This window comes from Chenopodium quinoa, unplaced genomic scaffold, assembly GCF_001683475.1.
Source record: "Chenopodium quinoa cultivar QQ74 unplaced genomic scaffold, ASM168347v1, whole genome shotgun sequence".
Taxonomy (NCBI): Eukaryota; Viridiplantae; Streptophyta; class Magnoliopsida; order Caryophyllales; family Amaranthaceae; genus Chenopodium; species Chenopodium quinoa.
The window spans coordinates 1,738,804-1,863,762 of NW_018744874.1; the positions used below are offsets into that span (position 1 = coordinate 1,738,804).

The following is a 124,959-nucleotide window of genomic DNA, read 5'->3' on the forward strand; positions in this document are numbered from 1 at the left end:
TAATTGTATCAATTTTTATTCATGCAAAATAACTATTTCAAATGCTATTCAAATGCATTTTAATACGTATATATGGGTCTATGTAAAGCTGCTAACTACATGATATATTCAAATGCTTCCTTAGATATTATAGCAATGAAGTGAAATGAAATGATTATGATTATATTTCGAAGTATAGCTGGATTTTCAGATTTATCTTGACTTTGTTTACACCTTACACCAGGCACCATCATAATTTTGCAAGACTAGCTCTCCTAAGGGTATTGTCTTTACAGTTGGGAGGAACCCACATCAAAATTCAAAAGGGACCCAAGCATCTCCAATTATCACAAGCAATGGGGTAAGATCCCTTTCCTATCATTTGGCAACATCTTACTATGATAAAATGTTTAATGCAAGCATAATTTTGCACAAGAAGGCTGTAGATATTGCATTTTATTGGGATTCATATAATTTTTTTGACAAAAAACATCTCTCTTTTGTGATGGTTTTCTTGAATTGTGAAATGATGTTCACACCCCAAAAATCAATATTCACATCCGTTGAGTGAGACTGATTGAAGCAAAGGCACGTTCTATAACCTCTGTTCATCTAAAATTCACTTATTAGATATTTAGATCTTATGCTAAGTGTAAATTGAATTTGAGTAGTCTTTATTAACCCTTATTAGAATTTATATAAACTTGTTTTTCATGAACTTATAAATCTTTATCCAAAATTACTTTTCTTGAAAATAGTGGAAATAAGATACACAAAATAGGGCTTAGGTGTGTTCTTTTTATACCCGCCCTATAAAGTAAATATTTTGATGTTTATATATGACCATTCAAATTTTGAGGTTGATAAGGCTTTGCCTTTTTTTTTTTTTGGTTTGGTGCATCAAGTTTAGCTGCTGAAATTTGCAATCACACCAAAATAATTCACAATAAAGCATTGTGACTCGGTTGGAAATTTGCTTGATCCTTAAAAAGTCATGACATGCCTAAAATAACAATTTAGATCAAACTTATGTGCATATTAAATAGGGTCGTAGCTGAGAAATTATAACCATTAAAGTAAGCTTGTTATGTTGTTTGCTCCCTTACTCTCCAGACTCCAGGTCACTTGGGTAGTTAGGTATATGATCTCATAAGAGACCTGACATGACCTTGTGAGACCCCCTGATTTTATTTCCAAAGTGGGCAATGTATCTCAAACTCAATCATGATTTATAGCTTTTGATGTAAGATTATAACTAGTTAGTTTATAGTCTTTATACTCCTTCCATCTTTTAAAGATTACCCCATTTTCCTTTTAGGTCGTTCTTAAAAGAGTGCCTAAATTCCATTTTAATTAACTAGAGGATGGAAGGAGTATGTTCTGGTGTTTTTATTACCCACGTGAATTCTTTGGCTTGGACAATCCCGAAACCCTTTGTCATTTTAGGTATGGAGTATTGGACAACTTTAATGGTCTTTCCTATTTCGAAATTTGACTTTACTATATAGGCTACTCAAGCCCTTAGTTATTATAGGCTATGGAAAGTTTTGGAGTTTCCCTATATAGCCTTTCCCAACTCTAAATCGTGATCGTCAACCTTAAAGTTGAATGAATTTTTACAGCCACAAAATGGTTTTGGTTTGGAAAGGATTGATGTATGTATGCTCGAGTATTTTGTTCTTACAATGTTTTGACAGCCACAAAATGATTTTGGTTTGGAAAGGGTTGATGTATGTGTGCTTGAGTATTTCGTTCTTACAATGTTTTGACAGCCACAAAATGGTTTTGGTTTGGAAAGGGTTGTTGCTGTGTCGATTATAAAGCCTTCTTTTTTAGTGACTAATATAACCTTTTATTGTGTGTGAGGAGTTATGATCTTATAAAAATTCCAAGTTAAGATAATGAGACTAAGCCACATTTGTGTTCTTTTTTTTTTTTTTTTTTGATGGTTGATAATAATCAAAACAAACATATAGGTCCCTCCATAGCTTGAATGGCTAGATCTTGATAGTGTATTATATTTTGAAGTTTTAATGGTTTGGTGTTATCTTCTTTTTAGGATTTTGAGTTTCATACTCTTTTCATTTTACAATAATTGTAATATGAAACAATTATTTAGAAAGAAATGCAAATTTATGAATGAAGTTGGTATAAGAGGGCTGTTGATATGATTGATCTTTGTACCCTAAAGACGTACAGGCAAATTATTTTACGATTAGATTTCTTGTCTTGCTGTCAGTTGTTGCCTAGAGTATCCTTACAGTCTTACGCACATCATTTTACCCTCTTTTTCTCTTCATAAATTTGCTTTGAGTAAGTAAAATTAATTACTCCTTTCTTCCTACTAAAATTGTCCAATTTAATTAATACAAAGTACTAAAAATTAGTCAAATAGGGCAATTTTCGTGGGGCAAATTGGGTATCCAATTGCTGATGTACTTAATGTCTCTTGCTTTCATGTTTATTTTTAGTACTGGTTTAAAGAGGGTAGCTCCATACATTTGTGCTTCTGATTAGAAGACATAATACATAAACAATATATTAACTCTTGAAATGTTGAATAAACAATAAATTTTGCAATGTACCTGTCTAATAATATGACAATTTAAATGGGATATTAATTAGAGAAGTGATTAAAATAATTGTAAAGAAAAAACGCAGTTTGAGTGTGTTGGTTATGGAATGGCCTTCATGCCCAAATAAAATGGGGACAAAACCATATGGTGTTCAGTAATTTGGGTTAGAGATACCCCGGACACCCTCTTAAGCCATGGTCTCCTTTCTCACAATCACAAACCTTTATAAAGGTGTTATAATAGTGGTAGATAATGTACTATTACTATGCTTGAAACTTCTCTGCATGCCTGGTTCAAATAGGTGTTTCATTAATTCTTGCTTATGCAGAATTGTGCATAGTGTTTCATGTCTCATCGGGATCTAGATAGTTATTAGTTATATAGTCGTCACACCTTTTTATAGAGGCATATTCAAGTAATCCTGTTATTTCAAATTAGGATGTATTTGGTTTGATATAAACTGTTTTCATGTAAAATTATTTTTCCATTTTTTCTTTGTTTGGTCCGTAAATGACTAAATGATGGAAAATTACACTTTTATTGAAGAAAAATATTACTCTTTACTAAGGGCTTGTTCAATTCAGCTTAAGTTCAGTTCAATTCAGTTCAGCTCCAATCGGTTCAGTTTAATTCAGTTTATCTCCTAATTTCCTTCTTGTATAAAATATTCATTTCAATTCAATTCAGTTCAATAAATGTGAATAGACCCTAAAGAAAGGAAGCCAAATTTTTTTACTTCCTTTTTACCACCTTTTTTGATCCTCTCATGCGGTCTCATAATTCCATGCCTAGTTTCATTTTTGTAGAATTTTTCTAGTTAAAAAAGAAATAAAACTAATTTGTACTTTTCTCTAAAAAAATATGTTTTTTATGTTTCATAAAAACTTTATTTTCTCGAAAAATATGTTTTCCATTTTTCATTAAAAATTATTTATGTCAACCCAAACAGTCTTTGCTTACTTTTCTTTTTCATTCATTTGTCACAACTACTAAATTTTATTTTAAACAATATTCGTATCATTTAACTTTATAAGCTGAAATTTTAAGGAATTTCATATGAAATCAAATAATGTCTACTTTACTTCTGTATATATCTATATACATTATAAAAATGTTGTAAGCCATAGTTTAAAGTTGACAAAGATGTATTCCTTTGGTTTCTTAGAGCTGCACAAATTTGCAACATTCACATCCACTGATATTACCCAAATTATTAGTTCCAAGCTTTAGGTTTTAGTTTTCAGACTATATATGTATAATGATCCATATCATGCTAAAAATCCTGGAATCATAAATCTTTAAAAAATGTTTCAAACCGTTAAAGACAGTCACAAATCTAGAATTTTCAAATTGGGGAAATGAATTACATACATTTGCTAAATTGACAAATCTTCTATGAAAAAAATTACTTAAATATATGATCAACTTAGCACTAGCTTGGTTTTTTTTTTCTTTCTTTTGGGATGATTCTAAAATATGTCCGTAGTAAAAGCTTCATACTATACAATTTGCGGCAGTTAAATCATGACATCTTAACTGGATGACTTGACATTAGGAGGGGTGGGAGATGTTCATCTGGTCGTTTCGTTTTCCAGTTCGATCCCCCTGTCACTCTGGTGTTAATGTTTTATTTTGGCATCTTCACGTGATCTTTGACCATACTTGCACTATAATCCAATTGACTCCTTATTTAAATATTGTGTTTTATATCCCATCATAAACTCCATAGTATGCATATGCATATGCATGCATCTATCCTTTATAGTTCTTCGCCATTTATTATGTTTCCTTTAAAAATGTATTTCCTTAAAGGGAAAGCCTATATCTTTAATAGAATACTTTTTCCTAATCCATCAACCTTTAATGGAAACAATGTAGATAGCCGAATTGGTAGAGTGGAACCCTTATCCTTTGCCTCAAAAAAAAAAAAAAAAAAAAAAAAAAAAAAAAACACAATATTAAATCAATATAATACAATTGGTGTTACTACCTCCGATCCAAATTATTCGCAACTTTGGAATATTTTATATCTCACAAATAATACTCCAAAGTTGCGAGTAATTTGGATCGAAGGTAGTATATAAGTGCAAATTTATAAATGATTAAAACTACTACCTCCGTTACAGGCCATATGCAACGAATTGACATAAAGCAGAGAGGGAAAATGTCTAATCGTTGCAAATAACCTGTAACGGAGATAGTAATTCTTTGGGATTGTTTGGCATTGTTTTGTGTTTTCAATTTTCTATTTTTTTTTTAAAAAAAAAACAAAAATAGAAAACAAGAAAAAAGTTTTTTACACTTTTTTTATTGTCAGTTTTCAAAATTATCATGATTTATATATATTTGGCTAATTTTTTATTCATTACGTGACATATATCCTATTGATTTAAAAAAACAAAAAATTAAAAACCATAGCAATGTCAAACGAATGAAAATTTAAGTTGAAAATTTAAGTAAGTACAACCCCATAACATCCTTTTTTTTTTTGTATAAAGAGCACTTGAATACAAAATTCAAAAAACATTTCACAATAAACAATGACCATTCTCCCGTAAAAAAAAAATGATTATATTTCAAATAAAAATACATTATACTGATAATCATCTTTTCACTTTTTTGGTGTAAATATGTTCTTTTTACTTTAGGTACTCCACATATGTTCATTATATTTTAATAATATGTTTTTTTTATTAAATCTATATGTTCTTTACATTTGTATAATATGTTTTTTTCGCAAACATCTTTACAATGCACGATACAAACCACACTGCCAAACGAACCCTAAAGCAACCAATTTTAAATTAATTTGACATATTTTCAATGCTAAATCTACTTAGGGTCTGTTCTCATACGTTTATTTTCAGTTCAGCTCCTAATTTCCTTCTCTTATAAAATATTCATTTCAATTCAGCTCAGTTCAATCTATGTAAATAGGCACTTAGTATAAATTATGTGTAACTATAAATCAAAGGATACCCCTTCAATAGTTCAATATGTTGTTATTTTGTATTTGAATTATTATGTGCTCTTGCTAAAGTAGTGAAGTGACATGGATTTCATTTTCTCTTTTTTGTCTTTAATATAAAGGAACATGCATGCTCGACTCTATCAGTTAGTCTTGCAAATAGTGTAAAAGATAAACCTTAGGCAATTCAAAATACCAAGTATAAATCCTTATCCTTGGTACTTTGAATAATTGTGAAAAATAATAATAGGGAGATATTTTCTATTCCTGTATTAAGTTGCTTGGCTTTATAAGTGCATTTGCTCATTATGTGTTGTTTTTTTTATTAGTTATTCACGTGCATCCCCTTATTGCTGATTGATATACCTTTGGGTGGGTGTAAGTTAATCCATCATAATTTGGTCTCTGTTATGCCATAAAATACATCCCCTTAAAAGGTAAGTAATCAATCTCATCTTAATTGGCCTCGTCTAAGTAGACTTCAAGCACAAGTTGGGGTTTGCCTCCTTGCTTCAAAGTGTGGAATTTGGGTTAAATTATAAAATGCTTTTTTGGACAAGTACATGGAAATAGGAGGGCGTTCAAATTACGGTTTTTAGGTCTTAAATCTCAGTCCTAAAGGACCTCCACATGACCATTAGGTGGTGATAATCGAGTCTTGAGAAGTCGAGGGGGTCTCAAAGTGAAAGACTCCCAAGTGGAAACATAATCATATTTTTAAGTAATACAACTACAAGAACCATAAGTATTTACAGCTAAAATAAAAAAATTGTGGATGCATATAGGGCCTGTTTAGATTGACTGAACTGAGCTAAATTAATTCTCGTTGACTTTTTCTATGATAGTTAAATAAATTGTTTTAATTACGAGTATCATTGTTACAAGTAGGTTATAACTTAAACCGTGGTTAGTGAATGTCAAAAAAAGGAGAGGAACTGAGGAAGGCCAATAGAGGATGAAGATGGGAATTAGTGGTTTAACCATAATTAGTTAGCATTAGATTTAATTATATTTTAAATTAAAAACTTAAATGTCAAAGTATAAGGTTACCAATGATTAAAGTCAATAATAATAGTTTATCAGTGTGACCTTTAAATAGTAAAACTTATTTGATCAATTGTAAGCAATGCTACAAGACTAAAAACCATTGGGTTATAGGAGAATTCTATAGATCAAATCTAGCTATCACTTAAAAAAATTACATATTCCATATATAGTTCAAATTTGTGACAAGATTACCAAAATTTGTGACTAATTATATCAAATTAAGAGGTAGTTTTGTGACTATATATGACTACCAAATTTGTGGCCTACACTAGGGACTGATTTGGTGAACAAGACTATGATTGCTATAAAAGGCCAAATGATCGACCGGAGGATCTTAATTAGTTTATCAGAAGTTGCTATCAATCGCTTTTTATTTTTACTGGAGTACTTGATAATGTTCACTGTTGGAAAAGATATCATATCGTTTCTCCACCATTAATGGGACCATTAAAGTAGGACACCATATGGTAAACAAAAGGCCATACAAGGTCCACTGTCCTCCAACATGTGCATCATACGGAGTATTATATTGGTTAATGTTAATTTTATTACGTTTGCATGATCTATTATGTATTAATTTAATAGTACAAAGTATTTTTTTTTTTTTTTAATAATTTTAAATATTATGTAGTACTCTGTACCTTTATTTGACAAATTAAAATGAAGATGTGGTCTTCTATAAAAAAAAATTTACAAGGCCTAATCTTACTCTAAAAAAGTACCCTTATACTAAGTAAAAATAAATTAGGTTTAACAATAATATTTAAATAGATATTAGAAGTTAATTGTCCATGTTCACCTTATTTTCATTTATTTTATAAAATATAAGTTCAAATAATATTTAAAATGTTCGGGAACAATAAAATAATAAAGTTATGATATTGGTTAATAAGTAAAGTTTTGTTACCAAAATATTTACATATTATACAATATACAATTAATCTTTATATAAGATATTTATATGGTTATATATGAAGTGGTCATTTTTATCAATTAATAAAATTATCTTAGCATGTCCTTGCTCCATAAATATTCAATGACATTTCTATCTACAGCATGAGAAACTTGGGAAAGAAAATCCTGATGTATACATGTATTTATTGGAGGAAGATGATGTTAACATAGAATAGAAAACAAGAGGAGGATAATTTTAAGAAGCCAACGACAGCTCCATGTTTTGCAGATAACCAGGGGCCAGGAAAGGAGGAAACCCAGAGAGCATGGTCAATGATGTAAATTAACCACTTGAGATGCAAAAAATTTAAAATCTTGCCCTCTCTTTTTTTCGAGTAATTACTACATTTGAACCTGTACACTTATTTACACACTAGCATCTTTTATCTTTTATTGTTTACAAGGAATATATAAAATATTGTCATAGAAGATCTCATTGTAATTGTCTTAGGATATACAACAGAGATAATTGTTTTTAAAAGATAATTCAAAATATTAAATGTATAAGTTGTATTGGCAATGTGTGAATTAAAAGTAGAGGAAGAAATACTCAGGAAACGCTTCTATAGTCATGTAAAAGATACATAAAGAAAATAGTGTAAACTATGGAGTACAAAACAAGACAAAATAAAAATGAATATAGAGGCACCTTAAGGTTCAAATTTCATGCAATACAATGTGGTTTTAAAACTTTAGAAGGTTCCATTAAATCATAGTATTAATTTCGAAAACTAGTTTAAGCACACTAAATAAAGCATTAAAAACTGTAATCACAATTGGTGTGTCAAAATCATTTTCGATGTGCTAGATTTTTTTATTTATTTTTTTTCTCAAGCTTTCATATAGAGTAAAACAATCTCTTATAATAATTTGGAGTCTATAATTTGAATTGATTTACACTGTCCCAAACGGTGAAAAGAAATAAATACGTAGTATTAAAATCCCAAACGGTTAAAGATATCAAATGTTCAACCCAAAACAGATTCTTACCTTATCAATAAAGTGTTTAATAAGTGATTAGTAATATCTAAACAAGGATACAAATAGCAATTAATTACTCCAAGTCTCCAACTAAACATAATTTATTTATAAAGTTATGGCCAAACTCTATCGGTTAAATCACTGTGCATAAAAGGAGTGCATGCATATACCAATTCTACTTGAAAAACATTCCCCTAGGTTAGCTCTATCATACTGAAAGTTATCATTTTGAATTTTTTTATCATGTATAAGGCAGAAGCATATAGTATAAGGAATTACCAATTTACCGCGCAGCTGCAACAGCAATAGAGCATCCATTGCTCCATAATTCTGATGGCATCATACGGTCATACCTAAAAACTAGAGCACCATTACTTATGAGGCACCAAAAAAAATGTGTTTTAGGGTGATATTTCATGTACTCTAAACAATCATTATTTACTTGCACTTAAGAAATGTGTATAGCCTTTTTCATACTCCATATATAGTACTCCATATTAAATTGAGTATGGTACACAATTCACCATGACTTTTTGTATACACCTTAATTGTACAACTCTATAGCTTTCAGCTTCCAATGAACTTGCATTTCCCGTGACATTTGGTGTCAACCTAACAAACATATGGAGTATGTATACACATCCTTATATGTTAAATAATTCCTGAATACTAATGTTTTTCAACAGACAAAGATAACTTGAAGCAATCAAATGATTAAGTAACCAAACAGAGAAAGTTAAAGCACAAGCTTAATTCATGTACTTTTTATCACATTCAGAATGATTAGTTATACAACCTAAACTAAACAACCAGGGAATTTAAATAATGAAACAAAAACAGAGGATATTATTATAAATCATATCCTCTACACTTAAGTTTCATTGAGGATAGCTCTGTTTATTATTTATCTAAAGAACTTCAAAAGATCTGCTGGCAGTTTATTACAATATGATCGTGGCACAATCTTCAAGGTAAACAAAGAACCTAGGCATTTTCCAAGCATATATATCCAAGAAGAAAGAAAAGTCAAAACAATATTCTACAAATGTTAGCTTATTACAAAAATATCTAAAAATTATCAACATTATTTTACAATATTTGAATTCAAGGTATATTCTTAGAAAGTTATATAAATTTATTTATAGTAATATCTTCTAGGACCACGAGAGGAAAAAAATGGGAGGCCATAAGGGAAGGGAAGAAATTCACAGAAGTAAATGTAACCAAGTTAACAAAGTTGCTTGACCATTCCTAATTAATGTTTTGCTCATACTCGCGCACTCACTCACTGACTCATCCATCTCTGACACGACCAACAACAAGTGAAATGGGCAAAGGATGACTTCCATTGTGGTCCTACGTCAAATCTTGCATATTGGAACATACACATACTGAAATTATAACTAGACTAGAATCGAATTGAATTAGATCTTTCCACATCAATTTGTGTAGGTTTTATTGCACAAAAGTAACTCGATAAGGATTAAGGAATGATAGTTATGATACAATGCCTATTAATTTATAACATTAATATAACGTTTAGTGTTGGTTTTATTACACGAAGTCTATAAGGAACAATACAATGACTATCAATTTGAAACATCAACAAAAGATCATATGTTATTCTATGTAACTAAACCTACGCAAAAAAGTCACTACATAATATCAAAACAATATTGATCGGATTACTTATTTATGGAGTGTTAAGGTGATTAAAGTAACATAATGATCTAATATGAAGTCAATAGCCTCAATCAAGGTTTGTTTGTTTTAAGCTTCATTTAACTTATTTTATCTTATTTCAAGCAACGTAAATTCAAGTTATAATTAATTTTGACAAACTCACATATAACCTTTGCCATTCTACAACTAAGTTAGTTAGTTCAGTTAATATTAGTTCAATATATTAATTAATGTTAGGAATAAAAACTAGTTCAACAAAGTTTAGACAATAGAGCCTTGATGAGAGGACTCTACAAATATTATATAGCTTAAACCAAAAAGGAGGGGGCACATAGTGTCCTAATTACTTCATTTGCATATGATTAGCAATAATTGTCAGCCGCAAAAAAAAAAAAAAAAAAAAAAAAAAAAAAAAAAAAAGGTCTCATTAATTAATGCACAGGTGAGAGAAGGTAGGAGGGGCTAATATTTGATTTGGTGCATGTCTTTCACTGCCTCCCTCAATCTCCTACCTCTACTCCATTATCTCTCTCTATTATTAAGCTTCCATTTAGATCATACAAGAGAGATAAGATTATATGATATGACTATGATTTAATAAAAATAATAATAATAATAATAAAATATTACTTTAAATGATTTAAAACTACTACAAGTAGTTAAACATCAATGGCTTGCCCTGAACTACTACTACTAGTATCTTCCCAAAGATTATTAGCTCTGAAGCCAATGAGATTACATCGAAAATTGAGCTCCAATCACAGGGTGACATGTAAGAGTGCAAAGATTGTCAAGAGCATACTGCCAATCGTTCTAATTATAAATTATAAACTTCCAAATTCATCAATCATATGGCATAACAGTATATGTACAAGTATATTATATTGTATATTGTTCATATACTTCGTATATCATATAAAAATACACTAAAGTGTTTTCTGAATTAATAAATTCCCTGCTAACATATCAACTACTGGTGCAGAAGATCTATTTACTTCCACCATAGCTTTGAACAAGACCATACAGCCCAAAATTGACGACTCGACCATTTCCCATTTACTCTCACAAAATCTTCTACTTTTTCAGCAACTATAGCATGTACTCATATGAAATATACTTCGTATAATGTCATTTAAGTAATCTCTAGTCTCAATCTATAGTATTATTAAATCTCAAAAGGATACAAGTCTATAAAATCTTATGTAAAACCTAAATAATTAACTTACCATCTAAGCTCTATTATTAGTTTATTACTATGTCTCATTAATTAACAATAACTACCTTACTATTTAGCTATAATTAAGTTATACTTCGTATGTATTAATACTTCGTCACTATTTTCCTTACATGTATTACATGTAATTTTTTATCGTTTTATTTTTTAACCAACTTGAATTCTTGATTTTGTTGTTATATTGTTATAGTATCAAACTAATATATTTTCAACCCATTTAAAATTAAATATTACTTACTAACGGTTGTAATGTTAAATTATAATCACTTAGGACATCGTCCGAGCAAAAAGCTAATTCTTTATCTATTTTGGAACAGTAACAATTACACCTTTTATTCAAAATCAGCATTAAAAGCAAACTATTATAGTTATTAGTGTAATTGAAATGTTTTCTTTGTCATGATTTTGCTGGCTTTAATATATACTACTTACATTGAAAAGACGCTATATCATAGTGATTACGATTGTTGGGGATAAAAATGAAATACTGGTATACGAGTTCAGCTAAATTTAGCAGTATTGTGATTTTCAATTCTTTATGTATAGAATAAGTCTAGTTGATTGATTATAAGTTTATAACCATCAGTAACTAAAATAATGTAAACTTTTGAACAGTAATATGCCCAAAATTAATCAGATTCTAACTATCATCCTGTATAAGATTCACATCTTTACCAATTAGTCTAACCATTCATCACTACACCTGAATCATTATGTCAAAAGTTCTAGCAAACTCAAACTTGGTTAAAAGACAGTCAATTGGCAGCTTTGGCACATAAAAAATGGAACAAATAACTAATTCAAATCATGATGCCATGAATAATGATCCTAGGTAAAACTGGACAATTATGGACTGCCATAGATCACAAGCCACTACTCATTCAAATATGGACGGCCTGATTATGTGTGACAATTCGGGGTGAAGGCGAAAAGTATTAAGCTCGTAATCGAAAAGGCTACGAGCCATGAAGGGGCAAGAGAGAAAAAAGGTAATCTTTTTTAGTTGATTAAGCCCACAGAGATGACAATGATAGAAAGGAAAATATGAGAAAGAGGTCCCCTAATAGCTTTTTTTATTTTCTTTCTTAAGGATCATTATGTGGCTATTTACAACTTGGAGAAAGAGAGGGGGGAGAGAAGAGAGAGACTTACTAACAATAAAAGGAAGGAGGGAGATTGACACTAGAATTTGCAGGGCCCAGGAGCTTGATAATGGAAGTACCCTTCATCCTCACTGGACTTGCTCCCCACCATATATCCATTTTATCTTCATCATGCCTCTACAAAAGCACAAATACCGTATTTGAGCTTAAGTTAAGACATCATTTGAACAAAGCGGGCCTAATTAAACACCTTATATTATATACTAGTACTTGATTTTTTATTTTTATTTTTTTAAAAAGTTTGAGGATTTAAAAGAAATACACCTTACCTAAATACTAATTAAAAAATGAAACGAGCACACGAGAAATCAGCCAGGACGAGTGAGAAAAAGAGAGTACTAATAAATGTTGAAATCATGGCATATTGCAATTAATCATAATATAATTCTATTACAATTACAACTCTTAATCCCAATAAAGAAAATCACTCTAGTATGCTTACTGCACCCCAAATCCCCAATCTAAACCGAGTTTGTGCAGGTCAAAGACAAAGTAGAGATCAAGTCTATAAATGGGCAACTTGTTTAAAGCTAATGAACCAAGGAGGAGAAAGCACTCAAGGCCACCAATCAATAGATGTTTGGGTGCTAATTGCCATCAATCAATTTATAATAAAGGAAGACACAACCTTAATTTTATGCTAATTAGAGTAGATTTTTTTTTTTCTTTGAGGTTTCAGCTTGAAGTGAACTTGTCACCTCAGCAAAATAGAATGGGAAAACTTATGTTACTCTATCAATCACTATCTAGTAAGCCCACAATTGGAGACATAATTAGATTGACAAAATCTGCTATATAGGTACATGAAACAGACATCTTATCCTTCAATAAAAACGGAAAAGCGAAAATTCCTCTTCATTAATTCCAAAGTGTTAAGTACTAATCAATCCTCAATCCTAGAAGAAGAGTCAGAATCAGATTAATAATTTTGCTTTAAGCTGTTCTGATAGGAGATCTAATATTAGTATATAAATTAGTCCAAGTTTATATCCCTTTTTCACCTCATATCATTAGTGAGGACGCAAGTGGTAAATATCAAAAATCAAATTTAATTAGACATAAGAAACCATATGATCCAATCCACTAACCAACCAAATAAGTCTTAATTTTCAAACAAAAACCAATTGACTGACAGGATGAAAGCTATTTGAAAAACACACATTCTTTATCCTAATTAATGATTGACAACTTGGCATTATGATTGGATAATGATTATGGTCTCCTAATTCCTATTATGAGGGCAATTAGATTTCTACACTCGAAAACTAGATGGACATTATGCTCCAAGTTACATGGAAGCTAATAAAGTTAGACAAAGATTGCTTAGACGAGCAAAGTAAACATTAATCTCAATTAAATGAGATGCAATATGAGATGCCTCATTGTAATCCTCATCCCAAAATACCTCCACTCCTCCGGAATCTACAGGCAAAGGTAGCTCAAAAAATACCAGACCTCTCACAGCCTTGTTTCACCTCATCATCTTACACATCATAAAGCTGACATGTCATAGATGGGGGCTCCTAAAACCTGCCACGTGTACCAAATCATGTGGGCATAAACGTATTCAAGGCCCACACTACCCTGCAGCCATCACGGTGGGGTCACTATCTACCCAAAAAACCAAGTCCTTAAATGACCAAAATCTGAGATAAACTCATTAAATAACATATGCAATTAAGTCGCAAATCATTATAATAAGCTAAGAACTAATCATATGAATATCTGAAGTTCTGATTTCTGAACCCCGTCCAAATAAAAACTGTCTCAAACCCCGTTTTGCCGTTGGCAGGACAAGCCCGCGTGGCAGTCATATGTCAGGAAGGTCCCACGGCCCACAGCCTCTAGTTATGGTTACATTCGATGGCTCTCTGCCCCAGTTGCCCCTTTCTATCTCTCTCATCGATCCATTTCATTTCTCTACTTGCCCCCTCAGGACCCCCAAAAACACCATAAATATATTAACAAATTTTTAGGTGTTCCTGGATATATCTAAGGACTTGTTCTCAATTCAGTGAGCTCAATTCCTAATTTCTTTTCTCATAAACAATTCATCTCAGCTCAGCAAATCACAACAGGCCGTAAAGTAAACCCAAATGACCAAATTAATACTTCCTCTATTATTATTTAGTCGACATTTTTCTCTTTTCACGTTTATCAACGCACTATTTTAATGATTAATATCTGTAATTTCCGACATTATAAAATTATAAAAAGTGGATATAAATAAAATATACATTGAGATGATTCAAATAAGATCTCACTTGACTATGTTTTATCCAGTTATAAATTACAAAAGGTTTTCAAAATATAGTTTGTAAATAGTGTAAAAGTCAAATAGTGTCAACTAAAAATACGGAGATAGTAGTATTATAGACTTTGATGTACCCCTCCCTAACTTTATGTGTATCTGAAAATATAAAATGAATATACTCAAATATAAATGATGGAAAAAGAAAATATAAAATGAATATGAAATTATATTTTTCTCTCTCTTAATTATTCCGGTTAGTTACGTCAGATACCAGCCTCCTAATAGTCAGATATCTCAACCCAAACTCCTTTTTTACACTTTTTATAAATACCCTCACTTCTTCCCCAATTCTTCTCTCACTATATTTTTCCAGCCACAGCTTAAACTGCATCAAATAAAGGGGAGATAGAAAGAGTCGTAGAGTAGTAGTACCTTGCTCATGAAGAACTTGTGTTAGGTACCAAAGCATTACAAAAGCCTGCCTAATCCTTGCAGCACACACCAACTTCCCTTTCCCCACACCTTCATAAAAGCAAAAGAGCAACAAACTGTTATAGTAGTACATATTAAGACTTCGTAACAGCACAAAAGCAATCATCTTTCCCTTACTATTTTTGGATTTGTTAAGGCAATGAATAGAGCTTTACCGGAGATGCTACACTGCCTGAACACACCAGCGAACATCATCGGAGGAAAAGGCATGGAGATGAGTGTTTTGGAAAGACAGAGAATGGTTCTTAAGTGGCAACAAGAGCAGCTCTTCCAAGTCCAACCAACACAACAACTAAGTTGTTTCAATGACCTCAGTATGCTCTCTTTTTTTCCTGCTGAAGCACAAGACTTTCAGGGCGCAGATATGACTTACTGTCCAAGCTCCGTTACAACTGGCCCAACTCTGAATGAGCTTCTGAACCGACCCATTAAGGCTGATCCAGGTGCCGATAATGGGTGGATGGATTTCGGGATGCAAACAAGTGGGATGACAGTTGGGAGTATGGGGATTGAGACTGCTGGAGAAGTTCATAATAATCCTGGCTATGAGACAAATTATGGCATTCCAAGAACAGCCAGTTGCCCGCCATCAGTAGCAGAGGCAGCAGCAACCAGCCTAAAGGCAGCCCGTGATGCCAAAGGAAGAGAGTCCCTCTTATCAGAGCAGAAACTGAGTGGAGCAGTTGGAAGAGAGAGCTTCAAGAAGAGGAAAGCAGAAAGAAATCCAAGTACACCAAAGGTATTTACTGATCCCTCTGTGGTTATTGAATTTGATTCCACATCTATTGCCAAAATTATTGCTAGCAGAAACATTATCAGCAAAACCTGAATACAAAATTTTGATAGATTAGAATAGAAAATTAACAAATTGTAGGCCACTGACTGATCTATGAAAAAACTACTATAAATGGTATGTGGCAGGTAATGGATGCAGAAGAAGACAACAAATCAAAAAAGAGCAAGGGGTGTGCTGAAGAGGAAGAATCAAAAATCACAGAACAACATAGCAATAAACATAGCAGCAGCAGCAGCAGCCAGGGTGACCAAAAGGAAAGCAATGGAAACAGCAATGACAAGAAAAGCAAAGAAACTTCAGGGTGTACATCTAAGGATTCAAAGGCATCCGAGGTACAAAAGCCTGATTACATTCATGTCAGAGCAAGGCGTGGCCAAGCCACCGATAGCCACAGCTTAGCTGAAAGAGTAAGCGAAACACAAATGCCAACATTACAAAAAAAAAAAAAATTCACAGATATAAACTTCACCAGTAACTCATATTCTGCACTTATGGTTTATGATGTAGGTAAGGAGAGAAAAAATAAGTGAGAGAATGAAATATCTTCAGGATTTAGTTCCAGGGTGTAACAAGATCACAGGAAAAGCTGGAATGCTCGACGAAATAATTAACTATGTCCAATCTCTTCAAAGACAAGTAGAGGTAATCAGAATTTCTAATAAATTTTTTAAAAAAAGCTCCTATATCTTCCAAATTTATCTGACTTTTTCCCTCTTGTTTCTTTGGATCAGTTCCTCTCCATGAAATTGGCAGCAGTAAATCCCAGGCTTGATATTAACATTGATGAATTAATTTCCAAAGAGGTAAAGACATACAGACTAACTAGTCATACGGATAAACCAAAACAAAATGAGAAAAAAGCTGACTATCTGCAACTCTTATCAACAGGTTTTTGCATCATGCTCTGCCAGTCTACCAACGATGGGGGTATCACCGGATTTAACAAATCCTAGCTACCTACAATACAATCCTGTTGAACAAATGGATCCAATTTGCGGATCCACGGTCGTGGGGAACCCAATTGATTTGGGGTTGAGGAGAAGCATTAGTGCTCCTGTGCCAGTTCCGGAGACTTTTCTAGACACATCCTGCTTTAATGTAACGTCCTCTTAAGTCTGGTGTAACCAATTTTTTCTCTATAATACTTTTCTTTCACTAACTTCTATTATATTTGATATTAACAGCAAATCCCAAACTCTTTACAATGGGATGCCGAATTACAAAATATCTACAACATGGAATTTCAACAGGGAAGATCAACATCATTCCCGTTACAGACATTCACAGGTAGATAACACTGAAACATCTTATCCAATTCCCTAATAATTAATAATGATTATACATTCTCATGTGGTGTAGTCTACCTACTTTTAACTATATAAATACACACAATCCAAACTTTCTTATACGTTTTTGGCTTGAAAAAGACAGGTAAAAAAAAAACTCATGAAGGCATACTTTGCCTATGGTGTTATCTATGCATGAAAATAACACATTCATTATCTTGCAGAAAATTATACCAACAGAAATAGGAATCTGGTATTATGCCTTAACATTTGTTAATTTTTCTTTGCGTAGAATCAACAAAAGCAACAAAACGTAACTAAATATAAAAATGGGCAATAAATTATTTCCCAAGTCATGGTAAAACAAAGATTTCATGTATCACTTTGCAGTTCTCCTAATGTTATATTATAATTGTGCAGGCACCATTGAATCAAGCAGTTTAAAAATGGAGATGTAACTCAGTTGGCCCATCTTAGAAGTTAACCCTTCATGGAGATTGAACCAGATTGCTTAACTAGGATTCTTTTCTGATCCTCTTTAGTATATAGGTATATATTTGAATGTAACTATGTATAAAGCCAAAGGCAATGAGATGAAATGCATAATTTTAGCACCTGTTGGCATCTTACTTATGCTGAATTGCAACATTTAGAAGCCAGTGCAATAGTAGGTTCTTCATTAGAGCCAGAAAATAGGCAGAGGGGACCAGATAGCAAATTTATGAGAGAAACTTATTGATGGGAAAAGAGAGAGCAGAAAGGGAATATGAAAGTTGTTTTCAATCATCCACATCTAATCCGTTTAGCGTTCTTTTATAAACTTGTGAAATCTTCAACCAAGGGGACCAAGCAAATTGAAACAAGAAGAATTGTGAATTTATGATAAAAGGGAATTTTAAAGTAATGGTAGGATGAAAGACGCGGCTGATAAAGATGCACAATACATTATAGCATCTTTCGCTTACAGTTGATGAAAATAATGTAACAGCTACTGAAGGAAAGCTGTTTATAAAAACGTCATGGATCAATTTAACATTACATTTAACATCAACAAGTTCCAACAAAACCTTAGAGCCTTTTATGTTACTAAAAATATGAAATTAGAGTCAGATAATTGGACTCAATTTTATACAACTTATATTCATCAACAATTCAAGGAGGTAAAACAACCCAATAAAACAAATATTTGTATGCTTTTTACGTAGAGGTCTTACAAAATATAATATGACCTGGAACAGAAGCTGATAAAGAGCAAGAACAGCTGATTGATCCATAAACTTGTGAAAACCAGACATTTCTAGAGATTATTTAGCTGAAAAACAGACAGTAAACTGATTAATACTGTGCATAATCTGTCACTTCTCTAAACTGTTACTTACTTGCATGTAGAACTGTTTTGGTTTTCAGTGACCTGCTGCTCTCCCTTGTTCCCTCCTACTTTTACTTTTTTGCAAATTTCCGTAGGTCCTCCCCACCAATCTGTACAAAACTACTTTACTTTAACCAACTTTGAGCATTCAAAATAATGAAAATATACATAAACTGAGAAAATTGATGATCTGAAACTGTAGACAGCCCTGGGAGTCTGGGACCAGAAGCATAAGAGATTGTTTTTAACCGCATAAATTACTACTGCAAACAATAATAGAGTAGTTGGTATGGGCAAATTACATGTTGAATTTATGTAACACAATGATACTTGGATCGTACCAAGGTCCTGAATAACCGATAATTTAACACAAATAATGGCTTATACACTGAAAGTAATTATAAACTGGATATGTATCATAGAGAGCGTGCAACTGTGTATGCTTTAGAGTTATATCCTTCAACATGCTGTTGTTAACGCTCTTGCACAGTTTTCCACAGGAAATTAGATTTCTGGTTTCACATTTGTCAATTTGATATCCCCAATCTGTTGAAATTGCAGAATTTGTGCTACTAAAGTACTAAGTGTGACTGAAAAACTGCTACAATGTTTGCTTTAAAACAAACTTAATCTGTAATGATATTATTGAGCTGTAATTTGTGTAGCTGATAAACTACTACTTTTATCAACCACAGTCTGTAATGAGCTTATAAATCTCGAAATTGCAAAAAGTATTTGTATGTAACTAGTAGACTGATACTTTTCCCTTTAAAAAAAAAAACAAATAAAAAAACAAACATGACACCTTGATACATCTAATATAAAGCCACTCTTAAAGCAATTAAAAAGAGGATGTTTCAAAAAAAAAAAAAAAAAAGTAGTAAACAACATACCCAAACAACAAAATTTTGTAGACTTGCCAAAATTGGACCAATACATAATGTACCCAAACTCTATGACTTGAATTGACCAATAACAATAATTAATTTGAATAAGATTGATTTACCATTCTTAAGTATAATATTAGTGTAGTCTTCGTATGTTATAAACAAGCTTTCTTTATTATAGAAATTCTGAAGTCCAAATACTTCAAAAACAGTGATTACTAGAAAATATGACAAATCAAGAACCTATCGCTGAAACTCAAGACAGATGTTAGCTTTCTTAATAAGCAACAAACAGGATCCAGCCATCCAGGGAGGCAGAAAAATGGTAAAATGAGAGCCATGCTGTTCTTCAAAGGCAGTTATCTGAATATTTTTAGGAATTAGACCAATGGCCTTAAAAGACCTACATACATTCTATACATGGAAAATTTTTATTCCTCTTTGGATAGATATTAGAGATTGAGCTATAAAGCCAGAGTACCAGACCTCTAGATATCATTCAAGCAACAAAGGTCTTGACCGATTTTTCTCGATTTATAAATGTAGAAAGCCATGGAACAGATCAACTCAGGTATAGACATAGAGTAAATGGCTAAAGCAACAGCAAAAGGCCCACATACAAGAACTCATCCTAGAGGAAAATATCTTCTTCCAGAGATAATAGCTTAACAGCCTCAGCTTCCCTCCCTTACAAGGCATATGTAACAGTACATAAGTGGTCCTCTAAACTTGTCAAGCTAATCAAACTCTATTCTCCAGGTTTCAGCGAAAAATTCGGAATGACATATCCATTTATTACAGTCTCCGACCACCATTTATCCTATCAACAGGGAATACAAAAGGATGACCTTGTTCTGTCTAATTCATGGGCCTAGAAACAGATTTTCTTCCCTATGTAATTGTACCAGCAGAAAGAAAGAGTAACAACTGAAATACAACACAAGATCCAAAAACTTTTTAATTCTTTCAGAGTATCTTAATAAAATGGAAACATTGATAGGTTCCTCCTGGAGACATTCTAAAATTTGCACCTCCCAACCCTTACAGGTTACAACAAATCAAAGTAGCACGAGTAATCAAAGTAGCACGAGTGCATGACAACCATTTGAGGTATCACTACAAGCATACACACAACTAACCTCGGTATTAAAACGACACAACACTACAACCCTATGTGATACCACCATATTAGTCCAAAGTACCACCGCAAGTCTACAACAACCCTAGAAATATGGCATTGGATTATCTCATACCTCCCGGTGACAAACTTATAGTTTCTAAGAATACATGCACGCGCAATTTAGCCATATTCATAAACTATATTGATCAACCAAACACAAAAGACACGTAGCTACGTAAGAATGTTGGTTTAATCTCAAAACCTAATGTTTCAAAGTTCAATTCTACTGACGATGACACAAAATTCTCAGTACAATACGCGAACACATTCACAGGTACAACACCTCAACTAAAGCCAGAGGAATCTTATGATCTCAAAAGTAATTTTGGAATCATTTTAGAAGGAAAACACCAAAGCAGAACCAAATATAGCTATCTTCTCAAAGTAAAATCCATTAATTAATCTTCATTTCACAAATTCGCAACCATTGTACCAATGCACAAAATTCACAACGCAACGAAAAAAACGCATGCAATTACGAAATTCACAGTTATTAGTGAGTTACAATAAGATATATTAACATAATTATTGTATTTTCATGTCAAAATTGAAGAATTCGAGCTCCATTGAAGATCAATCTCTTTGAATAAAACAATCAAATTATGAATTTTCTGTATGAATTTCATCAAACACCTAATCTGCATTCTTCCTTACTCTGAATTTAAAGTAAATTTCTCAAATGTATATGATCCAGAGCAAATTTTGAAGCGATTATAAACAACTCACTATATTAGCGCAAGATCAAACGAAAAGAAAATTCGAAAGCGAAAATTGAAGCTAGGGTTAGAAGAAATCGCACCTATGATTGTCGAATTTGTGATCAATTACAGCTTGAAGACCTTCAATTCTGATGATGATCGAATGTGATAGCGAATTTTGTGATGGGGCGCGAAGGAGGAGAGAGAAAAGATAAACGGCGGGAAATTTGGAGATGAAATGTAAAGTTTCAAAAGTTGACATAGTTAAACCTTATAACCTGAACTTGAGGTAATAAATTTGGTAAATGGAGGATGAGCTTAGTAGAAAGTTAGAGACATTATGGTTTATGAATTATGAGTCCTGAGTCCTGACCTAGTCCATGGAATGTTAGACCTAGTCCATGGAATGTTAGGCATGTAGAAATGCATAATAAGGGGTATTCATGTAATTATACACATGTACAAATGAATGCATACTTTGGTATCATTTGATGATCAAATGGTACCACTTAATATACAGTGATACTCCCTCCGTCCCTAAATTACATTCCTCCTTTTCTATTTTTGATAAAAAAAAAATTTAGTAAATCAACTCTCTTTTTCTGTTTTATATTTAATGTTTTCTCACTCATCCTTACCTAATCTCACTCATAATCCTTGTGTCAAATTACAAAGAATATGATTGGTTAAAAATTTTCAATTAGGAACATGTGATTGGTCCTTTTTTTTTTTGCAAAGGATTGATGACATGTCATGAGTAATAACTAATATATCTTTGTACTTACCATTGCATTATCTAATTATTGTTATTTGTCTTATTCTTTCATCCTTAATTCACGTGTAAATTTTCAAAGAGGAATGTAATTTAGGGACGGAGGGAGTACTATATATGCACACAATGGTATTATTTATGCATTCAGTTGTACTAAATTTATGCATAAATAGTACCACTGAGGATTCAATTGTACTGTATAAACTTTTAGTGGAACAATCAGCATCTGGTCCCCCATCACGTGATACAATCCGACCAAAAAATAGGTGAGGTCTACCTATGGACCTCTCTCTTCCTATCTCTCTCCTCTTTTCTCTCTCTACCACGTGTTTTTTAAAATATTTTAATCAATGTTATGTATTTACAAATGCATAACATTCCTCCATTTCCACTTCCTCGATACACATACAATTATTGTATGTTGTCCCTACATACAACACCACTTGAAATTTAACACATCGTAAAAAAAAAGGGGGAGAAAATTAGGAGTAAATTATAAACTGAATTCTAATAGAACATGGGCCCATTATTGTAGCCAATAAATACATGATAAAGTAAGGTTGTATGTAGAGACCACATACAACAATTGTACGTGTAGCCTTTACCCTAGTTCCATAATAATTGGGCTTATTTCAAGTTTAGTACTCGTGTTTGATATAAGTGTCATACTTTCGTTTTACAATATATATTATTGTGATTTAATATTCTATTTGCTAGAACTTAATATATATATATATATATATATATATATATTGAAATTAGAGATTTAGATTCAACAAAAGTTGACCCGATGCAAAACCTAATTCACGTTTGTTTGATTACATCATGAGTTAAATATTCTATGGTAATTTCTCATAAATTGATTGAACTTATTTAGTTGTAATTTGTTTAAATGCAATTCATGAAAAACATGAGCTATCAAAGATATTTGGTAAATAATTAAATAAATACTCATGTTATTTGAGAAATACTAGTACAATTTTTCAAGGAAGTTTTATTTTACCCCCATTAACAAATTTCAGGCTAACTAAACAACAAGCAACCAAAACAATACCTAAATTTTCTTTGCTCGTTTCAATTATAAGTGCAACCAAACAAATAGAGTATTCTCTCTTCATGTGCCATAAGTATAAATGTATAATCATTTATCCCAAGCCTTTCTCCTTATTCATGCAAAATGTATTTTCATTCAACCCTTAATGTGATTCGATATGTTTTGTGCTTTTTTTTTTCCAAAACCTGCTTGTTTTGTGACCTTTCACAACCCAAACGAACGCCTACTACGTGAAATAAATGAGATCAAGAGAGTGAAGACATCACCCGTCTCCTTGGCATTGTCCTTGAATATTTTCCGCAAGCTCTGTTCATGCAACTAAATCAAGACTGTGGCATGAAAAACAATGACGAAAACATTTTAATGAAGTACTCATAAGTTTGCAACAAAAGAGATACAATTATACAAATGCTTAGACCAACAAATTTAACTATTGTACAATCATACAAATGCTTAGACCAACAAATTTAACTATTGTACAATTATACAAATGCTTAGACCAACAAATTTAACTACCGTATTATACAATTATACAAATGCTTAGACAGCAAATTCAACAATAGAATCTACACACTACACACATTATAGTAAATACAGACAAGCGATTAGCACAATTGAATGACTTGTGACCTTCACAACTAAACCACTGATAGCTCACCAGCTTCTGCATAATGCAAACCAAATAACTACATCATAAGCCGATTTTATTTAACTAGGTAAAATGGTGACTAACTTGAGAAGGAACGTACCTTTCCCAGGAACAATTATAATTGGTGCAGTCTTACAGTGATGTATGCAATATTCACCAACACTTCCTTGCAGCACACTAGTTAACCCGAAATTAGGAAACCAATTTAAAGACTTACACGTTGTGAAAATTAAGGAGCTTTTAAAATACAACTGAGACGAGAACTAACCTTTGAACCAGCCCTCTGCCTCTAGAACCCATTATCACAGCAGCAGGCCTTAACCTCTCTGCTTCCTTGCAGATGACCTTTCCTGCATCGCCTTCCACTATCCTAGCAACAGATTTCACCTGACCATAAGAAAGTATTTGTAATCTAGCATTAGTTCTCAAAAAGATCCTCCAATTTGGACACAACAAACCACTCGGCAAATAGCATATAGACACCCTATTGGCTTCTTAGCAACCCATGACACACGAGCTTGATTCTATGAAACACACGATCACTCAGTGGTACCCCTCAGTTTTAACAATAAGATTACAATGAATCTATACATTAATTAGTTAGATCTTCCCTCATGCATCTATACATTTGAATCTCACACAATCTTAAGATGCTATGAGCGTTGAACTCACTATGAATCGTGATACTCATAATCATATATGTTCGTGTTGACATCCCTTGGTTCAAACAATAAATTGGTAATTATTCAGTTAATCCCTAATTCTTTACTTATATACAACTACATTGAATTTTGCAAGTTCAACGGAAATTTATTGTTACCTACTATATCGTTTCCAACTAGGATGGAGTATAACTGTATAACACTACTACAGACTGACTAATTCAAAGTGATGATAATATTTGCAATGTTCTGCATCAATTTTCTAAGAACAGATTCCACATTATTGAAATAATGTACTTACAAATTTTGCATTAAAACAAGATGTATATCATCCATTTCGGACTACTGATCCATTTCCAGAATAAAAAGAATTAATCCAAAGGCCAAATATTTTCTAACACAGAACGAAAATTATAATGTACTACAAGCATATCAAAACAATAAAATCAAGTAAATATTTATAATGTCACCCAAGCCAAAATAAATCAAAAAAAAAAAAACACGAAACTCACCATTTCCACTTGGAAAGCCTCGACAGCTAATTTGTCCATCAGAATCTGACTTGCTTGGTAAACATCCTCATTTTTCACATCTAAACCAAAAATTAAATTAAAAATAAAAAATAAAAAATCCACAATTCTTATTTTTTACGGAGTACGATTTAATTTTCACGCCAAAAATGGGCCAAGGCCCAATCAAAGGCGTGCTTACTATTGGGCCCATGATCCACTGCAATTACAACATCACGGCCTCTCCTTCTCTCTCCAGTTTCTCTCTCTAGTTCAGGTTTTGGTAATTGCGACGGTAATTGCACTTCTCTCCAGTTGTATTCTTCTTGATCTTCTTCAATTGTCATCATTTTTCTCTCTCCTTTTGAAATTCTAGAATCAGTCGATTATTACAAAATAAGGAAAATGGTTGGTTTTGATTGGGGATTTAATTAAGATGGAAAAATAAGGTGGTGTGATTAAAGTTTATAGAGGAGCCGCCATTGTTGAATATTTGATTGTTTTCACGAGATAGAAATGATCAAATGGAATACGAGGCCGAGGACTATGCAAATTGCTGATGTGTTGGTTTAATCTCCACGTGTTTTTAATAGGATTCATGCATTGGCCCACGGTTATCGCTAAAACGCTAACTACTTTTTAAGTTTTAACCAGTCAGTTAAAATTTTTAGATGTGGGTAGATTGAACACGGGCCGCCGGGCTGGGTGCCTGGGTAGAACAAGCTCACAGTCACGTATTGTATCAGCTAAACTCGTATTTGAGACCTCGTTTGGTTGGTATAGGAAATTAGTTATTATGGAAAATTCTAATACATGAGAAATTATTTCCTTTACGAAATCCCTAAGAATTAAATAAATATGTTGGTTGTACGTTGTATAGGGTTGGACAATGCCTTAAAAGAATTTGGGTTAATTTTATTATAAGGTTTTAGTTTAGTTCACCTTAACTGTACCTTATTTCAGAAAAAATAAGTTCATATCAAATCATTGTTTTAGATGCACTTTTTTATCGCTAAATATTTTTAATTTCGTAATAAAAAAAATGTTATGAAAATCACATATTAATAAAATACACATTATTACGAATCTAACAAGATCTCACTTAATACATTTTTTCTATATAGATAATCGTATATTTCGAGTCAAAGTTTGGTCAAATCTGACATTCAAATCAGACCATATCAATTCAGATCAACAAAAATAAGGTGAACCAAACAAGCCCTAAATGTTGTATAGTTTTGGACAATGTCTTAAAAACTCCAATAATAATTTTTATACTTTATGTGCTCGTATTGGACTCGACAACTCATCTCATATTTTGAAAATAATGTCTACACAAGTTGACAAGTACACGAACTTAATAATATCCCAGACTCCCAAGCGTTCGTAAATTTATATGGAGTAGTCCCTCCATCTCTAAATTACATTCCTAATTCTCTTGATATGTTAATGAATGCCAATTCATACCATACTAATGGACATTAGCCAAAGTAGGGTTGTATCACTTGTATGTCTTGGCATTTTATGCCAAGTCAAAGATCATTTTTTTGTTTGACCATCAAATAAAAGAGGTATTTCTCTTTGCCACTGTGTTGAGTTTCTAATCAAGCCAATCTATATCTATAAATAAACTAAAGTAACAACCGCTAACGTCATCTTTCCCCAAACCTGTACACGTGTCGACTTATTATGAAAAATTTTCCCACCCAATTAATGACTTATTTTAGAAAAAAAATAATAAAAAAAAAAGAAAAATGGAAAAGAATAATCCCACCTTTGCTCAGTCTTCCAAAAATAATCCCACCTTCTATTATTCCAGAAATAATCCCACCTTTAACATCAATCTTCTTTTAACAAGCCTTGACCGGTTTTATTAGGTTGGCAACTGGTTAGAGAAGGTAACTTGACAGGTGTTGCTATCTAATTGGTTATTTTGATGATTAAAAAAAAAACTTCCATCCTTCCTTTCCTTTTACCCTCATCGGAGATAGCCTCAGCACATGGCAGCCGGCCTGACCAGCCCCACCCTCCCAGCCGAAGCCGACCCATTCCCTTCCCTGCCACCTGACCAACCCGACACCTTCCCCTTCCTTTTCCAATCCCTTTCCTCTTTTTCACTTAAACAATCTCACCCCTTTTCCTTCCCTTTTCTCCATTGAATGTACTCCAAGTTCACCATCAGAGCAGCGTGTGAGCTTTCTCTCCCCCCATTAAAGCAACTTCTAAGGTAACATGGATTGTTTATATTAATAATTAAAGGGTTTATCGTCAATTCAATTGGTGATTTGGGTTAATTTAAACATTGTTAATTGTTGTGTCGGGGCGACGCGATGGTGGTGACGGTAGTGGACTAGCATTGAATTAGTTGAGGGAGGAGATTGCGGGGTGAGATTTTTGGGTGACAACAATGGATTTTGTCGCTATGAAATGCGGGGTGCAAATGTCTCTCTTTCCTCCATTAATTTCCCACTACTTTAACCCTTCTAAGTAGCCATGAACAATTCACAAAGCCTTTCTTCTTCCTCTTATAACTCTTCCATTTTCGTCCCTGACCAGGTTTCTTTGTTTTTTATTTCCTCTTTGTTTCTACTATATATGATTTCCTTTTTATTTTTCTTGATGAATGCATTTTTATGTTTCTTGTTTGCTTTCTTGCGACTAAAATCCAATTTTCAATCTTCTTAAATTAACTGTGGAAATTTGGAGAATGTGTTTTTTTTTTCTTTTGGTTGTTGGACAACGATAGATTTTGTTGCTGGAGGTGAGTTCCAGGTGGGGTAGTGGGCTGGTGAGGATCGATGGTTAGCATTAGTTGAAGGAGGGATGGTGGTTTTGGTGGTGGTGAGGAGGTGGCTATTGGGGAGAGGTAAGGGGGGGGGGGTAGTAATGGGTGCAGGGTGGTCGGAAAGGAGGTGGGCTTATTTTGGTTGGCCATTAGTGTTGGGCGGCAGACTGGCAGTGGCAATGGCAGTGGTGATGGTGGAGAGGACTCGAGGAGACATGTTTCTAAAAAAAAAAAAAAAAAAAAGAAAGAAAATTATTTAACCGGTAGAACAAGTAACAAGTCAAAGGGCTTGTTAAAAGAAGATTGATGATGGGATTATTTCTGGAATAATTGAAAGTAGGATTATTTTTAGAAGACCAAGCAAAGGTGGGATTATTGTTTTCCATTTTTCCTAAAAAAAATTATCATTTAAAGTTATAGCAATAAACTATTATTTCCAAAAGTAATGGGATTTGATTTAGTATAGTTGTTTTTGTATTTATCCCAAATTACTATACATTTTACATAAATCAATAATTTAAATTACAGGTAATAAAATAAATTGACTAATATTTTCCTAAAAAGTAGGGATATTAACCGATAATTGTTTTTCTACTTCGAATTCATATTAATGATTGGTTTGCTTTTAAACAATGATTAATCATATTGTTGGGGTTGCTTCTTAATACAAGAATTTTGATTTTTTTTTTCTTTCTTTTGAAATCAGAATATTTTCTTAATATAAAAATTTTGTTTGTGCGTGTATTTTTTTTTTAAAAAAAAATCATCCCCCTTAATATTTTGACATATTATTGAACATGTTGTTAAATTGAACTTTGTAGTATTTCTCTATATTTGATAATCTAGGTGTTGTTTCATTTAATTCTTAGGGCCTGTTCATATTTACTGAACTGAACTGATTGGAACTGAACTGAACTAAGCTGAAATGAATATTTTATGAGAGAGGGAAATTAAGAGCTGAACTGATTGGAACTGAACTGAACTGAAAATAAGTAAATATGAACAGACCCTACTACAAGTCAATTATATTGAAAGTGTTGATTGTATTATTGGTAATATATCACTTAGCAACATAAGCTTATGATTTTATCTATGGCAAAAATGTGAAAATGTTAAAGTAAAATTAACATTAATTATCCGATTGATGTGTGATTTTAAATAATATATTAATTAGTTATCTAACGTCGCCTCACTCGAGAAGATTATTTGTAGAGTGTATGTGAGTTCAACACCGCGGAGGGGCTAATCTAGTGGTACAGTATTTTAAAATACCACATACTTTATATTTATGGCTCACAGTAAAATTCCATATTTGTCCTTGTCCAAAAATAAATTCATACTACATTATTCATTTTTGCAGCTCCATATCAATATTAGACATGATTGATTTCTACATTCTCCTCGCCATTTTAATCAAGCCTAAAATAGAAAATTGAAAACGCCATCAATTTCAAATATTAGAATTTTTGTACAATTATGATAGCACCAACTGACTCATTTTCTTATAAAAATAATTACTGGTACAAATTTTGATATATTCAAGGAAAAATGTAGTGAAAACACTAAATCAAAATTAAATTACAAGAAAAAACACTACGCCTTTTATAGTTTAGATTTTGCATTTGAAGTTATTAAAACCTCAATCATAATAAACGAATAATAAAAAACATACAGATTAGGCTTTAGGCTTTTAAAAACAAAAATATTGCAAGAATTTATTTGATTGCAAAAAATAATTAAGGCTAAAGTAGAAGGTGCTCAGAGGTAATTAGAATGGAATTGAAAAATTATCCGCAGCTTAATTACTCGGATTAACGAGATTTAATTCAATCATCATCGCACCTTCAACCCTAATTAAATTGAAACTACAAAGAACTAATCGTTAATTGGGTTAGAAAATGAAAAAAATAAATAAATAAAATTAAAAAAATAAAAAAAATTGCTCCTTGTATGAACAAACGAAAAGCAGAAAAGCGAAGCGGCGATAGAGGCTAAAATGTGAAGTAGGGTTTATATTGGAGGTTTTGGATGGAGGCTTTTATAGAGTGGGTGAATTCATTTGGTTTCCGAAACCTGAATTTGAAGGGAAAAAAACGAACTCATATGTTGGGTTCTATTTGGCCTTTGATTGTTGGGCCTACATATGAGGAGGAATCAGGCCTTCTTTTTTCAGTTCAATTCTTATAGGAGTACGTACGAAGTAATTCTTGTGTTTTTTTGTTTTTTCGAAAAATATTTGTATAAAATCGTCTTATTATAACTTTATAAGAGTCCTATTTCATATGGACAAAAGTTGTAGTTTATCTTCTATGTTACGAAGTATAATGTGTGCACAAATGTGTCATGCGTACACAAATGTGTCGAAGCTCACAAATATGATGTGTAGATACCAGTGGCGGACCTAGAAATTTGATAATGGGGGACAATTTCGATAATTCAACTAACATCAACTAATTTTTTAAAAAAAAACGGGTACACAATACAAGTAATTTGGGTTTGGTTGGGAAATAGGAATAAAGGAGTAGTGGTATGGTTGAAATAAAACACCCCCCAAAAAGGGATTGATGTTACAAGGGGGATTCGAATGCCATATTATCTTGTGATATTAATTTCTTGGCAAACATTTGCCGAAAATGCTCGCTGCACTCCGTGACTCGTGGTCGTGTGGGTGGTGGTTCGTGCCTCGTGGTTGGGAAATAGGAATAAGAGAGTAGTCGAGTGGTTTGGTTAAAATAAAGGAATTTTTTATTTTTACCACCTCTAAAAAACAACTTAATTGCTTTTACCACCTCCATAAAAAAAAAAGTTTTATTTTATCACCACATAAAAAAAAATGAAAATTGACTTTTACCACCAATCATCGCCAACTAACGGATTCTGTCCATAAATTCGTTAGTGGGGCCTATCATGTCCACATGTCACCATATTATTAGGTAATAAAATAAATAAATTAACAAATAAAAAAAAGAAAACCTAATAATATGGTGACACGTGGACATGGTACGCCCCTAACGGATTTATGGACGAAATCCGTTAGTTGGAGGTGATTGGTGGTAAAAGCCAATTTTTTTTTTTTTTATGTGGTCGTAAAATAAAACTTTTTTTATGGAGGTGGTAATACCAATTTTTTCGTTTTTTGCGGGTGGTAAAAGTCAAAATAACTTAAAATAAAACACTCAAAAAAAAAATGAATGATGTTACAAAGGGGATTCAAACCCTGATCTTGGTAAACCTGAAATTGGGCCCCTTGACATATTATTTTTAGCCCAATACCAACTTAGCTAAGGCAAACTTCTTATTTATTCTTACACTCAATTTTATATAACTATTTTTCCAGTTTTATTTTTTTCCTAAAATTTTTTTTCCTCTGTTTTTTTTTTTTTCCCGAAAGTGGGGGGACAATGGTCTCCCATTGTTTCTTCATGGGTCCGCCCCTGGTAGATACATACTAAGTAAAAAATTAGCTCTCAATTTTTAGTACGTAGTACTAGAAATGCATGTAATATATTCTTTATTAAGAAAGTTAATGAGGTATGTAAATTACTATTAATGATTTTGATGATGGATAAAGTTTGAGGATCTAGCTTTTGGAACTTTCTCCTTAAAATTCACTCGTAATTTATTTTACTCTACTTTAGGTTATTCTTTGAAACTTTAACAAGCCAAACTATATGTCCTCCCTTGTTTTTACCACTTATGTATGTGATGCATGGATGAAATTAAATTTTAGTGGAATAATTATTGGATGTGTTTCGGATGAAAACAATCGAATCTCGGAAGATCCTTTTATCTTGAGGGAACTTGGTCTCGGTCCGAACAACGCAGGAGCCGAGGGTTTCCTGCACAACAAATACACGTAAACTAGCCTCGGGGGGGACGCCGAGGAAGGCCCCTCCGATGCTTAAGTCAGTATATTAGAGAGAGAAAGCTGTGCAAGAGTTTAGTTGCTTGAGGCTTTATTGTCTTACCAAGAATTGACCAAATTGTTGGCTTTTATACCTTGGCTAATGAAGGAGGCGGATTGGGCCCGGAAGTCAGTTGGGCTGGGCCAAGCTGATTGGGCCGTTGACTGACCTTGACATGGCTTTGAGGATGTTGATTTTTGACTTTAGCACATTTGGAGAGTTGAACCTTAACCTTGGGCTTTTAATTGGATCATTCAGTGACCAGGCCCAATTGGACTAAATTGGACCCAAACAACTTGCCCCCCAGACCCGATTTGGAAGGATGACGGGTCGGGTTTGATTTAATCAGAAAAGGAGGGAAGTGAATGATTTGTTAATCCAAAAATGTGAATTTAAACCGTAATTAACCCATGATTAATGAGATAACAACAGTTAATGTGGATAATTGCGGAAGTTGGACGGGTAGTGGGCGATTTAACTGCAAGGTCGTGTGTTTAACGGTTACTTAGTGGGGTGCTTGAGAGAAATTGAAACGCAGACTCCTTGAATTCCCATTTCTGGAGATATAAATAGAGGCGCGTCTTCTCTCCCCACTCATTCATCAACACAAACCCAGAATTCTCAAGAACGCTCAAGAGCCCGCATCAAAACTTCGCAAATTCCCCGAGCATTAAGCTTAGAAGCTGAGACTTGTCACTACCAATTCGTAAATCGGCGGCTTTTGCTTCAGATCAAGGTAAATTCCTTTGATTTTATTTCATCTTTCTTCGACTTTGCACTCTTTCCCCTTTTTCGACTTTTTCCTTCGAAATTCGTCAATGGTGAGGGGAGTTAGAGGTGGAGCCCGTGCTCCAAGAAGAGCAAGGCTAATCCCCGATCCCAGGGACAGGATTGGGACCTGGAATGGACGAAGGACAGAGTCTGACCCTGCTGAAGGGGTTAGGGCGACTCCCATTTCTTCGGCTCCTCCTCAGAGGGCTGAGGGGGTGAGCGCTTCAGGACGGGATGATGAAGTTCCCGCTGTCCTTTGGGATATCCTCCCAGGGTTTTCAGAGTGGGAGGATGCCGAAGTAGCTTCGGCCATGATAAAGAACCGCCCCTACTCATGGTGGGTAGAGAACGCCGATCGATATCGATTTGCCGAGCAAATTGAGTTGCACTACGGCATTTTTGAAGCTGATGGATATTGGTGCCGAATGCCCTCAGCATCCGATAGAATCCATCGTCCACCCCCGGGGTATGTGGGGGTGTACACGAGACAGCTTCAGTATGGGCTGAGGTTCCCTTTGGACGCATTCGTCCGAGACTTGCTGATCCATTACAACATTTCCCTGTGCCAGCTGACCCCCACCAGCATCCGAAGGGTAATGACGTACTTATGGGTCTGCAAATTCTTCAGGTACGTGCCGAACCTGCATTGCTTCAAAAGGCTCCATCGGCTAGTGCCAAACATTCAAAGTGGGCACGGATGCCATGGCTCTGGGTGGTATCGGATTGAGTCTCGGCCCCCGTTCCTAACCATGTGGCCGAACGACTCTTCAGACAAGGACTGGAGAGGTCAATGGATTTGGGTTAGGGCACCCACGGAGCCGAGCCACCCTTACGTTTTCAGCGCTCCCCGGTATCTTGCCGAGCCGGATCCTGATATGGGAAGTTTAGGTCCTCCCGAAGATAGCGGGCCAGACCCGAACCTTAATCAGCAGAACATCTTCGGCAAGCTGCCGAACCGGGGAGGCAGCGGCCGAATGCAGCATATCCCGGAGACTTGGCTCCCCGATACGCACTACGTTTTCCAAGAGAATATGCTGGCAGCTGTCGGCCTCAGCCGAAAGTTTAGGGATGGTAATCTTCTTCGGCTGGGGCCGAGGCCTTTTAATTATCTCTTTTCTTCTTTCATTTTGCTTTCTTGTGATGTGCCGAACTAACTGAATTGACTTCTCCCCTTTTCTTTTTCAGAACGGGACGAGACCAACGTCGGCATTGATTACGCTCGCCTTGGCGTCAACCGAGAACGAGTCGTAACTGATCGGGCTCCCCCTATCACTGAACCAAGGCGCCGAGAGGTTCACCTAGACTCTTCCCACTTCCAAATTGAGGCTGTTGCTCTGTATCAGAGGCAGAAGCCTTGGTGGAAGAAGAGGGATCCCTTGTTTCAGCTGCTGGAAGAAGAAGCTGAAGCTGCCCGTACAGCCGAAGAGGTTGCACGGGTTATTGAAGCTTGTGAAGGTGGAGAAGGGTCCTCCAGAGTTGCTGAAGAAGCTGCGGCTAGGGCAGCTGAAGAAGACGAGGCTTTGCTGAAGACCTCGGTGAGCCTTTAGACTTAACTTTGTCTTTCTTCTTTTTTTTTTTTTTTTTTTTTTTTTTTTTTACTCACACTCTTCTTCCCCCCTGTCTGTTACAGTCTGAAGAGAGTAACAGACACAGAGAAGGCAAAGCTCCTGTTCGTCCCGAAGATCAAATACAAGAGTCTTCAGACTCAGATATGGACGAGCAGCCGCTTCAGAAGAGGCGCCGAAGAATGGCCATCATCGGCCCGCATGACTTTCAGCGGAGGCCGATGACCATCGGCGTTGAAATAAGGGAACCCGAGGAAGGCAATGGATCGCCGAGGGTTCCCCGGCCACCGCCTCAATCACCCCCAAGGGCCTCTCCGCCACCCCCCGAGATGGAGGTGGATCAGAGAACTCCCAAACCTAAGGGAGAGGTTCTGGAAGAAGCTCGAGAGAGTGCCGCCGAGGACAAGGATGGAGACGCCGTGATGCCCAGTGCTGAGGGTTTCACGGCGGACATTGCCAGAGAGGTTGGGGCCTTCGTCCTCACACCTGAAGAAGAAGAGGTCACAATAATTGACTCTTCTGAGAAGGAGGAGGACGTTGAGCCACCCAAAGCTAAAGAGGCTCCATCGTCATCCTTCCCTTCCTTCCAGACGCTGCAGTCTGGAGAAATGGGTTTCTCGGCCCCCCGAATTCCAGTCCCAGACCACATCTGGGACCTCATATGGGGTCAGAACCGAGAAGGTGCTGCAGCCTACTTCGGCGATTTTGCTGGCCTGTCCGAAGTAGATAGGGCAAGGATTTGGTCGCTGAAGGCCACTGCTGGGATGGGCGAATCCAGCAGATCAGTTCCTGACCCTGCCAGGTCCAACCAACTGCTGATGATGCAGGTAATTCTCCTTGCCTTGATTTCTTTCTGAACTCAACCTTTCAGCTATTATTTTTTACTTTTTTAACTTGTGCCCCTGTTTTCAGTTCGTGCACAATCAGACTCTCACTGTAGAGCTGATTGATACCCTACAAGATAGGGTAGACGCTGCTGTGCACGAAAGGAAGGTGGCTGAAGAGGAAGTTAAGCTTGCTAAGCTGAAGCAAGCAGCAGCTGAAGAGAAGCAGCAGGAGGTTGAGGAGTACGGTAAAAAAGCTGCCGAAGCTCTGAAAACCTTCTGTGATGCTATGGAGATGGAGGTTTTTCCCCCACTGATGGAAGGGGAAAAATTCCTCCAGGAGCATATGGGAGTGGACGTCTCCAAATTCAAGGCTGCTATTGAGAGCCGAATTCAAGAAGGAACTGCTGCACAAGCTGAAGTGCAGCAGCGTCTAGAGGCTCTTGAAGCCAGCCGAATTGTTTCGGATGAAAACAATCGAATCTCGGAAGATCCTTTTATCTTGAGGGAACTTGGTCTCGGTCCGAACGACGCAGGAGCCGAGGGTTTCCTGCACAACAAATACACGTAAACTAGCCTCGGGGGGGACGCCGAGGAAGGCCCCTCCGATGCTTAAGTCAGTATATTAGAGAGAGAAAGCTGTGCAAGAGTTTAGTTGCTTGAGGCTTTATTGTCTTACCAAGAATTGACCAAATTGTTGGCTTTTATACCTTGGCTAATGAAGGAGGCGGATTGGGCCCGGAAGTCAGTTGGGCTGGGCCAAGCTGATTGGGCCGTTGACTGACCTTGACATGGCTTTGAGGATGTTGATTTTTGACTTTAGCACATTTGGCTGCTGAAGAGTTGCTCTTGGCCAAAGACGTCCAACTCTCAGAGGCTGCTGCTGCTGCTGAAGCTCAAAGAGCTAAATTCCAAGAGGCTGAGGATCAACTGCTGATCCAGAAAGTTGAAGTGGCCCAAGCTCAGACAAAGGCTTTCCAAATTCAGCAAGAGCTGAATGAGCTGAAGGGGTCCTCCTCCAAAGTCGCTGAACAGCTGAAGAAATCCAAGGAGGACTTGGAGGAGACCCAGAAGAAGTTGGCTGATGCTGAGGCTTTACTCAAAGTCCGTGTTTACACCCAAGAGGAATATGAGATGGGTTTCAGAAACGGATTCCGAGTATGCCGAAGACTCTGCCTTCATGCTGAGCCGAAGCTGGACTGGTCTAAATGTGCTGAGTGGGTCCAGAATCCCGAAGACCCTCACATGAAGTATGCAACTCCAGCTGAAGCTGAAATTCTTAAGGCTGAGGAAGCCGAAGAGGAAGCTGAAAGACTGGAGTTGGAAGCTGAGCAGAGGGAAAGGGAGGCTCGGCAAAGTGCAAAGCCCGCCTCTTCTGCTGCTGGGGCTGAGGCCACCAGGGGACTCAACGCTGATCAGTCTGATCCTCCGGCTGAAGCATAGGAACTCGGGCAGTCGTCTTCAGAATCTTGCGGTTCATCATGTGCTTAACTTTAGACTTGCCGCTTTCTGAGTTTTTGCCTTTTGTTTTTTTTTTTGCTTCAGCTTGCCTTATCGTACAACAGCTTATTATATTTTTATTTTGCCTGTACGTATTTCGGCAGCTGTTACTTTCCGCTTGTGGGCGGCTGCCGACTATTTTTGTAATTCAACATTTTTATTTCAAAGAAGTTCACTTTCTCAGCTTTCTCGTGTATTTTTTTCTCTTCGCTTTACCAGTCTTCGCACTTTACTGCTTTCTTTGAATGATCTTTCAAATATTTGCTAAGTGCAGAACTTCGGCTAGCGAGAATCATTTCTGCTGAGACTTCTTTTTGCCGTTTGTACTCGGATGTTTTCAACTTGTGAAAAAACTGACATAAGTATCAAACTTTGGCTGGCTGAGCTGAAGGGTATTAGATCAGTTGTGCCATTTCTCTATTTCCCTCTGCCCCCCCAGAAATCTGAAGATGAGGTCTTCTGAATTCTGGAATGGCTGATAATTTTTCTCGGCTAAGCCGAGGATCTTTGAACACTTTGCTTTATTTTCTACATCTGTTTTTAAAGTACTGATTTCCCACCTGAGAGTTTTCACTCTAGAGATGGTACTCTTGTGACACTTTCTTCAATTCATCCAAGGGAACAACTATCCGAAACACCATGCCGGGGCAGCAGTTTATCTGAAGTACGAGGCATCATCATGCAATACTTCAGAGTTGCAACTACCACCCGGAACTGATTCATCCGAAGTACAAGGCATCACTATGCAATACTTCGGGGCTTTATCAGTTCCTATTTTTTAGGCTATGTTTCGGATAAGTCTATGGCCTTTTTGCCCAAAGGAACAGCTTCTCCGAAGTACAAGGCATCACTATGCAATACTTCGGGCTTGTATCCTTTTTTGGCAGGTTTTACGGCTTGCCGAGGTACAAGGCATCATTATGCAATACCCCGGACAGCGCCGAATGAAACCTTGAATTTTTGAAAAACCGTAGAAAGCATAAAGACTTAAAGAATACACGCAATCTGAATGAATACTGGCCCGATGGCCTTTTTATAAACAAAATCAGTGTACTTACATAGATTGTACTATCCGAAGGATTTACACATAGTATTTTTTGAGCACATCGGCATTCCAATGGTTTTTCAGCTCGGTGCCATCCATTTGTTTGAGTCTGAAGGTACCGGGCTGAAGCTCTTGATAAATTTCATAAGGTCCCTCCCAAGATGCTGAGAGTTTGCCATGAATGCGACTTTTTTGAACAGCTGCAGCATTCCTCAGAACTAAATCCCCAACTCTGAGAGGTCGTTGATAGACTCTTCGGTTGTAGGACTTGCTCATTCTGAGCTTGTGTGCAGCCATCCTTTCTCGGGCTAGATCTCTAATCTCGTCAAGGAAGTCGAGGGACTCTTTCATGAGCTGCTCATTTTCCTCGGCTGAGAAGAGATTCACTCGTAGGCTTTCTGAGCCCACTTCCACTGGAAGCACTGCTTCGGATCCATACACCAGCTGAAAAGGTGAATGCCCCGTTGCCTCCTTCTCGGTTGTCCGGAGTGACCAGAGGGTTCCCGGAAGTTCCTCTACCCACTTGGACTTTTGATCCTCTACTCTTTTTCTGAGAGCGTTAAGGATCTGTTTATTTGCGGCTTCGGCTTGGCCATTACTCTGAGGGTGGCAAACCGCGGAGTAAGCCAATTTTATCCCGAATTGATCAGTGTATCGGCGCAAGGGCAGGTTGTCAAACTGTCTGCCGTGGTCGAACACAAAAACTTTTGGGATGCCGAACCGAGTTATTATGTTCTGCCAGATGAACTGTCTGACAGTTTGCTCAGATATGCTTGAAGCAGCTTCCGCTTCAATCCATTTGCTGAAATAGTCGATTCCGACTATCAGCCACTTTCTTTTGTATGGGGCCTCGGGAAAGGGTCCCAGAATATCCAACCCCCATTGTGCAAATGGAAGAGGATTAAGAATTGGCTGGAGATCTAGGCATGGCCGATGGATTACCGGTGCAAATTTTTGGCATTTCTCGCATTTTCTGACCATGTTCTTTGCATCCGAGATCATTGTAGGCCAAAAATACCCTGCCCTGAGAGCTTTGTGGGCTAAGGTTCTCCCTCCTATGTGGTTTCCGCAGATGCCGAGGTGAATCTCTCGGAGAATATAGTCGGCATCCGCTGGACCCACGCATTTCAATAATGGAGCGGAGAAGGATTTTCTGAGGAGTTGGCCGCCGAAGACGAGGAATCGTGAACTGATCCGCTTTATCTTGGAGGCCGAATTCCTATCCTCGGGGAGCTCGTCCCTGAGTTTATAAGCCAGGATGTCATCCATCCAGCTCGGCTCGAGTGCAGCGCAGCAGATTGATATTGCTTCGGCTACACTCTTTTCTCGGCGCACCTCCACATAGACAGAACGGCTTAACTCAGTCAGAGTTGAGCTTGCAAGTTTGGAGAGTGCGTCCGCTTGAGCATTTTGACCCCTTGGGATCAGCTCTACTTCGAAAGATCTCAGCTTCGCAATTGTCGATTTGATCCTTGTGAGGTAAGCTGCCATTGAAGGCTCTTTAGCCTCATACTCCCCCCGGATCTGATTGGCGACCAGCTGAGAATCTGTCTTGAGGTAGACATGCTCGGCTTCCAACGATATGCACAGGTCTAAGCCCGCAATGGCTGCTTCATATTCGGCCTCGTTGTTAGAGGCTTTGAATGAAAATTTTAGTGCATACTCGAAGGTTTTGCCTTCGGGAGAGGTGATGACGACCCCTGCCCCCGAACCGTTCACGGTGGAGGACCCATCCGTGAAGACGGTCCAGATTTTCCTCCTTGCATCCAGAGTCTCCTGATAGGAGCACTCGGCCAAGAAGTCTGCCAAGGCTTGCGCCTTGATGGCTGTTCTCGGCTGATAACCGATACTGAACTCGGTGAGCTCGAAAGCCCACTTTGCTAGTCTACCGGATTTTTCAACCTTGCCGAGGACTTTCTCTAACGGCTGATCAGTTAGAACCGCTATTTGATGAGAATCAAAATAGGGTCGCAACTTCCGAGCAGCCACCACCACTGCATAAGCCACTTTTTCTAACAATGGGTAGCGCGTCTCGGCATCCGTCAGGGTGTGGCTGACGAAATAGATCGGCTGTTGAACTTTTTCTTCTTCCCTTAGCAGCACCGCGCTTACCGTGGCTGGACTGACCGCCACGTATAAGTATAGGATGTCTCCTACGACTGGCCTTGCCAGTGTTGGGAGTTGAGCCAGGTGTTCACGGAGCTGCTGAAAGGCCGACTTTTGTTCGTCTCCCCATTCAATGCCTTTTGAATTTTGGAGCTTCAGCGCCTTGAAGAAAGGGAGCCCTTTGTCTGAGGCTCGTGAGATGAACCTGGACAAGGCAGCCATTCTCCCGGCTAGACGCTGAATATCCCTTTTTGTCTTCGGCTCGGGGAGGTCTAAAGCAGCTTGTACTTTGGCGGGGTTTGCATCAATCCCCCTCTTGCTGACCATGAAGCCGAGGAACTTGCCTGACTTCACGCCGAAGACACATTTCTTCGGATTCAGCTTCATTTTGTATTTTCTGAGGGTGGCGAAGGTTTCGGCTAGGTCCGTGACATGATCTTTTTCTTTTATGCTTTTGACGATTGAGTCGTCAACATAAACCTCCATGTTTCGGCCTTTTTGCTCGGCGAAAACCTGATCAACCAACCTCTGATATGTTGCCCCCGCATTTTTCAATCCGAAGGGCATCATTCTGTAATTGTACAACCCGGAACTTGTTATGAACGCTGTTTTAGCTCGGTCCTCGGGGTGCATGAAGATCTGATGGTATCCCGAGAATGCGTCCATGAAACTGAGCAGAGCATGCCCGCTTGTCGAGTCGACCAGTTGGTCGATCCTCGGCAGCGGATAGGAGTCCTTGGGACATGCCCTATTCAGGTCCGTGAAGTCAACGCACATCCTCCAGTTACCATTTGCCTTCTGAACCATTACAACATTGGCCAGCCACTCCGGATACTGACAGGGTTCAATGAACCCAGCATCTAGGAGCTTATCGACCTCAGCTGCGATGTTCTGGTTCTTTTCGGCGGAGTAGTTCCGCTTTTTCTGCTTAATGGGTCGACTGGAGGGGTCGACATTAAGCCTATGGGAGACGAAGTCCGGATCAATCCCGGGCATTTCTGCGGCTGAGAAGGCGAACACGTCTCCACTGGCCCGTAGGAGTTGGACGAGTGCCGCACGGGTGTTTGGCTCCAGTGACGACCCGATGCTAACACATCTGTTCGGATCTCCTACGGTCAGTTCTATTGACTCGGTCAGGTCATCCGTCTCCATGCTCTTAGAGTTGGATTCCTCGAATTCCGGCCTGCTATCAATATTAGCAGACTTTCCTGACCGCGGCTGGCCATCAGAGTCGTTCGGCTCTGAGGCGGAGTCAGCCTTTTGGCCCCCATCAGATTTCTCGTTGTCTGGGGCTTCATTAGCCGAAACGTCTGAGCCTCTCGGCTTTTTGGCGTTTCGGTCCCGGTGCTTTTCCTCCCCATCGCCACGGTCGCCTCGGCGAGACGTGGATGGCTTGAGGTGATTGCATCGGCGGGCTTCTTTTTGACTGCCCTTTATTTTCTCGGAGCGTCCCTCGTCTGAAACGTATATCATGATTTGATGATACGTGGAGACGACTCCTTGAATGCCGTGAATGAGGGGTCTCCCCATGATCACGTTGTATGCAGATGGAGCATCTACGACCAAAAATTCGGCCATGATATTCCTAGCTGCTCGGCCTTCGCCGATGGTGACAGGAAGTGTAATCTTCCCGTCAGGATACGATGAAGAGCCGTTGAATCCAGACACCGGGTAGGGTGCGGGGGCCAGGTGCTCGGCTCCCATCCTCAGCTGGTCGAACGCTCCTCGGAAGAGGATGTTCGCCCCGCTACCGCCGTCGACGAGGGTCCGCCAGACGTTGCGGTTGGCGATGCCCAGAATGATTACTAGTGGGTCATCGTGGGGGTATACCACCCCCTCACAGTCTTCGGCTGTGAACAGGATGTTCGGCGCCGGTGACTGGGACTGCCGAAGCTCAGCCTGATGAATCTGATGGGTTAGACCCCTCAGTTGGCGTTTGGCTGTGCCTCGCGAGATTCCCCCGGAAATAACCAGGATGTCGAGGGACTCCTTGCCCTGAGGTCCCTTATCCTTCTTCCGAGCGAAGTTGAGGTCCTGCCGAGAATCTTTTTCAGCTTTTTTCTCCTCGCGCCTGTCCGCGAGGTATTGGCTCAGGTACCCCTTGCGGACCAGATCCTCAATCTGGTCCTTCAGCTGGACGCAGTCCTCGGTGCGATGTCCGGGTGAGTCATGGAACTCGCACCACTGGTCCTTTCCCCTCGTCTGATGCCAGGGAGGCAACGGACGAGGTTTTTTGAATCTCCCCTCGTCCTTCGTCGTGCTGAAAATCTTAGCACGGGGAAGGGAGAGTGGAGTGTATGAATCGTACCTTCCCGTGTAGGGAAAGTGTCTTTCCTTCTTCGGCTCGGCAGCAGAGGACGGTTCTGAGGCCTTAGCCTTCCCTTTCCTCTGCGCCGAGACTTCGGGCTGCTGCCCTTTCGGCTTCTCAATTCTCGGACGAGACTGAGACCTGGATCTGTTCCACTCCTCGGCTCGGATGAACCTATCCGATGCTTCCAAGGCTTCCTCCAGGGTCTGCGGGGGATGCATGACCATGAAGTCCAGGAACTTTCCAGCTTGGAGGCCGTTCCGTAGCGCGAACACGGCCAGGCCTTGATCCAGGCTTGTGATTCCGGATGACTCGTTGCTGAAGCGAGTCAGATAGTCGCGGAGGCTCTCGTCCTCCGCCTGCTGCAGACTCATTAGCTCTGCAGTGGTCTTCTCTCGGCGGTTGGCCGTAGAGAATTTGCTCTTGAACTTGTTGGAGAGGTCGTTCCAACCGGTTATGGAGCCTTCCTTGAGCCCTTTGGTGATCCAGGATTGGGCAACACCTTTGAGGGTCGTAGGAAAGTATTTACACCAGGTAGCCTCAGACCTCGGGTTCAGATACATGTGCCCCTCGTAAGAGGCAATGTGATCCTTAGGATCTGAGGTACCATCGTAAGTAATATGTGCCGGGATTTTGACCGTTGGCACATGCTCTTCCAGAATCCACTTCTGGAAGGGCGAGTTCGATGGAACCATGACCGCCTTCCCCTTGTACCCAGCCTCAGGGACCTCGCTCCCTCCTCTCTCAGAGGTGGAAGTGGTTTTCGTCCCCGGCTGAGACAAGGTTGGGTGGGGTCCGGTATCCTCTGGGAAGGTGAGGCGGCTATGCACACTCACCTCCCTCGAACCCAAGCGTTCGTGAACGCTTCGGCGGGCGAATTCCGGGTCCTTGGAGGGCCCCATGGAATTCTGAGCTTCAGAGTGGTCAGAGGGTTGAGGGTTCCTCCTCCTCTCCTTACTGGAGTTTCGGGTGTCCCCTCGCCACCTCTGGCCGAGCTGTCTATGTGGTGGAACTTGTCCACCATCATCCTGACCGATCCTCCTTTTCAGGTTTCTCGGCTGGTGATCATCAGGCATCTGGATTGGAGCCCCTTGAGCTTTAAGGAACTCCATGCAGATGGCCACTGCTCTGGCCACTTCCTCGGTGGAGGGTCCGGAGGGAGGAGTCTCCCGCGGATGTGACCTGGATTGCACGCTATGGCGCGGCGGGGAGTTCCTCGCACCTGAGCCACTCGGTCTCGGGGATGGCCCCGGCTGCCGAGTGTGGTGCGAGGTGTTCTCCTCCTGGAGGCTAGGACCTCTTGAGGCTTCCCTTTCCGGAGAAATGGGGGCCTCCGATTCGGAAGAGGCTTGCTCCGGGGAGGGATAAACCGGCTGGCGTTCCCTCACCGTAATCTGGCCTCCTCCCTTCTTAGCCTTCTTGGAACTCTTTCCACTCTTAGTCATGGCGACTGCCGGAGTGTTTGATGACTGACGCGAAATTTAGTAGCGTTCCCCACAGACGGCGCCAAATTGTTTCGGATGAAAACAATCGAATCTCGGAAGATCCTTTTATCTTGAGGGAACTTGGTCTCGGTCCGAACAACGCAGGAGCCGAGGGTTTCCTGCACAACAAATACACGTAAACTAGCCTCGGGGGGGACGCCGAGGAAGGCCCCTCCGATGCTTAAGTCAGTATATTAGAGAGAGAAAGCTGTGCAAGAGTTTAGTTGCTTGAGGCTTTATTGTCTTACCAAGAATTGACCAAATTGTTGGCTTTTATACCTTGGCTAATGAAGGAGGCGGATTGGGCCCGGAAGTCAGTTGGGCTGGGCCAAGCTGATTGGGCCGTTGACTGACCTTGACATGGCTTTGAGGATGTTGATTTTTGACTTTAGCACATTTGGAGAGTTGAACCTTAACCTTGGGCTTTTAATTGGATCATTCAGTGACCAGGCCCAATTGGACTAAATTGGACCCAAACAGGATGTATTTTCTTTTCTCTTTGAATTTTCATCACATATATAAAACACAGTATGACGATTCACAATTTACTCGTATGATATTGATTGCGATGACCAAATTAAAAGACGACTTTGTGTTCAAAACAAACGTGTCTTTTATATTAGCACATACATGTAAGGGCGGATCTTGGTTAGCGCAGGTAAGGGCCCGACCCCACTTAAGTATATTTGAGTTGTCTAATAATTACAAATAAAATGTTTTGACATAGTGGTTAAATATTGTTATTTTTATGTAAAAGGTTGAGGGGTCAAACTTTGGCCCGCCTAACTTTTTGGCCCAAGATCCGCCTGCACATGGAGCATTGACAGCCAAATACAGCCAACTCTTTCGATATTGGCCAATTGCAAAACATTAGTCAAATAAGATAATTGGAATTATTATATATGTAACATTTACATACATATATAATACATAGTAGTTAATCCCATGTAAAAGGTAATTAATTATTTATTAAAACAGATGTTAACTATTGTAATACGGAGTAGTTTAAATAAAGTTATGAAGCATGTTTAAGAGATTGAAATACTGGATGAATCATATTGGATGAAACTTTCTTATTCCGTAAGAAGTCTATGAACTTAGAGCCTGTTTTCTTCAGATTATTTTCTGTTCAGTTCTGTTCTAATAAGTTTAGTTCAGTTCAGTTTAGTTTTTAATTTCCTTCTCTCATAAAATATTCAGTTCAGTTCAGTTCACTTCCAATAAGTTCAGTTCAGTTCAGTTCAGTCAATCAGAATAAGCCCTTATTCTAATCCATCCTCCTCTTATGATAAAAATCTATATGTTGTTTTCTTTATGTGTAACAATTAGCATGTAGATTGTACAAGTTACACCAAGTTGCCAAGTCTTGGAGTAGTAGCTAGGGATCGAATAACCGATAACGCCAACGTGAGATATGCATGTTGACCTAAAATCACCTAATATGCTAATGTACTTATCCATCATTGGTTTGGTATGACATTTTCAAATGTAAGAATGTCAAATTTTGTAATGGTGTACGTAGTTAAACCATCTCATCATTTATGCGTGTCACAAAGAAAGACTGCGCCATCTCAAACACACGTATATTGTTATCAATAATTATTGGCTTAGAACCAAATACTTTGACAAGTATTAGAGTTCAGTTTACTCAAAATTCTAGTAAGAATGTCAAACGCAAAATCTGGGATTATAACCTGTAAATTATGTTCAACTCATAATGACCGCCATCTTTCCTGTCAAATAGAAGACTTTAATTAACAGTTGTAATTTAATCATCAACTTATTATATTAAAATATTTATAAAGCTTGAACATTAATCAAAACATCCAATATAGTAGCTTCTTTGGATTGCAGCAATATCTTCTATCCCTTTTTCCTCTACCCACCATTTTATGTAGGACATCATTAATAATAACAAATAAAATAATCGGTATACTAAAATAAAATGTAATCTTTAATTAACTTAATTTCGTTTAGAAAGGACCAAATCAATTATATATCTCATCTTAGTGACTTGGAATGAAGTTAATCTTCAATTCTTTTCATATATATTAGCCATTTGAATTTGAAGTCAAAATATCAATGCTTCTAGATTTCATTGGATTGATCATAACAATTTTGTTATCTCTTTTCCAATATGATGATACATACATTGTCATGTAAATAACAATTCAAAAAGATTTACTACAAATTAAACCGCATAAGTTGTCATGAATATATCGTTACATGCATCACCACATCAAATCATCAATACAATATTTTTATTTCCGATTCAATTTTAGATTTCAATTGTGAACAATTTCATGATCTACTTCACATTTATGTTATTGTATATACATTTCCAAAAAAAAAATAAAATTAAGAAACGAGGTTTAAAAAAAATTTAGAAACAAGTTATAAAAAAAATGTTAAAGGTTGCATGCAAATTGGAGAACAATAGAACTAAAACAACACACAATTTGCATGCGACCTTTAACATATTTTTTTAACAAAAAAACTAAAATAGTACGTAATTAATTTGCGTTTATGTTGTGAAAATTTGGGCAAATTACCTAACTCGAAAACTCATGGCATGGAGTAGTAACTTCTATTACGGAGTAACTTGCAATAATTGTAATAGACTAATATATAGATGAGTTGGTTCAACTATTCAAGCAGCCATGATAGCACATACATTGGCAACATTGCTACATAGTTATGCCAAGAAGTTCTAAAATTCTAATCATCATGAATGATGACACGAAAACGTAGAAATTAAAGCTACCATGCATGCTTGTACGTTGTTGGTAAGAAATCGGCTAACTACATGAAGATCATATAATAATAACCATTACATAAAAGGTCAGCAATCATCATATATACAAATAATTCGTCAAGACCTTATATTATACGTACAAATTAAATATACTCAAAAACATGTATAATAAATACTTTCACAAACACTTACCTTTTGCTTAATAATCTTGAGCAATAATAATTGAGAGAATTAATTGCACATACTATACTTTCCTTAGCTTTGTTCTTCAACTCTAACCCTTTTGCACTTCCATCGAGTAAGGAGAATTTTGTTTGCAAGAAACCAATCACATGCGCACATGCATGGGAGGAGGTTGTAATTGTGACCTTTATATTAAACATCTTCGATGCCTTAATCATCGTTGTTACTACTACAACTACATTGTTATCTTGTTTGAAAATATTGTAGTCTTCTTCATTTTATCCACACTTATGGCTTCCTCCTCGTCTTCGGCTGCTCCCACGGACACGTCCACGGCGGTCCTTATTCGAGTCGATCAATCCGGTCACGGTGACTATAAGAAGATACAAGATGCAATTGATGCTGTGCCTTCTAATAATACTGAGTTTGTTTATATTTGGGTTAAGCCCGGAAATTATAGGTAATAAATTTTATTTGCAAGCTAAGTTTAAATGCATGCATGCATGATTTTATACGTATGTTGTACAAGTATTTAGAAATGTGAATGTTGATTTTTGAGCTAAACGATAAATGTCTACTGTTAATTAGGTCTTATGATAATTCAATAAATCAGCCTGAAAAAATCCAACACCCCTATAGGCTACAGCCCTACGCCATGCATTAATGCATGACTCATTTGATTATTTTTTATTATTGTTATTATTATTTTTTATATTTTTATTTATTTTTTGTTCTGTTTATCACATTTTTGTAGAAATACGATCAATTAATTCATTTAGACTTAATTAGTACGAAGCAACACACAATTAAATCTATCTTTATCGATCCCCTTAGAAGGGTAGCAAAAGAAGTTAATATAGAATAATAGATGATAATGAGTTTACATATATATTATTCTACATGACATTATGATGATAATAAGTGTTTATAATAATTAATAAGTCCAGGTATTATTACTTTTCACGGATTATATTGTGTGGTAATGAAAATTGGATCGATCTTGGATAGATATTTTGGAACATCTTACTTGCTTCTTCCTACGTACGATCTATCTATTATAGTTGCACACAATTTTATTTTATATTTAGACCGAACACTATTAATCACTAGTGACTATTGACTAACTAGATGTGAAAAATATTATATGAATTCTTCACAAGCAAAACGCATTTGATTTCATAGGAATTAACTAGCTCTCGGAGCGATCCAAGGATACTATTAACTGTTCTAACTAAATTCATATCCTACCTCCGTTACAGGTTATGTGCAACGATTAGACATTTTCCTTCTCTGCTTTATGTCAAATCGTTAGTTGCACATAACCTGTAACGGAGGTAGTAATTATTTTGGTTGGTGTGAGGTTGCATACATGTTTAATCTGAGGCTTAATCATGTTTTGGATATGATGTTAGCATGATTATTATTGCAAATCCTTGTTGCAGTGAAAAGATTGTTGTGCCAGCTGATAAGCCATACATAACTCTAAGTGGAAATCAAGCAAAGGACACCATTATAACTTGGGCTGATGGTGATCACATTTATGATTCCCCTACTGTCTCTGTCTTGGCTTCTAATTTTGTGGGGCGTTACCTTACATTCGAGGCAAGTTTATTTATAGTCTTATGCAAATTTCTATACTATATGTCATATACTCCTTATACATTTTACAAGTACTCCGGTACTAGTTTACACGTACGACACACAACATTAGAGCACACAAATAAAAGCCCTAAGGTATTTTCTTCATCTCACAAGATTTTTCCCTAAAAAGAACCACCTCTTAGCTCTGTACTTTGTATTATTAATTATTAATCATATACAAGTATATTTCGTTCTATGATATCCTAAGCATTAACCTGTGTACTCCGTAATAGTTTATGGACATACTTTTTAGGTAAAAAAAATTGGTATAAACCACCTTTTTTGTCCAACTTTTTTGAAAAAACCACCTTTTATGTTTTTTTTTTTTTTTTTTTATAACTAAACCACCTTTTAAATACCTAATATTTTGATTGCACCACCCCTATTTCAAATCTAACGGATTGCATCTCAACCAATTTTGCCTACTTTTTATTAATAATTAGTACCAGTACTAAACGTTCTCTTGATTATATGTACGTGCAGAATACGTATGGGGCAAGAGGGAAGGGAGTTGCTTTGAGAGTGGCAGGGGATAAGGCTGCTTTCTACGGCTGTAGGATGATTTCATACCAGGATACTCTCCTAGATGATGTTGGAAGACACTATTACAAAAATTGTTACATTGAAGGAGCCACTGATTTCATTTGTGGCAATGCTGCTTCTCTCTTTGAGGTAAGCTTCAATTCTATTCCTACAAACTTTGATCATTTGTATCAATTAAATTGAACTATATTTGTCGTACGTAGTTTATCAAAGTTTATTTCTTATATAAGTTGAAGATAACAAGACCTTTATAAGATGGAGTATTATGTTATCACATTATAGCAAAATAAAAAAATAAAAAATGGAGGAATAATGGAGAATGTTTATTTTTTGATCAATTTGCGCTATATTTTTCTAATTATTATTCGTATTTTTGTATGATTTATATAGAAATGTCATATACATTCGGTGCTAACAACCGGAAATGGAGCTATTACTGCCCAAAGGAGGGAGACACCGTGGGAGAATACGGGTTATATCTTCCTGGGATGCAAAATCACTGGCAAAGGGGTTGGAACAGCAGACCTTGGAAGGCCATGGGGAGCACATTCGAGGGTCATATATACACTAAGTTACTTGTCTAATGTAGTTTCGCCTGAAGGATGGAATAACTGGAATGATCCCAAAAAAGAGAGGTATACAAAGTTTTAATTTTTTTTTTCAATTCGTGTAAATAATGGAGATCGATACATCACAATAAGGCCTAAGTAATTTCTCTACATTCTTAACTCTTAAGTGGCTTATTAGTCATTTTGTGTAACTTTGAGATTGTTGATCAATTCAAATCAACCATTCACCCACTTGACTTTATTCATAACCTTTTTTATACACTCGAGTGCACTTACTCAGTAGTAATTTTTTGCTCATTTAATTATATTAAATGTGCAAAAATAATCAAATATCTTGTATAGTGGCATGTAAATTTATTTTATTCCTTCGCCCTCTCTTGTGGCTTTGAATAATAAGCTTTTATAATAATAAAAATAACAACAATAATAATGTGTTTATTTTTTTTTAATATTTTTTTTTTTTTTTACAAAAGATTGGTGTTTTATGTTGTGTTGCAGTAATGTGGTATATGGAGAATACAAATGCTATGGACCAGGGTCTAATAGAGCAATGAGGGTTTCATGGTCGAAGAGTCTCACTAATGATGAAGCTGCACCATTCTTAAGCAAAGACATGATTGGTGGAAGAGCCTGGATTAGACCTGCACCAACCAAATTTAAGAAAGGCTTCTCTGCTCATTCTGTGAAGCACCATTTAAATAAAAATTAATTTTTTAGGTTGTATTTTAAAATACAGAGTATATCTGCGTATATCTTATTATTATTTTTTATTTATGTATATATACAATGTATTATAACATCATTATTTATCTTTGTTGATTGTTTCTTATTTATTAAGTTGAAACATGTGAATTTAGCCAATCATAGGAAGAAATACGAGTATGTAATAATATTAAAAACCCTGTAATTCCATTTTATAATCGCATATTTTCATTTATTGGCACAACCATTTTTTATTTTTTTATTATATTATTTTTTTTTAATGGAATTAATTATTATATCATTACTAAACAACCATATAGAATCAACAATAATGACAAAGATTTGTAAACCACATATTTTTAAAAAAAATAAATAAATAAAAAAAAATTAAAAAAAAAACATAACTTTTACAATCAAAATAGATAGGTGTAATAATAACTCTACTCTTTTTTCCATTCTCTCTTTCAATGTATTAGGAACGAATTCTTTTTGTGAAGAGGGTTCTAGTGTAATACAAAGTATATAAAAACCAAAAGTTAGAGCCTGTTTTCATACGTTGAAATTCAGTTCAGTTCAGTTTAGTTCAGCTCCTAATTTCCTTCTCTTATAAAATATTCATTTCAGTTCAGTTCAGTTCAACTCAATTCAGTTCAGTTCAGTTCAGTTCAACTCAATTCAGTTCAGTTCAGTTCAATTCAATTCAGTTCAGCTGATTCAGTCAATGAGAACAGACCCTTACTATACCAAGTATAATTGTAATTGAATTAGTTATAAATTTACAATGGGTATTTCTATAATATCAAAATGTAAATGGTAATTTTTGTTAAGGTACGTAAGATTAAGTCTATTAAACTTTACAATTCAATGCTTGACAGTAAAGGGGGAGGTCATTCCCTTACCACCCTACCTCATCATCACGAGTTCAAGCTCCACCAAGTCCACTAAACTTGCTTGATATATACAATAATCGTAAATGTAAGGTGATGCAATTACAAGCCTTGAACATATACAAAGGGAGTTAAAAAGTTTATTAGGAGTAGCATTGATTTTGATTATCAAAATAAAACGACCTTTGATGACTATCTTCTCAAAATTGAATACACGTGTTGTATTGTGACTGGTTGGATTTTTTAAATAAATTTTATAATATTTTTTTTAAAAAAGATTTAATTAAGAAAAAAAACTAAGCACCCATCTTATCAACTCCTCATCCATCACTCTTCCAGCTCAAAACCCCCCACACAATCTCCATATGATCTCATTCCACACATTGGTGCGATTGGTGGTGGACTGGTGGTGGTGTTGGATGTTGAGAAGGGTTTTTTTTTTTTTTAAAAAATAATTATAAAGTCAAATTTTTTTTTTTAAACTCCGTATTAATGAAAGATGTAAAATATAATTAATTTTTAGTTTTATCTTCGGGATTCCATTCCGTTTACCCTTCTCGAACCAAACGCACCTTTATTATTATTTTCATCCAACGAAAATAGAGCGTAAACCATATACGGAGTACTATTCTTCAATTAGACAGACACAAAACCCCTCCGCAGTTTGCCGCCTCTAAAACCCCTCTGCCCTGCCTGCTTCGCCGCAACTGATCGAAAGCTCGTACGTTAGACTCGAAAATTTATCAATTTCAAATTCATACTACATGCACTATTTAATTTTCCTTCCATTTATTTCTTTTTTGCTAATTTTTTGTTTGATTTTTCAGGGGTTTAATTAATTTTAATTTTATTGGGGGTTTTTGCATTGTTTTCTTGAGAAAATGGGGAAGCGTGGGAAGAATCAGAAGAAAAGCCCTCAAATTTCGAAGAAAGCTAAGCTGCATAATAATAAGGATGTAAACAGTATGGAGGATGAAATTGATGCCTGTAATATTTTCTTTTCATTAATTATTGTATTATTTCATGCACTAAATTAATGCCCTTTTAATTTTTTTGGATAATTAGTATTTTTTTTGAAGAGAAAGAGATAAATGGGATGTGGGTATTGATGAATGTTTGTGTTAATTGCAGTTCATAGGAAGAGAGATATAATTCCATTGGATATAAATGATGATAATGTTGATTCTGATGAAGATGATGAAGAGCTGCCCGTTTTTGATTATGAGGTTTGTTTCTTATATTTGTGTGTATGATTTAATTGAGTAAATGCTATGTTGTGTTTTAATTTTGTGATTTTTGATATTAAGCTTAAAAGTATGAATTTTTCTTTGAATTGTTAGTTGTTTATGTTATTATTTCTTGGAGTTATGGTGAAAATTAAGTGTTGAAAGGGGACTTAAGTTGCTGCTGGTTGTCATAGTAATTGAGCCTTACTTGAATTTGTCTTCTCAATTCTTTATTCTAGGGTATTGATGGGGATGATGATGAAGATGAAGATGAGGATGACGATGAGTTTGATGATGATGATGACGACGACGATGATGATGACAGCAACTTGACAGGATTAGCCGCCAAAAGTAAGATGTAATTTAGTGTTGTTGTATGTGTTTGTTGGGATGAGGATTGTTTGTTGGTATGTGATTTCAAGGTTATGATTAGAAACTCGTTTTTGGTGAAATTTAAAGCAAACCCATCTTTTGTGGGAAGTTGGGAGTGTTGGGGGTGTGTGTTTAGTTACATTGACTGGTTATGAGCTTGTGTGATTGGCGTTGTTTAATCTTGAGTAGTTATTTTATTGTTTCTTTTTATCAGTACTCATCAATAATGTTGTTAATTGACAAGGGTCCTTCCAAGTGTTGTGGGATGGATGACGCTCTATTGTGTCTTCAAAAGGCATTTTGTTTGTGTATCTGATTAGACGAGTGTCTTGTAATTTCCCAAGTACTGTTGCCATACTCTAGTAAGCATAGACATTTCACATGAGATATGAGATATGAGATGTTTGCTACCTTTTATGTTGGCAAGACCATAGGTATCTTGTACTCCATATATGTTGCACAGTTTCAGGAAGGTTGAATACATCCTCCAGGTCATGCCACCTTGTCCTGTTGGGAAATCAGGATTTACAATAGTATCTATACGAAACTTTTGAGTTTTGTATTTCTTATCATCACGTGCCATTGGTGTAGCATCAACTTATTGGTCAGACAAGATTTATTCTATAATATATTTTTCTAACCTGAAGGAGTCATTTTGGCTGAATTTTTTTTCTTCTGTTGTTAAATGTTGCATATGTTTGTGCTTTCTGTTGTCCATTCCATATTCTTTCTCTGTTATGTTAGTATGTTTTTAAGCTATGTTTGTTGCCATATCTTATAACTTGGTGTATGGTGGATTATTCTCAGTGGCAAGGCAGCAGAAATTTATGCGAGAAAAGACCGGCGGTGTTGATGATGAGGTGGATGATGATGCTGAGGAGGATGAGAAGATACCAAAAGTGTGGTCCAGTAAAAAGGGCATCCACTATGGTGGTGAAAATACCGATTATGAGGTAATTCATTAATGAGCTGTTGTATCAATCAGATAGAGGCTTTAGATGTAATTGTAGTAAAGAACTGGGTGCTGATAAATGAAAAATTAGTTGCTGGAGTTTAACAACAAGATACTCCCATAAGATGTTTATCAAACCAGTTGATCATGTCTTTGTTCATATCTTAGTTACAATCAAGTGGTGAGGATACCCCTGCAGAGGAAGAGGAAGAGGTGATAAAAATGCAGAAAGAAAGGGCAGAGTCCTTGAGGGCTGAGGATTTTGGCCTCCTGGGTGATGAGCAAGATGACAGTGATCAAGAGCCAACTCTAGAGGTAATTATTGGCTATAAAACTGTCAACTATTACCCACTTTTGTTTATAAAGAAACCGATGCGGTAGATTTGGATGTTGACAATTGTTGGAGTCTCTTAGTGTGTTATTTATTCTATACTTTTTTTTTTTTTATAATTTTAGGAAATGATGGTCAAAGGAAAGACTAATTTGAAATCTTCAAGTAATAAAGAAGCTGAAGTCGATGCTGTCCTGATGTTTGAAGATGTGAAGAAAGATTTGAATGCATTATCAAGGGATGAGCAAATGGATGTTGTATATAGGTAAGTACTTCATTTTCAAGCATATGTCTTTACTCTGGAATTTTGAATTTGTCATGTTAACTCTCTTGTACACCTATGGATTCCAAAATTCTGCATGCATTGATCCACTTCTATAGTATCAGGTATAAATTGTAAAAAGTATGTTACTGTGATATTGCTAGGTGCTCATGTTATGCTTGGAGCATTAGGTCTTTATATTTGGAGCTATGAAATTATATTTGGCTTATATTTTCACTGCATAATGTAGTATTATAAACCCTTGGCTTCGTGTGCGTAACATGATCGTAATGCATAAATGTGAGAATGAATTTTCAGAGTTAAAATTCTTTGTTTGGGTGATGCATGACTAGCTGTCTAGACTGTAGAATACAGGTTTTAGAGATATCATACGTGTTTGATTGAGTATTATACACATGATATGAGATATTGGATGCGGTCAATAGTTAAGAAAAATATTGAATTTTGAGATATATAGACTAAGTAATGTTTGGTTGGGTATTGATATTTGATAGAGAACGCAAATAATCACTGTTTCTGTTGCTTTGAGAAGTCTGTTCCTGGTTTCCATAACTCGGTGTTTACTTCAAATGCAAATGGTTATGTATTTGAAATGACTTTAACTTAACTAAGGCACTAACTGAATTTGGAACTGATGTCTATTGCGCTTACTGTTCTTTCTGCTGCAGTTCGGCTCCAGAATTAGTTGGATTGCTTGCTGAGTTAAATGATGCAACCAAGCAACTCGAGACCCATGTCAATCCCCTTCTTTCTAAGGTATATGTTATACTTTCATTTAATTTTAAAATGTATGTTGATTTTCTTCATGTAATCTGCGATGTATTTTAGCTTGGTATGCTTGATGCCTTTGTACTTGTATTTTTTTTTTTCTTTTTTAATTTCAACATGCCATTCAGCATACATTGAGCCTTTTTCGCTGCTTGCAGGTTAGGAAGGGGGAGAATGCGAAGAAAGAAGGATTACATTATCTGGAAGTGAAAAAACTCCTGTTGCTTGCTTATTGCCAAGCTATTACTTTTTACCTTCTTCTGAAATCTGAAGGGCAGCCTATTCGTGATCATCCAGTTATTGCCCGCCTTGTGGAAATCAAAAGCTTATTGGAAAAGGTTTTTTTTTATTTTTTTTTATTTTTTCTTTTCTTTTTCCTATTGTTTATTTTATTTTATTTTGTTCAACTCCGGGAGAAGTGCTTGATGAGCTGTTGAGTTAGCTGGTCTTTTCCCTTAACTTTATGCTCTCTTTGAGGATGCTTGTGCAATATGTATGGCATTTAGATGTTGGGGTTTCAAATTTTCCAAGACAGCTTTGGTATGGGAGAGTTTAGGTCATCATTTACCCAGGCTCATCTTGATGGGATATTACAGGGTGGTTGTAAATTTTTTTCCTACTATATCTAAACCTAGCGTGCATGTTTGGAGTGAGCTACTTGTATCTCTTTCCCTATTAGCTTTGTCTGCAGAGATTTTGTGAGGCCTTGATCTCTTGACCAACTATCCCAAATCCTTCTACTGTTATCCCTCTGCTATGATTCCTCTACACTTCACGTGTCTGAACTAAATTATTTATCTTCCTTCCATTATCTTCCACGTCTTGATAGTTGCCTTTATTTCTATTGTAGTGGTATCTGCCATTGCTTGCTAATATTATATGCTTTTGCCTGTCTTGGGCTTACTTCTTTCCCTTTACTCCTTTTTGTGGATTCTATTTTGCTTGCAATACAGAAATCCTGACCAACATTTATGGTTATATTTGTTTGTGTTTATGTTGCCTAGAGTGACTGCATCGTGCTTTTTGCCTAGTGTAACTGCTAAATATTAATTCTCTGATTCATTTCCATCTTTTTATTTGTGCTCTGAAACCTAGATCTTGAAAATCTAATTTTCATTTCACTCTCTTGTTCTTGTTTAGATGAAAGAACTTGATGTGCATATTCCAGACAACCTTGAGGATGTGTTGGTCCAAACAAGTGATATTGCAAGTGCTCAGAAGCCAATTGTGAAAGGGCATGAATTATCGTCGGATCTTTTTGCTAAACTTGATGAGCTCACAGGGCCATCAGTTGAGAAACAAAAACCATCTAAGGTAATCACTTTCTTAAACTTGATTACTTAACTTGATTGTTTTCTTGTTTGCTAAGATCTCCGATATCTATACTGTACTGCAGTTAAGGGAAGCTGCTGAACCAGTTCAAAAGCAATCTGTTGAGGTTAATGAGAAAAAGCTTAGGATGATAAAAGACCAGGTAGAGTTTTCTAGTTTCTATCTCTTCTAGCAGCTTCTCATGTCTGTATTTTAATTTTAGAAGTTAAGGGTAATGACGTGTTGTATGGCAGGAACAGCCAATGAGCTCAGAGAGTGTGCAAATGTTGCAATATCGAGCTGAACTTCAGAAACAATTGAAGCAGAGAGCCGATTCTGTTGCGCCCAAAACCGACAACAGCAAGAACATGAAACTAAAGAAACTTCCTGGGTATATTTTGTTTTGCTAGTTTAACACAGATATTTCCTATGTGAGATGGACCTTTTTCTTTTTTTCTTTCTTTCTTTTTTTTTTTTAATTTATGATTTTGTTGTGGTTTGATTGGTAAAATTAACAGAAAGCTTGAAACGACTGATGATTATGATGATGATGTCATGGCTTTGGAGGGTGCTACTCGTGGCAGTAGGCGTGCCTCCACTCTTTCTAGTAAACTCTCCCAGATCATTCCTGCCGAGGGAAACAGGCTCAAGGTACATTGTTAACTTTTTTCTTTTGGCAATAACGCTTGTGTCAATATGTTGATTGCAATGTGTTTGATTTTGTAGCAGCATTCCCATACTTTGATAACTTAAATTGATATAAATGCTAAAATTTCTCATGCCTTGGAGAGCATGGTTTGGCAGTTCTGGTGGCCATTGGATTCTGATCCTTCCCTGCCAGATGTTTGAGAATAGTGGAGCATGGGATATTAATTTTTTTTTTGTGTCCTGATGTTAATTGAAGTTTTAAAGCAACATGCCTCATCGGCTCAGAGCAGTGATGATGGAAATTTTTAATATTTGAGAAGAGGTCCTGATTGGTGATAATGAGTTTCTGATTCATTGCCACCTTCCAGCTATATGCCGTAGGATGAGGGATGTCAATCTGTTGATCATTAATGTTTTCCTGGTTTAGTTAAGGCCTCCCCCCCTCCTCCTTTTTTTTGGTGAGTAGACTTTGTAAGCTTCATTGTGGCTTAAGTTTGTTTTTCTACTTTATTAAAGAGAGCGTCGACAGTCTAGCTACAGCTTGTGAAGGACTGTTCACTGCAAAAAACATACTCACTCTGTCTAGAGATATTAGCATCACATATGAAGTAAGACTGTAAGAGTATTATTTTAGCTATGCCGAGTGATTGGTTTTTACCATGATACCCTTGCCTGTATAGAGTGATGTAAAGACCAGGAGATTATGGGAATAGTCAAACTATAAGTCTGTAATAATGGGTCTTTGAGTAAAATTCTTTTATATTCTGAATTTGAGGTGGTGGGAGTCTTGGGACTATGTGACTTTTATTTCTGGACAGGTATACATAGTCAACTTGTACTGCAGTAATTAATAAGCTCATTTGCTCAATACTATTTACTGCCAAACTTGATACCTTTGCTCTGAATCACACTATCTGTCTGTGATCCTATTCATTATGTCTACATTGTCCAGCGATTGCTAGTTTTCCTAGTATCTTCTTTGCTATTAATCAGGTCAGAAGATCCACCACCCCTCTCTCCCCCCACCCCATGAGGAAATTTGAATTTATTTGTTTTACACTAGACATCTGTATAATCAGACTGCTTATGTACTGTCCACGAAAACCATTCTCTGGCGATCTGGTATAATGGTATTAACTGTTATTTCTCGCAACTTTTGAAGGGTGTTTCTGGCGATGATGACTTGCCAGAAAGAGATGATCTAGGAGAAAGGAGATGGAAACACGAACTTCGGGTTTTGGCTAGAGCTGGAATCAAGTCAAAAGATAATGATGATGCTGAACTTGATAATGAGCCAGAGAGTTTAGGTGGCAAAACTGGCAATGGAGCTGATGCTGGAGATAGTGATGAAGATATTAATGAATCAGAGGACTTCTACAATTTAGTTAAAAAACAAAAAGAAGCCAAGCTTAAATTGAAGGCAGCGAAGTTTTCAAGGTGAGTTACCGAACTTTTTTCACTTCATGTACTTTTCTAATTGGCTTCATGGCATGTTTCTCACAATAATCTCTCTTTCAGAAACCCACAAGATCAATATGAACCAGACATCACTGCTGATGGAAAACGTCACATTTCCACACAGGTAAACTACAAGCTCACTATCTCCTGTAATAAGTATGGCAAATTGCATAAATTCCTATGGATTGTCCTAATATTTATTGTTATAATATATATTTTTTAGATGGAGAAAAATAGAGGACTTACTCGTGATCGAAAGAAGCAAATAAAAAATCCACGGAAGAAGTACAAGGTACTTGATTAGAACTATTGTTTTGTTCATCTTGTGAACTATGTTAAGCTCATCTGTGATTGCTTGGTTTCCTTTCTCTGATGTGCTCTTTTTAAATTTATGCAGTTGCAGCATAAAAAAGCGGTCAATAGCCGCAAGGGGCAGGTGCGTGAAGTTAAGCGACCAAAGCTTAGCTATGAAGGGGAACTTACTGGGATCAATCCTAGGATTAGTCGAAGCAGAAGACTGGGATGAAGTTCTGTTATTTGTCTGGGTGATGGATGATGTCTAATGTGTTTGGAATTGGGTAGGGTTGGTGAGTCTTACTACGGTAGCTAGAGAGTAGAGGTCTCTTTTTTTTTTTTTTACAAAGAAAATTTTGAATTATTTGTATTATTGTATACCACCTTGTCTCTAATTGAAACAAACCATACTGTATGATTTAATCCATTTTTGTTTTTTTATAATATTAATTATATATTTCTGTTCTGCATTGAATACCATGTAAAAAACTAAACAAGACGAACAAAAAGAATAATATAGAAAGTAAAATTACTCCATATTTTTTTTACTACGAGTAGTATAACAATATTTTTTTTTAGTCTATCATTATAGTGAAGATAATGATAGTATTATAATTAATACTCCCACATCTGTGTTTTTTTTTTTTTTCACTATTCTTTTGGTGTTGCTCCATCCATCTCTAATTCTCTAGTCTAGATGAAAGTTTTTGCGCTTATATTATTGATAGATGTATATGAGCAGCAAGCTCACCATTAATAGATATGAGCTTGTTTAGAACTTATCGTAGATATGAGCTCTAATTTAGAACATGTGCTCAATAAAATATACGAGCAAAACACATGTACACCGTAACATACTTAGAATGAGCATCACATGTAGCATGTGGGTAAAGATTACTGTACTTCATTAGTTCATTGTACACCAAAATAAAATTAAAAATTAATCACATATTAAAACTCTAGAGTTGATAAACTACGGTCCGGTTTGGAAAAGAACGGATTTGAGCAAGCCAAACATACCTTTTTAGTTAAAAACCCATCAATTTTTACGGATTTGGAAAGACATTTGATGTTAAAGCCCGGCCCGAATGTTGATCAACTCAACAGAAGCCTCAACCTCAAACGCCCATAACTTTTTTTTTTTTTTAAAAAAAAGTCGAAAAACTTTTAAAAGGGCAAAATTAGTGTGATGATATTTCCGGTAACCGGAAAATGGAGAAAAGCCGAATATTAATAATTGGAGCAACTGGAAAATTGGGTTATCACATCGCAAAAGCTAGTATTGATGCATCCCACCCTACATTTGCTCTTATCAGAGAAACATCATTTTCCGACCCTCTAAAATCTCAGAAACTCCAAATTCTTTTAGATGCTGGTGCCCTTCTTTTTAAGGTCTTTTTTCTACCCTCTTCTTAATTTTTTCTGGGTATTTCTGGGTAATTCATTAATTTTTGTGGGTATTTCTGTATTTAATTATTTATTTTTGATAATATTTGTTGAAGGGTTCTTTGGAAGATGAGGAGAGTTTACTTGAAGCTGTGAAAAAAGTGGATGTTGTAATTTGTGCTATCCCATCTAAGCAAGTTCTTGCTCAGAAGAGTTTGATTCGTGCTATTAAACTTGCTGGTTGTATAAAGGTCAATTCTTTTTCATTAATTATTTATAGTTTGAATTATGATACTTAGATAATGTGATACAGTAGATTATTGTTTTCGTGCTGTTTTGTTTAATTGTTAATTAGGTTTGCTGGGATCATGGAAACATGCAAATCTACATCTATTGAGAAAATGATGATTTAGATGTGGAGAAAAAGTATATTTAATTGCAGTTGAGAACACGTACAATTAGTAGAGTTAATTTTCTAATGCTTAATCACAATTATTTTAATCATTGTTTTGGATTTGTTTAATTAGTGTGATTGCTTTGTTTGTGACTGTGGTGAGCATTTTATAATAGTGGTGGCATAGTGGTTGTACTAGGATGTACTCAGCAGTAACAAAGGTTGTTGCTCTTTTTACTTGTATTTCCTCATCCGAACTTTAGATGAGCTTTCGAACTTACCTGAGCTTATATGAAATTATAGTGAACTTGCGTTTAATAAATCTTATTGACCTTTATCTAAATATTATTTGTCAAGATTTTTTAAAGGTGAATAGAACAGTCATGGACTCATGGCTATATGTTTAATTCACACTTGCTCACAATTTCCATATTGCTCTCCAAATCTTGTGCTTAGAGTAGATCTGAGTTGATTAGTACGTAATTCCTAATATGATTGGATCCCTTGTTTATTTTCCAGGGAAGAATTGTGTGTGATTAGAATTCAATGAAGATTTATTTAGGATAGATAAGGTGTAAGGTAAATGACTTAGTTAGAGCTGTACACTTCATGGATCCCCTCGCTCAGCCTAAAGGTCAGACCTGAGGGCAAGGGCAATGCAAGGGAACCCTACCCTTAAGGCCTTAATGTATCGCTAGAAGGATCTGGTCCAATGACTTCTAGTTATGAGAAGCTTACCACTACATCAAGTTTGGCTTGGTAGAGCTTAATGAGGGTTCATGTCAGTTTAGTCACGAACTCTATTTGAGAATTAAAAGGTTTTAAGGTCTTTTTGATATAATTCCCAGTTTATCAATATGAAAAACTCTTTGCATGCCAATCATTATGTAAGGACCTACCATATTACCATGACTTGAGGTCCTACTCATTGTCATGGAAATGGAAAGTTGGAAACCGCTGCTAGAACACAGAATATAGTCTTGTTGCATTTCCATCCGATACATAAATCAACTATATCCCATTCAACACGAGTTTCTTAGTGCTAAATCAGTGGAAAACAAAAGGAAAAAAACCCCTTGCTGTTCGAGTCATCCTAAATGAAATAGAAATTAGGATAACATTTGTTTTTAGCTATCGTTCTGAAGTCTGAACAACGCAACTATGATATGATCATGGGACTATACAGTGATTGGAGCCATGATGTGACAAAAAAAATAAGAGTGTACTTGGACCAAGAGTGCTAATTTTTTATACTTTTATGCCAGATCATGCTTCTATATGCAATGTTGTATCCTTAACAGTCCTATAATTTCACAGAGATTCATTCCTTCGGAATTTGGATCAGATCCAGACAAGGTGCAAATATCTGGTATGGACCATAATTTTTATTCAAGAAAAGCTGAAATAAGGCGGCTTGTGGAAGCTGAAGAGATTCCATACACATACATCTGTTGCAACTTCTTCATGAGCTATTTACTCCCGTCTTTGGTTCAACCTGGGATTAAAGCTCCTCCAAGGGACAAAATTACAATCTTTGGAGATGGAAATGTCAAAGGTCTGTCAAATTGCAGTTCAGCTCCTTTGTCTTATCCTGTATAGGCTGCATAAGAGATTTTCTAGATTGATATTATATTGTATTGTATTGTTATTAGGAATTTCGAGAATGCAAGAAGTAATTGTTTTCTTACTCTCATGTATAGGTGTGTTCGTGAAAGAAATTGATGTTGCTGCCTTTACAATTAGTGCAGTGGATGATCCACGTACCTTGAATAAGGCGATGTATTTGAGACCAGAAGGTAACGTTTACTCCATGAACGAACTGGTCGGTGTTTGGGAAAGTAAGATTGGGAAAGAATTAGAGAAAGTATATGTTTCAGAAGAAGAGCTCCTTACCAAAATCAAAGGTATTGTAGTACTTCGGATTCTTGACTTTTTGTTAATTCACTTATGAAGTGTTGTTCTGCTGGTCTTGTTCATGGTTATACTGAGAAACAAAACTGAAATAAGTCACTCTCACGTCCCTAAATAATGTGACACATTTGATTAATATAGACAATATAAGAATTTAAGTAAAAAAATCCACTGCTATCCCTCACCATTTTTGAATTTTTACATCACTACCATGACTAGAGCTGTCAATTTGGGTAAACGGGTCGGGCTTGGATCGGGTAAGGGTGGGTCAGGTGTACTCGGGTTGGGTCAATTTAGATTAATTCCATAACCTATGCCAGTCGGGTTTGAGTTGGGTCATGCTTGAGTCGGTTCACATCGGGTCGTACTTCTAATCGGGTTTGGGTCGGGTTAACATGTTGGGTTACATTCGGGTCGGGTGAACAATAGGTCGGGTTTAATTCGGGTTTTTACGGGTTAGGGTAATTCTCGGGTTCGAGTCGGGTTTGGTTCAAGTCAATAATTTGCGGGTTAAAATCAGGTCGGGTCATTCTTGGGTTTGAGTCGGGTTCGGTTCAAGTCAATAATTTGCGGATTATAATCAGGTCGGGTCATTTTCAAGTCGGGTCATTCTCGGGTTCAAGTCGGGTTCGGTTCAAGTCAATAATTTAGGGGTTATAATCAGGTTGGGTCATTTCCAAGTCGGGTCATTCTCGGATTTAAGTTGGATTATGTTCAAGTAATAATTTGCAGGTTACAATCAGGTCGGGTCATTTCCAAGTTAGGTCATATTCGGGTTCAAGGTTTAACTAACAATATATTAATAATTATCATTTTTATCAAGCTAATTATTTCCTTTGACTGTAATATATTTGGCAATATACTAGGGAGCTATATTCAATAATTTAGGAAGATAATTATCTCTTTTGACCATACAACAAATATATACAATATTTAACTCTTAAATTTGAGGATGATGCTGCTTTCTTTTGTTGGCCTGCCGGACTTGATCTTCCAGGACAAAATGCTTTGATCAACAATAATAAGGTGGTTTAAATTGCATTTAAGGTTGGGTAAATAATAGATATGGTAAAAAACTAAAATTCGGGTCGGGTCACTAACAAGTCGGGTTGAATTTGGGTCGCATCAATAACAAATCGGGTTAATTTCGAGTCGGGTTTGTAACAGGTTGGGTTAAATTCGGGTCGGGTTAGGAACGGGTCGGGTTGAATTCCGATCAGGTTAGTAACAAGTTGGGTTAAATTCGGGTTTTGACGGGTTAAAACGGGTTTGGGTCAATTTCGGTTCACGTCAGGTTCGGTGCAAGTTAATTAAATTAGTCATTGTAAACCGGTAAATCGGTGCAAGTTGTAAACCGGTAAATTGACAGTTTTAAAGCAAATTGAATGGTTCCACACATCCAATTGGATTGGAGAGTATTAGGGACCATGGTAAACATTTCGGCAATTTTTAAAATCGGGCGAAAAAAAGCCAAAAAATTCCAAAATTGAAAGCTAATATCCACATTTTTTGAGAAATTCTGGAGGTTTTTGGGCCCGGTGTCGAAAAATCTTGAAATTCTATGGGATACATCTCAGGGTCATATAATGCCGTGTGGAACCATATATGAATATTATTTGTTGTCATAAATGTTCGTGGTAGGCTTGAATTAATGAAATCGGTGCAAGTTGTAAACCGGTAAATTGGTCGTTTAAAGGCAAATTGGATGGTTCCACCCATCCAATTGAACTCCCGGAGTGTATTAGGGACCATGGTAAATATTTCGGTAATTTTTATTTCCGAGCAAAAAAAATAAAAAATTTTCAAAATTGAAGGCTAATATCCACGCTTTTTGAGAAATTTTAGAGGTTTCGGGGCCCAGTGTAGAAAAGTATTTATATTTTAGGGGATACATCTCGGGGTCATATAATGCCGTTTGGAACCATATATGATCATTATATGTTGTCATAAATGTTCGTAGTAGGCTTGAGTTAATGAAATCCGTGCAAGTTGTAAACCGGTAATTAAATTGGCCGATTAAAAGCAAATTGGATGGTTCCAACAACACAATTGGACTCCCGGAGGGTATTAGGGACCATGGTAAAAATTTCGGCATTTTTTATTTTCGGGCGAAAAATTGTAAAAAAATTCCAAAATTGAAGCTTAAAATCCACGCTTTTTAAGAAATTTTGGAGGTTTCGGGGCTCGGCGTTGAAACGTCATGAAATTTTAGGGGATACATCTTGGGGTCATATAATTTTGTTTGGAACCATATATGATCATTATTTGTTGTCATAAATGTTCGTGGTAGGCTTGAGTTAATGAAATCAGTGCAAGTTGTAAACCGGTAAATTGGTCGTTTAAAGGCAAATTGGATGGTTCCACCCATCCAATGGGACTCCCGGACGGTATTAAGGACCATGGTAAACATTTCGTCAATTTTTATTTTCGGGCGAAATAAAGTAAAAAAATTCAAAAATTGAAGGCTAATATCCACGCTTTTTGAGAAATTTTGAAGTTTTCGGGGCTCGGATTCTAAAATTCTCGAAATTCTAGGGAATACATCTCGGGGTCAAATAATGTCGTTTGGAACCATATGTGATCATTATTTGTTGTCATGAATGTTTGTTGTAGGCTTGAGTTAATAAAATCGGTGCAAGTTGTAAACCGGTGAATTGGTCGTTTAAAGGCAAATTGGATGGTTCTACCCACCCAATTGGACCTCCGGAGGGTATTACAAACCATGGTAAACATTTCGGCTATTTTTATTTACGGGCGAAAAAAGTCAAAAAAAAATTCCAAATATTGAAGGCTAATATCCACGTTTTTTGAGAAATTTCGGAGGTTTCGGGACCCGGTGTCGAAAAGACTTGGGATTTTAGGGAATATATCTCGGGGTCATGTCGTTTGGAACAGTGTTACCCGAAACGCTGGACGATAGCGCGTTCCCTGTACCGGAACGTTCGTACCCAAACGCGGTACTAACGCGTTCCAGTTCGCGATCTAATTCGTCGACGACGGAGAACCCATTTGTAGTACGATCTAAGTTGTAGTCTAAGAGTGACAATTGGGTTGTCATTTGTTTATAATTTCGTTTATAATTGAAAGTTTAAAAGACTTTCAATGTTTCATCAATGGGGAAGGAGATGAAGAATTGTGGAATGGAAGAGTGATAAGACTAATAACTGATAAGAAAACAAGTCTAATAAAGATTGTGGACCCCTATGTCCTAATGTCCCCTTCTTTTCCTATTTTTTTTTTCTTTTTTAATTGTCTACACAAGTATAGCCATGGGAATTGAGCAATACATTAAATGCAATTTCCAGCTTTATTTTTCTTTCTTTTTTTTTTTTAATGTATATATAATTAATTTATGGTAAATAGTGGAGTATCAACTATAAAATTATAAATTACAAAGCACTGATAAAACAAATGACCATACGTTCCGAGAACTCTAAAGGCTACGTTCCACGTTCCGGCACCCGTACCAAGTTTCGGAACGTCCCGCGTTCCATGTAACGTTGGTTTGGAACCATTTATGATCATTATTTGTTGTCATTAATGTTCGTGGTAGGATTAAGTTAATGAAATCGGTTCAACTTGTAAACCGGTAAATTGGTAGTTTAAATTCAAATTGGATGGTTCCACCTACACAATTGGACCTCCGGAGGGTATTAGGGACCATGCTAAACATTTCGGCTATATTTATTTACAGGCGAAAAAAGTCAAAAAAATTCCAAAAATTGAAGGTTAATAGTATCCACGTTTTTTGAGAAATTTTGGAGGTTTCGGAACCTGGTGTCGAAAAGACTTGTGATTTTAAAGAATATATCTCGGGGTCGTATAATGTCTTTTGGAACCATTTATGATCATTATTTGTTGTCATAAATGTTCGTGGTAGGATTGAGTTAATGAAATTGGTGCAACTTGTAAACCGGTAAATTGGCCGTTTAAAGGCAAATTGGATGGTTCTGCCAATCCAATTGGACTCCCAGAGGGTATTAGGGACCATGGTAAACATTTCGGCTATTTTTATTTACGGGCAAAAAAAGTCAAAAAAAATTCTAAAAATCGAAGGTTAATATCCACATGTTTTGAGAAATTTTTTAGGTTTCGGGACCTGGTGTCGAAAAGATTTGAGATTTTAGGGTGTACATCTCAGGGTCATATAATACTTTTTTAAACCATAAATGATCATTATATGTTGTCATAAATGTTCGTGGGAGGCTTGAGTTAATGAAATTGATGCAAGTTGTAAACCGGTAAATTGGTCGTTTAAAGGAAAATTGGATGGTTCCACCCACCCAATTGTACTTCCTGAGGGTATTTAGGACCATGGTAAACATTTCGGCATTTTTTATATCCGGGTGAAAAAAAGTAAAAAAATTCCAAAATTGAAGGCTAATATCCACGCTTTTTGAAAATTTTTAGAGGTTTTGAGGCCCGGTATCGAAAATTCTTAAGATTATAGAGGATACATCTCGGGGTCATATAATGCTGTTTGGAACCATATATGATCATTATATGTTGTCATAAATGTTCGTAGTAGGCTTGAGTTAATGAAATCGGTGAAAGTTGTAAACCATTAAATTGGTCTTTAAAAGGCAAATTGGATGGTTTCACTCATTCAATTGGACTCACGGAGGGTATTAGGGACCATGGTAAACATTTTGGCAATTTTTATTTCCGAGAAAAAAAGCCAAAAAATTCCAAAATTAAAGACTAATATCTACGCATTTTGCGAAATTTTGAAGGTTTCCGGACTCGGTGTCGAAAAGTCTTGAAATTCCAAAGAATACATTTTGGTGTCATATAATGCCGTTTGGAACCGTATGTGATTATTATATGTTGTCATAAATGTTCGTGGTAGGCTTGAATTAATGAAATCGGTGCAAGTTGTAAATTGGTCGTTTAAAGGCAAATTGGATGGTTCCACCCACCCAATTGGACTCCTAGAGGGTATTAGGGACCATGGTATACATTTTGTCAATTTTTATTTTCGGGCGAAAAAAAGTCAAAAAATTCCAAAATTAAAGGCTAATATCCACGTATTTTGAGAAATTTGGGAGGTTTCAGGGCCCGTTGTCGAAAAGACTTTAGATTTTAGGGGATACATCCCGGAGTCATATAATGTTGTATGGAACCATATATGATCATTATATGTTGTCATAAGTGTTTGTGTTAGGCTTGAATTAATGAAATCGGTTCAAATTGTGAATCGTTAAATTGACTGTTTCAAGACAATTTGGATGGTTCCACCCTACCAATTGGATTTGCAGACGGTATTAGGGACCATGGTAAACATTTTGTCAATTTTTATTTCCGTACAAAAAAAATGTCAAAAAATTCCGAAATTGAAGGCTAATATCCACACTTTTTGAGAAATTTTGGAGGTTCGGGGGCTCGGTTACGAAAAGTTTTGAAATTTTAGGGGATATATCTCGGGGTCATATAATGTCGTTTGGAACTATATATAATCATTATTTGTTGTTATAAATGTTCGTGCTTGAATTAATAAAATTGGTGCAAGCTATAAACTGGTAAATTGGTCGTTTAAAGGCAAATTGGGATTAATTCGGGTTAATTCGGATAAATTCCATAACCTATGCGGGTCGAGTTTGGGTTGGGTCATGCTTCTTATCGGGTTTGGGTCGAGTTTAGGTCGGGTTAATAATTGGTCGGGTTACTTTCGGGTCGGGTGAGTAATAGGTCGGGTTTAATTTGGGTTTTCACGGGTTAAAACGGGTTAGGGTAATTCTCGGGTTCGGTTCAAGTCAATAATTTGCGGGTTAGAATCGGGTCATTCTCGGGTTTGAGTCGGGTTCGGTTCAAGTCAATAATTTGCGGATTATAATCAGGTCGGGTCATTTTCAAATCGGGACATTCTCGGGTTCAAGTTGGGTTCGGTTCAAGTCAATAATTTGCGAGTTATAATTAGGTTGGGTCATTTCCAAGTCGGGTCATTCTCGGAGTCTAGTCGAGTTATGTTCAAGTCAATAATTTGTAGGTTACAATCAGGTCGGGTCATTTCCAAGTCAGGTCATATTCGAGTTCAACTAATTATAAATAGATAATTATCATTTTTATCAAGCTAATTATTTCCTTTGACTATAATATATATGGCAATATATTAGGGAACTATAGTTTATAATTTAGGAAGATAATTATCTCCTTTGACCATACTACAAATATATACTATATTTAACTTTTAAATTTGAGGATGATGCTCCTTTCTTTTGCTGACCTGGACCGACTTGGTCTCCTTAGACAAAATGCTTTGATCAACAATAATAATGTGGTCTAAATTGCATTTAAGGTGATTTGAAATCTCGTCAGGAACAATTTGGGTTGAATTTAGGTCGTGTCAATAACAAGTCGTGTTGATTTCGAGTCGGGTTAGTAACAGATCGGGTTGAATTTTTGGGTCGGGTTAGTAATAAGTCTGGTAAATTTCTGGTCGGTTCAATAACAAGTCGGGTTAAATTTGGGTCAGGTCAATAACAGGTCGGGTTGATTTCAGTTTGGGTTTGTAACAGGTTGGGTTAAATTCGGGTCGGGTTAGGAAAGGGTCGGGTTGAATTCAGGTCAGGTTAATAATAAGTCAGGTTAAAACGAGTTTGGGTCAATTTCGGTTCAAGTCGGGTTCAGTTCAGGTTAATAATTTACGGGTTACAATCGGGTCGGGTCGGGTCATCTCCAGGTCAGTTCATGTTCGGGTTCGAGTCTCACATACTTGGGTCAACTCGGGTTTAGGGTTGGTTTCAGGTCGGGTTTGGGTCACCATTTTTTGGGTTCATATGGGTCGGTTAATAATCGAGTTTGAGTTGGTATTTCGGGTCAAGTCAACTTTTGACAGCTCTAACCATGACTATCCTTCACTAGGTGTTATTCATGCTTATACAAGAGAAGCGGACAAGCGATATATATAAGTTTTTCCCAATGACCCTATAAAACAGGCTGCTTTAGATCTGATATCATTTTCTAGCATTGTAAGTAAATACCACGACAAAACTGTCCAACTACAATAAATTTTTATTATAGCTCCCCTTACCGGCCTACTATTTTGAAGAAGGTATAATTTTTTGGGACAGGAGGAGTATAGTGTATGGGGTTTGTAGTGTTGTGATTTAACCAAGAAGCTCAATTTCTCAATTCTTGAAACTATGGCACTAGCTAGTAACTGTTCAAAATTTGTAGTAACTTTCTTCTTTGTAAACTATGTCTTGATCATTTCCCAAAGGTTCAATTGTTCAAGGTCTTGGGGCCCTTGAGTGACCAACATGGTCTAATTAGGGTGATAGGGTTGAAAGTCAGGGTATTCACCAAGATTAAAAAAAAAAGTACTTAAACTCTTCAATAATATGGTATTATTATATTCTTCACTAGAAGGGGGATGCATGCTGTATGGTTTAAACCATAGGCTTTATAGATTTCTCTAAGACTATTCCTCTGTGTTGCAGAAACCCAATATCCAAACAACATGGAGCTTATCTTCATATACTCTGCTTTTGTGAAGGGGGATCAGACCTACTTTGATGTCGAGGCATCTGGTGGCGTGGAAGGAACTATGTTATACCCTCACCTTAAGTACACTACAATAAGCCAGTATTTAGACACCCTTCTGTGAAATTTAGTGTATATCAATCAAACTGGTTATCTCTAGGTTGAGCATGTGTGGTTACCGTATTATGTAGGTAGAATATAGAGGTCCAGTGACGAATTGAGTTACTGGAACAGAACATTGAAACTCATGCCTTGCCTAAACACTTATATTTATCGTCAAGGCTCCCTGGTACTTATTTTTTTTTCCTTACATACACCCATCAGGAGTATATTCTAGAATGTGGATTAGTGACCGCGCAGTTTAATTAAAATTTACACGAGACAAATTGAATTTAGAGGTATACTAAAAGGAACTTGAGACTAATTGAACTTGGGTCTGACCGTGCGGATGTACCTTGAATTACTAGTAGGTTCACACCTTTGTGGGTAAATAGACAACCATTTTTTTTGAAATATTTTGGAGGAAAACAGATTAATTCTTTTGAAACTAATCTGGTTCTAGTTTTAATATAATACTATAATAAAAATAAAAATAAAAAAAATGATTGGAAGCCAGGTTTTAATTTGTAACAATAGGTCCCATTGATAATTAAAATGCAGTATTTCATTTTATAATATGATGTTGATCACTTTGCTGCATATAGTATAAAGTATTGTTCTTATGACATGATTTCAGTAACCAAATTATGGTTGCACGCTGAATGGGTGACTCAATTATTTATAGTCATGAACCCATGTTAGAGCATACTAGCACAGCATTACAGCACAAAGTGATGACTAAACTACTCTCTTTTAGTCTAATTATCATATTTTGCGTGTACTTAAAGATGAGTAAATCTTACTGAAGCTTCGACCAACCACCAGTACTTTATTTTAGCCACACAAAATAAATCAAAAGTAGTCTAAGGAACTATATGAAGGTCACCAACATTAGTCTTGATGATGATGACCAACTAACTACTTCTAGACCAAGACGTTTTTCTCTTTTGGTAACGATGTTGCAGCATTATGTATAGTTCAATTCCATATCGTAGATGATTTTCTTAGCTTGTCGTTAAATACTTCCTCCTTTTGGAATTAGTAGTCTTGTTGATAGTGTGATTGAACCTGTACGATGATAGTTAAATCCGCTTGAAGGACAAATGCAGTATATAATAGGAAGTAGATGCTTCATATAACAATTTACCATAGTTGGATCTTTGGGTTGTATTCATTATCTCTTAACCACATTATTCGATTAGTTACATTTTAGAAATCACAAACTTTTAAAAAAATTGGGTGTACAATAATTATTGTACATCCATTATAAAGATCTCTTAAAATGATAAGAAGTTACCCCTAAAATGAATAAAAGTTATCCCAATATATATATATAAAAGTAACCCAATACAAATAAAAATAATATACGCTTTATTGGTAAAAAATCGCATTTTAAATGACTAAAATTCAATTATTAGTGATTGAAAGTAATACTATTACCCTTATAAAACTTTTCTTGTCCTACTTATAAAAAAAAAATCATATTATGTTCAAAATTACCCAAAAAGGGCAAAAAGTTACCCTAAATTGGCTTAAAGTTATCCTTATAGTGCTCGATGTACACTAATATTAGTGTAAACCGGATGTATACAAAAGTATTTGTTTAGAAATCCTGATTATATTATTTTGTTATTCGGATTTAGCCCAATTAGGTATTAAAGGAACTAAAAGTCATGATTTTCCTAAAATAAATTATAAAGTGTAAACTAAATTATGTTATTCGGATTTAGCCCACATTATACAATGTTAGATTATTTTTCCTAAAATAAATTGTAAACTAAAAGTCAACGACATCTCAGAAAAATGAATACAGAGTTTTTTTCACCCTTAAACAAAGATAACGTTAACGTAGACATGTTAATGATCAAAGAAATGAAAGTGGACGTTATTCATAACAATGTACTTCAATTTAAACACAAGGTCTTAACCGTAATTACATCTTCTTTAAAGACTTTAAATAGCATGACTTGAAGTTCTCCTAGAAAGTACGATCATCATTCTCTAGCTCCTTTCTAGTAAAACTCTTATTCACAAAATTTTCATAAAAAAAAATAAGAAACACATTATTTGACAATGGCCGAGAAGAGCAAGATTTTGGTGATCGGAGGCACAGGATACATCGGGAAATTCGTTGTCGAAGCGAGCGCTAAGGAAGGCCACCCAACATTCGCTCTTGTTCGTAATGAGACACTCTCTAACCCTGCTAAGGCTTCCATTATTGACAACTTTAAGAGTTTAGGTGTCAATTTGGTCTCGGTACGTACAAAATGTTCTAAGCTAGCTTTTACTAATGTCTTTTTTTGTTGTTTTAATTTTTATCAAGGAAATATGATAAGATGATATTAATTTGGTTGTTTATATGTATGTTATTGTATGTAGGGAGATGTTTATGATCACGAAAGTTTGGTGAAAGCAATTAAGCAAGTAGATGTGGTAATCTCGACTGTTGGGTACCTTTTGTTGGCGGATCAAGTGAAAATTATTGATGCAATTAAAGAAGCTGGTAATATTAAGGTATTGATCCTTCACTCACTTTATTATGAAGAATTGTATGTTGTTTCAGGAGCAAAATTTGATCTAATTTGCGGTATTATTATAGAAATTGTGACGACTTTTTTTCTTCGAACATTTAAAATGATGTGTGAATATTATTTTTCGTACGAAGGTCAAAGGGAATGCCAAGCCTTCTTGATCTAAATCATACTAATAGTAGCCTAGTTCTTATATATAAACTGCTGTTGAAGTGTTTTAAGAAGTTGATCAACTAAAATTATTGCAAACCTAAATGTGTCTTAAATGAAAGTTGTTGATGTAATGGACAAATGGAGCCTAATACAATATACAGACTGTTGATGTTGAGACATTCCACTGAATTTTCGGTGCCTTTTGTTTTCGGTCCATATTTTTTTCCTCTTTTTCAAATGGTCCCAAGGGTGAGTGTTTGTCTATGAGAATATGAGAAGCAATTAGTGGTACTCCAATCTTTTCTGTTGCTTTGATCTGATCCAATTTTTACTCCATCCTATGAAATCACACTATTAAATAAAAGATCAGTAAAAAAATTTTTACTTCGTATTAATTATACAAACATAAACTCCAAATGATATTGAAGATTATGAGAATCAAAAGTTTCTTTGATCTTAATCCTTACTAGTATGCAAATCTTATCTTTGGGGTGTATACTGTATAGAGGTTCTTCCCCTCGGAGTTTGGTGTGGATGTGGATCGTACGAGTGCTGTGGAGCCTGCAAAATCGACATTTGCAATTAAATCCCAAATCCGGCGATCAGTGGAGGCTGCTGGAATTCCCTACACTTATGTGTCATCCAACAACTTTGCTGGCTACTTTCTCCCTAGTTTCTCTCAGCCTGGAGCCACTGCTCCGCCAAGAGATAAAGTTGTCATCTTGGGTGATGGAAATGCTAAAGGTAATCTGATACACAGTTTTATAATGTTGTCATTAGTAAATAGTTGAGTGATCTTGCAATAATGTTATTTAAAGAATGAACTTGATTTAGTCACATGTTTTAATGTTTACAGTTTTCATAATGCTTTTAGCCTTTTTACTATGTATCTAACGTTGATGATGATATTCTTTGTCCAAATGGTATATTACAGCGGTTTACAACAAGGAAGACGACATTGGAACCTACACCATTCGAGCAGTGGATGATCCAAGGACCCTAAACAAGATTCTGTACATCAAACCTGCTGGTAACATATTGTCTTTCAACGAGCTTGTTTCGTTGTGGGAGAAAAAGATTGGTAAAACTCTTGAGAAAGAGTACATTCCTGAAGAACAAGTCTTGAAGAATATCCAAGGTATGTCGCTTAAATATGCTTTGATAGAGTATATAAACCGATCATGGACTTCAATCATTAGTTTAAGCTTAGAAAGGTATTGCGTGTAAGGTGTAATGTACTATGTGACATTTCATACTCGTTAGTTAATCAGTGGCATGTTTGGTAGCACTATGTGACCATTGCACCCAATACCTTTTGTTTTAAACAACTCTTGATTAGGATATCAGTCTAATTGATATGTCTAATGTTGAGGTTGATATATTGGTGTAATCCTACTATTGCAGATTCTCCACCTCCAGTCAATGTCATTTTGGCTATTGGACATGCTGTATTTGTGAGGGGTGATCAGACTAACTTCGAGATCGAGCCATCGTTTGGAGTCGAAGCTTCTGAACTCTATCCTGATGTCAAATACACCTCTGTGGACGAATACCTCAACCAGTTTGTTTAGGATTTGAAACATCTTGGCAATCAATTTTCCAAGGTTTATATCTATTCAAGATGCAAGTGTTTCTCCTACCTAATTATAAACAGAAAACCATGAAGAAAAAAAAAATGAATTAAGGGATCAAATTTCTCAGCTTTCTTCCCTTTGTATTATGAACTATGATCACTTGTAATATATGATGTAGCTAAATAATATATCCACCTGGATGTAATCATGGAAGTGTGATGGAACTATATATTTTGTGCATTAGATAGTGTTGTTGAAATGTGCTACATAGTCCATACCATAAATTATTGTTTTAAAAGGGCTTAGCAAAAATGACTCAATGTGAAATACCTGACTTGCTAATCCGATTTTGATCAACTCAAATGACATTACCCAAATTTTATTCATCAAATTTATCTAGTATGGAGTATCAAAATACATAATAAAATATCATAAAAAGTATAATTGAAAAAAAAAAAAAAAAAAAAGATCAGCATGTGATGTGTCAGCATTACATTAAATAGTAGGTGGGTGACAAGTTGTGATAGACCACTACCAGGTATGGGCTCCCTTGGTTAGGGGCAAAAATGAAATTTCATGTAAATTCTTAGACTGTAACTCATTTGTTACTAAGCGGTAAAAAAAAAAAAAACTCTATTTCCTCTTTTCCCCTCTCTCCTCTTTTTCCACCAAAATGCTCACTGGAAAACCTTTATTTTATTTTTAAAAAAATTCTCATCGGAAAGGTGTTGGTGATGGTGGTCGTAAAGTTTATAATTCGGCGAAATTTTCACCGGAAAACCAATTCAAAAACCTTTGAGTGAGAGGAGAGAGAAAATCACCACCACCATCTCTTCGTTTTCATCTTCATCAAGTACAGTGTACAATAACAGTATGAAACCATTAGATAACAACATACAAGTAAAAATAACAGTATACAAATGAAAAATAACAGTATATACGTTAATATTAACTGAGCACCGACAAACAATTAATGTCGTCGACTTCAACTTTCTCACATCCAAATTATTCCGAATTTTAACAGTACCTAGCAGAGAACTCGCCATTTTTCATGGTTGAAGTAGTAAATTTGCACTCCGGTAGAAAATTCATCGTCGATCTCGTGATTAAAGTAACAAATGTTTAAAGACCTTGAAAATCCTTCGCCGGCGTTCGACTATACTACCTTTCATCAATTAAAATACACATAACCTTTTGTATTTAATCAATCACACAATTTGCTACTCTGGTAGAACACCGCTCCTCGTGGATGAAGACTTGAAGAGTAATGTAACTCCGGTTGATAAGTATACTCCGGCAGAGAAGAATACTCCATAGCCTCACCCTCACTCCTCGATTTTTGGGTTATGTTTCTTTTTTACCCACTTTTTCCTTTTTTATTCAATTTACATTAAAATTTTTATTTAGAAAATAATATTATACTGTGGTTTATCAATGGTTTTGGACACTAAATTGACTATGGTAAGTTGTACATTGCTAAACAATCTTAAAAGAAATAGCAAAGCTAATTAAGATTATGTAGCGGTAGGAGGTGTATTCAATACTTAGATATGGTAATAAGTTCATACTATAGACTACCTGCTTTATAATCATGCCAAATAATTTAAAAAAAAAAATCAAAAACAGATTTAGAATTATACAATTGCTAAATGCACTAAATCTACCAATGATCATAGTTTCAAGTTTTCCAGTTGAGCTATCAAAATCAGCTCTGAAATTCTACAATAAAGATTGATGCTGAAGTTTACAATAAATGGAGTGAATAGGTCACAAACTAGCTCCAATTGGAACTTTTCAAAATTTAATTGCCCTAGTCAATATTATTGACCCTTCTCCAAACTTGAAAGACTTATTAGCCTTTATATGAGCTTAATTGCCCTTATATGGCCTCTTTTTTTTCTTTTTTCTTTTTTGACAAAATGTTTTAAGTAAAGAGGTCAAAAGACTAAGCACCAAAATTTTCAATTAAACCAAAAACTTTTGCCACCAACAATATATAGCAACATAGTATGCAATGCACTTCAAGCAGCACAGTTCGTATATAGTGTATTCAAAATCTAGAATAGTAGATGTATTCGAGAAAAAAGAACAAGAAAATAAATGAATAAGGGATGTGCCTTGCTAATAATACTTGGAGCTTTAATACACCGATAAATCAATACTGTTAAGAAAACAAGGCCAGGTCCAATCTAAGCAACAACAAATCTCCTGGTGAGAGGAAAAGCTGCAGGGTAATAAAATGCAACCAGATACCGTATATACTTCTGAAAAACGCAGATAAAAAGATATATTTGGTCTGAATCTTCACAATATGCCCCTTCACTCTTGTCCTAAACTAATTTTTGAAGAAGGATTGATCTCTCACTTCTCCAATACCTGCGAATTCATGATTATTCAGTCAGCGCGAGAACCACTGGTTGATGCAGCAGGTTTCTTTCCTCCATATTTCTGTGTCAAATTATCAGAAAGTAATTAGAAGATTATATCATGAATAAAGAGTCAGACTGCCAAAAACAAATATACAGAAATTGCAACTATAGAGGAACACCCACCTGCTTTCCGATGCTGAAAGGAATATATCTGTACTTGATCATGTGTGCTATTTGACGCTTCATGGTGAGAACAAACAGCACAACCCAGTAACACAGCAATATTGGCCAGAATACAGGGACATCGAACACAGAAAAGAAAGTCAAAACAAATGCTATGCAGAATGACTTAGTAATGGAGTGCCTGCAGGGAAAGAGAGGAGATTGTTATAAAAAAAAATATTATATATATATATATATATATATTAAAAAAAAAAAGGCCTATCTATGTATATCTAAAAAGTACTAAGTTGACAGCTAAGTGCTTTCTTGAAGTTAAGAGTGTTAGACACTTAGCACACCTTAGGCCTAAATTCTCATGATATGATACTCCATCAGTCATCACAATCCTCACAAACAAGATAACAATTCTTAAATATCATCAACTCATCAGTTATTCTCATCGGGAGCCAAGATCATCAATATAGTCCTATGCCAAGAAGTCAATCCTGTGATGCTCCAAGGCACCAGAATAATCAACTGTAAAACAAGAACCAGATATAGTAGGCAAGCCAACATGTCCACTACTTCAGTCCTAAATCAGCTCCTCATTTCATTGGTAATAACTACTATTATCTGATCAAATTCACATAGCAACTTCAACTAACCCAAGTTAAGACCAAGTAAAACCAAAAGGATCTACCAACAACTTACCAATCCTTGGAAAAGCTCACCGTGCACAATGTACAATTTACATGAAGAAGAGCTTAAACCACCAAAATAGTAAATACGCAGGATATTAATACTATTATCTAAACTTCCTTCACTTTTGAGTAAACAAGTGACCAATATCATTTCTAGGCCTTCCATAGTCCATTAGTTTATATTAATACAGATTGATAAAATGTTTCTTCTTTTTCAAATTCTACTTAATGTAAAATGAAACACTCCCTCCATCACAAATAATAATTAAAAAAATAATTCTTCCCACCCCTTTTCGACAGTTAACAAATTTTAAGAATCAACCTCCACTTCCCAATAGTCATTGATCTGTTGTAAGCTACAACCTTCCTTAATTTTCAATAACCAAGCAAAAAGTGGCATACTATTTCATTTCCATGATAACCTATGTAATAACTATATTCCCTAATCTCTCCTAAAGATGACCAAGTACACACCAGGTTATATTCATCACCCATATTTTGTAATCAAGAGTCAAGGCCATCCCCCATATGTAGACTGTATACCATGAACATAAACCTACAATGGTATAACTGTACAAGGTAGCTAAAACAATCAGTTGTAAAAAGGATCAATTACACAAGAAGCCAGCAACTTGTATCCAAACGATAGCTCCCTGCTTCATGGATAACAACTTATGCTAAGAACAGTGGACCCCCATGTATATTGAAAGGATTACAAAGATGGTAATGCTGATCTTTGGGAAAGCTCATCAAGAGCATTACAATGCAACAGATTTGAGAATGTACAGTACAGGAATGAGTACAAGTGTGTTAATAACAAGCACCACAAATCATTGAACTAGTAGAATATTTATACAATCCAAAGTCCTTCGCTAAATATATCCGTCTTGATAATGGTAGCAACCCAAATCCCACGGTAGTCCTCTAGAGTCCATATTCCACTATTCAAGAATCAAGAATTCATTTCATAGAATAGATCTGTTTCTCAGCTTCTAGCTGATTCAATACAACTTATCTGACCTATTTATTCAACCATATTCCCCATATGCCCTTCGTGGTTCCATATACACCAATAGAAGAAGAAAAAAAAAATCTATCTTCTCACATGTCAATCCAGGCATCCACTAAAATGTCTATTCATCAAGAAAACTAAAGGCCCAAATCAAAAATTGGAACAAAGACATTTCATTGATTTAAATGGAAATTTTTTCACTATGTAGGTTTTGTGATACACTTCACTGAAATGTTATGAAAGCATAAATGCATAAACTCAAACGAAGCCAGCAAATTTTTCTTACAAGACATAGACTGCTCTTCTTCAGCAATTGATCAAATGAAAGGTCTGACAAGGCCAGGTGCAGAAATTTCTTACTTTGATCCTTTAAGCAGTGGGTGTAGTATAATCTGCTCTACAAGGCAAGGATTTCTGATGTAATTACCAAATGTCTACAAGAAACATAACAACATCTCTACCAAGGGTCCTTCAACATTCTCAAGTAACAGTAAGATATGAAAGAAACCATAGCCTCAACCTAGAATAGAGACAAAGGAACACCAATAATCGTAGCCATAGAAAACATCAATCTTAAAGATTAACCACATGAGATAGTGCAATAGCCAATAAGGAATGAAGTAATAAGCACAAAAAGGCTTGTCCATTGAAAATTTCCCGATGCCCTCAACAAAAATCTTAACTTCAGACATCCTTCCTGAGGTCAAAAGAGTGCCAACTGCCTTTCAAATTGCATGTAAGTATGTTACTAGGATTGGAGCGATTAATCTAGGCAACATATTCACCACCCTATCTAAAAAAAAAAGTTTCAACATGACTGTTATCATAACAAGGATATCAATTTCAAAGCCTCAGAATGGCAGTAACTTGTTTACAAAATGCACCCCATCAACTATTACCATTAACAAATAAACACACAAATCCCAGCTATCTCCCAATGCCTCATCAAATATTGTCCAGACTTCAAAGCCCAAAGCTACAATAATGATCACGTATCTAGAACTTTCAATAATCAACAAAACTGTACAAACCAATAGCCAACAACTCCAAACTCAATTCTTTAAGAACGAAACCCCCATGACCTTGATCTCCAACCTATCAACTTCACTGACAAACATTATCAACAAGTACTGCAACTGGCATAGTCCGCAAAAACCATTGTTGCATTCCCAAACCCAAAGTCTACAATGCTAATAATGTCCTTACATCATCCAACAACTTAGCGTCTTACTACAAACATTCCTCAGCCAAGATTTAAGGAAAAACAAAACAAAATCCCTATTTTGATGAAATGTCTAGGTTGGCAGATGGCAATTGAGTTGACTCAGAGTTTTAGGGGGTGGAAGTCCATGGGAGCAATGTGGCTAAACATGACAAGAATTGTTACAAAGCCTTTAAGAAGTGATTCTCAAATAACATTTCCACACAATGCCCCTCTTTCACCAACAACTACTGCCATTAAAAGATAAACACACAAATCCCAGCACTCTCCAAAATTCCTCATCAACTATGGTCCGAATCAAGACTTCCAAAAGCCTGAAGCTACTATAAAGATCACTCATCTAACAATTTTGAAGATCAAGAAAATTGTACAACAATCAATGACCAACAAGGCAACAACTCCAAACTCTATTCTCCAAGAAACAAAAATCTCATTACCATGATCTCCAACCTAACAACCTCACTGGCAAACTCATCAACAGTAATCCAATGGCAATAGTCCCATTAATTTTTTTAGTGCCGCGAAACACATTGTTACATTCTCAGACCTATAATCTACAATGCTAATCATTTCCCTAAGTCATTCAACAACGTTATATACATTCTTCTACCAAGCTTTAAGGAAAACCTAAATCAAATCCACCACAAAGTCAAACCAAAAACAAATCAAGATTAAAGCTGCAACTGTACAAATTAATCAAAAAATAATAATAATAAGAATTTACCAGAACTTAAACTCAGGGAGACGACGAATGAAGGGCTTGAATTCATCAGAACCTTTAGTGGGTAAAGTGGGGCCATCAGAAACCTCAAGCTCAGGATCAACCAAAGGGGATAAAAACCCAATTAGCAGATTCAAGAGGTAGATCCCAAGAGCATATGTAATTACATAAAACCCTTCAACAAAGTAAACCCTCAATCCATAAATCACAGCAAGAACTAGGGTTCCTACCCACCTTGGAACTGCATGTGGGGTCGTCTTATCTAAGTAATACTGGTAAATTCTCGAAAGTTCGTGAAGTTTCTTGCTTGCCGGAGATTCTGAAGATGACCCACCTATTCCCTCCATTAATACACCCTAGATTTATTAGGGTTTACGGCAATACAAGATCTGCCCACCAAAAATTACACAAAATTAGGGAAATTTATGGGGAAATCAGCTAAATTAAAGAATTTTGCGATGTGGGTTTTTCTTTATTTATTATAATAAGGTCGAAATAGTGTGATCTGATTGTTTTCACGAGAAAGAGATGAATCTTTTCTTGTAAAATTGGTAAATGGAGGAGAGAGAAAAGTTTGATTTACCTGTAAGAGTTGAAGCTTTGGAAATGGCGAGTGAAATCCGAGTTAGACCGACAGTGGTAATGGTGAAAAATGCGATGCTTGAAAAGTCGCAGAGTAGAATTGAGAGATTTGGGGATTTTTATTTTTAATTTTTTTATCTTCTCTTTATCCCGATTTTTTCTCTCTCTTCAATGCTTCTTCTGCCTACCAATCTCTGGGTTTGCTCGTATTTATTTTCTGTACTAGTTAAATTTGTTATTCCGTTTTATTATTCCAAGTGATTGCAATATGCTAGCGTATGGAAAATCCCTAATTTGACGAAATTTCTAAGTCGGTAGATGGCAAATGAGTTGACTCGAGTTTAGATTGTTTGGAGCAATGCGGTTAAACTTGACAAGAATCATTAATATTCGATTTTAATTACATTTCAAATGTTTTATTTAAGGTTAGAAGAAATTTTTATCAAAATTACAATTTATATAACAATGGTAATGCTTCGAGCCTTGTATAGAAAAAATCCCAACTAAAGTACTCATGCAAACTTCCACGAGAGATTAGTCCACGCGCCAAAGGCGGTGGGAACTCCTTGTAGTAGTACCAAAAGATATAACACTGGTTATACATTAACTTTTAACTTAGAGTATTGTAACTTTTAACTTGTTTTTTTAAGGAAAAATAGGTAAGTCACTACTCTATCAACCAACTTCACCCCATTGATATCGTCATTTTCCAATCAAACACGCTCTAATGCATCCAAGCTGTCAATCTACTTGAAGATATTTTACTTATAGACTCTTTTTATTAAATTTTAATTTCAACTTATTGCAATTTGTTACTCACTTTTATTAAATTTATATGTATAATTTAGTCTATTAGCTATTGATTTAAATCTAATACTCCCTCCGTTTCAAGTTACTCGCAACAATTATTAAAAATGGTCGTTTCACATTACTTGCAACAAGTTATATTATTTCCTTTTATAGTAAGTTTTTTTTGTGTGAAATGTCCATATTGCCCTTAAATATTTCTGCTAATGTGTTTTGTTATTTTATAAGTACAATTACTTAGTACTTAATCTATTCAATTAATCTAACCATTCCCACCAAAAATTAACCCCCCCTAACTTATTTCTTCTGAATTTATCCATCTCCCCAACTACCTCATTCATTATTTTGCATTGAATTCTTCTTGATTATGCTGCCCAGTTTGAACAAATACTGGAGAATTCTCCAGAATTCCCTCATAAACCCTAGATCTACTTTCGTATTCCCTCTTCTCTCTCCTCTAACATTTTGCGATTCTCTCTGATTCTCTCTCTGAAACCCTAACCAAATCCAAAATGAGTTCCATCCCAAATGAGAAGGAGTCCCCTCGTTGCAAAAAGGAAGACGGTGATTCTCAGTCTACGCTGTACAAATGTCAGCGCGGCACTGGAATAATGAAACCAGTGCGCCGCTGCTCCGTCGCCTTTTCTAGGTATCATCGAGGGAAAATTGGGGCTAAAATTGAGCCTATATACTCCAGTGATGACGAGGATGATGTTGTTGTGGAAGAACCACCAAAACCTAATGCTGATGAGGCTGGAACTGGTCCAGATCTAGGGGCCGTCGGTGGTTCTTTGGCTGTGAAGGAAGGGGTTGCAGATCAGGACAACCCTTCTGAGGAGTCAGATCTGGTGGTTATGGGAAGGAGCGAGGTCATAGTTGCTGTGGTTGAGGTGCCTGAGTCCCCTGAACCCATTACCGAAGTTCTTCCTGAGTCGGTGCTGGGTCTTCTACAGGGAACAAAAGGGTGCGTTCTGTGTTGACGGAGGACTACAGCAACTGGGACCCTGATTATATGGCTTGGTTGAGGGAGAAATACCCTCATGACTTCCCTCCCAGTAACTAATCTCGCAGCGTAATGATTCTTCTCTCTTTCTATTTACTTATAATGATCTTAGTTTGTTGATTTGATGTTTTTGATTGATGAGTTACTGTATGAATTTGTGTGGTTAGGGTTTGGGCTATTTTGCTGATTTGATGTTTGTGTTATATCATGTTGGTCAGGGTTTGTGTTGGTTATGCTCTGGTATCTGTTGTTGCTTAGTGTTTGTGTTGATTATGCTCTGTTATATCTTGTTGCTATGTGTTTGTGTTGTTTATGCTCTGGAATTAGTTGTTGATACATGTTTTTGATGGGGATGGTCTGATGGTTAGGGTTTGTGTTGGTTATGCTCTGGAATTAGTTGTTGATACATGTTTTTGATGGTGATGCTCTGATGGTTAGGGTTTGTGTTGGTTATGCTCTGGTATCTGTTGTTGCTTAGTGTTTGTGTTGATGATGCTCTGGTATATGTCATTGAGTCCCTACTGCCTTGTGGTTGCTCTGTGTTGGTGCATAAAGTGCCAAGTAGTTGCTGATGTTTGTCAAATGAGTCTCTGATGCCTTACATGTGGGTGTATACTGTTGGTGCTTTGAGTCCCTGTTAAACTATGCATCAATCCATTTTTTTGTGTCCATATGATGAAGGGACTCATCTGATAGCAACCACTACCAAGGGATGGCTCCAACAACCTCAATTCAAGGTTGTTGTTGAGGTACCCTTGTTAGTGAGTTAGCCCTGTTTAAGACAATCCCATCTGATGGACAAACATATGTGTTTAATTGTTGTGATTCATATTCATAATATGGACACTTTACAAAAGTCCTAAGTCTTGTACACTACACTGCAGTGACTGCCTTGCTATTTTGCCTATCCTATCTACCAAAATACACATAACCAATAAATTTAAAAGGCAAAAAAAAAAAAAATTAAAAGGTTTACTAGTTATGTGTGGCAGTTAGTGATCTTGTGTAGGTGTTGCATCCCCTGTTCAAAAAATTGCTATGAGTCTCAGCATCTTGTTAATCTGCATCCACTTCCATGTCTTGTGTGTCTTCTTGATGCCCTGTTGTGTCAACAAAAAGAGTGTTGAGGTAGTTCACAATTTCTGTGATGAGCTCCCTGTCCACTTCTAGTATGTCTTGTAGTGTGCCTTCTCTGTCTGGCCTTGCTTTAGCCATGTGTGATGGGTTGAAGTTGTTTCCTCCCTTTTTTTCCAATATTTTGACCATGCATGACTGTAGAGTGATCCATGAATACCTGTTGAGTGTTGGATCAAAAACCTCAAAAGCCTCAGCAACTTTCTCCAAAAGTTCATCCAAATTCTTTGGGAAAGATTGATATTGTATTGATTGTATTACCCTGAACAAACCAAGGTCCAAAACATTTAGGTCAGGGGATTGGGCAGGTTGAAATACAAATTGGATATTAAACCCATTTGCTTGAGTTGCTGCCAAAAATTCTTCATCCCTAGGAATTTGATGAGGCCTAGCATTATCCCATTGAATGATTATATTCTTTGATAGTTGTGCTGGCCATTGAGCATGAATTGTAGGAATGATGTGCTGTAATATCATGTCCCTAATTGCTTCTCTGTTTACACTTTGTATGGCCTTGGTTTCCATGGTTCCAGCATCTCTGTTTTTGCTTTTTTTCTTAGCCATTTGATACTTCACAAATGGAAAGAGCTCATACTTCCCAGAGTGAAGCATAGTCCCTTGCTCATCATATAGTGGCTTCCCTATCATTCCCATAAACATGGCCTTTAGTTTGAACCTCTTTGACTGTTGTGCTCTGTATGGTGTTTCCTCATCTGGTGTGAGGTAGAAAGTCCTTGTCTCTGGGTTCAAATAGAACCACTTCTCATCAATGTGAATATGATGCTGAAAATCCATAAAACTAGGATTACCTTCACTTGGAATAGGGTTCACATGATTAAGCACCCATTTCAACCTTGCCACTTTGTGGTTATCACTAAGGGCTGGGTGATTTGTTGTTGAGACTGCCCTTAGTCTGCCTTTTTTTTTAATCTATGTATGACAACACGTGCTACCTTCAATGCAGCAGCATAACTCCTGTTAGTTGTTCTCTTGTACAGTGGGACAGACATTAGCCACTCATCTGAGTATTGTTTTGGTTTAGGCCCTGTTTTCCCTAATTTCTTGCTCCTCACATCAACAACATTCCCCAGCAGAATCTGTTTTTTGATTTCCTTGAACCATCTACTTGTAGTAGATTTGTGTACATGGTGCTTGATTGCTAATGAGGTTAGTAGACCTCTTGGAAGTGAGTCCCCTTCCATGTTAAGCAGAATATCATCTACAATCTGTCTTTTTTCCTCAATGTTGAGCTCTCTGCGTTGCCTACCATTTTGTTGTTGCTGATTTTCTTCTTCTGATTCTGACTGTGAAACCCCAGCATCACAGCCTTCATTGTGTTGTTGCTGATTACCTTCATTTGAATCTGACCCTGTTTGTGTGCTGTTGGTCTCACTTGACTCATCTGTGTATTGCTCCTTCAATATTTGATTGATATCAAAAAAATCGTCAAAGATTTCTTCCATGAGTCCCTTTTTTTTTTGCATCTGGTGGTAGGTGATGAAGTGGAGGTGCCTGGTTTTTTTTTTTTGAAGCTTTTAGTGGAGCCTAATTTATGTACAAAGAACAACTGCTGCAACTAACTCAGCTTAGGAATTAGGATTAATTAATGTTGATGATGGTTTTTGTAATTTTGGAAACAATTTAAGTATGGTGAACTATGTATGTAATGGTGAACAGTGTTTTCCCTCCCCCTCCCTATTCCCAAACTTATCTTTTGATTGAATAGGGGGGAATGAATCTGAAATGTGCCTTTTATATGGGCCTTTTGTTTGGAAAATAGTCAGATTTGAAAAAATCTGAAATTTGAATGTGTTTTTTAAATTTTCATGAAAATATTGGAGGGAAAAGAATTTGGCTCCTTAGCAGGATCAGCCAAAAAAAAAAGGGAGGGAAAAAAATCCCACCCAACTTTTCCTCACATGTTCCCACTACTTTATTTGGGACCACTAACTTTCCCTCCACTTTATCTCTCTTTAATTACTTACCCCTTCCTTTAATTAATCCTTCTCCAATCTTTTGCCTAGGAGTCCGCAACTACCAAGTTTGTTGCGAGTAACTTGAAACGGAGGGAGTATATATATATACTTCCTCCGTTCTGTTAATATTGCAACAAGGAGGAAATTATGCATCCCAAAACACATTTTATATGCTAAATATCTATAATTGTGTAAGAGTAAAAATTATAAAAAGTTGATATTGTGAAAGTATTAAATGAGACGAATCCAACAAGATCCCACTTGACTATATTTTGCTTAACGTATAACTCATATTATATGGTCAAACAAGAGTGATGAATAGTGCAAAAAGTCCATTGTTGCAATATTAATAGAACGGAGGAAGTATATATATATATATATATATATATATATATATAAAGGGGAGTTTTTTCCCGAGTTTTTAGAGAGCCACATAGGATTTAATTTTTTTAACGCGCCACATAAGATAATAAATTTTAGTGGTAGCCAATTAAATACGAGATTATTAATTTCTTTTAGAATAAATATTTTAAATGACACGTAAGCAAAATTGACGAATGAGGTTTCCCAGTTTAAATTAATTAAATATAAAATATTATCTTTTGATATCAGGAATTTTCTAAATATATAAGAAATTTTAGCACATAAATATATAAATATAAATTTTAAAATTTTTTTAAACAAACTGTGCATCGCACGGGGTTCATCTAGTTAAGTATACCTAGGAATATCCTTTTTCTCCATTTGATAATGTATACTAAAATTGTTTCAATTATGTTGCACCTTCTTGTCAAAAAAAAATGTTGCACCTTGGTGCTTTTCGAGCCATGCCTTTTATTTTAAGAAAAAAAAATGTGCCTTAGGAAGTTACACTTGGGACCTACTCTCTTCAGCTTAATTTCAGTTCAGTCCAATTCCTAATTTCCTTCGCTCATAAATAGTTCAGTTCAGTAAATCAAAACAAGACCTTGGTCACATTGTAAGATGAAAATTACCGGAAAAGAAAAGAGGGCTCAAGATAATTTGTGTCACCTTGAGATTTTTTGACGTGTAGAGAATTGGCTTATGCATTCTTAAAGAGCGTCTTCTCTACTTTAAAATGAGCATTTATCCTTTTATATAAACCCGAAGAAAAGTATTTTAAAAATTCATTGAAACACAAACTCTTACATCAACGAAGTCTCGTAGATACCTTTTTCTTTATGATATCTCCTATTGGCTATTCCGAGATCCCATAACATTATCCCTCATATTCCTTCATCATCTATCCTTACATCTTGAAAGACATCGACCCACCATCTTCTTTGAAACGAAATTTAATGATCTAGTTCACAATAGCTCAAGAACAACAAGATCAGAGTCGATCATCAAAGATAGCAGTAAGGCCCTTGTTAAGGCTTATACATTCAACCTCGACACCAAGACATTTATAGCAATATCTAGAGCTCTTATTAAAGGAGTCCAGGTTACACTCCAACAAAATATTCATAAATTCAAATTGAAGATGACAATCTACTAATTATCAACTTAATAAAAGACATTAGGGCAATTTTTGGCCATGACACATTGAGCGCATAAGTGCATTATTGAAGTGTTGTCTCCTTACTTAGTTTAAAAGTTGTCCATCATATATATATCGACCGAAAGACCAATTGGATCGCTAATGTAGGTCATTCAATAATTGATAGTATGAATATTAATGATGTTTGATTGTAATTATTCTAATTGGTTTACTATTCTTTTTCCCGATAATTAGGAATTCACTTCTCGAGGAGGGCTAGCTAAAATCTTTTCCATACCCTTGATAAATATTCAAACTTAAATTTTCATAATTGATTAACCCTTGGTTACTAGTACGTTACTACTCTCTTTCCCCTTTTATTTTTTATATAAGTGGATATGCTTTAGCTAAAGATTTAAAGTACTAAAAAAAGTACCAATATCTTACTTTAAATTTGACTTTATAAAATGTCAATTTTCCTAACATAACACTCTTTTATTATAACTTTGAACAACAATTAACAAGTTATTGCAATATTTCTCGTATCTTTTTATTTGTTATTCCACTTGCTTTATCAGTTATCACAACACATAGTAATGATCGATTGTCAATTTTTAAAATTAATATCTCTAATTGATACACAATAAATGTAAATGTATGACACAACCTATTCATTTAATTAAAAATCTTCAAAACCAAAAACGGAAAATTGCCGATAATACCAAACACACATGACACTAAACTAATGGAAGAGGGGAAGAAAAACTTCACATCACAAAACACTTTGCGTCTTTGTAGAACCAACTTGTAAGAGTAGAACCATATGAATTGACACCATGACCTTTTCTTCCATCGACTGCCCTCATCAAAGCAATATCATCCACAAAATCATATTCTTCATATTAAGACCATACATTATACACTTATTAAAAAAGGTCCCAAATTCCACGCTTACCCAAATTCCCAACAAGTTGTACAACTATTGTAGTAATTACTTGAAAAGGAAAATCATATCCATCTCCATACTTCTGAGTTCTGACATTATTTGTTTATCTGGGTGCAGCAATTTTCTCCTAACTTTCTTCTTCTTCAGGTCAGTTCATCTTCATTACTTTGAATTCCCTGCTTTTATATTTAAATTTTGATCTGCCAATTTGTAGGATTTCAATGTACTTGTTTTGTATTTTTGGGATTTTTTCTGTTCTTTTTCATTTGTTGAATGTGGGTTTTACAATTGGGTGGAATTCAGTAAAGTGGGATTCAATTAAGTTCATATGATCTGAATTTTGGTAATTTTATTTGTTAAAGTACTAAACTTTTGTCGATTATGGTAAATTCGTGATTAATTATGTTGTGTGGATTTTAGTTAGCTTAGATAGTTAAAGTTTTCAGCACTAAGCTAACAAACGTAACCGAGTAATCCATGATCGAGTAATCCATGACCGACCGAATAACCCCGGCCATATCGTGTGGCCAGCCACATATGAAAATTTGTGTAAAGATTTTGGGGGGTGGTATCTAAAACCCGGGATCACATCTCGTTTACATCATTAAGTTCTCAGAGCATGAAATTGACTTGTAAGCAGCTAGACCCAGATGGGTTTTTTGACCTTGTTTGAATTTGAATAGTCTATGGTTGTCTATTTTGAACTTTGGAGCTTAAGTTTGCTGGTCTGTTGTGAGGAAATAAATAGAGTAAACTTTGTCAGACGTGTACATAGCAGATAGCAGACCTTAATTATCCTTTAAGAAACTAGGGACCAAATATGTCTTCTGGGCACATGATCCAAAGCTTTATTGATAATTCAACAACGGAGTTTACACAATAAATTTATTAATCCCGACTAAAAATGAGCGAAGTAAATCTATATATATATATTTTATTATAATTACATTGATCACAAACTAGTATTATAGTGATGTACTTACAATTAAGGGTGTAAAGGAAATAAATTGAAATGAGTAAGGCTGCTGATTTTTGATGTCAGATCACTGGTGGGAGGTTGTCCTTGGTTGATGGCACAGTCAGTCTGCCTCTGACATAGGTCATAGGACTCACTTTGTTCTTTTCCTCTTTGTAATAATCTAAGGGTTTTGTGATAATTTTCAATGTCAAATCTTCTTTGTTTTGTCTTAAGCAGAAATTTTAAGGATGTACTTATGTCAGTTATGTGTTGGAAGTTGGCTGCATTCCAATTCTCTGTCATGTTATATTGATATTACTGGTTCTTTAGCAAACTGTTGTTGAGTTCATTTGTTGTTCTCGGGAAATTTTCGTTCAATTCAGGATTTTCTATAAGGAGTTAGCAATCTTAGCATAGTACCTGACTTGATGGAGAAACGTGATTGATGTACATGAGCTCACCTTAATGCAGGGATATATGCCTGAATGTTTGATTAACTTTGAATTCGTTTATTTTTCTGTAAAATGAATTTTGATTGCATGTATGCATTTCAGGGGGAAATTGCATCTTGAGAGTAAGTAAAGTGCTTTAAGGAAGAGTAGAAAAGGATACTTGCACTTTCCAGCTACATGTCTGATCATGCTGCTAGGCCTTCTCATGACGAGGATGCAACATCGATGACATCCTTACAAGCCCATCAGCCGAGCTGGATGACCCGCTGGATAAATAACAGTTCTAAGCCAAGATCAATCGCTGACAATTCCTCATTTTTGCGCTACAATAAAGGACATGCTGATACAAGAGGCTCCCTGGTGCAAAGTGGGCTTAAGACAGAAGATAGTCTTCAATCTGGGAAAGGAATAAGTAAAAGTCCTGAAGAAATAAAAACCGGGGGATGTGTTAACAAGGATTTGACTAAGAAACTGGGAAATTTTAAGAATAAACTCAGTAATTTATCTTTTCCAAGTCTCACCCTTGGCCAATACAAAGAGAGTGCCTCAACAGTTGGGACAGAAGTTGATCACGAGTTTGGCCACAAGTCCATGGCTCTAACCTTAGCTGTTGGTAAAGAGGATACTTCGAGGGATTTCAATTTGAGGAATAGCAAGCAACAAGCTATGTCGAATTTATTCCAAGAACAGAAAGGCAAAGGTGTATCAAGATCTTTTAACAATAACAAATCTGATGCATCAAAGCCAGTTGTGGTATTTGAACGACACTTTTCGAATGATAATTTCACATGTTTTAGTCAGGATCGTTGCAAGTATCAAAAATCCTCTTCAGTCCTGTTTCATGAAAAGAAAATGGGAAATGACCTTTGTCATGATTCTGGAATGAGTGATGAAGTACGTTTGCAACATGGTTGTCCCTCAGGGAAAAAGAATTTTCAGTCCTTTTTTCTCAAGCTGCAGTCTCAAAATGGGGGCCAACCCCTCGATAGCATTCCATGTTCTTTCCGCAATGTAGAGACTATGAGGATTTGTACAATGGTTGATTCTGTGGAGAATTCACCTGGAGATCCTCCCAAAATTTCTCAGAGAGCCCATCACATTCTATTCACCAAGGAAACTTGTGTTAATATGTCAAAAGGACATCAGGTGATGGTTGAACCAACTTCAGCTCATCAAGAAGAGAAGACATTTGGTGGGCCTTTTAGCATGTTTACTAACGTTGCTCCTCGTTCAAGAGGAGTGAATATCCAACCTCTGTGGACCTCCACTGATGATAGTGAAGAGAAGGAAAATACTGCAAATCCTTCCATCTGTAAAACGGGTTCAAGGAATGAAGCATCTGCTGAAACTAATGGAATGCAAGTAGAAGCTCCTAAGAACCGGCATAATCTATTGGGTATTTTGCAGCTCTCTCAATGTAGTTTTAGACTTTGCTGAACCATGCCTTTATTTCTTGTCTTTAGCTAAGCAGGAAGTTGAGCTGTTCTAGAGCAATTCTCTTAAACTAATTCAGCATGTTTCTTTATTTTATCACAGGTATGGAACCATCCCCATCAACTAAGGTATCTATTTCTTAATTCTTGTTGATTATGGGTTGCATGATCATTTAACAAGAATACTTGTACATGCAATATCTACTAGTTTTGATGGGATATTGGTGTTTCAAAGCATTTCATTTGGAATAATTATAAATTGTCTGACAAAAATGTGCTTCTCCAAATTATATAAGCTCATGTAGTTGCCTGATGCTTTGCATGCAGGATGATACTATGGCTGAAAGTAGCCCACCAGCTGCCTGTGATTCAAGCTCAGAGAAAACCAGAAGCAAAAGGCCTATCACAGAGATACCTGACATAAATGAAGAGGCAGAAGAGCAACCTGGGCTTCAACCTGCAGTAAGTTCAACAGATGGAAAAGACCCAAGTACTTCAAGAGTCCGTAGTTTGAATGCTAAACAGCTCTTCTCATCTCATGAACAGACCTCTGAGAGTAATACCCGACAAGAACGTTCTCTTGGCCCAGATTCGGGTAACAGATGGATTAAGCGCCTGAAGGTAAGTTCTTCTGATTCATTAGGGATTGGTACCAAGAGTTCAGATATGGGGGAAGGCTCTTCGCATGAGAAATTTAATACATTCTTCAACAGAATAACAAAATACAATAGAGAGAGCTTTGATGCCAAGTTACGCAAGCATCATGGCAAGGCACAGATGGAGATAGAGCAAAATGTGAAGGCTCCAAGAAATGGTGGGTCCTCATCCCTGGTGGCAACAAACAGGAACCGAAGTATGCTTGGTTGTTCTTGGATTCAGAGATGGTGTCAGAAGAGTACTTCTCCCCCGCCAAGTAATGCTGAGCCCCTGGTGATCTGTGAGCCTCATCGCTTGAAGATAGGGCAGGATGAGCTTGCAAAGAAACAGTTCCCAAGTATTGCTGCCATGGCATTGATGGGGAAAGCCATGAATGGACTCCAATCATGCGAATTTAAGAAAAGAGGATCCATTGTAGTTTGGAATACCAAGGAGTACTAAGATACGTCTGCAATGAACTACCAAAATTATACCGTTAAGAGATGCTCTTGGCAATTGTATAATGTGTATATAGAACTATCCTTAATTTATTTTTTAATCCACCAATTGATGGACAGGATTATATTTTAGAGAACACTAGCACTCTACATTTTTCACAGTGGGGTTCTTTACAATGGCGGATCCTGCAGAAGTGTTTTTCCTCCTGGATGCAGCCACTCTGTGGCAAGACCTCTTTTTTTGGGTCTAGAATCCAAGAGGCATCATTTTTCTGCAACCGAGCCTGAAATGATTTGCGAAGACAATGGTGTCATTTCTCAACAATGAGGGATGATTTAATTCTTTGGAGGCTATGTGAGGCATAAATTTCTTACTCGGCATCTCCAAACAGGTTATGGAGAGTTCTCAAATGATCCCCAGTGTTTCTGCTGTAGTTTGATGTGGTCAGTTATCTTTTGTCAATTAATTCATTATAAAGGGATCCTTTGTTGATATTTCAATTTTATTGTGCTTTCTTTGTAAATTTTTGTACTCCATTTGCCTAGTTTGTGGTTTGAGACTATGTAGATTGCCTTTGGCATGATAATTTTCATTCGAGATTGTTTATTACATGGCTGATGGTTATAATCTCTGCTGTGATATTCAGTTTAACTCCAAGCATCTGACTGGAGACCCTAAATATCAGAATTGAGTCAGCTTGAGCATTGAGCTCCACACTACACATAATCGTACAGTTTTAAGATCACACAATAATAAGAAGCCTAACTTGACAGGGCTTATGACATTCAACCGACCTGATTAGAACAGTCAATTCTACAGCATCTTCACTTAACTTTAAATTACAGAAAGAAAAAAGGCACAGAGGGGCTTACTGGTCAGACACTAAGGTACCATTTTCTATATGGCATCCAGTTTTCTGTAAAGCGAATTCAAAGAACCCACCTCCATTGATCCTTGATTCCAAACAAGGTGGAGCAAACTCTATGATAATGTCTTTGAAGGTAAGGGCAGCGATCATTCTGTTCGATTCATCAACTATGAAGCTGGATTCACTGTTTGTCTCTGTCATTTTTACCATGACCTGCTTAAGGGTGTCAGTTTCTTTGTGGATGACTGGTAAATCCATTCTCGGGATAAAATTATTTCTTAGGCGGAGACTTTGGGCCACCAGATCATGCTGCTGATTCTCAGTAATAAGGTTGTAGCTGTCCTCATTGCTGGCTATTTTAATGAACTCTGCCAAAGTCATAGTCCTATAACAAGAGCAAGAGAATCTGTTTTAGCAACAACTCGTCGAAAATGAGCCTACAGTAGTACAGTTACAGGTAATACTACTACAGATGTAACTCACTTGGACTTAGAAAACAGTTGATAGTAGTTTAGAAGGGTGATGTCATCTTTTCTTACTGTTCCAATCACCTCTCCAGTCATTCTGTCTACTGCAGCAACAGTAGCGAATCTGTTTTCCGACAGAACTAACAATGCTTCTGAAATACTTTGATCTCCATATACTTGATAGACAGAGTTCTTCCTCTGAAATCTGCCACAGACATTAATGTTGCTTGGATTAGTGTTCTCAATATTTTCCTGAAATATACTATCTTTGAACTTGTTTTAGTACCGAAATTTTGACAAGGAAACGTTAGCTATGCTGTCAAACCACTCTAACCCACTTGATCGGAGAAGAAACTTGACTACAGCATTCTGCTACCAAACTGAAGATAATAAGTTCTCTGCAGTTGTATAAAATAAAAATCTTTGCAGTCTTACTTATGGAAAATCTATCAGTAAAGCTTGGAAAAGAAGATTACCTGTGAAATGAAACCGATAACTTGATCAGTAGCTCGTTCTATGACAGGCAGAACGAGGAGCTGATGCTTAGATAGCAGCAGGAGCACTTGAAAGAGAGTATCGTCTTCCAAATGCACAGGAATGTAAGGATCCCATAGGAAGTATTTCGCTAGCTCTCCCACCTATTGAATTATTATATGATGACATAACATGTTTATTAAAAAGTCTCTAGTGGGCTATTGTATAATTCTTCGCGAGGACAAAGGGAGAGTAGAAAATTGTACCTTAGCTTGCTTCAAATCAGGATTCTGATCTAGCCTCGAGATGAAGCCTTCGAAAGCTTGTTGTCCAGCTTCCTTTTGGCTTTGACTAGTTTCATACTTTTTAAGCCTCTGCAATATTTCATCATCACTAAATGACCACAGTACCAGGACTAAAAAACTGGACAAAATTAGATGAAGTAATCATGTTTATATATATAGTATATCAAAAATAAACAAGCAAAAGATAGTTATTTTTTCCATTGGTTCATCTGTTTACACAATAGAAATTAACCTTGTAGCATTGATATGGTGTACATATAACATATGGAGCTTGTGCATACAAATAAACAATAAATCGTGACTGATATATCCAAATAAACTATCTGATGAATGGTTTTTTTTGTATACTTGACAAGTAGGGTACTGTACCTCTATGCACCATAGGACCATGGAAGCAAAACTAATGACACCGATGTAGCGGTCCGAAAGCCTTGAAATGGCAGCATTATTAGCACTAGAGTTGTCTGTGACGAGTGCTACTGCTGCATTCTTCTCATACAGCAAGCGTATTGCATCTCTTAGTGAATCCCCAGCCTTTACTTCCAGTACTTGTGCCATCAATACATAGTTCAGCAGGTTAGAATAATAAAGAAGGGGAGTTAGATCTATTTAGATAACATAAAACATTATGTGAACAAAAAGATCACATAGTACGACTTGTGACAGTTGTGAGTAATATTACTCCCTCCATCGAGATTATAGTCACGTTGATAATGTAATATGATAATGATCTAGTAACGTACAAACATGACAACAACTAGATAATTGTCGAAGAAATGAAGGGTACTAACCTGGTGCATCTCTGATGCCAGGCAAGGAGGAGATGGAGATGTTGTTAAGGTAGGTTTGGAGAGCGGAGGAATAGTCTTTTGAATCATTCTCCATCTTTTGTTTTTCAAGGTGAAAAAATACTGGTTACATTGCTTGCAAATTTGTAACTGAATAACTAATTAAGCTAAATTCCGTGTTTTGGTTTTGTTCCTTGAAATTTTCACTATTTGCCACATGGCTATGAAAATCATCACATCATTTTATTGATTTAGTTGACATTAAATACCACAATGCTGCACAGATCTACCAAATTCTTAATTTTAAGAAAATAACTGATTATTGAATATTAATTCTAAGTAATTTATTTAAAAGAGAAAAAAAAAAATCCGTAAATGTGGGATAGTATGGTCAAGCAAAGGATAGAGTAAAAAATATAAAAAAGCATGAAAGAATTTGTGTAAATGCCAAAAGTGTACAACTTTTTTATTGATGTATAAACTAAAGTTTGATACAAGATTTCAATCTATGATTATTTGATAGTTGAACACATTATTATTCCCTACTCCAAAAACTCTCATTTCAGACAGAATGTTGCTATATAATGTAGTTCTAGTAGTAGTAGTAGTATGATTATAAGCATGAGGTCAGCTTATTATTATTTCTCCACTTTTCTCTTTTGTACACAGCATAGCCAAGCTGGTCTCTAGTTGAACATACAAGGCATACGGCGATATATGATCTCTGGCAGCTTGTTCGTTGTAGTCCATGCTCACAGTACTTCTCACCTTTTGACATAATGTCCTCTGAAGGTTCCTAATCCGAATCCCCTGTTTCAAGCCTTAATGTATGAAGAAGTTTCATTGCTGAACTTGGAAGATGACTATATGATGGTGCCATCTTCAATGGTTGCCTTCTCCACTACAATGGTGATTCCTGATCGAATATAGAACCCTTGTTCTGGCCTATCAGCTTCCACAACACCCTTAAAATGTAGCGAAAAAAGACAAGTGTTCAGTCTTGTGCTTTACAATAATGTGCATGTTCTAATAAAAGCATTAAAGAATAAACAAAAGGCATATAAAGGTGGATATATAAGGTCAAGTATGCTCACATCTTTGTTGGTGATGATCACATCTTTACCTATTTTCGCATTCTTGTCAATGATACAGTTCCTGCAAAAGGAAAGAATTGCCTTTTTTAGACACACATGTAATAAAACTGTTTTATTAATCTGAATTATTTTCAGTAGAGCAAAAAAAATACTGTTAAGTGTGATCAGCAATCCAATCTGACAAGATTGTGTACCTGATTTTCGTGTTTCGGCCAATCCCAATTGGTGCCTTACCCTCCGCCAAAAGAGATGCAATCTCAGATTCAGTTTGATAGTAGTCTGCACCCATCATCAAGGTATCCTGGAAGGCCAAAAGAACAGCTTATCAGATATTACTGAAAGAGCAGGAAAAAAGAAGAAAAAGAATTTCCATGCTACTACACAGATTGAGAGATAGGAAACTTCTAGATCTATACCTTAAGCTCTACACCAGAGTCCAAACGTGACCTTTCTCCCACGATAGATTGCTCAACTGTACATTCTCGCAGGAAGCATCCATGGGAAATAATAGCATCCTTAATCTGTACAGTTCAAATAAGGTCATTAATCTACTAGTGACTGCATCTACTATGAAACAAAGGTTATTAGAGTAGAGCATACCTTGCACTTGTCCATTTTCGTTGGTGGTAGGAACCGAGGGGATGTGTAGAAGGGCGTCTTTGGGTCATAAAACTGAAATTTTGGTGACTGTTTGAAAATAAAACAAGATGATTTGAATTGTGTTATTCAACAGTTTATCTCAATGTCAATACAGGCATGTTTTATAAAGATGACTTATCAAACTGTGGATTAAGAAGCTTGATCACCTCTTTGGTGAGTGCTAAATTAGCATCAAAGAAAGTCTTCAGGGTTCCGATATCTTCCCAGTAGTCTCTGAACAGATATGCCTGATAAGACACAAAAAAACACTTCGTATATCAGAATGCTGATATCATCTAAGGTGATTGAAGTGTACTAAATCCAACAAAGAGAAGGAAAATCAGCATGAGACCATTTTAACTATGACATACCTGAATATTCTGCTCCTTGACAGCAGAAGGAAGGATTTCAGACCCAAAGTCATTGGATTTTGGGTATGACTGTTTCAGAAGCTTAAGTAAAACATCTGTCTTAAACACATAAACTCCCATGGATGCAATGTAAGGACTACTTGAAGCATCTTCTCGAGATAATCCCAGAATTTGTGTGTCCACTTTCTGCAGCAAACCAAACATCGAAAAGGATTTAGTGTTCACCAAATTAAGTTGTATAGACAAAGAACATAAAAAATCGTAGAAAGATTGGGTCACCATTGCTTCCAGATCAGCTCCCTTAGGTTTCTCCCAAAATTGGACAATTCGACCTCTGCTGTCTATCTTCATCAGTCCATAATCCGATGCACGGCTGGAAGAAGGCGTAAATTTGAAGCCAGATACAAACAGGAAACTTATATAAATATATGAACAAATAGATTTTCAGATTACGAAAGAATATCAACCACCACAGACGGAAGTGCCAGCATACCTCTCACCCACAGGAACACAAGAAACTGTGATATCAGAGTTTCTGTCAATGTGATTCTGCAAGTAAATTATAGTAAAAATCATTATATGATGATCAGTTTATATGATTGAAATCAAGAAGAAACTCAATCAATACCTGCACAAGATCCATATAGTCCATTCTATAGAGCTGATCACCAGACAAGATCAGAATATTCTCAATATTTTTATTCCTCGCGTCCTGTATGTATTAGAGACATTCAGCACATACCCTTTTACCACAGTCCAATATATCTGAATCTATGTTTCCAAATAACAGTAAAAAACTATGAAATCAACTGTCCTACCTCAAACAGCCATATAAATTGTCTGACAGCATCAGCTGTTCCTTGGAACCAGTTCTTTCCAGCTTCTCCTTGTGTTTGTGTAGCTGCCAAAACCTGTAACATAATTTCCGGTCATTTTTTCTACTCATATATGATTAAAAAAAATTCAAATCTACATCTTAAATTGGGCTATGGTATACTGCATCAGAAGTTTACCTCCACAAATCCATCACCAAAGTTGATACCATTCCCATGATAAGTACGGTATATGTGGCGATTAAGGGAAGCTGAATTGAACTGAGTTAATATGAATACTTTGTTTATACCACTGTTGATGCAGTTACTCATTGGAATATCAATAAGCCTGTAGCATCCTCCAACAGGAACCTGCATCATACTTTATTTAATATACATGGTCCAAACCAAAAACCAGATACAAAACTTTATTTGTTGCACAACATTTATGTGCATAACATTTACACAATTGGCCCATAATATTACTCTTCATAGTTCTATACATATTTCCAAAGGTCTACTTACAGCAGGTGTTGCTGTTCTGCTGGTTAGTGGAAATAACTGAGCTCCTGCACCACCTCCCAGTATAATTGATGCCACATTTTTAGGATCAGCACTTTTCCTTTCGACGATTGGTGCCTCCCTAATCTGCAATAAATTTAAATGTTTTGAAAATTAAAATAAAGAACCTACTAATTTTTCTTTGGAATAGTACACTACACTCATCATATGAAATACTTCGTATTAACAATAACAATAGATTGAACTACGGGTGGTCATACAGATATACAATAATAGATTGAATATGCGTGATCATATTATTTCAGACCAAACTGGTCATACAAAAATATATTGAACTATGGCATAAGAAAATACGAGTACAAATGCAGAACGTGTTAGCAAAAATAGATTTAATGACGTCGAAGTGTGACACTTTACACACATACAACGATATAATGATCAACATAACTTGTACAAGGGCATAAATCAAATCAAATTTAAAAGACTGAAAAGATAAATTACAATAAAATTGAACTTACAAGTGTCTCAGTGACATTGTTTGATGTCAAGACAGAAAAAGCAACACCAGGGTTAATCTTTCTGCCTCTTTGATCAGTCTTCAAGCTCCTTGGCAAATGATTTACCAACACATTGCAGTTTTTTAAACTACCTCTGATTTTCTCTCCCCAAATACAATTTTCTCCATAATTTTTACCAGTTCTTGCTAATTTGGTATTTGCTCCAATTGTTGCACAATAAGAATCCATCCCAAAAATTTTAACTTTTTTTCTTTTTTGGGTAATTTTTATTTTTAGGAATGACCTACAAATCAGAAGACCTGAAAAAAGATAAAGATGATGATGATGAAGATTGAAGAATCCTAAGAAAACAAATAAAGTACCAACTCCAATCTAAGCAACCAAGTAAACCAAAGTAAAGTAATTAGATCACAAAATTGTACTTAAATTTCTAAAATAATTGTTCCATGTGTTATATTGGTACTACAAAAACTATAATTAAAACTCCATTAACAAAGCAAACCCACTAAAACAAGCAACATTATAAACAAACAACAAATAATTTGCAACATTATAAACTAACAACATATAAATTGCAACATTATAAACAAACAACATATAGTTTACAATATCATGTCACATAAAAGTCGTGACAGATGGTACTCAAGACATGAGATCAAATCTCGCACGTAAAAATCTAACAAGAGTGGCATAAGAAAAGTTGTTACCTTTGAAATAGGAATTACACCCAAAAGTTGCAAAGATGAATAATAATGGAGAATGAAGAAATGGTAGAAGATGAAGACTAAATAAGGAGGCAAACAAGCATGAATGATGGTGAAAATATGGGCTTTATTGGCCTGTGAGCCCTCTTTTCACGAGAATCCTCTTCTTATGATAACTGGAAAATTATTTTGTTATTTTTATATGCCTTGAAAAACTAAATTTATTGACAGTGAAATCTTCTTCCTTATTTGTTTTTGTTCTATTTTCTCTCTCTTAAAATGTGCAAGAGTGAATTTTTATTTAAGGCCACTTTGAGTTTGACCCAATAAAATAAATTTATAAAGTAATTTTTGGTTTGTAAAATGTAATTACTGGCTTTCAAGATGATATCATTGCTTTCCGTGTATTGCTGCTTAAAAATCCCACTCATTAGTCACTAGTAGCCAAACACCTGTCCATATTCAGAGACAGGCAGACAAATTAGGCAATGTTTGATTAACGTGGAAAAAAAAAAAAAATCTTTCTTCGTTTTCAAATAATTACCGAGTAATGTATATCTTCAATTCACTTTATACTCCGTAGTAGCACAATTTTTAATGAACATTTTATATCAATATCACAATGATCGTGGTATAATTGAAAATTATAAAAATTGATATTTGAAAATGTTACTCTGTATAATAAGAGAATTCTAATAAGATATTACATCTTAATTTATTTCTATTATTTAACCATAAAATATACTCCGTAAGTAAACTTAATTTATTTTGTATGCATGAATAGTAAGTGAGTCAAAATTTGACAAATAAAATTGTCACGTTTAATTGTGTCAATTATTCGAGGACAAAAAAGTATTTAGGTTGTTAATACATTTAATTTTCAACGAGAAAACTAATTTGAAAATACATATACTTGGGGTTTGGATCCTCTAGAGTTGAACTCTATAGAGTTCAATAAATCTAGACCCTCCACAAAAGATCAATGGCTAATATTCATCTTGCATGCATTTCAAAATAAAAAATAAAAGTTCAATAAAAAATAATTTAAAACTCTCACTCTCACAACTCTACAACTCTATAATTTTCAAACTCTAGAGGATCTCAACTCCAATTTCAGCATAATTGATTTTCATTTAATTTAGATAGGGAGTTTGAGAAAACAAGAGGACATATCACAAATATATCCCTATCAAGCGTCAATTTTGTATCAAACACCTCAAATGTGAACCAACGAACAAGACAGCGGATAATCCTTCCTTTCTCGGTGGTTAAACAGTCAAAAACTTTGAATCAACTTTTTTTTGTTTTTTTTTTCTCTATTTTTTTTTATACTTTTGGAAAAGGTCAAGCTCCAATTAAAATTAGATATGCTTAAAAAGATTAAGGGATTGCATTAATGTACTAACGATCCTACTAGCCAATAGATTGGTCCAAAACTCCACTTCTTATCCCTTGTAGCAATGCCAATTTGCTAGACAAGGATAATGCCGTGCATTACATGCTTAAAGGAAAAAAAGTCACTCTAAATACCATTAATAGCAAATAAATAAAGATCGAGACAAGAAAAAAAAAAGAAGAAGAAGAAGAAGGAGGAGGAGGAGGAGGAGGAGGAGGAATGTACAATGTGTATTTAGGACAATTTACTAACTCATTAGGAGGTAGCACTAATTGTTTCATGCCCTTGAATCTCATATCTCAAGTACCCAAGAACATACGGTGTTATAATTTGACGCGTGCACAACTCTAACAAAGAGTTTTAATACTCACACACAGATCGGAGTATAATTAGATGTACGTAGAAATTTTGTATTAACAACTAACACACGGTAAAAAAAAATGATATTACATATCAACACAAACCAACTAATTAATCTTATTTCCAATACAAGTTTTACTCTTTCAGATTTGTAATCAACTAATTAAACTTTACCAAACAACTCTAATTTGACGATCATTTTTAACTACATATTATAATTTGTGGGGAAAAAAAAATGATTATTAGAGATTTTTTAAAAATAATTTCAATATACAAGTATATGAGTTGAGATCCTCTAGAGTTTGGAAATTATAGAGTTGTAGAGTTGTGAGAGTGAGAGTTTTAAATTATTTTTTATTGAACTTTTATTTTTTATTTTGAAATGCATGCAAGATGAATATTAGCCATTGATGTTGCAAAAAAAAAAAAAAAAAAAAACTAATTTTAAAATCTAATTGTCAAAGCAAACATTAGGCTTTGTAGTTGGTTTTTCAAAAAATTGATACTAAGGGCTTGTTCTCTTATGTTCAGTTCAGTTCAGCTCAGCTCAATTCAGTTCAGTTCAGCTTAGTTTAGTTCAGTTCAGTTCAGCTCAGCTCCTAATTTCCTCCTCTTATAAAATATTCAGTCCAGTTCAGCTCAATTCAGTTCAGTTCAGCCGAGTTCAGTCAATGAGAACAGGCCCTAAGATTGTATAACGATAAAAGCGTAATGATAATTTAACTAATCAACTACAACTATTATAAAGAGTTGTTTCAAAAACCTTTATTGTTAATTATACGAGATTATATGAAAAGAGGAGTAAGGACGATGTGATAAATCATCTTTTGCAAGAATAGGATATATGAATTTTGTTTGTTTCAATTTTCTAAAAGAAAGATTTGGAGTTAGATATACCGTATAGTTTAGTAATGTAACATTCTCGCTTCTTGTATTATTTCAATTACGTGTTAGGAATAATCATTGGAAATTTATATGTAAAATTGAATCTATATACGAAATATTTGTGTTTAGTTTTCTGCATAAAGAACCAAAATAGAAAATTGATATAAATGAGATTCTATAATCTTTAGTTTTGATACATCATCTACGAATAAGTAAAATTGAGCATCCATTGAATTGATAATAGCATTATTGGAAGCATGGCCTAGAAGGTTGATAAATGATAATGAATCACTGTAATCTTCTGGTCATTTTCTATAGCTCAAGTGCTCAACTAGTGCAAGTATCAAACAAGATTCACTATTGGGGAAATTAACCTAATATAGTAATCTTGGAAGACAAACTAGTATAAACACTACATATAGTAATGTACTTATTTTGATTTCTTTTCATAATTATGCTAAGTAAAAAAAAAAAAAAGAAAAAAAAAAGAATAATAATTTTATGAAAAAAAATTTAGATTAATTATATAATTAAACGTTCCCTAATCAAATTTGGTTTTTACATTACATGTTCATACTCCGGTGTTACACGACCAACAAAAAACAACGATATTTTATTGTAGATGAATGATTAGCATACACTACCAAGAGGAAACAAAGTATTGAGTCAAAGAACTACTGTTAGGTAACAAGGATCAATTATACACTTGATTTGGAAACATAGAAGGTAAGGACCATATTTTTTAGTACAGTATGATTTAACTTGTGCAAAATGAAGGTAAACTACAAAGGTTGGAGTTTACCAGATCACAGGATGCCAATAATTTTCTGGAAAAAAATTGAAAATATCTTCCTGACCGCACACGTGTCAGGAATTCACGGTTCATATTTTTTTCCACAAAAAAAGTAGAAATTTCTTAAGTCATTTTATTGCGATAGGGTCCCAGCTGGACATATCACAGAAGTGGGCCCAACAAGGATTAAAGCCCATAACATAAGTTAGGGCCGTAGAATGTCAATTATAATTGGCCCACAAATTCCCACATTTAATAGAAGTCCAATATCCCAAATTACACAAACAAAGTGGTCAGATAGAAAGGGACACAGCAAGTCCGAACAAATGCATGTTACACAATAGACTTTGGCAGTTTGGCTTGGGAAAAGAAGTCAAGAATTGCATCTCAAAACATGATGATTTTTTTTATTTTATTTTTTATTTTTTTTTTTTTTTTTTTCTATGCACAACTTTGATTAATGATATTTTTAATTAGGGCTAATGCTATATAAACATTTAAGATACTTACTTTTTTAGTAAACAGTTTAGAATTCATAGACAGTTTAGGAGTAAATTGGTGTATAAATGTTTATTTAACTAGTCTTTTGTCCCGTACAATGTACGAGCTTGTTATTGGTGTTTTTTTTTTTTTTGGTGCATGTAGTTTTATTTAATCATGAAATAGACAAATAGTAGTATGGAGACATCGGGGGTTTTGGTCGTGACTTATTTTGTGAGGAACAATAACTTTTTTTTTTTTTGTTGTTGTTGTTGTTTTGCATTATAATATGTTGAAGTTGGCATTCAATGGATTGGTAAGCAATCAATAATTAGGAAGTTAGATTAGCAAAATATTGTTGAGTATATGTTTAAGTAACTATGTTTACATAAGATAGTTGGGGAATGGCCGAATGAGATAGCATTCTTCATATTGTAGCATCCACATTTTCCCGTCATGTCTTCATATTTAGTCTCCTCCATTTTGTATGTTGTGGATTTTATTTGTCTTCAAGTGGTTGTATTTCCGGGATTGACTCATCATTCCTGTAAACGGATTAAAATTTGAGTATTAGCTAGACTTAGGCTTATTAACAATTTTCCAATTAACAAAAATTCACAGTTTAAATTTTATTTCAATTTCAGCGAAAATTTAAATATAAATTCTACAAAAATAATAATAATAATAATAATAATAATAATAATAATAATAATAATAATAATAATAATAATAATAATAATAATAATAATAAAAGGCACAAGATGATAGTCACTCACCAAATGTGAATCTACATGTGAATTTGATGATGGAATTACTATGTTATATAGAATTAATATTGTAGTGGCAGATGATTGAATAAATCTCCGTACTAAAAAAGCATTAACATACATCATTATTATGTTCAGAATTTGTAACCGAAAACATGATTAAAGGAATTTAATTTGTGGGAATTGAAGAGGGGAGATGAAGAGGAAGAGTGTGGAATTATTTGTGGGTTTGCTGATGAAGATGAAGCGGCCATCGGATTATGGTGGGTTTTTGGTTTTATTTACAGATTTACATATACTCCATATTAAATTGTGTGGTGGAATGAAAGGTCAAAGCTAGCTTTTAGCTAACATAAAATCCAAACAGTTTAGCTTTTACTCCAACTAATATCTCTAAATTATGCTCAGTTTTAAATTCTTAATTAATATTAATAATTTGATGACTAATTACTTTCCATTTAAATATTGATTTGTACACGTGGCACATTGTATTAGAATAATGAACACGTGGCACATTGGATTGGAATAGTGAGCATGTGGCACATTGGATTGGAAAAGAGAACATAGGATGAAGACATGTGTGTATCATGGTTAGAGTTTTTAAAGACTAAGTATAGATATCTATTCTTTCCACTTTTAGCTTTTTATTTGCAAGTCTAAGGGTTGCATATAGTTTTAACCTTTTAATTATTAACAAGTACGTAGTATAAATTATAAAAGTGGATATTTGAAAACTATACTTCGAGACGATTCTAACAAGTATTCATTGATCATATTTTGTCTTACATATAAAACACATATAATGGTTAAAGTGGTGCAGCCGTGCAGGTGAATAGTGTCAAAGTCAAACTAAATCATTTAAATAAAAATAAAGGGAGCACTACATATATGGAGTACAAGTAAAATATTTTATTTTTTGTCAAAAAAAAATATATATTTTTACAAATTAGTTGACATGTTTAATATTGATAAGCTAAAATAATAATAAAAAATAAATAAATAAACAAGGGATGTATAATAAAATCTTCAAAAACTGATGTAATATTTTGATGTTCAGAAAGTTATATGAAATGTCTAACAATTTATACCCATTTCCCTGTGATTCCGAACGCAAAATTTTTTCATACTTGCCTTGTTGTCTATCCTAAAGTTAATAATAAGAAGTAGACCTGTAAATCGAGTCAATTGGGTCGGGTCAGGGGTTATCTTAGGTAAGGTCACTTCGGGTCACAGATCGAGTAATGCTCAAACTTAACCCAAAGGTTCAGGTGCAGGCCAACCCAACGGGGTTAGAATAATTTTTTTATTTAACTTATTTTTGACTAATTTTTAAATAATTACGATATTTTAAGCTTACTTTTTTTTTATTCCCTATTTTTTTAATCGAAAATTATCACCGATATTGTTTTTAGCCGTTACATGCCTACTCCATAATTTAAATCGTCACCAAAGCACACTAATTTCTAATTAATAAAAAATGATAATAATAATTAAAAAAAAACTAGCTTTTAAACATTAAAGAAATAGGCCAGGCCAACGTGGCATGAAGGTGATGTAAATTATGCGGATGCAATTGGTGTAGGTCGATAGTTGATGTACAAGGTTGTTAGTGTGGATCTGAGCAATAATTTTAAGAAATGGAAAAATGAGATAGAGAAATGAATGTCGGATGGTAAATAAATGATCAAACTCAACCAATAGACTAAAGATATTAATTTTCAAATAAAACATAAAAACGGTCAACGGGATGGGTTCGGGTTGGGTTTGACCTACAAATTATTGGGTTTAAACAAGTTTGGGTTAAATCGGATTACGGTTCATAGAATTATGTTCAAAACCCACAAAAATGGGTGGACTTCTGATCGGATGTGCGGACGAGTCGAAAATTAACAGGTTTAGTAAGAGGATACCGAATAGGTCTTATACAGAATACACTATGTTGGTGTGGTTACTAGTTAGTACTAGATCCATATTCTGATTTTTGACATAAAACGAACAACTGTATCAGAGTTTGAGATTGAATCAAATACCAATTCTAAAGAGAGTCCAAGTCCTAGACCCATATTATCAAAAGCCCTATTATTAAAACTCACGCAGCCCAAACCCAATAACCCTTCATAACCTAAAAAACAGGAATATATATTCATCTAAAACCCTAATTCGCTTCACCCCTTTTATTATATCCTTCCTTCACTTTCTCTCTCTTCATTGTAGTTCTGCCTCTTATCAACCATGGTATTCATTTCTCTCTAATTCTCTCTCCTCTAATTTCAGAGATTTGATCTTCGATTTTCATCTTTTATTGTTCGATTTTAATTTTCTGGGTTTTTTTTCGATTAATTTTCAGGCTCCAAAGAAGGATACCAAGGCTGCACCTTCATCAAAACCGGCTAAATCTGGAGGTGGAAAGCAAAAGAAGAAGGTTAATTTCTTGATAATTCATTTCCTAATTTCTTTATCTTTGATAATTTGTATGTTTAATAGATTTTTTTTTGGGTAAAAATTGCAGAAGTGGAGTAAGGGAAAGCAAAAGGAAAAGGTGAACAACTTGGTGTTGTTTGATAACGCCACTTTTGATAAGCTTCTTTCTGAAGCTGCTAAGCAAAAGGTCGTTACTGCTGCTACTCTTTCTGAGCGTTTCAGGGTATGGTTTCTCTTTAATTTCATCTCACTCTTTTATTTTTTAATTTGATTTGATTTTTTTGCTTTAAAGTTCAGATATTTGTTAGGGTTTGTAATCAATTTGGGTATTTTGACTTGATTGTGTAAGTTAGGGTTTTAAAATATATTAAAAAAGAATAAAACAGGTGTTTATTATGTGATCTGATTTATTTGATTTATATTACGATGTGTAGTAGTGCGTTTAGGAGTGGTGTTTGTGCATTTATCAAGATTGTTGGGTTTCCAATGATTTTCTCTTGATTAGGGACAATGAAATTGTTGTAAGATTTAGGGTTTCTTAGTCAGAATTTAGTGTTCATTTCTAGCTATTTTGTTTAGAGATTACTGCAAATGTATTACGGCATTACTATCATGATAATTAAGTGGCCAGCTGTTACTGTTTGTAGTTGTAGTTTCTCTGTCTTTTGTATTGCATTTGGTTGTGTTATAAAGCAATGTGAGGTGAACAATTTTGATTGATATACACAAAAGATTGATTTGTGGAATTTATGATTTTCGAGATTTGTTAGAGTGACTAATATTGGGAGATTTCATAGTGTGAACTAAGTATATGATAAGGTAAAGCAATGAAGCAATTAGATTGTTTGATGGGTGAGCTATTCATATAGTTTGACCGTAAGTGTTATTTTGCTTAACAAATCGCGTAGTGGAGAGGTGATTGGTTACATTTTTATATCCCTTTGAGAGGAGGGGCACCTTAATCATCTCATTGGAATTGATTTTATTTTGGAGTGAGACGAGTGACTGATCAAACTAAATTGAAATGACCCTCTCATCGGGTATATTTATTTATGGTTGGGAACCTGGTGATGATTCCCTCAGCTTTATTGTTTTTTCTGCCTATGCCTTTGTTAGTATTGAAACAGCTGATAAGTATTCGAAAGTATGCAAGTTCTTATGGCATTGTTAAGCTATTGCTGATTAGCCCTGAGATCAATGTTATGTTGCTGATGTCAGTGTTGTTATCTTTGCAACATCAAAATTTTAGCTACACTAATTCCTTTTACTGATTCATCTAAAACGTTTTTGGGTTTTCTTCTATCAGATCAATGGATCTCTTGCAAGGAGGGCCATCAGAGAGCTCGTGACAAGGGGTGCTATTAAGATGGTAGCTCATCACTCAAGCTTGCAGATTTACACCAGATCAACTAATGAGAAAGCAGTTGCTGCTGCTTAATTTTTCTCGTTAGTACATCCGTTATGGTTGCCATATGCAGCTAGTTTTGTTTATCATCTTGTAGGATAATTTTGTTTTTGAGACCTTTCTTTGAGGCAAAATACTCGACTAGAAAACTTAGCCTTTGAGAACTTATTTTATATCTGTCGTTGAACCTTCTATGCTCAGTGTGTTAAAAATGCAAAATTTCTATTAGGAAGTGCTTTATTTTTTCATGATTCTCGTTGCTACTCCGTCCTTAAATGATTGAAAATGTTGATTGTGTTGGCGATTAGGGCTTTATCACATGACTCGTTTATGAATTTGATAAATAGAGGAAATTGAGGAAAGTAAGACAGGGAACGGTGTGGCGTAGATAAGTGATGATTTTCAATCAATAAGTGGTGATTTTAAATGAATAATGTTTGTGTTTATTTTTACTAATCATGAGATGAACTTGTGAATAAAATTGTGCTCTTAACAAAGGTTTGGTGAACAATTATAAACAACCAAACTCTGATGAACAATTATAAACAACCAAACTCGACAATGGGTATGGTGTCACTTAAAAAATCAATCCATATAGTAGGAGTCGACCAGTCGTCCACTTAGCCTTAATGTCTTCAATTTAGCTGGTAACACCTTATACAAGCGAGTACAAACACAGACACCCCTCTTTTAATTAACTACACTTTCCTCAAATCTACTTTGGACGTGTATAACACTAGCTTAAGGAAGTTATTGTGGGCTAAATGTTTATGATAATGGGTGGGCTTGGTTATGTTAATGTAATGAAGATTTTCCAACGCCTTAATAGACCACTGAGTTAGTGATTGAATTAGGGCTTGTTCGGCAAAATATAGTTGTGAAGGTAGATGTAGCTGTGGAGCTAGCTGTTACATATAAAAATCAACATTTTATTTTTAAAACTATAGATAAATTTTCAACAGCTACCTCCAATTTTAAAAGCTAATCTTTCTAACTTTTTATAAAAGCTACCTCCACCACTAAAAGCTATTTTAACCACTACTTTGCCAAACACCCACATTTTTTTTGTCAAGTAGTGATTTAACTTGGTCAAACCACTAAAAGCTACCTAAAAGCTACTCAAAAGCTAGCGCCGAACACGCCCTTAATCACTATTATATCAGTATATACTACTTCCTCCGTTTATATTTAGTTGACGCTTTTGATTTAAGCACGTATATTAAGGACGGGAGAGAGAGTGATAGAAAATGAAAAAGCAAGTGGGGTAACTTGTAAATACAAGGTAAAAGCCTAAAAGGTTACCACAAAAGAAAACGTGTCAACTAAAAAAAAACTTCTTAAAAAGAAATACGTGTCAACTAAAAAGAAACAGAGGTAGTATAATTTTTTATTTTTTTTTTACAAGAGCAAAGGAACAACAAGCTAAGGAAAATTAAACAAACTAACACGATATCTTCTAGCCATGTCGTTGGCCCTCTTTACCTGTTCCCTTGGCACCTTTAATATTGCACATCTCCTAAAGGTAGCCCCTACTTCCCTAATTTCCTTAATCAACCAAGTAATCGAAACATCCTTACCGCTATTATCTTGCAAGTTGTTGAGGAGACAGATAGAGTCAGAAAGAAGAAGAATACCCTGCCTTCCTATTGCTTTAGCCCATTTCAGAAAGAGGTAGTATAATTTTAAGTCGTATAATAATCAAACATAATTAGTATCGAGATTTTATACACCAAAAAAAAGAAAAAAAAGTATATAGAGACTTTATATATACTTATTACTATCGAGATTTTATACACCAAAAAAAAGAAAAAAAGGTATATAGAGACTTTATATATACTTATTACTAGGCCTATTATAGTTCTAAATAAATTGTTATGAATACCACCAACATTCATTTATTTTGTAAAAATTTCTCAAAAATCGTTCAATAGTGCGGAACGGATTACAACCTTAACTTTTAGATAATTTTCGACAATTTTGTGCTTGGAGAAGAAGAGATGGATTCCTTGCTATGAACCACGAAAGGCCATATGAATTGTTGACTGGTAGCCTGGTAGGTAGTTTAGCTGTCAATTCGGATAAATGGGTCGGGTTTGGTCAGTTAAGAGTGGGTCAGGCCAACTCGGATCGGGTTAATTCAGATTAATTCCATAACCTATACGGGACGGGTTTGGGTTGGGTCATGCTTGAGTCGGGTCACGTCGGATCATACTTCTTATCGGGTTTGGGTCAGGTTTAAGTCGGGTTATTAACAGGTCGGGTTACATTCGGGTCGGGTGAATAATAGGTCGGATTTAATTCGGGTTTTCACGGGTTAAAACGAGTTAGGGTAATTCTCGGGTTCGAGTCGGGTTTGGTTCAAGTCAATAATTTGCGGGTTAGAATCAGGTCGGGTCATTCTCGGGATTGAGTCATGTTCGTTTCAAGTCAATAATTTGCGGATTATAATCAGATCAGGTCATTTACAAGTCGGGTCATTCTCGGGTTCATGTCGGTTTCGGTTCAAGTTAATAATTTGCGGTTTATAATCAGGTCGGGTCATTTCCAAGTCGGGTCATTCTCGGATTCAAGTCGGGTTATGTTCAAGTCAATAATTTGCAGGTTACAATCAGGTCGGGTCATTTCCTAGTCAGGTCATATTCGGGTTCAACTAACTATAAATAGATAATTATCATTTTTATCAAGCTAATTATTTCCTTTGACTATAATATAAACAACAATATATTAGGGAGCTTTAGTCTATGATTTAGGAAGATAATTATCTCCTTTGACCATATAACAAATATATACTATATTTAACTCTTAATTTTGAGGATGATGCTCCTTTCTTTTGCTGGCCCGGACCGACTTGGTCTCCCTAGACAAAATGCTTTGATCAACAATAATAAGGTGGTCTAAATTGCATTTAAGGTGATTTGAAATCGGGTCAGGAATAATTTGGGTTGAATTTAGGTCGGGTCAATAACAAGTCGTGTTAGTTTCGAGTCGGGTTAGTAACAGATGAGGTTGAATTTTTGGGTTGGGTAAGTAATAGGTATGGTAAAATTCGGGTTAGGTCAATAACAAGTCGGGTTGATTTGGGGTCGGGTTTGTAACAAGTTGGGTTAAATTCGGGTCGGGTTATGAACGGGTCGGGTTGAATTCAGGTCAGGTTAGTAACAAGTTGGATTAAATTCGGGATTTGAAGGGTTAAAACGAGTTTGGGTCAAATTCGGTTCAAGTCGGATTCGGTGCAATTTAATTAAGTTGGCGATTGTAAACCGGTAAATCGGTGCAAGTTGTAAACCGGTAAATTGACCGTTTAAAAGCAAATTGAATGGTTCCACACACCCAATTGGACACCCGGGGGGTATAAGGGACCATGGTAAACATTTCGGTAATTTTTATTTTCGGGCGAAAAAAGTCAAAAAATTCCAAAATTAAAGGCTAATATCACGCTTTTTGAGAAATTTTGGAGGTTCAAGGCCCAGTGTCAAAAATCTTGAAATTCTATGGGATACATCTCGTGGTCATATAATGCCGTTTGGAACCATATAAGATCATTATTTGTTGTCATAAATGTTCGTGCTTGAATTAATAAAATCGGTGCAAGTTGTAAACCGGTAAATTGGTCGTTTAAAGACAAATTAGATGGTTCCACCCACCCAATTGGACTCCCGGAGAGTATTAGGGACCATTGTAAACATTTCGGCAATTTTTATTTTCGAGCAAAAAAAAATAAAAAAAAAATCAAAATTGAAGGCTAATATCCACTCTTTTTGAGAAATTTTAGGGATTTCGGGGCCCGGTGTAGAAAAGTATTAATATTTTAGGGGATACATCTCGGGGTCATATAATGCCGTTTGAGATCATATATGATCATTATATGTTGTCATAAATGTTCGTAGTAGGCTTGAGTTAATGAAGTCCGTGCAAGTTGTAAACCGGTAATTAAATTGGCCGTTTATAGACAAATTGGATGGTTCCACCAACCCAATTGGACTCCCGAGAGTATTAAAGACCATGGTAACTATTTCGACAATTTTTATTTACGGGCGAAAAAAAGTCGAAAAATTAAAATTGAAGCTAAAATCCACGCTTTTTGAGAAATTTTGGAGGTTTCAAAGTCCGGTGTCGAAAAGTTTTGAAATTTTAGGGGATACATCTCAAGGTCATATAATGCTGTTTGGAACCATATATGTGTAGGGAATTATGTAGGTACTACGCAGCGGAAATAAACATGAATCATATTCATACAGTACCTAATCCCAAGATATAATGCATAGCACATAAAGAACACATAATTGTACCTTTGAAGCATGATTCCACGTGCGATCGATCAAGAACAATGGGAGATAAAGAACCCCAAGCGTGATTCCTCTACTTGGTCCACGGGCACAGATTAAGACCTCCACTAATGCTAGTTAGTTGCAATTGAACCCTTCAATTGACCTTCTACGGAGAAGAACGAGCAACGAACCAACCACAAACCACCACACGCGCCACCAAGGGTGGCCGGCCGTGAGTCCAAAGGGGGAGGAGAGGGAGCCATGAATTAGAGAGGGAATTAGAATTTTGGGATTGGTTGTCTTGATGTCAAAATGCACCGTGTGTGAATTATGACTGCTTGCAAGCAACCCTAGGCATGGATCTTATGTATAGATTTCATCTCTAAATAAGAGCCCATGTCAAAAGCCCAAAACCTAATTCTAATCTAACTATGCTAGCCCAATCCATTTCATGATTAGTTTAATGCTCATGAGGCCCATTAATGGGCCTCTAACTTGCTTAACCCAATACCCTTGTGTGTGACCTCATAGGATCCATTCTAGCGGGCTTTGGACCATTTGACTAGTCCAAAGATCATCTCTCATAGTCTAGCAACAGATGATGAAGCCCCAAGAGAACGGACTTATTATCTCCATAATAGTGATCCTTGATATATTTAGTAATTGCACTTATCGAAGACACAACTCCTTCAATATGATCATTATTTGTTTTCATAAATATTCGTGCTACGCTTAAGTTAATGAAATCTATGCAAGTTATAAACCGATAAATAGGTTGTTTAAAGGCAAATTGGATGGTTCCACCACCTAATTGAACTTCCGAAGGGTATTAGACAGGGACCATGGTAAACATTTCGGAAATTATTATTTTCGGGCGAAAAAAAGTCTAAAATTCCAAAATTAAAGGCTAATATCCACGTTTTTGAGAAATTTTGGAAGTTTCGGGCCCGGTTTCGAAAATCCTTGAGATTATAGGGAATACATCTCGGGTTCATATAATGTCGTTTGGAACCATTTATGATTACTATTTGTTGTCATAAATGTTCGTGGTAGGCTTGAGTTAATGAAATCGGTGCAAGTTGTAAACCGGTAAATAGGTTGTTTAAAGGCAAATTGGATGGTTCCACCCACCCAATTGGACCATCGGAGAGGATTAGGGACCATGGTAACCATTTCGGCAAATTTTATTTTCTAGCGAAAAAAAGTCCAAAATTTCATAAATTGAAGACTAATGTCCACGCTTTTTGAGAAATTTTTGAGGTTTTAGGGCTCGATGTCACAAAGTCTTGAGAATTTTGGGAATACATCTGGGGGTCATATAATTTCGTTTGGAACCAGATATGATCATTATATGTTGTCATAGATGTTAGTGGTAGGCTTGAGTTAATAAAATCGGTGCAAGTTGTAAACCGGTAAATTGGTCGTTTAAAGGCAAATTGGATGGTTCAACCCACACAATTGGACTCCCGGAGGGTATTAGGGACCATGGTAAACATTTCGGCAATTATTATTTACGGACGTAAAAAAAGTCAAAAAATTGAAAAATTGAAGGCTATCCACGTTTTTTGAGAAATTTTGGAGTCTTCGGGCCCCGGTGTATAAAAGTCTCGAAATTCGAGGTAATACATCTCGGGGTCATAGGATGTCGTTTGGAACCATATGTGATCATTATTTGTTGTCATAAATGTTCGTTATAGGATTGAGTTAATGAAATCGGTGCAAGTTGTAAACCGGTAAATTGGTTGTTTAAAGGCAAATAGGATGGTTCCACCCACCCAATCGGACCTCCGGAAGGTATTAGGGACCATAGTAAACATTTCGACAGTTTTTATTTCCAGGCGAAAAAAATCAAAAAATTCCTAAATTGAAGGCTAATGTCCACGCTTTTTGAGAAATTTTGAATGTTCGGGACCATATGTCAAAAAGAAATGAGATTTTATTAGATATATCTCAGGATCTTATAATGATGTTTGAAACCATGAATGGCCATTATATGTTGTCATAAATGTTCGTAGTAGGCTTGAGTTAATGAAATCCGTGCAAGTGATCTGACAGGCTTAAGTCGTATCACCCAATCAAAAGTAATTCCTAAATCCTCTAACTAGTGCAGATAGGGAAGTAGGGTCGAATCCATAGGAAAACGAGTCTTTCTCTTCCTATTTAATCTAAGCAATATAAATTATTAAGTAACAAAATAATATTATCAAGGAAAAATTGCCCGCAATAAACCCACCTTTGGAGTGTCCGCCCAAAATAATCCCACCTTTGAGTTATTTATAAATAATCCGACCTTTATATACAGTCCGCTCAAAATGGTCCCAAGTGACCAGTAACCGATTGAATAGGATTTTTAGTCTAATTTACACGTGTCATTACGTGATTGGTCAAAATAAGTATTAATTTAAATTTTGTTTTAAAAAATGATTATTAGTAATTAACATTAGTTAATTATTTATTTAACTTGTTTCTCATAAAAAAAAAATTTAACCAAATCCTAGCCCCACCGGGCACCGGCCACCACGACCGCAACCACCTCCCCTCGGCGACCCCTACCATCCGCCTGCGCCATCCCCACCGCGCCTTTTTCCGTCCTTCCCCAGCCCTCTTCCGTCGCCACTAAACCACCACATCCTAGCAACCATTACCGAAATCAAGGTTATGGAAGGGGAGAGGGGTCGAAATTCAGGCGTGGGAAGGGGTGGGAGCCAAAATCAGGAGGGGAAGGGGATGAGGACGGAAAAGGAACAGGGAAAGGGGAAGAGAATGTGAGCGACTGGGCGGGTATTAGTGGGAGCCTGGGAGGTCGAGTCTGGGTATGGTGCGAGGTCGGGATTGGGAAGTGGTGGGGAAGTGATGGGGGGGTCAGGTGCAGCGTCGTCGGCATCGGTACGACGTTGGCGTTGTTGCGACGCTGAGATCTGGGTGGTCGGAGTTGCGGGGCTGAGGAGTCAGATGGCACCCGGAGGGTTGCTTGGGCAGCCACCAGCCGTTGGACTAGTGGTTTTACAATAATTAATTGTTTTTTATTTTTTTTTTATATTAAAGTTTAACTTTTGTTAAAAAAAAATTATTTTATTTTATTTTTATTTTTTGACAAATAACAGGGCGCCACGTGTCAGGTAACTTGTTATAACAGGTTACATGACAGGTTAGGACCATTCTGAGCGGATTTGGTACAAAGGTCGGATTATTTAAAAATAATCTAAAGGAGGGATTATTTTTAGCGGACGCTCCAAAGGTGGGATTATTCCAGACAATTTTTCCTATTATCAAAGGGAAACTAAACTTCTAAGATTTAGGGTAGAGAAAATCAAGGACTAAAGGCTTATGACATAGGTTCACCAATAAATAACATTCCAGGGTAAAACATAATAATCAATCATCAATGCATCAATTAATCAGATCATAAAGGGCTTTCGCTACGTATTACAATCATAGAGTTAATCTACCGGTATTAAATCTCATCTCTCGAATCTCGACTTAACAATTTATAAATTAACCTGCCTATTGAAACTAAATCTGAACTTCAATTCTCATCTCTCGAATCTCGAATCAATATTGTTAAACTCATACATAAAATATCTTCACAAATCTAGTTGCATAGTATTAAATCAATCAATAGGAAATTAATTAAGCATTGACAATCAACAACAATAAATTACCCCTTTATATTATTTGTGGATCCCCACAAACCCTAGAAAGAAAACTACTCACACATAATTAAATCTAAATCAATCAAAACAATTAAACAAGCCATGATGAATTAAAGAAATAAAATTTGTGATTTTCTTAAAGAAGAAATCGTTACCAAAGCTAACGGAAATAGTGAGTTGAATCAAGAACGAAGTATAAAGTTGTAGAGAGAGAAAATAAAACTAAGTAGAGAGAGAAAATATGAAAGAAGAGGTAAAAGAGATTAAAGAGATAATAGGGAGTAGTTGAATATAAAACACCCCAAAACGTATTTATACTAATTAGCTCTAAAAATTCTAATTAGAAACTAAGTAAAAACCGCAGGAAACAAACTCTTCAAGACACACGCCCGATCGGGCCCGCCTTTATCCTCATTGATCTTCTCTCGCGCCCAACCGGGCGCGAGCTCGGACGAAGAGCTCCTTTTCTTCTTCCACCCCGTCCAGCCGGGCGTGGCTTTGGGCGGGACCTCTTTGGTCATGCAAGGCCACTTGAGCACATACTTGGACTTCGATTGGGCTATGATTCTTTGGTCCAATCCGGATTTCCTCTTCGAGTCTTGAATACTTGGTCCAAATGCCTTGGTATCTCAAATGTCAAGCCCTTAATCCTCGGTTTGATGACTCTAACCGGCCTTAGGCTACGAAAACTGGTCGTGCTCCTCCAATGCTCGTAGTAGCTCCATAAAATTCGGGAAAATGCTCCAAAAGTGCAAATCCCTACAAAACTCAACCAAAACTACGAAAACACTAGATTAACACAAATTAGTAATCAAAGTGGCTCTAAAGAGCCAAAAACACTACAAATTATAATCGAGGGACGTGGATAAAATACTATATAAAATAGACATATAAAATAGAAATTTTGGAGGTTTCGCGACCCGTTGTAGAAAATCCTTAAGATTTTAGGGGATACATCTCGAGGTCATATAATGCAGTTTGGAACCATATATGAACATTATATGTTGTCAGAAATGTTCGTGGTAGGCTTGAATTAATGAAATCGGTGCAAGCTGTAAATCGGTAAATTGGTCGTTTAAAGGCAAATTGGATGGTTCCACCTACCCAATTAGACTCCGGGATGGTGTTATGGACCATGGTAAACATTTCGGCAATTTTTATTTCCGAGCGAAAAAAAGTCAAAAAATTCAAAAATTGAAGGTGAATATCCATGCTTTTTGAAAAAATTGGAGTCTTTAGGGCCCGGTGTCTAAAAATCTTGAATTTTTAGGGAATACATCTAAGGGTCATATAATGTCGTTTGGAACCATATATGATCTTTATTTGTTGTCATAAATGTTCGTGATAGGCTTTAGTTAATGAAATTGGTGCAAGTTGTAAACCGGTAAGTTGGTCATTTAAAGGCAAATTGGATGGTTCCACCCACCCAATTGGACTCCCGTGGGGTATAGGCTTTAGTTAATGGACCATTTAAAGGTAAACACTTCGGCAATTTTTATTTCCAGGCGAAAAAAGTTAAAAAAATCCAAAATTGAAGGCTAATATCCACGCTTTTTGAGAAATTTTGGAGGTTATGGGGTCCGGTGTCGAAAAGGCTTGAGATTTTAGGGGATACATCTCGGAGTCATATCATTCCGTTTGGAACCATATATGATCATTATATGATGTCATAAATGTTCGTGGTTTGCTTGAATTAATGAAATTGGTGCAAGTTGTAAACCAGTAAATTGGTCGTTTAAAGGAAAATTGGATGGTTCCACCCACCCAATTGGACTTCCAAAGGGTATTTAGGACCATGGTAAACATTTCGGCATTTTTTATATCCGGGCGAAAATAAGTCAAAAAATTCCAAAATTGAAGGATAATATCCACGTTTTTTGAGAAATTTCGAATGTTTGGGGGCCTGATGTTGAAAGACATTGAGATTTTAGGGGATATATCTCGGGATCGTATAATGCCGTTTTGATCCATATATGATCATTATATTGTTGTCATAAATGTCCGTGGTAAGCTTGAGTTAATGAAATCGGTGCAAGTTGTAAACCGGTAAATTGGTCGTTTAAAGGCAAATTGGATGGTTCTTCCCAGCCAATTGGACTCCCAAAGGGTATTAGGGATCCTGGTAAAGATTTCGGCAATTTTTATTTCTAAGTGAAAAAAAGTTAAAAAAAAATCCAAAATTAAGGCTAATATCCATGTTTTTTTTTTGAGAAATTTAGGAGGTTTCGAGACTTGGTGTGGTCCATTTACCCTTATACTACCTCCGTTACAGGTTATTTACAACGATTTGACATAAACCAGAGAGGAAAAATGTCTAATCGTAGTGCATCACCTGTAACGGAGGTAGTACTATCAATTTAACAGGGTACATACACACCTCTTTAGATCAACTCAAAACCCACCACATGCTTTTATATGACTAAGTGACTAACTGGTGGAGTTACATGGTTCCAGATAACACTCATTTGGTTCATAGTCACATGCTCAATCAATGGTAGTGTCGGAGTGATTGGGCCTTGATTTATGCTTCTTATGAGCCAGAGGCTTGTGTCAATGAAGCCCATGATGAAAATGTAATTAAATGAAACAAGAATGGGCCCAATCCATGGGCTACAGATCTTTGGATTCACTTTTAGTACGAAGTACTCCCTTCTTTTTCAATCTGTTTTCATATTTAGCTGGTTATATGAGATTAAATTTGGTTCACATAATTTATCCTTATATATTTGAATCTCTTTAACAAATACATATCTGATTACGAAGAGCTATAATACATTATCTCCTTTTTAAATCGAAATGAGTCAAATGACCTTAAACTCAAAAGCTTTCTTAATGCCATGTATCAGTACTAGATAAAACGTTAAACTATTTTATGAAAACTATTCATATAATAAATTTGAAACTAGTGTAGCTTTAATGTATATTCTCATAGATTATTTTAAAATAAGTTTACTAAGATAAATTATATGAGTATATGATAATAGTCGAGGACGGACTCGAGTCGAGGTAATATTATTTATAACCGTGAAAGTCAAATTGTGTATAATTTATTCGTAGATAAGGATATAAAAATTAGGAAATGAGTTGGAAAATGCAGTGGATTACGAAGACTGTCATATTGCATGAGAATTATATGTTGGATCGGATGCATTATGGTCATATCCGACGTGACAAAATCCACTTTTTAAGCATACACCACTGGTTAATTAGGAGGATATTATAGTATACTAATTATCATGCTCTAATGCATCGAAGAGATTGAGACATAAAGTATACAAGTATAATTTGTGATAAGGAAAAAGTTTGTTAGAAATGAAGGAATAAGCATCTTTCTCTTGCATGTGATTCAAACAATCAAATATCAAATCACATTAAATAAGAAATGCAGTATGAAAAATGAAAAAATAGAAAAGATTCCGACCAAATTAAATTTTCTAGCCTTTCAAATACATATTTTTCTAATATTGAAGGTTTATTTAATTATTAGAGAACATATTTGTAAGTTGCATGCATACACATTATAATCCATGAATATTATTTTCATTTCCAAATTTGGTAATTTGTTTGTAATAATTTATCTCTAAATCAAGAATTCATCTAATAGTATGGGTATAAACTAAAACGAATGCACGGTCTAGGCACATCTCTTACATACAATATGCCCATGATGGTAGAATTTGAGGCCAAGTAGGCTTCATTCTTGCACTTTTTACACAAGTGGGTTTCCAATTGGAATTTTAGGAGTGTTTCATTTACTACCTCCGCTTCATATAATTTGCAACGATTTGACATAAACTAGAGAGGAAAAATGTCTAACCGTTGCAAATAATATGAAACGGAGGTAGTAATTTGTTAGTATAGTATAGTTTAGGGTGTACATTGTACAATATTGATGTCTTCTGCAACTTGTTTATACATGCACTATTATTGTCCAATACTTTGATTTGTACAAAAAAAAAAAAAAAAAAAAAGAGATGCATGACAATACTAAGATTTGAGATTAAATCCTGCCTACTTTATTTTCTATTCGTGACTGTCCACAAACTCTACGTAGCTAATAAAAAAATAAATTGAAATCCATAGCAAATTGCCAATTACGCGTTTTTCTCATTACCACATCTCTTCTCAACATTTCTCTAAACAGAACTCTCGTGGGAACTTGTGTTAGACAAAAAGATGTATCTTTTGAATCAGCTACATGCAATTTAGAATCAAAATTATAGAGTTACAACTTTTCTCCATAATTTTGAAATATAGAAAATTGAATGAAGCACACATGCTGATAATTTTGAGAGCATTTTAGCACAATTTTTCTACCCTTTTGCAGGATGTCCACATAGATCATTGTCAGATAAACTAAATAATTGACCAAGACAAAGATTGGCTAGCTAGGTTTGCTTTAGGTATAGGTTCCAAAAGTTTCAATCATTCACAAAGATTGTCTGCCAATTTGTGCATTATATTATATATGATTAATTATATCATGACAAAACTTAATCTATTACTAATGTTTTAATTAATGGCCTGGATTAGTGAAGCAACTAATACTCTTGTAGTCTAGTGTTAATGTGTTATCCTAACCCCCTAACTAAGATTCAATTCATTTCACTTCACTTTTCATATGTGATGTTTGTACAATTCATTATTTTGGTCCTACTTTAAAGCTTAAAGTATAACAATAGAAAACATCTTTAAATTTTTGAAGGGACATTAGTGTACATCTTATAAGATAGTCTCTATTGGTCGATTCAAGCTGAATTCAACTCAATTATTCTAAATGAGTTAGCTTTCGTACTAGAGGTTGGATGATCCAGAGTGATTTGATGTGAGGTGTGCATATATTGGCCTTATTAAAAACCAATAGGTACAACTTGTTACATTTAGGAGTTTGTATGGTTAAGTGTAGTTCTAAGGATTATGTATGTATAATAAGTTAAAAGTAGACATAATAGGAATTTAATATAAAAGACATGTAGGGACACAAGTCGCTTAATTGGATTATCCTCTGATCCTTCGATTAGTCCGATCATCCATGTGTAGATTGACAGAAGTTGTGCTTTTCCTTTGCCTCTTACAATGGTCAAGAATGTGCGTGCAGTTGAGATTTGAGCATATCTAATAGCTAGATTAGCTAGATACTGATGCATAACAAAAGACTATCAAATGCCTACTTAAAATGGCAGCCTAAATCTTTTACCAAGTACTGTATATTAAAATGGTGGGCTGGCCATGATAAAATATATATATATATATATATATATATATATATATATATATATAAACTAAGGGTTAAAATTCTATCTCTAAAAGTGCACTACATGATCAAAGATACTACACTATAGTGAAAACAAAAGTTCAAACTATTTTTATTATACTATTGTTTTTTTTACTATAATACTATTATTTATCTAAAGCAGAGATATTTTTTCTACTCTTTTAGAAGAGTTCTAGACATTATTTCACATTTATAGTCCTTAATACTTAATACTAACCTAGTAACATTGAAAATATGGTCAATAAAGGATCAAATCTCATCACTAAAAAGTACTCCCTTCGTCCCTTTATTACATGCATGTATTCTTTTTTGGGGTGACCAAAATTAAGTGCCTGTTTCTAATTATAGGTTGAACTTTTTGCCAATATTATTCTTGTTTTGATGAGTTGTCATCATTTTTCTTTTTCTTTTTTGTACTTTACATCAATTTCCAATATTTTCTCTCTCCTAATTCTCAACCACCTTTTTCTTTCTCTCTATCTCTCTCTAACCCCACATGTATATTTTTACTCCCAATTTTTAGTTTTAAAGAATCTTTAGCTTTCTTAATTCCCGTGCAAAATGAGAAACAAACATGTAATAAAGGGACGAAGGGAGTACTTGTAATGCTTTTCTCATTGGAATTATGCTACTCCACATATAAGACTTATGTAAATTTCCTAAAATGATATTCATATCACCTTTATGAAAAAAAAATATGAGTAGATTAGTAAATATTGAAATTAATTAATATTTTCTTTATTCTAATATTTCTATACCTAGTTCCTTTCGTTTTAGGCTTTTAGTTTATATATGTAGCCCTTAATGTATATGAAGTATATCATTTTTTCCATTAAAAAAACCGTGTTCTTCTCTCCTTTTTTACTGATCATTTCATATTGATTTTAATCAATGAAACTTGTTGTTACTTTATCATTATGACTACTTACATGTGTTGTATTCTGTAATAACCATTTACTCCGTATCATATGAGTTGTAACTTGTAAGTGTCTTCATTTAAATTCCACTTGATCCATCACCTGCACAATAAACATGCCATGTAAGGGCACATATGCGTCTCCGACCACTAACTTGTGATGTATGTACACCCTACCTTAACAAACAATTGTAAGCACCATCAAATACAAACATCAAAACACGTTACTAATGCACCAAAAGTTTATACAATGTCCAAACTAAGTGGTGCAATTAGTCTGCAACCCTTGATGCTAGTATATGGTTAGATACGCGAAAAATTGATTGTTGTAACCTAGCACTATCTTTTCAAAAAGAAAATAAAAACTTAAAGAGAGAAGCTAATTTGATGTGATGTCTCCACCATATTTTGATAACTCCATAATGGTCTCAAAGTAACGGAAAGTTTAACAGAAAAACGGTAAAATTTGAAGGGACCTATTAAAATAAAGCACCAAAAATTTAAATAAAGACCCAAGACATATTGTATACAAGTATACATTATTTTTATTTTTTAGACTAAAGTTGTTGCATTATTTTTTTTGGTGGGGCTATGAAGTAATTGGTATGATTAAAGTGAATTTTGTCAAGCACAGTGGAAGTTGATTTTAAAATTTATGGCTGCTAATTTCCGTGACACTATCTTAGTAAGGAAGTAAGAAAAGGATGGCCAATGATAATGTTGTCTTTTGCCACATGGCACTTCTTAATGGCAAAGAGCCTAATTTAGGATGTGACAATTTAGCTTCTAACCTAGTTCACTACAATTAAACATGATAATTTACCTTAAGCAATTATTTAAACCGGTCTTGTTTGATTTAACTTATTTTGACTGATTTTAGACAAAAGTAGTGCACATAATTACTCAAGATACAATTATTAATTTTATTCTATCTATGTATTTGACTTGGTAAAATGAAATTTTTTAAAAAATATTGAAAGAGTCAACTTTGAATTTACATGCATAGTAATTGTGTGTTGTGTATGAATGAAACTAATGAAGTCAAAGGGAATTTTCGAAGAATACATAACTTGCATATATTGAATTAGAGATAAGGTTGGCATGTACTTGGTAATTTGGTATATCTAAGAAAGTTTAAAGAAAAATGAGCCTCTTGTCAAAAAAAAAAAAAAAAAAAAAAAAAAAAAAAAAAGAAGAAAAAAAAAAAGAAGAAAAAAAAAGCCTTATGTCAATAGTAATTGAGTTTGTTTGTTTTTTTTTTTTTTTTTTTTTGAAAAAAACTAGTAATTGAGTTTTTAATTACTAGATATAGCTATATTATGAATGCTATGTTACATGCCTTTTATTTCGAAAAATAGCATGCTTTGTAAACAAGTTTTGTATATCTACACAAATACTATTGATGGTTCACTTAGATTTATTAGAATTTGAGATTTTTTTTTATTTTATTATATATATATATATATAGAAATGGGATCATATGAGACCACATCCCTTATGTGAGAACCCTATTATATGTGAGGACTAATTATAACCGTTGGATCAATTACATCCAATGGCCACAATTAAATCCCGGTCAAACAAAACTACTGTGTTTTTTCTCTCTTCTCCTTCCTCTTTCACGCACTATTTCCTCTCTCCTCACAATTTCACTATTTTCTACTCTCTTTCTCTCTGCTTTTCTCTCTGATTTCTCATCACTAGTCCTCCAATCTTCATCAATTGTTTTTCAAGGTGAGTTTATTGTTTATATTTTCGTGTTCATCAATTAATTTTAGGTCACATTCAGTTACATTTGTTGATTTTCATTTTGATTTTCGTTTGATTTTCGCTGATTTCAACTCACATTGTTTATCAATTTCTGTCGATAATGTTTTACTTTGTTTTTTTTCATTGATTTCAGTTTTGTTTTCGTTTTTTTGAGTAGTTATCAAGTTGATTTTGCTTATTTTCGTTATTGTCCATTTTTTCGTTTTTTTGGAAACCTACAATTCACTGATAATTTGTGCTATTATGTTCATTTTAGCTTGATTTTAGGTATTTTAATTATTTTGTGTATTTTAATTTGATTTTCGGTTTACTTTAGTTCTCAATTATGTTTTATTTTCTGGTTTTATCTTATTTTTTGTTTGATTATAGCTTTATTTGAGTAATTATTAGTTGATTTTAGTTTTCATTTTGCTTCATATGAGTAATTATATTACATTTTCTTTGTTTTTTTTGGAAACCTAGAAGTAATTGCTATGGATTCTGCAAATGTTCCTCAAGAAAATACAATGTATGTGTTTCTGCTCATTTTATTTTTATTATTTGAGTTATTATTATTTTTGTTGTTGTTGTAGATTAGTTGATTAGTTGTATTACTTGTATGGGAGTTCTTGTAGATTAGTTGATAACTTGTTCATTTTATGTTTTGTTGTTCATTTATGAAATATTAGATTTTTAATTGACAGTTACAAGCAATAAAAAGTTGTAGATTATGTTGGGAAGTAATTTTCAATACATCTAAAACTGCCACAGGTTAATACTTGTATGTGAAAGCAAATAGGAAAAAAAAAAAACAGTTTAAGATGGGAAGTAATTTTCAATACATCTCTTTTGTTTGTTATTACTATCGTCACCACAAAGCTACCAACTTCGTTGTGTACTTAGTTCGGATTTTCACATTAGAAGCCAAGAAACTGATAGTTAGAAGGCGTTTTACTGTTCGGCTTTTCACAACAGAAGCCTAGAAGTTAGTTCATTATGTTGCACATCAGGTCTTA

At 35.5% G+C, this 124,959-nt stretch overlaps 11 protein-coding genes and 2 long non-coding RNA genes across 19 annotated transcripts; 7 read left to right on the plus strand and 6 right to left on the minus strand.

Annotated features, from left to right (window-relative positions):
- Positions 1–15,101: 15,101 nt before the first annotated feature.
- Positions 15,102–18,196, plus strand: LOC110705102 (transcription factor HBI1-like). The gene is made up of 7 exons (XM_021882935.1): positions 15,102–16,070; positions 16,253–16,534; positions 16,635–16,769; positions 16,859–16,930; positions 17,016–17,225; positions 17,312–17,414; positions 17,834–18,196. The coding sequence occupies exons 1-7, from the start codon at positions 15,471–15,473 to the stop codon at positions 17,869–17,871; spliced, it is 1,440 nt and encodes a 479-aa protein (XP_021738627.1). The 5' UTR covers positions 15,102–15,470; the 3' UTR covers positions 17,872–18,196.
- Positions 16,070–21,933, minus strand: LOC110705103. Its single transcript, XR_002508042.1, has 3 exons — positions 21,649–21,933; positions 18,793–18,892; positions 16,070–16,156 (listed from the first exon to the last, which is right to left on the minus strand). It is a non-coding gene; the product is annotated as an uncharacterized LOC110705103 (long non-coding RNA).
- A 1,787-nt stretch (positions 21,934–23,720) lies between these two features.
- LOC110705104 (universal stress protein PHOS32-like) lies at positions 23,721–25,720 on the minus strand. Its single transcript, XM_021882937.1, has 5 exons — positions 25,396–25,720; positions 25,197–25,276; positions 24,291–24,409; positions 24,123–24,199; positions 23,721–24,037 (listed from the first exon to the last, which is right to left on the minus strand). Exons 1-5 carry the CDS (start codon positions 25,541–25,543, stop codon positions 24,012–24,014), a joined length of 450 nt encoding a protein of 149 aa, XP_021738629.1. The 5' UTR covers positions 25,544–25,720; the 3' UTR covers positions 23,721–24,011.
- Positions 25,721–46,387: 20,667 nt separating this feature from the next.
- LOC110704913 (putative pectinesterase 11) lies at positions 46,388–50,110 on the plus strand. Its single transcript, XM_021882722.1, has 5 exons — positions 46,388–46,884; positions 47,867–48,026; positions 48,549–48,737; positions 48,999–49,243; positions 49,676–50,110. Exons 1-5 carry the CDS (start codon positions 46,574–46,576, stop codon positions 49,884–49,886), a joined length of 1,116 nt encoding a protein of 371 aa, XP_021738414.1. The 5' UTR covers positions 46,388–46,573; the 3' UTR covers positions 49,887–50,110.
- Positions 50,111–51,289: 1,179 nt separating this feature from the next.
- Positions 51,290–58,752, plus strand: LOC110705105 (something about silencing protein 10-like). 2 transcript variants are annotated; one of them, XM_021882938.1, is made up of 17 exons: positions 51,290–51,487; positions 51,594–51,753; positions 51,898–51,992; positions 52,232–52,343; positions 53,172–53,317; positions 53,485–53,631; positions 53,773–53,912; positions 54,599–54,686; positions 54,857–55,036; positions 55,839–56,012; positions 56,095–56,172; positions 56,264–56,400; positions 56,528–56,660; positions 57,820–58,094; positions 58,176–58,239; positions 58,339–58,407; positions 58,513–58,752. In XM_021882938.1, exons 2-17 carry the CDS (start codon positions 51,648–51,650, stop codon positions 58,639–58,641), a joined length of 2,073 nt encoding a protein of 690 aa, XP_021738630.1. In that variant the 5' UTR covers positions 51,290–51,487; positions 51,594–51,647; the 3' UTR covers positions 58,642–58,752. The 2 variants fall into 2 exon arrangements, with proteins under 2 accessions (XP_021738630.1, XP_021738631.1); XM_021882939.1 differs by having other exon boundaries at positions 51,291–51,487; positions 56,270–56,400.
- Positions 58,753–59,418: 666 nt separating this feature from the next.
- LOC110705107 (probable pinoresinol-lariciresinol reductase 3) lies at positions 59,419–70,281 on the plus strand. Its single transcript, XM_021882941.1, has 5 exons — positions 59,419–59,801; positions 59,912–60,046; positions 61,507–61,744; positions 61,890–62,093; positions 69,540–70,281. Exons 1-5 carry the CDS (start codon positions 59,622–59,624, stop codon positions 69,704–69,706), a joined length of 924 nt encoding a protein of 307 aa, XP_021738633.1. The 5' UTR covers positions 59,419–59,621; the 3' UTR covers positions 69,707–70,281.
- A 1,305-nt stretch (positions 70,282–71,586) lies between these two features.
- On the plus strand, positions 71,587–74,186 carry LOC110705106 (isoflavone reductase-like protein). The gene is made up of 5 exons (XM_021882940.1): positions 71,587–71,937; positions 72,061–72,195; positions 72,872–73,109; positions 73,300–73,503; positions 73,770–74,186. The coding sequence occupies exons 1-5, from the start codon at positions 71,755–71,757 to the stop codon at positions 73,934–73,936; spliced, it is 927 nt and encodes a 308-aa protein (XP_021738632.1). The 5' UTR covers positions 71,587–71,754; the 3' UTR covers positions 73,937–74,186.
- Positions 74,187–75,904: 1,718 nt separating this feature from the next.
- LOC110705108 (protein RER1B-like) lies at positions 75,905–80,899 on the minus strand. Its single transcript, XM_021882942.1, has 4 exons — positions 80,710–80,899; positions 80,130–80,515; positions 76,492–76,672; positions 75,905–76,387 (listed from the first exon to the last, which is right to left on the minus strand). The coding sequence occupies exons 2-4, from the start codon at positions 80,471–80,473 to the stop codon at positions 76,334–76,336; spliced, it is 579 nt and encodes a 192-aa protein (XP_021738634.1). The 5' UTR covers positions 80,474–80,515; positions 80,710–80,899; the 3' UTR covers positions 75,905–76,333.
- An 887-nt stretch (positions 80,900–81,786) lies between these two features.
- Positions 81,787–92,622, plus strand: LOC110705110. Of its 6 annotated transcripts, XM_021882949.1 has the most exons (6): positions 87,665–88,222; positions 89,588–90,881; positions 91,022–91,047; positions 91,246–91,380; positions 91,465–91,539; positions 91,632–91,788. In XM_021882949.1, exons 2-6 carry the CDS (start codon positions 89,663–89,665, stop codon positions 91,647–91,649), a joined length of 1,473 nt encoding a protein of 490 aa, XP_021738641.1. In that variant the 5' UTR covers positions 87,665–88,222; positions 89,588–89,662; the 3' UTR covers positions 91,650–91,788. The 6 variants fall into 6 exon arrangements, with proteins under 6 accessions (XP_021738637.1, XP_021738638.1, XP_021738641.1 ...); XM_021882945.1 differs by adding an exon at positions 81,787–82,587 and having other exon boundaries at positions 88,193–88,222; positions 91,246–92,622; XM_021882947.1 differs by having other exon boundaries at positions 87,678–88,222; positions 91,465–92,622.
- Positions 92,467–95,020, minus strand: LOC110705111 (SNF1-related protein kinase regulatory subunit gamma-1-like). Its single transcript, XM_021882950.1, has 7 exons — positions 94,919–95,020; positions 94,497–94,675; positions 94,089–94,196; positions 93,825–93,986; positions 93,635–93,717; positions 93,365–93,553; positions 92,467–93,266 (listed from the first exon to the last, which is right to left on the minus strand). Exons 1-7 carry the CDS (start codon positions 95,010–95,012, stop codon positions 92,882–92,884), a joined length of 1,200 nt encoding a protein of 399 aa, XP_021738642.1. The 5' UTR covers positions 95,013–95,020; the 3' UTR covers positions 92,467–92,881.
- A 336-nt stretch (positions 95,021–95,356) lies between these two features.
- Positions 95,357–99,885, minus strand: LOC110705112 (glucose-1-phosphate adenylyltransferase large subunit 1-like). Its single transcript, XM_021882951.1, has 15 exons — positions 99,579–99,885; positions 98,872–99,170; positions 98,357–98,479; positions 98,033–98,203; positions 97,838–97,930; positions 97,648–97,731; positions 97,513–97,568; positions 97,299–97,392; positions 97,020–97,205; positions 96,816–96,896; positions 96,610–96,696; positions 96,426–96,530; positions 96,204–96,310; positions 96,010–96,070; positions 95,357–95,880 (listed from the first exon to the last, which is right to left on the minus strand). The coding sequence occupies exons 2-15, from the start codon at positions 99,097–99,099 to the stop codon at positions 95,779–95,781; spliced, it is 1,578 nt and encodes a 525-aa protein (XP_021738643.1). The 5' UTR covers positions 99,100–99,170; positions 99,579–99,885; the 3' UTR covers positions 95,357–95,778.
- A 3,744-nt stretch (positions 99,886–103,629) lies between these two features.
- Positions 103,630–104,732, minus strand: LOC110704914. Its single transcript, XR_002508021.1, has 2 exons — positions 104,266–104,732; positions 103,630–104,034 (listed from the first exon to the last, which is right to left on the minus strand). It is a non-coding gene; the product is annotated as an uncharacterized LOC110704914 (long non-coding RNA).
- Positions 104,733–106,385: 1,653 nt separating this feature from the next.
- Positions 106,386–108,330, plus strand: LOC110705113 (40S ribosomal protein S25-like). Its single transcript, XM_021882952.1, has 4 exons — positions 106,386–106,491; positions 106,604–106,678; positions 106,766–106,900; positions 107,984–108,330. Exons 1-4 carry the CDS (start codon positions 106,489–106,491, stop codon positions 108,113–108,115), a joined length of 345 nt encoding a protein of 114 aa, XP_021738644.1. The 5' UTR covers positions 106,386–106,488; the 3' UTR covers positions 108,116–108,330.
- Positions 108,331–124,959: the final 16,629 nt, after the last annotated feature.

Excerpts from the sequence above, each read along its gene's own strand:
- LOC110705102 (XM_021882935.1), top strand. The coding sequence starts at position 15,471 with ATGAATAGAGCTTTACCGGAGATGCTACACTGCCTGAACACACCAGCG. Across the intron at positions 16,071-16,252 it reads GAAATCCAAGTACACCAAAG|GTAATGGATGCAGAAGAAGA; the intron begins GTATTTACTGAT and ends GGTATGTGGCAG. Across the intron at positions 16,931-17,015 it reads ATGAATTAATTTCCAAAGAG|GTTTTTGCATCATGCTCTGC; the intron begins GTAAAGACATAC and ends TCTTATCAACAG.
- LOC110705104 (XM_021882937.1), bottom strand. The coding sequence starts at position 25,543 with ATGATGACAATTGAAGAAGATCAAGAAGAATACAACTGGAGAGAAGTG. Across the intron at positions 24,410-25,196 it reads AGGCTTTCCAAGTGGAAATG|GTGAAATCTGTTGCTAGGAT; the intron begins GTGAGTTTCGTG and ends TCTTATGGTCAG. Across the intron at positions 24,038-24,122 it reads TATAATTGTTCCTGGGAAAG|AAGCTGGTGAGCTATCAGTG; the intron begins GTACGTTCCTTC and ends TGCATTATGCAG.
- LOC110704913 (XM_021882722.1), top strand. The coding sequence starts at position 46,574 with ATGCGCACATGCATGGGAGGAGGTTGTAATTGTGACCTTTATATTAAA. Across the intron at positions 48,027-48,548 it reads GGCGTTACCTTACATTCGAG|AATACGTATGGGGCAAGAGG; the intron begins GCAAGTTTATTT and ends ATGTACGTGCAG. Across the intron at positions 48,738-48,998 it reads ATGCTGCTTCTCTCTTTGAG|AAATGTCATATACATTCGGT; the intron begins GTAAGCTTCAAT and ends TGATTTATATAG.
- LOC110705105 (XM_021882938.1), top strand. The coding sequence starts at position 51,648 with ATGGGGAAGCGTGGGAAGAATCAGAAGAAAAGCCCTCAAATTTCGAAG. Across the intron at positions 53,632-53,772 it reads ATCAAGAGCCAACTCTAGAG|GAAATGATGGTCAAAGGAAA; the intron begins GTAATTATTGGC and ends TTATAATTTTAG. Across the intron at positions 56,173-56,263 it reads TTAGGATGATAAAAGACCAG|GAACAGCCAATGAGCTCAGA; the intron begins GTAGAGTTTTCT and ends GTTGTATGGCAG.
- LOC110705107 (XM_021882941.1), top strand. The coding sequence starts at position 59,622 with ATGGAGAAAAGCCGAATATTAATAATTGGAGCAACTGGAAAATTGGGT. Across the intron at positions 59,802-59,911 it reads CTGGTGCCCTTCTTTTTAAG|GGTTCTTTGGAAGATGAGGA; the intron begins GTCTTTTTTCTA and ends TATTTGTTGAAG. Across the intron at positions 61,745-61,889 it reads TGGAGATGGAAATGTCAAAG|GTGTGTTCGTGAAAGAAATT; the intron begins GTCTGTCAAATT and ends TCTCATGTATAG.
- LOC110705106 (XM_021882940.1), top strand. The coding sequence starts at position 71,755 with ATGGCCGAGAAGAGCAAGATTTTGGTGATCGGAGGCACAGGATACATC. Across the intron at positions 71,938-72,060 it reads TAGGTGTCAATTTGGTCTCG|GGAGATGTTTATGATCACGA; the intron begins GTACGTACAAAA and ends TATTGTATGTAG. Across the intron at positions 72,196-72,871 it reads AAGAAGCTGGTAATATTAAG|AGGTTCTTCCCCTCGGAGTT; the intron begins GTATTGATCCTT and ends TATACTGTATAG.
- LOC110705108 (XM_021882942.1), bottom strand. The coding sequence starts at position 80,473 with ATGGAGGGAATAGGTGGGTCATCTTCAGAATCTCCGGCAAGCAAGAAA. Across the intron at positions 76,673-80,129 it reads CTCCCTGAGTTTAAGTTCTG|GCACTCCATTACTAAGTCAT; the intron begins GTAAATTCTTAT and ends CTTTCCCTGCAG. Across the intron at positions 76,388-76,491 it reads CTTTCAGCATCGGAAAGCAG|AAATATGGAGGAAAGAAACC; the intron begins GTGGGTGTTCCT and ends AATTTGACACAG.
- LOC110705110 (XM_021882945.1), top strand. The coding sequence starts at position 89,663 with ATGTCTGATCATGCTGCTAGGCCTTCTCATGACGAGGATGCAACATCG. Across the intron at positions 90,882-91,021 it reads GAACCGGCATAATCTATTGG|GTATGGAACCATCCCCATCA; the intron begins GTATTTTGCAGC and ends ATTTTATCACAG. Across the intron at positions 91,048-91,245 it reads AACCATCCCCATCAACTAAG|GATGATACTATGGCTGAAAG; the intron begins GTATCTATTTCT and ends CTTTGCATGCAG.
- LOC110705111 (XM_021882950.1), bottom strand. The coding sequence starts at position 95,012 with ATGGAGAATGATTCAAAAGACTATTCCTCCGCTCTCCAAACCTACCTT. Across the intron at positions 94,197-94,496 it reads TGGTCCTATGGTGCATAGAG|AGGCTTAAAAAGTATGAAAC; the intron begins GTACAGTACCCT and ends GAAATATTGCAG. Across the intron at positions 93,718-93,824 it reads TTATCGGTTTCATTTCACAG|AATGCTGTAGTCAAGTTTCT; the intron begins GTAATCTTCTTT and ends GTTTGGTAGCAG.
- LOC110705112 (XM_021882951.1), bottom strand. The coding sequence starts at position 99,099 with ATGGATTCTTATTGTGCAACAATTGGAGCAAATACCAAATTAGCAAGA. Across the intron at positions 97,732-97,837 it reads AATTTATATGGCTGTTTGAG|GACGCGAGGAATAAAAATAT; the intron begins GTAGGACAGTTG and ends TAATACATACAG. Across the intron at positions 97,393-97,512 it reads TGTGTTCCTGTGGGTGAGAG|CCGTGCATCGGATTATGGAC; the intron begins GTATGCTGGCAC and ends GCCTTCTTCCAG.
- LOC110705113 (XM_021882952.1), top strand. Across the intron at positions 106,679-106,765 it reads GTGGAAAGCAAAAGAAGAAG|AAGTGGAGTAAGGGAAAGCA; the intron begins GTTAATTTCTTG and ends TAAAAATTGCAG. Across the intron at positions 106,901-107,983 it reads CTCTTTCTGAGCGTTTCAGG|ATCAATGGATCTCTTGCAAG; the intron begins GTATGGTTTCTC and ends TTCTTCTATCAG.